Source organism: Sciurus carolinensis, chromosome 14 (genome assembly GCF_902686445.1).
Source record: "Sciurus carolinensis chromosome 14, mSciCar1.2, whole genome shotgun sequence".
Lineage (NCBI taxonomy): Eukaryota > Metazoa > Chordata > Mammalia > Rodentia > Sciuridae > Sciurus > Sciurus carolinensis.
This window is the reverse complement of record NC_062226.1, coordinates 21,570,310-21,714,488: the sequence shown is the minus strand read 5'-3', so window position 1 is coordinate 21,714,488 and position 144,179 is coordinate 21,570,310. Positions and strand designations below refer to the sequence as shown.

The following is a 144,179-nucleotide window of genomic DNA, read 5'->3' as shown; positions in this document are numbered from 1 at the left end:
TGAATTCCTTTATGTCAGCTTCCACTATAAAATAATGCCTTTTAGTGTCCTTTGTTTCTTCATTAATAAATCTGTGATAGAGATTTCTGGTCACAGAATTCATAGATGTTTTTGGTTGACGTACAATCTTGTATTTACTAACTACTGCTTTGTTGATTTCTTTAATAACATCATTGATTTGACAATAGGTCAAGTGGGATTTCATATACGCAGGAATACCATTGAACTCATCAACAGCATTTCTCTAACACTTTGTTCTTTGGGGGGCTTCTTTGTGGGTACAGATTCCTCAAGCTTGACTGGTTCTTCAGGATCAAGATCTGACTTTTAACCAAGTTCTTGGGTACGGTTACTTGAGGCAAATGGGAAGAAATATTTTCTTTTTTTTTTTTTGGGGGGGGGGGGCGGGGGGGAAGGAATATTTTCTTTGAAATGTAAGACATCTTTATGATCTTCAACAGACTCATAGAGTTCCTTGAGTGAAGTGTTGATTTGCTCCTGATACTGAATTTCCAATTCAAATTTATTTAGATGTTCATTTACTACAATGATCTCATCTCCTATTTTATTTAATATTGACTTCAAGATAGGTTCCTGGCCAAGGTTTCTTAATGACAGAGTTTTTTTTTTTTTTTTTAATACTGCCAATCTTTACATTGACATGAGAGCATAACTTCCAGCTCTGATAAAGCCATCCTCTAAGACTATTTCTTAGAGCCAGTCTTCTGCAGTCAACGAATTCCAAAGCAGGGTTGAGGGAATAACCTGGGTCATTTCCTTAAGAATTCAGTAAGACGGGAGCCGGGCAAAGTGGCGCATGCCTGTAATCCTAGTGGCTCGGTAAGCTGGGGCAGGATTGTGAGTTCAAAGCCAGCTTCAGCAGCTTAGCGAGGCCCTAAGCAACTCAACAAGACCCAGTCTCTCGCGGTTAGTGGAGCAAAGAGCCCACTGGCCATCGCGAAGTGAGCTGTAGATACTCCAGTCTGGGTGGGAAACCCAGGTTCGCTGGAATCAGCTCCAGGAAGGAAATTCAAATGACCCACTGGGGCCAGCGCGGCGCAGGCGCACCTGGTCTTGAACTTGAGATCTTCCTCCAAGTGACTCCCAGGGGATTATAGGCATGTGCCGCCACCACCCCTTACATACATCCTTCTGATAGTAAAAACTTTGGTCATTCATATGATTTCTACAGTTCTACAGGCCTTCTACTCCAGTGTTCTCATGTTTTTCATTTGTTGCTTCACTTTTGCAGGTGGAAAAAATATTAAATCACAGCTAGGATGCCAAAAGCACAGGGAACAAAAGCAAAATAACAAATGGGATTGCATAGAACTAAAAAGTTCCACATAGCACACAATGAAATGAAAAGGCAACCTATGGAATGGAAGAAAAGATAGGCAAACCAGATATCCCATTGGGTTAATATCCAAAATATTATATATAAGGAACTCAGAATTCAATAGGAAAGAGTGAGAGTCTTTCTGATCAGAACCAGCTCCAAGTCCCGGAGCCAGCGCAGAGCGCTCCGGCCCACAAGCGGCTTCAGGGACCAGGACAGGCAGCCAGGGACTTTCCCAAGCAGCCCGGCCCTCTGCGGCGGGAGGCGCCTTTCAAGGCTAGCTTCTCAGAGCAGACCGCCCAGTGAGAGCCTTTCTACACAGAGCCAGCCACAAGTCCCCGAGCCAACGAAGAGCTTCGACCCGCAAGCAGCCTCTGGGATCAGGGCAGGGCAGCCAGAGATTTCTCCAGGCAGCCCTGCCCGCTCCGGCTATAGGCACTTTCCACGGGGCGATCCAAGATGGCGGCCTAGAGGGTGACTGCATCTCCTGTCACTCCAGAACCCAGGATTCAAGAAGGGGAGGCATTGAGAGACAACGGATAGGGGCGGCTTATAAGAGCAGGGCAGGGCAGCTAGAGTCTTCCCCAGGTAGCCTTGCACACTCCAGAGGGGGGTTCCTCCCACATGGCCAGCTGCGCAGTGCAGGCCCCTCAGTGAGAGCCTTTCTGCACAGAGTCAGCTCCAAGCCCTGGAACCAGTAGGGGGCTAAGGGCAGCTTTCTTCGGAAGTACTGCATTATCAAGTTCCTCCAAGACTTCAGGCTACTGAAGGCTGGGAGGTGTTACACTGGAAATCAACAGGGACACTATAAGCCAATAGAGGAAATCTGCAATATCTCAGGGTCCCACTGACATCTGACCAATATGAGAAAACAAGGGAAGAAAATGTCCCAAACAAACCTAGATACTATATCAATAAAACCCAATGACAGCACAGCAGAAGAAATGTCAGAAAGGGAGTTCAGAATGTACATAATTAAAACAATCAGAGAAGCAAATGAGGAGATGAAAGAGCAAATGCAGGCATTGAAGGAGGAGATGAAAGAGCAAATGCAGGCATTAAATGATCGACCAATCAACAGTTAAAAGAGCAAATACAGGAAGCAAAAGATCATTTCAATAAAGAGTTAGAGATACTGAAAAAAAAAACAGAAATCCTTAAAATGAAGGAAACAATAAACCATGTTAAAAACTCCATAGAAAGCATAACCAATAGGATAGAACACCTGGAAGACAGAACCTCAGACATTGAAGACAAATTATTTAATCTTGAAAACAAAGTTGGCCAAACAGAGAAGATGGTAAGAAATCATGAATAGAATCTACAAGAATTATGGGATATCATGAAAAGGCCAAATTTTAAGAATTATTGGGATTGAGGAAGGCTTAGAGAAACAAACCAAAGGAATGAACAATCTATTCAATGAAATAATATCAGAAAATTTCCCAAATCTGAAGAATGAAATGGAAAACCAAGACAAGAGGCTTATAGGACTCCAAATATACAAAATTACAACAGGCCCACACCAAGACACATTATTATGAAAATACCTAACATACAAAATAAAGACAGAATTTTAAAGGCTGCGAGAGAAAAGAATCAAATTACATTCAGGGGGAAACCAATATGGATATCAGCAGCTTTTTCAATCCAGACCCTAAAAGCTAGAAGGGCCTGGAACAACATTTACCAAGCCCTGAAAGAAAATGGATGCCAACCAACAATCTTATACCCAGCAAAACTTACTTTCAGATTTGACGATGAAATAAGCTCCTTCCATGACAAACAAAAGCTAAAGGAATTTACAAAAAGAAAGCCGGCATTACAGAACATTCTCAGCAAAATATTCCATGAGGAAGAGATGAAAAACAATGATGCAAATCAGCAACGGGAGGAACTACCCTAAAGGAATAGCCAAATAAAGGAGAAACCAAATCATGTCAAAAAACAAAAATGAGTCAAATGACTGGGAATACAAATCATATCACAATAATAACCCTGAATGTGAATGGCCTGAACTCATCAATCAAAAGACATAGACTGGCAGATTAGATTAAAAAGAAAAATCCAACAATATGCTGCCTGCAAGAGACTCATCTCATAGAAAGAGATACCCATAGACAAAAGGTGAAAGGATGGGAAAAAACATACCATGCACACGGACACAACAAAAAAGCTGGAGTATCCATCCTCATTTCCAATAATGTGGACTTCAAGCCAAAACTAGTCAGAAGGGATAAAGAAGGACATTACATGCTGCTTAAGGGAAGCATAAATCAGCAAGACATAACAATCATAAATATCTATGCCCCGAACATTGGCTCATCCACATACGTCAAACAAATCCTTCTCAATTCCAGAAATCAAATAGACCACAACACAATAATACTAGGCGATTTTAACACACCTCTCTCACCACTGGATAGATCTTCCAAACAAATATTGAATAAAGAAACCATAGATCTCAATAACACAATCAACAATTTAGACTTAACTGACATATATAGAATATACCATCCAACAAAGAACGAATACACTTTCTTCTCAGCAGCACATGGATCCTTCTCTAAAATAGACCATATTTTATGTCACAAAGCTACTGTTAGCAAATACAAGAAGATAGAGATACTACCTTGTACTCTATCAGATCATAATGAATTGAAGTTAGAAATAAATGAAAAAACAAAAAAAAGAAACTTCTTCAATACCTGGAGATTAAATAATACACTATTATATGATGAATGGATAACAGAAGACATCAGGAGGGAAATAAAAAAATTCTTAGAAGTAAACGAGAACAAAGACACATCATATCAAAATCTCTGGGACACTATGAAAGCAGTACTTAGAGGAAGATTTATTTCATGGGGCGCATTCAACAAAAGAAGTAGAAATCAACAAATAAACAACTTAACACTACAGCTCAAAACCCTAGAAAAAGAAGAGCAGACCAACACCAAAAGTAGTAGAAGACAGGAAATAGTTAAAATCAGAGCCGAAATCAACGAAATTGAAACAAAAGAAACAATCGGAAAAATTAACAAAATAAATAGTTGGTTCTTTGAAAAATAAACAAAATTGATAAACCCTTAGCCACACTAACAAAGAGAAAGAGGGAGAAAACTCAAATTACTAAAATTCGGAATGAACAAGGAAATAACACAACAGACACGAGTGAAATACAAAACATAATGAGAAGCTATTTTGAAAATCTATACTCCAACAAAACAGAAAACCTCGAAGACATCAACAAGTTTCTAGAGACATATGAATTACCTAAACTGAATGAGGAGGATATACACAACTTAAATAAATCAATTTCAAGCAATGAAATAGAAGAGGTCATCAAAAGCCTACCAACAAAGAATATTCCAGGACCAGATGGGTTCTCGGCCGAGTTCTACAAAATCTTTAAAGAGCTCATTCCAATACTCCTCAAAGTATTCCATGAAATAGAAGAAGAGGGAACCCTCCCAAACTCATTCTATGAAGCCAATATTACCCTGATACCTAAACTAGACAGAGACACATTGAGGAAAGAAATTTTCAGACCAATACCCTTAATGAACATTGACGCAAAAATTCTCAACAAAATTTTAGCAAATCACATACAAAAATATATTAAAAAGATAGTGCACCATGATCAAGTGGGTTTCATCCCAGGGATGCAAGGTTGGTTCAATATCCGGAAATCAATGTCATTCACCATATCAACAGACTTAAAGTTAAGAATCACATGATTATTTCAATAGATGCAGAAAAAGCATTCGATAAAATTCAGCATCCCTTCATGCTCAAAACACTAGAAAAAATTGGGGTAGTGGGAACATTCTTCAACATTATAAAGGCCATATACGCTAAGCCCATGGCTAATATCATTCTAAATGGTGAAAAACTGAAAGCATTCCCCCTAAAAACTGGAACAAGGCAGGAATGCCCTCTTTCACCACTTCTATTCAACATCATCCTTGAGACTCTAGCCAGAGCAATTAGACAAACCAAAGAAATTAAAGGAATACGAATTGGAAAAGAAGAACTCAAACTATCCCTGTTCGCTGGTGACATGATTATATATTTAGAGGATCCTGGAAATTCCACCAGAAAACTTTTAGAACTCATAAGTGAATTCAGTAAAGTAGCAGGTTACAAGATCAATGCTCATAAATCCAATGCATTTTTATACATAATTGATGAATCTTCAGAAAGAGAAATTAGGAAAACTACCCCATTCACAATAGCCTCAAAAAAAATAAAATACTTGGGAATCAACCTCACAAAAGAGGTGAAAGACCTCTACAATGAGAACTACAGAACACTAAAGAAAGAAATTCAAGAAAACCTTAGAAGATGGAAAGATCTCCCATGTTCTTGGATAGGCAGAATTAATATGTCAAAATGGTCATACTACCTAAAGTGCTATACAGATTCAATGCAATTCCAATTAAAATCCCAATGATGTACCTTACAGAAATAGAGCAAGCAATTATGAAATTCATCTGGAAGAATAAAAAACCCAGAATAGCTAAAGCAATCCTCAGTAGAAAGAGCGAAGCAGGGGGTATCGCAATACCAGATCTTCAACTCTATTACAAAGCAATAGTAACAAAAACAGCATGGTACTGGTACCAAAATAGACAGGTAGATCAATGGTACAGAATAGAGGACACGGACACAAACCCAAATAAATACAATTTTCTCATACTAGACAAAGGGGCCAAAAATATGCAATGGAGAAAAGATAGCCTCTTCAACAAATGGTGCTGGGAGAATTGGAAATCCATATGCAACAGAATGAAACTAAACTCATATCTCTCACCATGCACGAAACTTAACTCAAAATGGATTAAGGACCTCGGAATCAGACCAGAGACCCCGCATCTTATAGAAGAAAAAGTAGGTCCAGAGCTTCAACATGTCGGCTTAGGACCAGACTTCCTCAACAGGAGTCCCATAGCACAAGAAATAAAAGCAAGAATCAATAAGTGGGATAGATTCAAACTAAAAAACTTTCTCTCAGCCAAGGAAACTATCAGCAATGTGAAGAAAGAGCCTACAGAGTGGGAGAAAATCTTTGCCAATCATACTTCAGATAGAGCACTAATCTCCAGAATCTATAAAGAACTCAAAAAACTCTACACCAAGAATGCAAATAATCCAATCGACAAATGGGCTAAGGAAGTGAATAGACACTTCACAGAAGATCTACAAGCAATCAACAAACATATGGAAAAATGTTCAACATCTCTAGTAATAAGAGAAATGCAAATCAAAACCACCCTAAGATTCCATCTCCCCCAATTAGAATGGCGATTATCAAGAATACAAGCAACAACAGGTGTTGGCAAGGATGTGGGGAGAAAGGTACACTCATACATTGCTGGTGGGGCTGCAAATTAGTGCAGCCACTCTGGAAAGCAGCGTGGAGACTCCTTAGAAAACTTGGAATGGAACCACTATTTGACCCAACTATCCCACTCCTTGGCCTATACCCAAAAGACTTAAATCAGCATACTACAGAGATTCAGCCACATCAATGTTAATTGCTGCTCAATTCACCATAGCCAGATTGTGGAACCAACCTAGATGCCCTTCAGTGGATGAATAGATAAAGAAACTGTGGCATATATATATATACACAATGGAATATTACTCTGCCATGAAGAATGATAAAATTATGGCATTTGCAGGCAAATGGATGAAATTGGAGAATATCATGCTAAGTGAGATAAGCCAATCTCAAAAAACTAAAGGACGAATGATCTCGCTGATAAGCCAATGAGGACATATAATGGGGGGGTGGGAGGGGTTAGTGTTAGGGTTAGAGTTAGAGTTAGGGAGGGGGGCAAGAATGGAGGAAGGAAGGACTGTATAGAGGGAAAAGAGGGGTGGGAGGGGTGGGGGGGAAGGGAAAAAATAACAGAATGAATCAAACAACATTACCCTATGTAAATTTATGATTACACAAATGGTATGCCTTTACGCCATGTACAAACAGAGAAACAACATGTATCCCATTTGTATACAATGTTAAAAAAAAAAAAGAATTCAATAGGAAAAACCCTGAAATTTTTTAAATGGGGAAAAGATCTGAATAGACTTTTTTTTCCATTAAAGACATACAAATGACCAATTGGTAAATGAAATAGTCTTTGACATCACTGATCATCAGGAAAATGCAGATCAGAATCACAATGAGATGTTCCCTCACACCTGTCAGGATGGTTATTATCAAAAACCCAAAAAAAATAAGCATTGGCAAAGATTAACATTAGCAGAGAAAAGAGAAGCCTTTCTCATTGTTGGTGAGAATGCAAATTCAGTGAGTTCATTATGGAAAACAGTGTGGAAGTTCCTTAAAAAATTAAAAATAGAACTAGAATATAATCCAGCAGTCCTACTTCTGGGTATATGTTCAAAGGAAAGGAAATCAGTATGTCAAAGAGACCTCTGCTCTCCATGTTACGGCAGCATTATTCATAACAGGCAAGATATGAAAACCACCCTAGTGGCCATTAAGAGACAAATGGAAAATGTAAGATACACACACAGGTTCACGTGCATCCACATATTAAAATATTAAAGCCTTTAAAAAGAAGAAAGAAGTCCTGCCATCCAACACAGATTAACCTGGAGGACATTACGCTAAGTAAAATAAGCCAGACAGAGTGAGATGTACTGCATTACCTCACTTGTAAAAAGAAATGAACTCACAGAAACAGTGGAAAGGTGGTTGCCAGGGGGTCAGGGAGTGAGAGAAATAGGAAGATGTTGGTCAAAGTGCACAAACTTCCAGTTAAAAGATGAATACATTCTAGAGGTCTATGTACCACATGGTGGTTACAGATGGTAATAATATATTGTATACTTGAAGTTTGCTATGAGAATAGATCTTAAAGATTCTCAACACATATAAAAAAAGACGTAACTATGTGAGGTGTTGCATATGTTAATTAACTGGATTTAGTAATCATTTATCATGAATACATGCCTTGAATCATTGAATACATACATACAAGTTTTATATGTCAATCATATCTCAATAAAAGTAGCAAAATTACAACTTCCAAGGAAAATATCAGTAGATTGCTATGAATTATATGATCACTTGTTCTCCAGCAGGAAGATAGTACAGTTTTTCTTAGTGATGTGTAAGAACTTTAGGTAGCCTGCTCACTATTCATCCATCATATTTATTGCAAACATGTTTTTCCAAAATGGTTAGACATTTATTTTCACACTACCCTAATAACCCATTTTCTCCATGAATTTGAAGTTGCCACCAAGGTTTTACACTTGGCAGGATAAGGCTGGAGCTGTAGATCAGTGGTAGAGCCCTTGCCTAGCATGCATGTGCCCCTGGGTTTCATCTACAGCATTGCAAGAATAAGAAATAATTAATTTAAAAAATAAAACATACATGGCAGTATAAAGGAGGACTGCCAATAATGTTCTTTCCAAGTGATAGGTGGGCTCTACTAGCAAGCTGGGGTGTGGGCTCAGAGCGACTGCACATTCAGGACAAGCACATTCAGGAACGTAGCAGTTAGACACATAATTCTTCTCTGGATAAGCTTTCAATTTAGTTTGCTTCCAATGATTAAATTTAAGTCATTTGGAAAAAAAAAAAAAAAGAAGAAAAACCTGTGATTATTCAATAAGGTTATTCCTGGGAATAATTATTAAAAATAATAATCTACACATTTTGGCTCCAAGTACATGGCATAAATATTGAGCATTACCAAAATATAATATAATTCAAAATAAGTTATGATTTCTTTTACTGTGCATCAAATCCCCTCCTTTGTGTTCTGGATGATTAAAAAGCAAATTTCCTGGGGCTGGGGAGATAGCTCAGTCGGTAGAGTGCTTGCCTTGCGAGCCCAAGGCCCTGGGTTCAATCCCTAGCACTGTGAAAAAAAAAAAAAAAAAAAAAAGAGCAAATTTCCTTTCACTATGTAAGTATTCAGTAAGCATCTTATAAAAACATTTGTAAATAACTCTAGTGACCTTTTGCCACCTCATAATGGGGTTCCTGAGGAATATCCTCTGGTCTAGATTGGGAATTCACTGAAATCAGAGAATTTTAGCTTTTCAACTGGAAAACACTTAAAAGTTTAGTATAGCTAAGTATCATCTCCTTTAGCCTCAGTCTCAGGTTCTCATTTCACTTGGAAAGTACCTGTTCAAAATAAGTTCTCTTTCTTATCGCTCAGTTCAAAGTATTTTTGTTGCATTTTACCAGAAAGCAGCATGGTGGCTGACCAAGAAAGCAATCATGCAAAGCAAATGTCTTTGTAGTAAATGTGGTAAAACTCTATGAAAATTTTTATCAGAGTTTCCCAAAATTCAGACTAACAAGCAGCAGCAGATTAGAGGGAGCACCAACCATACCTTTTTGAAAAACTGGGGATAACCTGCCTCAGGATTGAGGACAATGACCTGAGTAAGTTAACCGAGGTAGGTGGGCAATAAAAGGCTAGTTGGCAACCCACTTACAGACAGGAGCTGAGGACCACGACCTGACTGGTCAGCCTTAGAAAGCTAAGTAAGCAATGTGATCAGTGCAGACTGTAGTCACAAGCCAAGTGTAGAATAAACACGGCTAGCCCTCCAAGGCAAACAGTCAGCCCTCCAACACACATCAGCAGCCCTCCAAAGCACATAATCAACTGCCCAAGGCTGTTCTGCAGTATGTCTCTCTCCCACAAAAGGCAGACTGCTTCTTTCCCTCCCCATGAAGATTTATGTGTCTTTTATCTAACCCACTGACAAGCCTTGGTCTCATTCATAGTCACATGCTCTCCCAGTCAGATCTCCAGCATGGGGTCCACCTTTGCATTTAGCTCCCACCCTGAGTGGCATCTCTATAGAAGCCTTTAGGGGTCTGACATAGGGCAGAAGCAACCTGTGCACTGAAGGAAAGGAAACCAGAGGACTGGCTGCAGAGATGCGGGAAAGTGAAGGAATGTGAGATGTATTACAGAAAGACCCAGTAAGATGGGGTTTCCGGAGGTCAGGATGGGATCTGCTCCTTCCGTGGTTTTGAGGTTCCGCCAGTCTCTATTTAATCCAGGGAACTTTTTTTTTTTTCCAGGGAATTATTTCAGATACACCAAACTCAGACTGACATTCAGGTCAAATAACTGTGAGTTAATTTTCCACAAGAAATCCAGTAAGAATGTTTCTGAGTGTAGATTGTAGGAAGCCAAGTTAGACTCAGAAAGCTGCTTGGTGTCCTTGGAAGCAAGTAGGAGGGACTTAGATTGGAACCTTTGAAGCTGACACCTTATATATCCTCTCCTTTTTAAAGCTACATGCCTTGTGACATTTATATTCTCTAGTCAGGACCTGGGCACCATCTTCCTTGTCAAATGCAGGAATAGCACTGGGACACTGTTCTCTGACTTCTCCTTCCTAGGTTCCCTAATGACAATTCCTTTGTGGGCACTGCCATTCTTTTAGGTAGAAAGCAGCATGGTAGAGAGGCTCATGCAAACCACCAGGGCACCGGAGCTCATCTGTGGCTCACCGATTTTTCCCTGTGACATTTCAAGTCAAGTGATCATCCCAAGATAACTCAGGTTCCCTCTGGTCCTTGGAACGGAGCCCCCTTTCAATTCTTTAGGCCTGTTCTTCAATTGAAGGCACTGGAAGGTGCCCTTGGACAGATGGAGTCACAGATCATAGCCAAAAACTATCAGGGCTTCCCCTTGGCCCCCAGTCCCAGGCTATCTTCCCTGTACACAGCTACTGTGGAGACCTTGGCTAGGAAGGGCGCTGGGAGCTAAGGAGGGCCTTTGTGCTCTCCAGCACTGGTCCCTGGGTCCTCACTAGCCTCTGAAAGCTTGGAATCTGATGAATGTTCCTTTCCTGCCAAGTCCACCAACTCTCCAGATGGCCACTCCCAACGACAATGGCAGAGATAACTCTTCAGGTCTACATGCTAAGCTCTCCTCAGTTCAGCAGAGACAGGCAGGCCAAACTCAAAGATCCTGAATCCTGCTAATTAAAGGGTAGAGGATAGGACACGTGACCATGGACCCAAAGAAGTGGTGTCCTTCCCTTTCCCTGAATCATTGCAACATTCACATGAATATATCTGGTCAAAGATGAGAGTCACTTCACAGACCCAGTATATAATGGCCATTGGCCATTCCCTCCTGTCAGCTTTGGCCTTCTCCCCGCCCGCCCCAAAAAAAAAAACACTCAGAATTATGTCCCAGACTTTTGCTATAAAGTCAAGTGACTCTGCCCAAAGTGCCCAGGAAATATCATAGAATTTAAAGTTTATATGATTAATTTTCTCTCTAGCAACTTGTAGGCAGAATTCTAAGATGATCTTCATAATTCCTATCCCCTGGTGTCCACAGCATGTACATAATCACTTTCCCTTGAATGTGATTTGCTCCTAATCTATAGAACATGACAAAGATGAAGGGCTTGTGCAAATGTGAATAAGGTGCTAAATTAACTGATCTTTAGTTAGATCAAAGGGAAATTATCCTGGATCCAGTTGGGCCTGATTTACTCAGACACAATCTTTTAGAAGGGGACCAGGCGCTCCCTACTGTCAGAGATTCTCCTTGCTTACTTGATGAGTAAAGCAGTGATCTTAAGGAAGCCCACCCGACAAACAGCTGCAGATGGTTTCTGGGAACTACGATGGCACCTAGGGCCTGAGGACAGCCTCCAGTTCACAGCCAGCAAAATGTTGGGGGCCCCATTTATACAAACACGAGAAAAAGAATTCTGCCAACAACCTTGTGTTAGCTTTTCATCACTGTAACTAAAATACAACTTAGAGGGCTGGGGTTGGGGCTCAGTAGTAGAATGCTACCCTAGCATGTGTGAGGCACTGAGTTCAATTCTCAGCATCACATATAAATAAAATAAAGGTCCATCAACAACTAAAAAATATTTTTAAAAAGCTTAGAGCAGGAAAGACTTGTTTAGGCTCACAGTTTCAGAGATTCAGTCCATCGTTGACTTGATTCAAGGCAGAAACATTATGGCAGAAGGGCGTAGTGGAGGAAAGCTAACCAGTTCGAGGCAGCCAGGTATAGGGGAAGGGAGCTGAAAAGAAACCCTTCAAGGGTGTGCCCCCAGTGACCTACTTCCTCCATCTATGCCCCACCTGCCCACAATTACCACCCAGTAGTTCACTCAAATTATTAGTCCATCCAATGGATCAATCCACTGACTAGGGGAACCCTTACAGTTCCATTTTTACACCTCTGAACATGGTAACATATCCTCACACATGAGTTTCTAGGGATCATTCCAGATTCAAACCATAACAAACCTGAATAAGCATGGAACAGAAGTCTTCCTTAATTAACCATCCAAATGAAGATGCAGTTCAGTCACCATCTTGATTGCAAATTGTGATCCCATGAGCGGAGCCACAACCTAACCATGACTGAATTCCTCACTCACAAAACTAGGAGATAATTAACATGTCATCTTAAGTCACTCATTGTAGTAATTTATTACACAGCAACAGAAATCTAACACATGATTATAATAAGCAAAAGTTCTTTTAATTTTCTTACAAATTCTTCACCTTCTACTTTCTAATTGTCCCCTAAAATCGCATTACCAAAGATGCATAAAAGTATTTTTTAAGAAATCTGAATCTCACTATGCATCAAGAAAGGATGCACTCAATAAACAGAAACTGGGCTGGGGAGATAGCTCAGCTGGTAGAGTGCTTACCTCGCAAGCATAAGGCCCTGAGTTCGATCCCCAGTACCGCCAAAAAAAAAAAAAAAAAAAACAAACTTTGGAGAATTCCTAGAAGTTCAAGAAGGTTTAAATTAAAAGCCAGAAACCAAATTCTTCTTGAGGAGGAAACAATTTTTGTTGAAAAAAATAGTTTGATAAACTACTTGGAAAAAGGTAGATGCTTAGGATTTATAGCTAAATCTTTCTGCATTTCAGGAATTTAGAGGTATAATAGAGAAGAATAAAGATGGAAGGCAGAAATAAGGTTGTTTGAGTCAGCTTTTTTGCTGCTGTGACCAAAAGACTGACAAGAATAGTTCTAAAGGAGGAAAAGTTTATTTAGGGGCTCACCGTTTACAAGGTCTCAGTCCACCAGCGCCATTCCTCGGGAAACAAGGTGAGGCTGAACATCATGGTGGAAGAATGTGGTGCAGGAAACCAGCTCAAGACACCACACAGGGAAGCCGAGAGGACTCCACCGCCCCCTCCCCCCGCCCAGATACAAAATATATACCCCAGAGTCAGGTGCCAGTGACCTACCTCCTTCAGCCACACCCTACCCGCCTCCAGTTATCGCTCAGGTAATCCCTATCAGGGGATTAATTAACTGATTAGGCGAAGGCTCTCATAACCCAATCGCTTCACCTCTAAACACACTTGCATTATCTCACACATGAGCTTTTAGGGGACACCTCACATCTAAACCATAACAGAAGAGAAAGAAAACTTTGAGGAATAAGGACAATGAACATTCACTTTAAAATTGTTTTTATACTTGAAATATAATACTCTCTCTAGTAAGCAGAATAAAGGTCCCCCAAAATGTCCACATTCTAATCCTTGGGAGTCCGTGATTATTTTACCTTCCTTGGCGAAAGGAACTTGGTACACGTGAGTGAATCACAGATCCTGAGACAGGGAGATCATCCTGGGTTTTCCAGGATGCTTACAAGTGAAAGAGGGGTAGGAGTGTCAGAGTCAGAGGTGCGAAAATGCCAGGCCATAGGCTTTGAAGACGGAGGGAAGGCCAGGAGCCGAGGAAGGGCCTCAGCCTCTAGAAGCTGGAAAAGGCAAAGAAATGCATCCACCCAGAGCCTCCAGAAGGAGCAGAGTCCTGCCAGCTCCTTCACGTTAGCCCAGTGAAACTTTCCTCTTCCAGAACCATAAGATAATAAATGTGTGTGACTCTATGCCACTAAGTCTACAGCGATGTGCTACAGTATCCGTTGGAAATAGATAGGCTTCCCATTCACGTAATTTAAATGCAGAATCCTTAGCGAGATTTTGAGAAGAAATAAGAAAAGGAGCTTCATTCTACAGGGAAGTCTCCTCGTCTGGGAACCACACCAGGAGAGCTGATCCATCAGCTGACCTGACTCCAAGGAAGCAGAAACTAGTCCCTGAAGTCGATCATGAGAATGCAAAACCCCCATCTCTGTCTCCTCGCAAGGTTTCCAGAAATCCTAAAGGTCAGCCCTGACCATTCCACTGATTCTGGAATGAAGCATTGAATTAATCTTATCCAAATCTTGTGCCATGGGTTTAGACTAAGAAGGAATCAAACAGTGCCCATCAAATTTTGATTCGTCACATGTACTACAGAATATTAAAGACAATACTTTTTTCCCTAATGAAATTGTTTTTGAATAGTAACATACTTACATGTTTAAATAAAGAAAAGATAGACCCTGAAGAGCCTTACTCTCACCCTGTCTACCTCTATTCTATTTTCCCTTATCCCACTAAGAGCCATTTTCATTATTATTCTAGTTTTTATGTAAAATGGTAGAGGCAAATATTTATTCAATTTTTGAATATTTTTGAATAAATATTTATGTAAAATTGAATAAATATTTCTATTCATCCTCTTTCTTAGCATATCATATACACTGTTGTGCATCTTGATTTTCTTGTTAAAACAATGTATCTTAAAGATCCTCTCTGTATCAATCCATAGTTCTTCCTCATTCCTTAAAAAAAAAAAAAAAAAAAAAAAAAAAAAAAAAACTGCTTAGTATTCTGCTATGTATTTCCTCCTGAGAGCATTTTGGGTGTTTCCAAGTTGTTATAAACTATGCCATAGTGGAAAACCTTGTACAGATGTCATTTCGAACATATAAAGGGGAGTCCAAAGGATAGATTTCAGAAGTGAGACTTCTGGGGTAAAGGACAAATGCTTCTGGAATTATGTAAATATTCCCATTCACAGAACTTTACCATTCTGTGCTTCCACCAGTAACAACATTTGAGTACCTGTTTCCCCACTGTCTCAAAAAGGAGTGTGCTATCAAACCTAGCTTTTTCCAAATTTGATAACTGAGAAGATATCAATTTGCATCTTTTTTTCTTTTTTTAAATTTGTTCTAATTTGTTATACATGACAGTAGAATGCATTTTGACACATTGTATAATTTGTGTTTTTCTTTAAAGTAAAGCTGAGCATCTTTTTTAAGGATTAAGAATCAGGTATATTTCTTATTCTCTGAAGTGTATTTTCATATCCTTTGACCTCCAATTGGACTTTTTTTTTTTTTTTTTTTTTTTTTTTGGAAATGGAATGGATTACAGAAGCCCTTCCCACTTAGTGTCCTGGTTACTTCTCAGTGGCTCCTGAGTTACCATGAGGAGGCTTGGGGGATGCAGGGGGGTTTCTGTGGATCTCAATTTAAAAGCTGTTGCTGAGCATTCCTGACAACTTCTCTTCAGGTCTACACACATTTGTTCTGACAGTATGGCCTAAGAAAGTAAGAATGGCTGAAGAGGGACAGATCCAATAGACATCTAGGCACCTTGGGTGCCTAAAGTAACGTGATATGGTGGATTATTTGAGAGAGGGGGAAGGATTTGGCTAAGGCATATGCTTTCTTTTTTTTTAATGTATTTTTATTGTAAACAAATGGGATACATGTTGTTTCTGTTTGGACATGGAGTAACAGCATACCATTTGCATATTCATACATTTACATAGAGTAATGATGTTTGATTCATTCCGTTATTTTATTCCTTCCCCCTCAGCCCTCCCACCTCTCTTTCCCCTCTATACAGTCCCTCCTTCCTCCATTCTTGCCCCCCTCCCACCCCCCATTACGTGTCATCATCCGCTTATCAGTGAGATCATTCGCCTTTGGGATTTTTGAGATGGGCTTATCTCACTTAACATGATATTCTCCAATTTCATCCATTTGCCTGCAAATGCCATAATTTTATTATTCTTTATAGCTGAGTAATATTCCATTGTGTATATATATATATATCCCACAGTTTCTTTATCCATTCATCAATTGAAGGGCATCTAGGTTGGTTCCATAGTCTGGCTATTGTGAATTGAGCAGTTATGAACATTGATGTGACTGTATCTCTGTAGGATGCTGATTTTAAGCCCTTTGGGTATAGGCCGAGGATTGGGATAGCTGGGTCAAATGGTGGTTCCATTCCAAGTTTTCTAAGGAATCTCCACACTGCTTTCCAGAGTGGCTGCACTAATTTGCAGCCCCACCAGCAATGTATGAGTGTACCTTTCTCCCCGCATCCTCGCCAACACCTGTTGTTGCTTGTATTCTTGATAATCACCATTCTAATTGGGGTGAGATGGAATCTTAGTGTAGTTTTGATTTGCATTTCTCTTATTACTAAAGATGGTGAACATTTTTTCATATGCTTGTTGACTGCTTATAGATCTTCTTCTGTGAAGTATCTGTTCATATCCTTAGCCCATTTGTTGATTGGGTTATTTGTATTCTTGGTGTAGAGTTTTTTGAGTTCTTTATAGATTCTGGAGATTAGTGCTCTATCTGAAGTATGAGTGGCAAAGATATTCTCCCACTCTGTAAGCTCTCTCTTCACATTGCTGATAGTTTCCTTTGCTGAGAGAAAGCTATTTAGTTTGGATCTATCCCAGTTATTGATTCTTGCTTTTATTTCTTGTGCTATGGGAGTCCTATTAAGGAAGTCTGATCCTAAGCCAACAAGGTAAAGATTTGGACCTACTTTTTCTTCTATAAGATGCAGGGTCTCTGGTCTGATTTTGAGGTCCTTGATCCATTGTGAGTTGAGTTTTGTGCAGGGTGAGAGATAGGGGTTTAGTTTCATTCTGTTGTATATGGATTTCCAATTCTCCCAGCACCATTTGTTGAAGAGGCTATCTTTTCTCCATTGCATATTTTTGGCACCTTTGTCTAGTATGAGAAAATTGTATCTATTTGGGTTTGTGTCCGTGTCCTCTATTCTGTACCATTGATCTACCTGTCTGTTTTGGTGCCAATACTATGCTGTTTTTGTTACTATCGCTTTGTAATAGAGTTGAAGTTCTGATATTGCAATACCCCCTGTTTCATTCTTCCTACTAAGGATTACTTTAGCTATTCTGGGTTTCTTATTCTTCCAGATGAATTTCATGATTGCTTGCTCTATTTCTGTAAGGTACATCTTTGGGATTTTAATTGGAATTGCATTGAATCTGTATAGCACTTTTGGTAGTATGGCCATTTTGACAATATTAATTCTGCCTATCCAAGAACATGGGAGATCTTTCCATCTTCTAAGGTCTTCCTCAACTTCTTTCTTCAATGTTTTGTACTTTTCATTGTAGAGATCTTTTACCTCTTTGCTTAGATTGATGCCCAAGTATTTTATTTTTTTTGAGGCTATTGCAAATGGAATTGTTTTCCTCATTTCCCTGTCAGCTGTTTCGTCACTTCTGTATAAAAATGCTTTAGATTTATGCGTGTTGATTTTATAGCCTGCTTATTTTGCTGAATTCATTGATGAGGTCTAGAAGTTTTCTGGAGGAGGTTTTTGGATCCTCTAAATATAGAATCATGTCATCAGCAAATAGTGACAGCTTAAGTTCCTCTTTTCCTATTCGTATCCCTTTAATTTCTTTAGTCTGCCTAATTGCTCTGGCTAGAGTTTCGAGGACAATGTTGAATAGAAGTGGTGAAAGAGGACATCCCTGTCTTGTTCCCGTTTTTAAAGGGAATGGTTTCAGTTTTTCTCCATTAAGAATGATGCTGGCCATGGGCTTAGCATAAATAGCCTTTACAATGTTCAGGTATGTTCCTACTATCCCTATTTTTTTCTAGTGTTTTGAGCATGAAGAGGTGTTGTATTTTGTCAAACGCTTTTTCTGCATCAATTGAAATAACCATATGATTCTTATCCTTAAGTCTATTGACATGATGGATTACTTTTATTGATTTATGAATGTTGAACCATCCTTGCATTCCAGGAATGAACCCCACTTGATCATGGTGCACAATTTTCTTAATATGTTTTTGGATACAGTTTGCCAATATTTTGTTAAGGATCTTTGCATCTATATTCATCAAGGATATTGGTCTAAAATTTTCTTTCCTTGATGTGTCTTTTCCTGGTTTGGGTATGAGGGTGATATTAGCTTCATAGAATGAGTTCAGTAGGGTACCCTCTTTTTCTATTTCCTGGAATACTTTGAGAAGTATTGGAATGAGTTCTTCTTTGAAGGTCTTGTAGAACTCAGCTGAGAATCCATCTGGTCCTGGGCTTTTCTTGGATGGTAGGTTTTTAATGGCTTCTTCTATTTCATTGCTTGATATTGATCTGTTTAAATCGTGTATGTCCTCCTGGTTCAGTTTGGGAGGAGCATATGTCTCTAGAAATTTGTCAATGTCTTTGGTAGTTTCTATTTTGTTGGAATACAGATTTTCAAAGTAGCTTCTCATTATGTTCTGTATCTCAGTGGTGTCTGTCGTGATATTTCCTTTTGCATCATGTATTTTAGTAATTTGAGTCTTCTCTCTCCTTCTCTTTGTTAGCATGGCTAAGGGTTTGTCTATTTTGTTGACTTTCTCAAAGAACCAACTTTTAGTTTTGTCAATTTTTTGAATAGTTTCTTTTGTTTCAATTTCATTGATTTCAGCTCTGATTTTAATTATTTCCTGTCTTCTACTACTTTTGCTGTTATTCTGTTCTTCTTTTTCTAGGGCTTTGAGCTGTAATGTTAGGTCATTTAGTTGTTGACTTTTCATTCTTTTCTGGAATGCACTCCATGAAATGAATTTTCCTCTTAGTACCGCTTTCATAGTGTCCCAGAGATTTTGATATGTTTTATCATCATTCTCATTGACCTCTAAGAATTTTTTAATCTCCTCCCTGATGTTTTTTGTTATCCATGTTTCATTCAATAGCATATTATTTAGTCTCCAAGTGTTGGAGTAATTTCCCTTTTTTATTTTGTCATTGATTTCTACTCTCAGTCCATTATGATCTGATAGAACACAAGGGAATATCTCTATTTTTTTGCATTTCCTAAGGGCTGCTTTGTGGCATAACACATGGTCTATTTTCGAGAAGATTCCATGTGCTGCTGAGAAGAAAGTGTACCTGCCCGTTGATGGATGGAATATTCTATATATGTCTATTAAGTCTATGTTATTGATTGTGTTATTGAGTTCTATAGTTTCTTTGTTCAATTTTTGTTTGGAAGATCTATCTAGTGGTGACAGTGGTGCATTGAAGTCACCCAGAATTATTGTGTTGTGGTCTATGTGATTCTTGAAATTGAGAAGAATTTGTTTGATGTACAGGGATGCACCATTGTTTGGGGCATAAATATTTACTATCATTATGTCTTCCTGATTTATGGTTCCCTTAAGCAGTATGAAATGTCCTTCTTTATCCCTTCTGACTAACTTTGGCTTGAAGTCCACTTTATCTGATATAAGGATGGAAACCCCTGCTTTTTTACTGAGTCCATGTGCGTGGTAGGTTTTTTTCCCATCCTTTCACCTTTAGTCTGGGGATGTCTTTTTTCAAGCTCTGAAAGAACATGGTTGCCAACCAAGAATCCCATACCCAGCAAAACTAACCTTCAGATTTGAAGATGAAATAAAATCCTTCCACGATAAACAAAAGTTAAAAGAATTTACAAATAGCCTGCACTACAGAATGCTCTCAACAAAATATTCCATGAGGAGGAAATGAAAAACAACAATGTAGGTCAGTAAAGGGAGGAACTACCTTAGAGAAAAACCACTCAAAGGAGAAACCAAGCCAACTTAAAAACCAAAAATAAGCCAAATGACTGGGAATACAAATCATTTCTCAATAATAACCCTGAACGTTAATGGCCTAACTCATCAATCAAAAGACATAGACTGGCAGAATGGATTAAAAAGAAAGACCCAACAATATGCTGCCTGCAAGAGACTCATCTCATAGAAAAAGACATCCAATTGGACTCTTTTGCTTTGGTTTAACCGAAAAAAAAAAAAAAAAAAAGAAAAACAGAAAAGAATCAGTTGCAACAACTATTATATTTGAATATGAGGATTTTCAGGTTGTCTTGTGACCCTCAGCATAACATCTCCTCAGGCATATAAAGTGGTTTAAATGGAAAAGGGAAAAAGAAGGTCTTTGGAGAAGATTGTTGGTGTGCTGAGCATTTGCATCTCATGTCACAATGGTAGAGGTAAGAGGGTCTTCCTCAGCACACACCCAGAAAGGGAAGCATCAGGATATCCCCTCAGAGAGTTCAGCTTGTGAGCACAGGTGGCCTGGTACCTGGGTCTAAGAATAAGAAACCTAAGGGTCAAGAGGCTGAGGCTGTCGTCCCAGTGGCGTGGCCAAACAAGAAGAAGCATGCAACCTGCCCACACACTGGAAGACAACAGGTCCAATGGATGGGGACACTACAGTCTGCAGCTAGAGCTACCCATGATGGCCAGGCAATCCTCCACTTGGATGGAGGAGTAATCTTGATGTGACTTTTCCAAAGAAAGCACACTGCCAGAACAGAAGACTTCACTCATACCAGCAGGAAGAGGCTGTGGCACACACTCTCAGGAGCAGGGGCTGAGGGAGGCACTGGAGTTCAGGAAGACAAAATGCAAACTACCTAGACATACCCAACAAAACACACGCATGAATTACTTTGTGCATCCAAAACTGGAATATCTTAGGCAGGAACACAAAAGAAAATTATACAGAGAGATACAAATCATGTTCTGGGTATTTGACACATCCTTCCCCAAAAACAAGATTTGGGAAGGAACTTGACTAAAAAATTCTTTAGCTTATATACAATAAATATGCATGAATAAATATGCAATAAATGCTGAAAACACTTATAGTTATTAGAAAAATAGTAACTTACATTTACTTGATACAAAAAAATCTATTTTGAAGTTATAACAATATTGGCACAGAACTAGATCAGTAAAACAAGGAAGTTCAAAAGTAAACATTCATATATGATTTCAAGTCACTGGGGAGAAACAGTCAATGACTATTAAAAGGATAGCTGGCTAAACCATTTAGCAACAATAAAAAAAGACACCCCAGCCCCAACCCCAGCAACTTCATACCTATACTAAAATAAATTTCAGATAGACTTCAGATTTGTGTTTAAAAAATGCTGGATTATATTTGTTACTTTGAAATTGGAAGGTCTTTGTAACCATGGTACCAAAAGCAAAATACATAAGGGAAAAGACTGATAAATTTGACTACACAAATTTAAAAAGTTTTGTGTGGCAACTCATAACATATAAGATTATTATTTTAAAAAAATGTTATCCTCTCCAGAAATAAAACTAGAATAAGCCAGGTGTGGTGGCACACACCTGTAATCCCGGTGACTTGGGAGGCTGAGACAGGAGGATCTCGAGTTCAAAGCCACCTCAGCAACTTAGCAAGGCTCTAAGCAACTCTAGTAAAGTATAAAATGGCTGGGGATGTGGCTTAGTGGCTAAGCACCCCTGGGTTCAATCCCCGCTACCAAAAATGAAAGAGGAAGGAAGGAAGGAAGGGAGGAAGGGAGGAAGGGCAGAAGGGAGGAAGGGAGGAAGGGAGGAAACTAGAATAATTATATGACAGATAAGAATTAAAATTACAATGATATAGAATTTTTTTCAAATCAATGAAAGGTAACCAGGTCAAATACAGTACTGAGAAAGAAGACATTTTCACAAACACAGAATTACAAATGGCAAATCAATAAGCAAATTTTTCGGAAAAATGCAAAAACAAATCGAAACATCGTTTTTACCTAACAAATTAATCAAGATGAACAATGGGCTTTCTGCTCCTGAGAGTATAAATGGGCATAAACTTCTCCAGCAATGTGCAACGTAATATAAAATATACAAAATTTCCATTCCGACAATTTCACCTCATAGAATTTTGCCTAAGTGATAATCACACACATGTAAATGGACTTGTATAAGGACAGTAAACATCTGGAAACACTAAATGTACAATACAGTGCTATTAAATAAATCATGGTACCAATTTGTAATGCAGTCAGGTTGGACATGAACAATGTATCAGGATAGCAAATGGAGAAGGTTGACTAGCAAAGGGAGAATGTTAGAAAACCACAAATCCTTTGACTACATTCTGGTAACACTGAGTTGTGCCCAAAGGTACAAAAAAGAGACACACACCCCCCACCAAAATGATTCATCAATTACAACAAGAACACACACTGCTTTGGTCTTCAAGTTGCTTCACGGTAGCATCAGCCCATGCACTTGATCACCAAAAGGCCACACCCTCCCCTCCAGAAGCAGGCCTCGGCTTTAATGGAGGAGCGTGATAAACGATAAACTAAACGAGCAAAAAAATAAACAATTAGTAAATGTACATAGGAAAAAAAAAAAGAAAGAAAGACAGGTCCTGATTTGACCAGGGGTTTACTCTTAGAATAAGACAGAAAAACATTTTTTTTTTTAAGAAAAATCAGAAAGTAAGATTAGTAATAATAAGGGAACACTGAGAATTTCTTTTTACTTCCTTTCAAATCAATTTAAATATTAACTTTAGAGCTGGATTCAGTGGTGCATGCCTCTAACCCCAGCTACTCTGGAAGCTGAGGCAGGAGGACAGCCTGAGCTCACAAGTTCAAGACCAGCCTGGACAGCGTAGCTAGACCCTGTCTCAAAAATAAATAAATAAATAACTTTATTCCACGTGAATGTGGAATTTTGGGATAATTACTGCTGCTCTGGTCTCAAGTCCTCAGCTGCAATTCCAGGTATTGGGTCACAGAACTCACTGTTACCTCTTTTCCCTAATCAACCTCCACCCATCTGCTTAGTTGTGTGTTGCTCTTTCTAGAAGCAATGAGTGAAGGTACCTTACAGAGAAAAGATAGTAATAAAAGACACACATTCTATATAATAAAGCTAATCGTTTAAAACATATATAATATTGTTTGGAAATTTCAAAGCCTGACAATCCCAGAACCAAAAAGTCTGTACAAATATTAGCTCAGTAGCTAACTCCAGAGTCAGGACTTGCCAAGAAAGGAAACTAGACCTGGCCTACAACTCAAGTCACGGATCCTTCTCAACCCATTTTTCCATTCTTCAGTGGGGACCAGTAACCCCAGATCTTTCTACCACACAACCATTGTGAAGATGGGATGAAAGCACATGAGGAGATGCTTTCTGCACTGTTGATAGAAACAGAAACTATGAGCACAAAAGAAATCAGCCCAGGCACGTCCCATGCCTGGCAATCCTTCGGTTTTGAATCCTGACCCAGAAGGGAGTTCATGATCAGACCTGCGCTCACCATTCCACCACCCCCATACAGTGGTGGGCACCGCAGGCTCCAGCTCTACTCAGTGGGACTCCCACGCCAGTTCAACACCTCAGTCCATGGGTGCTACCTGCTCGAAGGACCCTGCATTCTCCCCCTTTAGGAATCCATGTAGAAAAAAACAACAAAAGTTTTATCATGATGCAACCAGGCAAGTTTAGAGAGCTTAAAGCTGTCTTTGTGTTTACAAAAAGAGGGAAAAAACTGCAAATTAATTATCCTTTTTGCAAGTGCTCAGCACCTGCTTCTGTTATGTATTAATATTGAACAATTCTGCATTATAATTTGGGAGAGATAGAGGACATGACACACTCCATGTTTCTGCTCTTTTAGGAATCAAACATGGACTGTTTTTACATTTCTACACTATACCCACAAGTTGATATTTTACTTAATAGTCAATTTTTTTAACCAGAAACTTCTAATATTAAGCAAGTGGGATTTCTTCCTTTCTGTGACAATTATGCTAACAGCCCATGTGGACAGCTGTATCTTTGGCAGTTAATTCTAGAGTGAGAAATTAGGGGGCATGTGGTGTTTTTAGACCTGGTAAGAAACAAAGCCAGGGAGAGAGCAAGAGCTCAGATTCTCTCTGGTGACAGAGATGGACTTTGAGGAAAATCCTTTCTCATCGAGGCCCTGCCTTACACTAACCACAATAACTTGTAATGATTACAAATTGAGCTCAGAAGCTGTGAAAATAGTGCAAGTTTGAATTGTTGCACTAAAAATGAAAAGTAGAAAGCTATTTGGGAGTTCCACTCTATAATTCTACGATGAGGGGCAAAGGGTTTTAAACACTGATCTTAAGTAGGAGTCTGGGGCAGCACCTCACAGAACAGAGGACAATTATTCCTAATACTGCCTAATACCAACAGAGGCCAGGGGCTAGCAGCTGGCATTGAATATTCAAGAGTCAGGATATTATCTCCACCTCTCTGACTTCCCAATTGAGTGGAACACTTTTCCAACTTCCCCCATCGTATGGAGCAGCTTCATGGACAGTTTCTGCCTCTTCCTACTGTCCCCACATCTGCTCACAAGGCCAGGTGTCTTAGTCTGTTTTCGGTTGCTATAACTGAATACCTGAGACTGGGTGATTTACAAAGAATAAAAAAGGTTTATGTTGGATCATGGTTCTGGAGAACGGGAAATCCAAGAGCATGGTACTGGCATCTGTGTGGCTTCGGGTGAGGCCCTTCTGCTGCATTAAAGCATGGTAGTACCTATGGAAGGGTGAGTGGTTGTATGTGGGAAGAGACAAAATACAAGGTGTGGTCTTGCTTTATAAGAACCTATTCTCACAGTAACTAATCCAGTCCCACAAAAGTAAAAACTCAATCCTGAAAGCAAGTCATTAATCCCTCTTAACAACCTAATCGGTCCTTAAAATATCCCACTCAACATCACCACAAATGGCAACCACATTTCAACATGAATTTTGGTGGGGACCAGCCATACCCAAACCATAACACCAAGTCACTCAGATCCACCCACCAACATCCAGCAACCCTGTGGAGGACACCCAGTCTCCACATTGGAAATATGTCCCTTTTCCTCAGGACCAAAATGGTGCATGATTTCAGAGCCACAATTCTGTTTGTTCCTGAGGTTGTGCGATGCAATTGTTACCCATGCTTTTCATTCTCCAGGACAAGCCAGGGAGGGAGAAGATGGGAGAGGTCACAAGCCTCTCTTTCTTCTCCACTCATTTCTTATTGAGCCTTGGAGTTATCAGGGAAGAAAGCTAAAGGATATCGATGCAAACTTTAAAAATTGAATCCACTATGCTCCATCTGTAAATTCAGCATCCTGTCAGGAGGTCTAGGACTGCTCATCTGTCATGTTTCCTGGTCCATGACACATTAACAGTCACAGTTACTGAGGCTGTAGATGAGGCACGTTACCTGTTGTTACCCCCACACATGGACTCTGCTGGCCAAGGGCTTGATACCACGTCAACCTGTTCTTACTACACTAACACCGAATTCAGACGCTAAAGGGAGGCATTCTTATGAAATGCTCTGTAATAAAAAAAAGTTAACCAGGGGAAAATAATCGAAATTACAGGATATTTTCAATGGAATGCAGATATTACTTTTGAACACACAGAAGACAACTGGAATTGTATTAAAGAAATGCTGACTGTCAAAGATTGCAGGGAACTTCCTGGAGGGGCGAGGTTAGTATATTTTGTATTTAGTATATAAATTAATTTTTGGAAAAGGCTGATCTTAAAGGCTTGAAACATTTGCCCATGTCAATATTCTCCACCTTCTCAATGACCTTCTTCATGAAGTCAAACTCTAGTCCAGACTTAAGCCTGTCTCATTGCATATTGTAAAAAAATAAAAATAAAAAAAAAGTTCTGAATGAATTGAAGAGATGCTGTAAAGGAGGGTACAGAGACTCTCTTGCATCCAATGTCTAGAGGAGCTGACTCTCAGGCATCACTCAGACCAGACTCTTGTGATCTGTAGACTATGATCCATATGACATTGGACATCAGGGGTCTCAAGTTCACAGACACAGGACTGGTCCTGAAGCAGGAGAGACGTCAACAGTTTCAAGTTTTCTCCTTTTAAGGGATTCCACAGAGATAGCCACAGTATTGAATCCAGGAATGAAACCCAGCTGGGAATGGAGAAAGTTGCAGGTCCACACACCCCTCTGGGTGGAAGCCACACAGGGCCTTCATGCAGACACCTGAGAAGCTGTCGGAACATCTGCCCTGGCAGCAGGGCATCCTTCCCATGGAGCACCCGTCTGCAATCTAGACATGGAGGAAGAAAAGAGAAGAGGCAAATAATGAACACCCTTTGGTTTTCACACTGTGCATCTCTGCATGCACCTCACACTCGCGGTCTGGAGGTGGGGAGAAGCAGCAGCAAGGGAGGTCAGCCACCCCACTCTGAGGTACAGGGTAGGTCGTGCCTTCACCCGTCAACTGTGCTCTGCTGAGCCCGGGACAACCTGCACCACATGCCCTCTGCCCCTCCTCATCCCCAGCTGCTCTGCAAGACTCCCACCTCACCCTCCCCTCATTCCACTCATTTCTTAAAAATGACCATCCCACATACCACACTGCTGAGAAGGAGAGGAATGCAAGAAGGACCACAAAAGCAACGGAGCCCAGGCCAGCACCCACCATCTGCCACAGTGTGAGTGACGAACCTGTGGGACGAAACCACACACTGAGGCCTCAGCGCAGCACACCACAGCCTCCCGGGAGGGGCACACGACCCAGAGCTGGGCCCCACTTAACACAGAATCCCAAGAATGCCCCACAGTGCCTTTGTGGCCCCTGAAATTGTCCTGCAGATGTGAGGCTTTGGGAAACCACAATTTCCGGGCATTTCTAAAAATAGTATAAAATCAGACCATACTAAAGTTTACAAAGGAGAAAAAGGCTGATCTAGTGAGTATATAAATACTATACTTCCTATCAGACCTCTCAGGTGAGTTACACTTGATAAATTTTTATGGGCAGTTGTCCTTTGCATGGAGAAAGAATTCATTCTGAAATCATCTGAATTTTTGGACCAAAAATGTTAGCTCCAGTGGTCAAAGATAGCAGACAAATATTTCTATTAAATACAAAGATATTCAACATTCATTTTTCCTTATACCTCAACAAGGAGAGTACCACTCTGCTCAATAAGTTGCTATGGGGATAAAATAAGAAAAATAGGCATAAAAGCATTTTAAAAGACATACATTCTATTTGGGGAGCATTACATGCCAACTCCAGGGAGAACCCAAGTTACAAACTGAAAAACACCCACATTTGAACAGCATATTTGGGCCAAAGTGACTAAATCAGAACTTCATGTCCAGACCATAGCAAAAACTGTCTGAATTTTCAAACACTTACTTAGCACTTACTATGTGCCAGACACTGTTCTAAGCATCTCACAAATGTTAACTCATTTAGGGAGCCTCCTAACTGAGTTTTACACTGGGTACTATTATTACTCCCTTCTTACAGAAAAGGTATGGAGTGGTTAAATACAGTTCTTATCTTTACAACTGGGTTAAGGGCAGTTTAATTCTACTGGAAACTCTATGAGGCACCTTGCACCAGCAAAAGCAACCATGGAACTCACCTCTTGTTAAAGAGTCCAGCAAAACCTACTGTCTCAAAAAGTGCTATCAGGGACTTTCTAGAAAGACATGGATTACATTGTTTGGTTGCTTTTAGTATTCAGAAGAAAAAGACCTTGCCATTTTAAGAAGCTAGAATGTAAAAAGGAAGGAAGAACAGTGGTTCAGCCTTAAAGAAGAATGAAATTATGGCATTTGACAGTAAATGGATGAAACTGGAAAATATCATGCTAAGCAAAATAAGCCAATCCCAAAAAACCAAAAGCCAAATGTTTTCTCTGATATGAGGATGCTAACTCACAATAAAGGGGCAGGGGGCTAGGGAAGAATAGAGTTACTTTATATTAGGTAGAGGGGAGTGCAGGGAGGGGAGGGGTATAGGGGTAGGAAGGATAGTAGAGTGAAACAGACATTATTACCTTATGCACATATATGACTGCATGACTAATGTGATTCTACAACATATACAATCAGAAAAATGAGAAATCATACTCCATTTATGTATACCAAAGTGCATAAATGTATTCTACTGTCATGGAAAACTAATCAAAACAAATTAATTTTTTTAAAAAAATTTTAAAAGGTAGAAATAAACCAAAAAAAAAGGAGAATGACTGGAATTGCCAGATATGAAGGCACTACAGCCAGGCACTATGGTCCACGCCCATAATCCCAGCAATTAAGGAGGATTTCAAGTTTGAGGCCAGCCTTAGCAACTTAGTGAGGCCACAAGCAACATAGCAAGAGCCTGTCTCAAAATAAAAAGAATTGAGGATGTAGTTCAGTGATACAGCATCCCTGGGTTCAATCCTTAGTACGAAAAAAAAAAAAAAGTGCAATATTGGTGTTAGAGTGGGGCATACCAGCACATTCCTATAATCCCAGCAGTTCGGGAGGCTGAGGCAGGAGGATGGAGAGTTCAAAGTTCACCTCAGCAACTTAGCAGGGCTCTAAGCAACTCAGCAAGACCCTGTCTCTTAAAAAAAAAAAAAAAAAAAAAAGAGGCTGGTGATGTGGCTCAGTGGGTAAGCACCACTGGGTTTAATCCCAGTACAAAACAAATATTGGTGTTAGGGTTTAGATCCAGAATGTGCCCTGAAGATTCATTTTTTAAGGGTTGGTCCCCAGAGTAGCAATGTTCACAGGTGGGACTTTTAGAAAGTGACTGGATCATGAGGGTGCTGACCTCATTAATAAATTAAGCCACCTATTAGTTCATAACTGAAGGGGTTATTAGGAGGTGGGTCCCAGCTAGAAGAAGTAGGGTACTGGGGATTCTCTCTCTCTCTCTCTCTCTCTCTCTCTCTCTCTCCTCTCTCTCTCTCTCTCTCTCTCTCCTCCCCTCTCTCTCTCTCTCCCTCTCTCTCATCTCCTTCCTGGCCACCATGAGGTGCACAGCTGTACTCCACCACATTCTCCCCACCATGATGTTCTGCCTCACCACAGACCCAGAAACAGTGGAGCCACTTAGCCATGGACTGAAACCACTGAAATTGAGAGCCAAAATGTCTTTGCTACTCTAAGTTGATGTTCTCTAGTATTTTGTCATAGCAACAGAAAACTGACTAATACAACCAGCATATAAATGAATACACTGGAACAAAATAGAAAGCTTAGAAACAAAATCAACTATATCGTATCATTGCAAAGATGGAATACTGCAGTCAGGATGTCCAAATTTTTCTGAACATCATACCTCACTAACAGTGCGACTTTGAGCAAGTTATTCAGCCATTCTGTGCCTCAGTTTCCATACTGAGGGATGATATAATGACAGAAATAACAACAAAATATCCACATTATAAAGTTATTGTTAGAACAGTTACAACAGTACCTGGCACAGAGAAAGCAAAAAGCAAATGTTAGTTATTATTAATTATTATTGTAACTATTGTTTTGTTACCATTGCAAATCACTGAGGAAATAATAAACTATTCATAATTGGCATGAAGGAAGTTCATTAACCATTTAGAATAAAGAAATTTTGATGACTAGAACTTATACCTTATACCAAAATAAAATCCAAAAGGATTAAAGACTTGAATTGAAACCTGAAAGATTTAGAAAATGTTGGTGAATATTTATATAATATTAAAGTATGTATGAATTTTCAAAGTATATCTATAAATGCATGAGACTTAAAGAGAAAGAGAGACTTAACCACATTAAAAATCATATGCTTCATTTACCAAAACTTACCATAAGCAAAATTAAAAGGCAAATGGCAAACTGGACAAAATATTTGGGATAATAGGCAAGAGGTTAATACATAAAGAGTATTACAAACTAACAAGGAAAACACAAATATTCCAATAGTAAAATAAACAAATTATATGAAAAGGTAAATCATACATAAAACATGATCGCAACACCAATAAACCTTTGGTTAAATGCTCTCATGCAAGTAATTAAAATGTAAATTTAAAAACTGAGATGCCACTTTTGGATGCTAAATTTGCTAGGCTTTTGTTTTTGTTTTTATTCTTGAGGACTGAACCCACAGTGCTCAGCCAATGAACTATGTCCCTCGTCCTTTTTATTTTTTGAAATGGCATCTCACAAAGTTGCTCAGGCTGGCCACAAATTTGTGATTCTCCTGCCTCAGTCTCCCAGATCACTGGCATTACAGGCATGCATCACTGTGCTGAGTTTCTTTTTGTTTTTTAAGAGAACACACAGCACTAGATATGGGAGGTGAGAAAAAGGGAGAGCTGGTACTTTCCCGATCTACATGTTTCATTCAATCTATCCAATCTTTGTCATCACTTTTATACATTTTTCATTTTTTATTTTTTGTGGTGCTGGGGATGGAACCCAGGGCATCATGCATGCTAGGCAAGCGCTCCCATTGAAACACATCCCCAACCTCCTATTGGGGATAGGATATATACTTGAAATATATGTATATGTATAATATATGTATATATATATATATGTGTGTGTGTGTGTGTGTGTGTATATATATATTTCTAATCTTTGATTAATGAAAATATTAACTGAAGATGACTTGGAGATCCAGGTCATGCATATTCCTGGATTTGATGACTATGAAATGTTAATGAATTGATACCAACTTCACAGTCATTCGGCTTGTTTCTATGCCTATATATGACCCCCGTGTCCCTGCACTATCCACAAAGGGGTTATGAAGTGTTTGCTGAAGTCAAAATACATATGCCTGCCATATTTCCCTGACCAATGAGGAACTCCATGCAAGAAGGAGAAGGACCCAGCCTGATCTCTCAGAGTTCCTTGCTGTCTTGTGGAGACTGCTGTTGCTTCTCCCAGACACACAGCTCTCCCTTGAAGATCTGGCCCAGCCTTGACCTCGAGTTATCATCATCTATATTTTTGGTGACTCCCTTTGTACAGAGTTTCTTATTCTTTGCTTATCTCTAGTCTTGTTACATCTCTCCTTTTCTTCCAGATTTCTCCAAGATCACTTGCAATGGTTTATTCATCCCATTTGTTGCATGAACCTGCTAGAATGAGCTTCATCTACGTCAGGAGACTTTAAACTACGTACAGCAGTTAGCTCTGCCCATGCTTTCAAATATCCTCCCACAAGCCAACAGGATGAAAGTCAGGTTCCTTGTGACCATCCATCGGCAGGATTTATCCTGAGCAATGGAAGCAACTATTCCTTACTCTAGATATAAGTATAGAAAAAATGACCTTTATGTATTTTCCATAGCATGATTTAGATTTTGGCTCCATGTATGATTTTTGCTGGTGGAACAGTTCTTGGTTGTATGTCTTTTTGTCTCCGTTGCTTAGTACTCTAAAAATCTGCAAGAAGACTCATTTTTGTAGTTACACGGGCTTCTTTAGGTACTTCCTCTATGAATTCCTTACTAAGAAAATTTGTGACTGGCCAATTTGAATTGTTTTCCATAGCCTTATCATCCTCTGGTGACCCTCCTTTCCACGGTCTCATGCCATGGAATCAGGATCATCTTTCTTCTGAATCACCTATAGAATATTTTTTAGAAACTCAAGTGACTCATGCAATATGTCCCAGATTGATTACTCATTCTTGGAGAAAGCAAATCCATTAGAACTATACTTTTTAAAGTTTTTTTTTTTTTAATACAGTCATAGATGAACAGCACTGCCTTTGTTTTATTTGTTTATTTTTATGCAGTGCTAAGGATCAAACCAGTGCCTCACACATGCTAGGTAAGTGCTCTGCCACTGGGCTACAGCCCCAGCCCCTAGAACTATACCATTGTCTATGGTGGCTCCCTCGAGAAGAGTAGGGCCCAGGCAGAGTGATGGGGTCTCCGCTGGACTTATCCTTAGCTCCTCCTCTAGTGGAAACATCACAGGTACTAAAGAGTAAGTTAGAGGGGCTGGGGAGATAGCTCAGTTGCTAGAGTGCTTGCCTTGTAAGCACAAGGCCCTGGGTTCGATCCCCAGCACCCAAAAAAAAAAAAAAAAAAAAAGGAGTAAGTTAGAAAGGACTTAATCCTACTCTCAGAATTTGTGACAGCTTGAAGACTTCTTATGGGTGTGGACATTTCTTTTTTTCCACAAATTTACACAGGCCTGGGCTGGGGATATAGCTCAGTTGGGAAACTTTTTTTTTTTTTTTTTTCCCAGTGCTGGGGATCGAACCCAGGGCCTTTTGCTTGCAAAGCAAGCACTCTGCCAACTGAGCTATCTATCCAGCCACTACAGTTCAGTTGGTAGAGTGCTTGCCTCACAAGCATAAAGCCCTGGGTTCAATCCCCATCACCGCAAAAAAAAAAAAAAAAAAAAAAAAAAAAAAATTACACAGGCCTGGTCATTTCTCAAAAGCAACAATTTTGTTGACCAAATAGTACCAATAGTTAGCAACATGACATACATAGTGTGTTCAATTTTTCTCTGTTATTTTAGGGTCTTCTCACTTCAAATTCCTGCAGAGCAGGAGATAGTAAAAGAGGTCAAAGTAGAAAACCAATTTAGACATAAATGAGTAATGTTTGATAAATCAGCAATACTGTTGTATTCATTTTTAATTGCACCTTAAATTACCAGACATTTAGGTAGCTCTCGCTCATTTATTAGCTCACAATCCTGTGATCTGAACGTTCAGGCACACTGTAACTCCTTCTCTGTTCAGAGGTGGGAGGGACTTTTAGAAGGCTGAAATTAAGGTATCAGGGGGCTGCATTCCCTTCTGGAAGCTCTGGGGAAGTAACAGCTTCCAAACTCATTCAGGACACCAGCTAAATTCGATTCCTTGTCATTGTAGGACTAAGGTCCCCAGTGTCTCACTGGTTGTCAGCTGGGGCGGCGGCCGGGGGGCAGCCACACTCAGCTCCGACAGGCCACGTGGCCCTCTCAGCTTCAAGATAGCAGGGGAATGTCCCTGGGTCAAATTCATCTGAGTCTATGAATCCCCAACTTCCCCTGTCTCTGACCTCTAGACTCAGATTTTAAAGGTTCATGTGATTAGGTCAGCCCCATTGGGATAATCTCCCTACTGGGGACTTTAATTACATCTTCAAAATACCTCATCAGCAATATATAGAACGGTCTACATGAATAACTGAGAGAAGGTGGGTATACAGCAGGGTCCAGGAATTTTAGGGGGTTACCTTAAAATTCTGCCTGCCACAACCGTGAATGCTTTAAATTATTTGTGTGTGTGTGTGTGTGTGTATGTGTGTGTGTGTGTGTGTGTCTGCATAAACAGTATATACAATTGTCCCTCAGTGTCTGCAGGGGATGGTTCCAAGACCCCTTGAGGATACCAATATCCACAGATACTCAAGTCCCTTGTATTAAATGGTGCAGTAATTGCATAAAATCTATGTACATCCTCCTGTATACTTTAAACCATCTCTAGATTATTTACAATACCTAAATGTAAATGCTGTGCCAATCATTCTTATAATGTTTTGTTTATAGACAATAATGACAAGGGAAAAAGTCTACACGTGTTCAGTTACAGATGTAATTTTGTTCCCCAAATATTTTTTTATCTGCAGTGGTTTGAATCCATGATGTAGAACCTGCATATACGGTGAGCCAACTATATATATGTACACATATACTCTAAGTTTATATCTTGATGCACATTTTTTCTGGCTTGTTTAATAAGTATTACACTTACTATGCTTCACTTCCCATAAATCCACAGGATCCGTAACCACTGGCTAATTCAGTACATTCTGACTGAGCACAAAACGTGTGTCACACTGTCCCAGCTCTTCAAAGGCTCTCCCTGAAGGGTTTGAACTTAACAAGAAGAGCTCACCAGTTGCTCTAAAGTATACCAGAATGGCTAAAGAGGAGAGAGAGAGATCTTATCCTGATGAGGAAACTTAAAAAGTTTCAGGGAGGAGATGGCATTTGGTTTTAACTTTGAAGAGCAGTGGGATTGTAATAAACAGTAACAGACAGGTTATAGGGCAATCCAGGTGGAAGTAATTAAGGCATCGTACAAGGAAAGACATGAAGGAGAGAACACTTGGGCCATACCCAGAGAACAGGTGGCAGGTCAGTCTGGATGAGAGAAGCAATTAGAGGAAATGCTGATATCAGACTGAGAGGTCTTAGAAGCCAGGCTAAAAATTAATATAGGGCCAGAGAATAAGTATCAGAGGAAATAATAAAATTAGTGCTGCTGTTTAGAAATATGAGTCAGGCGGTGACATGCATGCTGGAGTGAAGAGGGAAATTCTGAAATCTCATGATGGAAGACTCACAAGGAGGCTTTACCAGCCATCTACAGGATGAAGGCTTGGGCTGCGCATGAAGGCTGTGCATGCAGCATGTGGACCGAGAGAACAAGGAGCGGTCACTAGTGACTCAGAGGCTTCATGCCTGTGATGAAGAATGCTCCCTGTTTACACCTTATTATTATCTGCATGACTCAAGAAACCATAGACTCATGGTGCTTTGTGGCTGGAAGGGATTTCAAGGGCCCAGACAGAGGTGACTGAGGACTAGCCAAGTTATATATCATTTCAAAGACCCTGGGCTGATTAGTAGCTTGACTCAAGCAAGGAAGCCCAGGTCTCTGCATTTGCTATCGGATGAACTACTCCCTGGTACTCATCTCAAAGTTCTGTTAGTGGCAATATGCAAAAGGTAAATCGTATAATCTGTCACTGGGCAAAAGGCCAGAATGGGACTGAGGGTTAGCACAAGTGAATTGGAACAATTTTCGGCACTAATTTGGATCCCATTTCTCCCCAACCTTTCTGAAATGACAGTCTCCAAAATTTTTTGAAAAACACTTCCCAGGGAACAGTACACACACATGTACATTTTAAACATAGATAAATACATACTAGAATTGCCTTTAGAAGTTCAACAGAACAGTGGGTTTTCTCTTGCCTTCTAGAGCTTTCCAGTGGTTTGAATTCAAAGGATCAAATTCTTTTTCCAATATTAGTTCTTAAGTTGAGGAGAAAAGGGCATTGCCAAAAGCCACTTGAATATTCTCACAGCAAGATCCCTCCTATTAGCTAACCCACGGCAGCGCTCTGGTTATTTCTTCTACCCGATTTGAATGTTTTCCAATCATATCAAACAGTTGCTGAGTGGACTCTGGAAGCTCTCGTTTCTGTATCTGGAAGCTTGCACAACTTAATTCTTCTCTACAAGCACGCCTTTTCCTTCTGGGAATTCTAGACCTATCGCTAGAATTTCAGGGAGTGAACTGACAGCAATTTTTTCAAATGTTGGAAGGTGTGATTGCTTCCTGTGCCCTGTGTTTAACGGCTTCAGGAAAGGGAGCTTGGCCCATGTCCACACAAACAGAAAAAACACTCATCTTTGTAAAGTGCCCCATGCTGTCCAGCAGCCAGCAATCCAAGATGGCTGAAGGGTAATTCACCTTGCCCAGCTGATGAGCCAACTCCTTCACTCTTATTGACGTAGGTTTGAGTAGAGTGTTTTTGTTGTTGTTGTTGTTGTTGTTTAAATGGGAAATAAGATTGGAGGTGGGGGAAGCAGACCAATGGAGGAAGCCTAATTCCCTGGGCCCCTCCTAAATACTTTCTGAAAAGTACACTCGACCTACAGGATAACAGACAGCACTGAAAAGTGCCACCCATTCGAATCCTCCTGAAAGCAAAAGGTTTATGCTGCTCTGAGGCAGGGGACAGGACACAAAGAGGTTAAACTGATACTGTGAGCTGAGGGTAGAATTCTTTAGCCTGTTGCAAGGACTCATAAACCACGAGGAAAAGGTCCAGATTCCAAGGTCATAAACTTGACATGATTTCTGGTATTAACTACAAACTAATGGAATTCCTGGGAATCAAATCCACTGGCCGTTTGCCTGGTGGTTTTAAAGCAATGTACTGCCTGGGAAGTCCCAAGCCTGGCAAACAGGAACCCGCAATTGCTCAGTCCCTGAGGAAATCTGATTCCCCTCCCCCATAACTCTGCCAATGGAAGAAGAAAGCTGAGTTATACAGCACCCAGCCTGGCAGAGTACAGCAGAGACCCTTCCCACTGCATCCCTTAGGAAAGTTCTGGAGAAAATGAACAAGGGGCGCTCTCCCATCAGGCAGACCCTGAGGCAGCCAAACTGACCAAGTGTCCCACCCTGCCACCTCAGCAGGAGATGCCTCCTTTACCTGTTCAACAGGAGTGGCCACTGTGATGGCCCCCAACCACTACATATTACTTTATATTTTCCTCCTTGCTAACTGAGAGTATGTATTGTGGTTATCCCTATCATGTTAGATACTGCTACTTGAGAATGGTTAGACTTTCCATTTAATCACAGATGGTTAAATGGATCGTGAGAAGCACATCTGGATCTGATCAAAAAGAACATATCATCCCCAAGATTCCTGGTCTTGGAGCTGAATACATAACCAGCCTTTCAATTGTATTCCCCTAGGGTTCCACTTTTTATGGTAGGTGGGATAGTTTCATTCTGTGAAGAGAGGACATTTTTCTTAATATTACGAAGATGCATGACATAATGACGGAGATACATCATGAGAAATGCATCACCTGGCAACACCACTGCTGTACACACATCCTAGAGTACACTTGCACAGACTAAGATGGCTTGCTATCTCGGGTGGTAAAAGCTTATGGGATCACTGTTGTGTATGTGGTCCTTTTTGACCAAAATATCTTTATGTGGTGTGTGACTGTAAATGCATATGTGCACAAGCTACCCAAACGGTAGTAGTTAAGAAACTGCTGTAGCTATTGTTTTGGCCTGAAGCATGTTTTTCCTGTGCCCCTTTTCTAGATGGGAATTTCATTCCCCTTTTGGTACAACCAAAGCAGAGCTACTGATCACATTGCTCGGCCCTCAAGAAGCCACAGGAGTAAAAGCAAAACACAAGAAAAGCCAATTATAACTCCCTACCTCCTATCAACAGTGACTTATCCAATGGATAGTCACTTAACCTAGGAGGAGAGACTCCTTCCTTGAATTAAAAAGCTTTTCATTCTCACTGAAGTTATTCAGCTGGGCAGCAGGGACACACCTCTCCTACAGTAGGAAAAACTAAAACCACCTCACAGGAGAGCAGAGACAAGAGGCAGATAGAAAGGAGGAGCCCATTCACAGTGTCCCTGGAGGCCTGGGTTACAGCTCTTTGTATAACTCTATAAACAATCCCCCACACATCCTTTTTACTTGTGGGTTTTTGCTTAAGATAGTAGGAGCTGGGTTTCTGTCATCTGTAACAGTTTAAAAAGAGATCTCAACATAAACTTGATGCTGCAAATTGAACAGGGAAAAAATAAGGACAGCATTCATAGGCAGAAAATGGTTTTACCTTTCACCTGAGCCCAAACTGCACAGGAGTATCTTCTCACCTGTAAGCAAAAAAGAAAGCAGCACGTTTAACTAGGTGGCACATAGTGTTAGTTTAAACAACAGAGCTGAGAGGCTGAAACCTTTGGTGCCTCAGCTTTTTTACATCTTACTTTGAACTGGAAGAACTTTAAAAGTCCCATCTGGCTCTTCTATCTTATGATTCAGCCATATATCACCAGTGTTCAAGGGACTGGCCTGGGTAGCAGGCACAGAAGTGACCCAAGAGATCACTTCTACAGGTTTCCAAAAGAAAGAACACGCTACAGTAAACACGAGAATGGCAAGAGCTTCATTTCCCTATCAGCTCCAAGCACCTGGCTTTGACTGCCTTGGAGAAGGATTCTAAGGTCACATCCAAGTTCAGCAGAGCTAGTGATGCATGTTATAGGCAAGGTTATGACCTGATACATGCTAATTCCTCAGCTGTCTGAATGACACCTGGCAACATCAGTTATTCAAAATGTATTCAAGAACAAAGAAGAAAGGCACAAGAGCTTGCATAGAAACTCATCCATGGTAGAAGAAACCTACAAACCCATTGGAATGAAATGTCTTCCCTTCTGTGCATCGTTATTAATGTATATTTGTCAATCAGGACTACTGGGATTATCGCGTATGATAAAACTTAACATAACAGTCCCCAGAGGAAGCTGAACAGTAGGGGTTAGAGAAGGAGTCCCCCAACCTCCTTAGGAGATTCAAGTGACAAGAGTTGGCATTCTTGTTTTTGTTTCATTAAATTTTTTTAAAAATATATTTAAACCGAAAATTTTCTTGGAAAAGCTAAAAACAGTCATAAGGTTTTGAATGTGATTAAATTTTGCCTTGAGACTGAGTACGGGGTTAGGAAGGAAGGAAAATGCGAAATAAGCAGAGAAGGAGGTATTTTGAGACCCTGGAGAAGCAAAGGAACTGCAAATAGCAAGGTGGTAACTAGGGAAGTGAAGGTGTTAAAGCAAAGAAATTGGTGGAAGAGGAGAGCGCTTCACACTTGGGCCTTGACCAGGTGTGCATCTTCTAGCACTCGTCCTGAGACAAGTGGGCAAGGAGATGAACAGAAATAAGAGGCAGGAAAGTGAGCTAGAGAATCACGCTTCCTAATTTCAAAATGTACTATAAGCCACAGTAATCAAAACAGTGTGATATTGCCAGGCATGGTGGCTCATGTGTAATCCCAGGGGCTTGGAGGGTGAGGCAGGAGGATCACAAGTTCAAAGACAGCTTCAGCAACTTAGCGAGGCCCTCAGCAACTTAGCAAGATCCAGTCTCTCAAAATAAAAAACAAAAAGGGCTGGGGATGTGGTTCAGTGGTGAAATGCCTTTGGGTTAAATCTCCAGTACCAACAAAACAAACAAACAAAAACAGTGTGATATTAGCATAAAGACAGATGTGTGGGTCAATGAAACAGAATACAGAGTTCAGAAATGAATCCTTGCATATATGTCAAATGATTTTTGATAAGAGTGCCAAGAACATCCACTGGCAAAAAGACAGCCTTTTCAATAAGTGATGTGGGAAAACTGGATATCCACAAGCAAAATAATAACAATAATTGTAGTAATAATAGTGATAATAATAAGTTGGAGCCTTACCTAATATCATATTCAAAAAGTAGCTCAAATGGATCAAAATACTATTGGACTTCTTTGCTATTTGGACATAGTCTTAAAAGTAACCATTGGTTTAATATCAAGCATGTCCACTTCGTATTAGACTTGTATTCTATACAGAATTTAATAGAGTATCTGTTTTAAATATGTATTGATTGAACCTTACAATTGAGATGGTAACATTCTTTGGTCTCAAATTTATCAGTCAAGAGATGTTTTATTAGTATTAAAGTAACTTTGTTTAGTTTCTACTACCAACCCATATGCATTTACGTCATGCTTAGCTTCTCCTAGGTTCTTCCAGATCCTCTGCCCCTGACTGACACAGTTCTTGCTATTCTGTTTGTCCAGCTTGTTACACTTACTAATGATCTAATGAATATTTACTTCTCTGTCTCAAGACAGAATCACTGCTGGAAGAGCACAGCCTTCCTGAGGACAGGGGAGGAGAGAATGGAACCCACGCTATAGCCAAGGAAGCAAATGTAAGGATGAAATGGGGCAGGGCTGTGTTTATCTGTCCCTCTCTCCTGCTTTCCAGGATGAGTAGAGGCAGCAACTTAGGAGGGGTATGGGGAAGATGACAGATTGCTCTAGAGGGTCCTTTCCAACTCAGACATCAGCAGTGCAACAGAATGCAGGTATTCATGAAGCTTAAGAAGAACCAAAGGCAGATCAGACCAAATGCAGATCCATCAAGGTCTCAAAATAATACTCGTAGCGCATTCCATGGTCATTGCATGCAGTGTCTGTCTTAAATACTGGGAAGACACGTGTTCAACCATGCAAACTTCATGTGAAGAAGGACATATAGAGTTCACAAGATATTTTTAAAAACTATACCTTATTCCATTCACTTGTGATTCGTACTATAATGCAGTAATCATTCCCTATTTTCAAGGGCGCATTATAATATTTGCCATAGTATAGCCTGTCTCCAATAGATATATCCACGGTATCATCTGCAACATCTCTGGCCAGCAGTTCTGCAGCCACATATCCATCAGCATCAGAGGCGTTGCTAAAGAACAAGGCAGCCCCTTCGGAATCACAAGAAAATGTGCTTTGGAGAGCCAGGGGAAGCACCACCACCTGATACGTACTGGAAGGAAAAAGAAAGCAGAGAAATTGGCAGAGACTCAGTACACTGGAGTGCCTTGATCAGATGTGCGTTTTATAAAACTCACCTATCAGACCCTTACTTGGAGGATTCATGCATTCATTTATTCAAATTCATTGAAATTTTACTATGAAATAAGTACTTTTCAAGGCACTGGGGTCACAAGACTGGAAAAGAAAAAGTTCTGGCCCACAGGGGATTTACTGTCTGACAGCTCTAACTGTCGTGGAGGGCCAAATTGACCTAGAGTGCTAATGCCAAATGACACTGGCTGTGACCTCTCCAAGCTCCAGCTGCAGAGGGACGCCAAAGACATCCTCTTTAGCTGGGGGAAGTCTGTGGCATGTATAGCTGCCCTGTGTGTCTGCCATAAGGTTGATCTAATCAATGATTTTTCACGTGGGCAAGTAAAGAGTGGCGGTGGAAAGGGTTTAGCAATCACATGAAGGCCAACTGCCTAGAACAGTTAATGTCCCAAGTGGAAACAAAGGCTCCAGACAATCATGTGGCAACTTAGAACTCATGTGATTTACATTCCCTACAGTTCACAGCCTGATACCAAAGTTCATGTGAAATAAATGAGAAGCCAGTAGTGCAAAGTCACCATGAGTTAATCCAGGTTCACAAGGTTTTGAAACAGGAAGAAAGATAAAATGACATGTACTTTCTGAAACTGTTCTCTTAATGTGCACAAAAGAGACGCACTAACAGTCAGGGATCATTTTGTCATGTATTTTGTTATTATTTATCCCAACACACAGAAAACCTGCCAGGAAGGCAACAGAGCAAAAAAAATGCACCATGGATGAGTCACACCGTCCTTTCTATTCCCATCTACTCAGTGTTCTCTCCCGCCTCTGGTATAGTCGATGTTTGAACATCTGCTACCTTGATCAGACACAAGAGCAGGGATTTGAACGACTTACTCTCGTATCCTTGCAAATCCTTTCACATTTCTTTGGCTATGATCAGCCGCCATTAATGTTTCATGAGTTGAACTTTCAGTAAAAAGCAAGAGACTGTATCATCACCAAATGCAATTAGGGTAATTTCCAAAACTCATTAGAGCCACATAATTCTATTTTGCCACCAAATCTGCATTTCCTGCTCCACATTCCTAGTGACGCATCTCCTGCTTCCTAAAAGTTCATGGATCACTAGGTTAAGAAGAGGGAGCCCTCCCCCATGGCAGGTGTGGTATTTGGAAAGTATCCAGCCACCTATCAGGTTCCCAAATATTTCAGGTATTCTCGGGGCCCTGATTTCCACAAAGTCTGGGCTCACTTTTAGCAAAAGGCTTTCTACAAAAGAAGCAAAGTAAAACCTGCAGGGCAGGAAGTGGTCATCACCACCACCAGTAAACATTTGCTGAGCATTCACTCCCACAGGCAATGCCTTTCACAACAAATTTCCTGGAGACTTGAAGTCATCCTGATGAACTGTGGCTGCAGGTGAGAAAGTAAACCAGGCAGCTACATGCTGTTCATGAGCATCTTCACATCCCTCGCATCTTTCCATGCAGGTGGTGATGGCCATATTCAGGACTCTACCTGCACCCACTTGGTTTTGTGCATTGCCCACTGAGGGCATCATTCACAGGGCATGAAGCAGCTCCCCACTTAGCTTGAGGATTATACAAATACCCAGACTCCATCCCAGACCTATTGAATCAAAATCTCCAGAACAGCTGGGAATTTGTATTGCTGATAAAGCAACCCACTCAGGTCATTCCTTTAACCTGGCAAAGGTGGAAGATACTAGCAACAGGACGAATCCTTGGCCTAAGATCAGCAAATTCAAGAAGGGGGACTTGGCGCCAGGGTCCTGGCTCCACTGCTCCCAAACAATGCACTGAGCAGACTCAGGCCTGGCAACTGCTAGCCCCAGCTCAAAGCAGACACCAGCCCAGGTCAGGGAAATCTGACCCCTGGTCTGATAGTAATGAGCCGTGATGACATCAGGGAAGTAGTTGTGGTGGCCTGGAACCCGACCCTTCTGGAAGGACTTTTCCCCTCTGTCTCACCACCACCCTCCCTAGTATGACTCACAGACCTCCACTTCCTGTTTTGGAGGCCCTGCCTGACACAGAGCCACAAGGGTAAATGGTCACTTGGCTTTTCTTTGGCCTTACGTAATTATTTGGCTTAAGTATCACATTAACTCTTGCAAATTCTCTCAGCCAGTGATGTCATAACTTCTGACCTCCTTACAGCAACAGAATTACAATGCCTTCCAGTAATTTGTCAGGAACCAAGACATTTGCAACATTTATGCAATGTCCATCCCTGGAAAGACCCTGAACTTCAACTAATATAGAAGCAGGGAAGTCCTAAGTTTCATTATAAATGGACACACAGAAAATACCTCCAGACTTTCACTTTCATGAATTTATAGTATCTCAATATTTATTTTTAACTCGCTGGCACTGAGGGGTCATTAGACAAAAGGGTCAAGAGAGACACGAAGTTACATGGGTCAGACATACACATTGTCATCTCGACCTGATACTGTGGGCAAGTTGCTCTTCTCTCCAGGCCAACCTTAATCTTCATCTCTATCCTACCTTGACCTTTGCAAATACAAGGCAAAATTGAACACAAAGAGAGAGGTAAATTAATGCCGTCCTAATTACATCTGGAATCTTAGCAGAAGTCATTAACTACACAGTATTTGCCCAAAACTCAATACAAGAATAGATAAAAAGAATTACCCAAATAACTTTTTCACTATACACAACCCAAGATCAGCCTTACGTAAGGACAAACATATTCTGTTTCTGACAAATGAAAGGATGCTCCTGACCCCCTGTCACTAAAGGATGCACTACAGGATGTGAGTGCAAGGGGCAGTACCTGATGTGGTCAGTCAGTGTTTAATATCTTAAGCTAAGCTGCCCAAGTGTTTGTCCCTGGTCACTTAAAAGTCTCTCTCTTGCTGGGTGTAGTACCACACACCTGTAATCCCAGTGACTTGGGAGGCTGAGGCAGGAAAGTCATGAGTTCAAGGGTCAGCCTAAAGGTTTCTCCCTTCATCTGGAGGGCTGCTGTTAGGGTTAAAGGCCAGTGTGTGCCCAGGAAGCAACACATTGCATGGCCCCAATGACTCCAGTCTACTGATAGTCTTCTCACCCAAACCAAGGCTTCCAAAACACTCCTTGGGGGTCACTGGATAACCCCAAGGAGAAAAGACAACGACCGACCTGATAGGTCCATTTTTATCTTTGACTCTTCTCAGTCTGAGGCGTGGCAGAGGCCCTCCATGCACCACGATAAATTCTACTTCTGGAAGTGGAGGCTCTGAAAGTGTTGAAAGAAGAAAAGAGACATGATCAGAACAAGTAAACAGCACACACAAAGTGGTCCTCATGGAGGCTGTTAGAGTTTTAATTTAAAAAGCAACTGGCTTATTCTGATGCATCCTACAACTTAGATAAAGCTTGAAAACATCATGCTAAGAGAAATAACCAGATGCAGAAGGACAAATAGTGTATGTCTCCACTTTAATGAAATATCTAAAATAGGCAAATTCATAAGGACATTAGTAGATGAGAGGTTGCCAGGGACTGAGGGATGGCTGGTGAGTAGGAACTTATTGCTCAATAACCAGAGGTTCTGTCTAGGGTGATGAAAATTTTTGGAAAGAGTGGTGATGGTTGCACAACCTTGTGGATGTACTTAGTGCTAGTGAACTGTATACTTAAAAAGGGTTTAAAACGCACATTTTGTGATATGTATATATATATATATATATATATATATATACATACACACATATATAACTACTAGTACTCTAATTTTTTTAAAGGTGATGAGCATGCCCCAGCACTGACTGGACACTGTGGGCATTACCGTTTGCTTAGTGAGTAGACTTGTTTAGTGAGTGCTATGGTTTGGATATGGTTTCAGTGGGTCCCCAAAAGTTCATGTGCTGAAAGCCTGGTCCCAGTGTGCTGATGTGAGACATGGTGGAACCTCTAAGAGGTGGGGACTAGTGGAAGGTAATTAGGTCACTGGGGAAAGGGATTCATGCTGACCTCAAGGAGTCCATTCCCAAGAGAGTAGGTTATCCTAAGAAGATTGGACCCATCCCATCTCTGCTTCCTGTCTCACCATGTGGCCTCTTCCACAAGCACCATATTATGGATGCCATCTGCCATGGGGACCTCACCACAGAACAAATTGATGAGGCAGTTTCACCCTCCAGGAGTGTGAGCTGAATAAACCTTTTTTTTAAATACAAAGTACCCAGTCCTGGGTATTTTGTTATAACAATGGAAAATACAATGGGGAAGACAATTATATCAGGCTTCTGTAGCCTTTTAAAATCACTGAGCCATCTGTTCTTATTTTGTCCTTCCCCTCAACCAGATTTCCCAAGTAGGTTTTTCACTGGGAGGGAAGGAATATTATGGCTGGCTGATACCAATGTTCCAACATCTCGCCAGGAGTTACATTCAGAGCACCAGGGCATCAGCTGTCAATCTGCCTGTGCATGACATGGTGAAGAGGGACTAGGCATCAACTATACACACTAGATGTGTCCTGTACATGCCTCACCTCATTTAGTCTCTCCAGGGCTACCAAGTGGATGATACTCTTGGAAGCAGTCATTTTCTCCCTCTCTTGGTATTCCTACCTTTGCCCACGTACTAGAAACGTCTTTCCTCTCAAGTATTAGGAAAAGAGTTCCCACCTGCCCTTCTCTCTGTATGATTTGTGGGAGAGCTAGAGTTTGGCTATTGTTATCATGTATCCCACATTTTGTCTCCTTCTCCCCCTCTCCCTCCCCTGTTCCTCCTTTCCCCCCTCCCCCTCTCCCCTCCCCTCCCCCTCTTTTGGTTTCAGCAGCAACGAAAGTGATAACTAGATCCTTATCTTACTCTTGTATATATTTTTTAATTTTCCTTAACTTGCAGGTGGAAAAAGTATGATCATTATTTTCAAAAATCTCATCTTATAGTTAAGGATACAGACTCACAGAGAGGCTAAGCTTCTTACCCGAGAGCACACACAGTGTAGCAGAGCCAGGCCTTAAACCCATTCTCTACACCTTTCTCATTCACCTTGGGGGTCTCTTGAATGTTTGGTTCCACCAAATTGATCCAGCAAGTTTTCCTCACCTTTGAGTGAACTAATAGAAGCCACTAATTCACTTTCAATACACTGAATCTGCAAAGACTCTAGAAACATGTTGACTACAGGGAAAGAATCCATTTGCTACAATCAGCATGGAGTGAGAGGTCTGTCCAGTGTGGCTCACATCAGAGGGGCTAGACTCCAGATAAAATGCAGAAATAAACACTGTGGTGGAGTGAGTAGGACCAAGGGCTCTGGGTTAGTATGCTGGTTCCACCACTATGCCTCCAACTGCCTCCACCATGAAATGGGAAGTAGAAATAACCCCCACCTCATAGGCGTGTTGGAGAAACTCATGAGTCTATTAATAATAATTAACAACTACAGTTCATGAGTCAACACACACAGAGAACAGAACAGAGCCCAGAATGTGGCAAAATTCACTGAAGCTACAGCTACTGGGTGCTGATACTATGCTAGGAATTCTGCCCCTGCTGTTTCAGGTCCTCACAAGCCACCCTGGGTGGCAATCATCTTTATTTGATCAATGAGAAAAATCAAAGCTCAGGCAGGTTGAATCACAGCACTGAACACAGCTACATGGGACCCAGGTCAATTTGACTCCAAAGCCAATTTTGTCACATTGCCATGTTAGGACAATTCTTTTGCTCACTTTGCCTGAGATTCGATAATGGCCCAGGAGTAGAAACCTACAACCACAAATTCCTGACAAATAAGGAACCACTGTGCCTTCTTCCAGCCTGAGATCATAGAAACAGAAGTTGAGAGGCCTAGGGATAGGAAACCCCAAGGATCTCTTAATTAGCACATGTTCAAAAGGAAGGAATGAATGGAAAAAATAACGTGGGAATAACCCCAGAAAGAGAGTTCAGCTCCTTCCCAGCTCTGGCACTTAGGAAACGCCATTCGAACCACTATGAATAGGGACTTTAACATAGTAAGGGGGACCCCCAGTGGAAACAGAAGCCAGAAGGAGAGGCAGTGTCCCTAAATCAGGGCTGGAGAGGGTTCTGCAGAATGAAGAGGGGCTGAAAGAAAGCAGGCCTGGAAGAGACCACAGAAAGCTATCAACCTGCAATTGCGAAACTCCCAGAAGATGGGACACTTATGCCTGAGATTCCCCAAGTCTGTATATGTCATCTTTTCAAATCTAATAGTTGATTTGTTGACTGTGCGCTCAGCATCTCCTCTTCTGTGGAGAACAGCCCATCTCCCTCCCCGTGGTTCTTACAGGGCTGCCACTCACAGTGCTCTAAACCCCCCTGGTCTAGGCTCTGGTGACCACGGAGGGCCATGCCCCGATCACAGGGCTGCAATCCATTTAACTTCAGGAGATTAGAGGGTCTTATTTTTCCTCTTGAATTATGGCTATAAGCCTGAAATATGATGCCTATGCCAAAAGGGACTCAGCAGACAGAGGGCAGCTGGCTGACAGAGCAACAGAGCTCTGGAGGACCATTTGTGGCTGGATCTTGCTGTGCTCTAAGCAAGATCCATTTGTGTTCTTCCTAGTTTTGATTCAACAAATTCCACAAACTCAAGCTGGTTTGAGTTGGATTTCCGTCACTTGCAACCCCCAAAGCCCTGACTAATTATAGAATGCATCCAGCATCCTGAGACTCTGCTGAAGGGCAGATGGCACAGCTGTGTGCATGAGGGGACGCTGGCACTGGGCCAGATGGGAGCGATTCTTATGCATCTGTGTGAGAAGAATGCTGTGAATCCCAGGAACATCCCCTAACCCTCCAATGGCAGACACAGTGAGGACAACAGGAAGAACAGCCTTAATTAGATGCTATGCTAAGCCATCTCTTCTTCATGGTCTATCACTGCATCAACTCAGTAGGAGAAGGGAGAAAAGGGGACATGGTGGGAAAGAGAAAAAGAAAAATACACACATGAATGTCTCCCTGCTGCTGCCCTCTCCCAGACCCCAAACCCTGCTACAGTGAAATTAAGGACTAGGAAGCCAAAATAGACACTCAAGACTCTATTTATTGGATTAGAAAATAGTTTGGAGGTAGAAACCATCAGATCCCAAATTATAATAAATTAAAACTTAGACCTACCTATTACAGTTTTTGAAGCCCTACGATGTGTTATTCTTGCATCAACGACACTGTTTAGCCACCCTAGGCACCAGGCTCCACACTAGACTAGGGGAGACAGCCAGGGAAGACAGCTTCTCCTTTCTAGGAGTTCGGAGTCTAATAGTGGAGGCAGTTTTGCAAGTAAGTAGCACTCAGAGCTATGACAAAGTTAGATGTAGGGTGCTCTGCGGGGCGGAGGAACACCTGATCAAGGGCAGGAAGATGAGCCCATCAAATGCAGAAGACACACGCACAGAGGCATGGGGGAAGGGTGGGCAGCGATGGAAGTATGTGGAGCTCACGACTGAAAGGTTGAGTCCTGACAGCAAAGAGGCAGATGACAGGTCAGAAAGGCTAGGTGCAGGGCTGGGGAGATAGCTCAGTCGGTAGAGTGCTTGCCTTGCAAGCACAAGGCCCTGGGTTCGATCCCTAGCACCGCAAAAAAAAAAAAAAAAAAAGAAAGGCTAGGTGCAGGTCAGGTCTGAGGACCTGGAAATAACAAGAAGTCACTTAAAGACTTCTGACAGATTCAGAAATATGATTTAAAGAGCTGTTTGGAGGATGACTAGAGACAGGGCAGAAGCATGGGTCATCCCCTAATCCAGGTAAGGAGCACGTGAGGTCTAAGGACAGCAATGGTGCCGAGACTGGAGACAGGACAGACAGAGGGCTCCTTGGGGAGAGGTGGAGCAGAATGTGCCAGGGGAGGAGCAAGGGGAGGAATCTGGATTTGGGTTTAGTCACGGAGCAGGTGACGACGCCCCTCGCCAGGTCCAGAGGGAAGATGGGAGCAGCTCACTGGTGGACCTGCCAGGGTGGAGCACAGGGAACCGTCCAGCAGAGACTAGAAACCCAGTTCCAGGCCTTGAATCAAACTCTGGGGGAGATTTGGAGTTAGCTCTTAAGTAGGAATGGGCATGGCTGCCAGGGGGGCTGGGTAAAAGGAAAGGGCTGGGGGTGGCCAGGAGAGAGTATAAGTGAGAGAATCCCATAGCTTCTATGAAACAGTGTTAAATCTGGAACTTCTTCCAAAGTCACCCAGATATGGTGACACAGATCATGTTTTTCATAAACCTGTGGGACTGCCGGGGACCCTGGAGCATCACCTGGAACAGCCCTGTTTATGAACAAGGCCTCACATAACACCCGTGTTGATCTGTTATTCTGAAGACGTGCCCATGACACACCTGAGGACCACCTGGCAAGGTTCCTGCAGCAGAGCAGGAAGAAGGAACCCCACCAGGGGAAGGCGCCCCTTGCAATGAGAGAATTACCACCCTCGTGCCTTTATGCCATCGTTTCATTCTTGATGCTTCATTGAAACAGTAAAGTAACTGCTTTTACCTCACAGGTCCTGTTCTCAGCCCAGAGGGAGATTAACCGTCACTCTTCTGTGTGAGAACCCTCCTCAGGCTCCTTTAAATTATTCCTAATCTTCTCCAAGATAAATATGTCTAGTTCCTCTAATCTTTTGACCAACCTCTTAAACCCACCCAGTCTTTGCTATCCTCAGTAACAGAACAAAATGTCCACTCAGCAGGGAGAAGGCAGGTCCAACGGCCCAGGCCATTCCCTGCTTGCTCTAAGCCAGGCTGCCCTTTTCCAGTCTAAAGGTGCCACTGTCACCTGTTTTCTGCCCTGCTTGCCGAAGGCCTTGCCCACTCTGTGTTGTCAACAGTCTACATTTCCTCTTGAATGTAGAAGCTCAAACCCCAGTAGACTGGTTCTCAGTCACAACCTGAAGTGAAATGACCTTGAGTTCTTATTCTACTTCCCAAGGTACTGTTCCTTGTCTGCCAAGTTGCTGTCCCTTGTCTCCCAAGCTGCTATCCCAGGCAAATCTGCACTCCTTTCCCCGAGCCTCATTATACACTCAAACTACATCAGACTCAAAGCAAGAAATGGGTCCTGACTGGGCTAGAAAATGGAGCTCTTTTACCCTGGGCATGTGAGAAGGAAGGGAACAGACGGCAGATTTTTATTACCATTCCTGAGTGTCAACAATTTCAATTCTCTTTGGCAGCAAATGACAAAATAAAATCCAGGGTTACCACATAAGAAAAGTTTGAAGAGTACGGAGAAAATATTAAATATGTTATAAAATTACAATAATTGAAATAGTAGGGTACACACACAGGACAAGCAAAGCAATGGGAGACAGCAGGCAGCCCAGAAAGAGACCCAAAGAAATGGAGAATATACTGTGTGACGTGGAAATACTGTAAAAGGTGACAGGGAACTTATCAGCTAGGGGGAAAAAATGCACGGATAAGTTTGGGCTCATGTCACACATCCAAATTCCAAATGGGCCCACATGTTAAATGCAAAACTATTAAGAAGCATAAGAAAATATTGAAGAATAAGAATTGATCTGATTTCAGGGTGGGGAAGGCTTCTCTTGTCATGATGAGAGACAAAAACTTTAAAGGTTTCAATAAAAGTGATAACATGAAAATTTAAATAAAATGTCTAAATGTCAAAAGAAAACTGAAAAGAAATTAAAGAATAAAGAACCTTGAGGCAGAAACTTATAATATGTATAACAAAAGATTAATTTTGTTAATATAGGCAAACTATTAAAAATGATCCCAAAAAAGAAGAAAATTAAGGAGTAAATAAACCTAAACAAAAGATTAATATTATTAATATAGGCAAATTATTAAAAATGAACAAAAACGAAGAAAATTTTATCTGTACCAAAACTAAGCAAAGATCCCAAGTTTATACCATCCATTTCATGTAAGCACGGGACTTGAATTAAAACACAACTGTGCTGCCTGAGAAGCTGCTATAATCTACTTTTCTGAATTTTCTATAATAAAAAGTAGGAATAAAAATGAAGACAACACGATAGAGTTTTTCCCTAAACCTCAAGCACCTCTCCAAATACATCATACAACCCAAAGCAGGAAAAATTGAAACTGATGCAACAAAAGAAAGGGGAGCTTCCACCATGAGTCATCGGCTATGTCAAGGTCAGACAGGTCTTCCCTGTCAATGAAGTTACGAGACTTGACCTCAAGGTCATCAATAAATATCCACTGAGTTAGGCTGACGAGTCTCAGCATGGCCCTCTCTTGCTCCCACCATACACACAAACTCTGGTTTTCAGGTTTCTTATCTAAGGAAGCTTTTTATACCCATTTTATAAAAGTTAATGGAAGAAAATGACCCAGCCAGTCCACTTCCCTTCATGGTAGATCATCAGTCCCAATGACTGACTGGGATTCAGACGGTAATAGTGACAGGAGTAGAGAAATGCCATCCCCACACAGTCATTTACCTGGGGACTTGGAACTAGAAAGTAGCTGGGGGATTTCTGGAAATGGGAGAAATGGATGGACCGTAGGAGTATGGCGGGTGATCTGTGCCACTCCTGGTCTGACCCAGTGTTAGGTCTCCAGATACCAAAGAGCCTTTAACCACAAAAGGCTTTGAAAGGAAACAACTGGGGTGAAGGTCGACCTCTATGGTCCTCTGATGCAGCTTCAGCCCACCCCCTGGGAGCCAGAGGACTCCCAGGGATACCTGGAATACCTATAACCAGCCACAGGGAACGGGGTTCCTGTGGAGGACACAAGGGTGCAAGGTCTTTAGATGACTTGTGGGTAGCCAACCATGGAAGGAAAACCTACAGCAGAAGAAATCAAAAGAACCAGTCCTGCGTAGTCCTTCCCAAAAGCACCCAGTGGAAAGAGAGAAGGCAGGGAGAAGCAAGGCAGCCCTGGCTGACAAAGCGACAGTCTGATCATGCTTGAGACACGCCTGTGTTTTCCTAACCATCTGAAAAGCGCCTTCTCTTTCTCTTGTTATGAATGCAATTAGAGATGAGAAATTCCCCATGTAAGCTGCCAGTCCTGGTACTGAGACAGTCCCTTCTGTCTCTTCTTCCCTTTTCACCTCCAGCATTCTCAAGCAACCATCACGCTGTGGTCTGGTTTGTCTACACATTCACACACACGTCGCCTTGCTTCGCTTTTCTTCCTCCCAATCCATGCATGTCCCAACACCACTCTCACTTTTTCCTCTCTGGTTTCCTTTTTCTCCCTATGAAGAGAAAATGTTGCCTACAAGCCTTTAGACTATGCAAGAAAATAGTATAACCAATTTGTGAGAGCTCCTCATACTCTTTGGGGTTTATATCAAGCATGAAAGTTTATACGCTAGCCTGTCCCAAGGGGGGCATAAATGGTGGGAATACTCTGAAGAACTCAGTTCAATGGCCACCCGAGGCAGCACATTAGCAACCAGCCAGGAACCTGGACAGAACCTCCACCCCCATCTCCTCTCCAGCACCCTCTTCCCAGCTCACTCGAACACTTGCCTCTGTCCCTCAACATTCCTAGAACTTTCACTCTCCTCTGAGGTCAGCAGTGTATTTAAAGCATTTGCTTTCATCCTGTTCCCATCAGTAAGACTGAGTTCAATGGAAGATACGCAGAAGGGAAATTCCACTCGCTTTTCTTCTGGGAAATCAGCCGATGCATTTTCCAAAACCAAATCCTTAACTAACATTTCTTGTAAAATTCAAAAGTTCATGATCTTACTGAAATAAAGTCACACGCATCTTAGGTGAGAAGCTGGAGTGTCTCTTCACATCAACACATGAGGATCTTTGTTGCCCCTTTTATAAAATGAAAGAGGGTGCTTTTAAAAATCTCTAATAAAGCCTTAACACCATGAATTTTCATGCTTTCTTAAAAACTGCAAATTCTTTAAGGTAGGAAATACAGAAAAACCGCAGTCACAGTTTCAAAAACCTTGAGCAGCCTTCTGGTCTCAGTGAACTTGAGCAGCTCAACAGCGTCCCCTGGTGGCCTTGAATGCAGACGTGGGGCGCTTGAGGGACTAGAACTGTTTAGCCTACAAAACAAGGTAGAAATGTGTCTAATCAAGAGGAAACCCCTATCCCTTACTCAAAAAGTATGGAATATTAATTCGAATCAGAAATACAGTCCACCCAAATATGACAAGGACCAAAGAGACTAAATTGTGATCCATTTTAATAAGTTACTTTGGGAAGGAATGGCCAGATTGAATACTACTTGTCTCTCCAGCCCAAACCAAGATGAATTCTTTTTTTGGTGTAAAATCTTTATTGACTGACCAGGAAACCCCAACACCAGTACCACCCACCCACAAAATTATGAGGCCATTGTTCAGAAAAGTACATGTTGTGCCGTATCAGTACCATCCTTAAAAGCTGTGCATTCAATAAAGAAACACAGGCAAAACTTTTGCCTTTGACGAGCTCTATTTTAGTAGAAGAGAGAGAAAATAAACAAACCAAAAATTTTTCAGAAAACAAGTTCTATGAAAAAAATGCAAGCAGGATAAGTGAGTAATCGAGTAGAGAATGAGGAGGATACTTTTGAAAGGATGGTCAGCGGGAGCCTCTCCATGGATTCCATGGTTTGACTGTGTCCCTCAAATTTCATGTGTTGGACACTTAATCCCAAAGTCATGTTTTAATGGTATTTGAGAGGTAGGACCTTTGAGGTGAGTGGGTCAAGAGGGCTCTGTTCTGATGAATGGATTAATCCATTCATGGACTGATGGGTTCTGGAGAAGTGGCTTCAAATAATAGTAAGTTCTCACAGGGTCACTTTGCTCTGTCTTGCACTCTTTCCTGTCAGGACCCAGCAGAAAGGCCCTCACCAGATCTGAGCAGATGCTGGTCCATGCTCTTGGACTTCCAGCACCAACCCATGAGCTAATTAGTGCTCTATTCTTTACAAATTATTCAGTCTGTGGTGTCCAGTCTCAGCAACACAAAGTGAACAAAGACCAGAGCGATGGTATTTGACTAAGCTACCTGAATGATCATGTCCCAGGAAGCGCTAACAGCAAATGGAAACGTTTAGCAGCCTGGATGCTGAAATAAGTGTGACCATCAGGAAGGCCAAGGACAGAGTTGGTGCTTGATGAGAGAGGAGGAGAGCAGGGAGAGGGGTTCAGTGAGGTAGGCAGGGGCCAGTTCACACGTTCCGGGCTAAGGAACTTGGCTTCTAGTCGACCTTAATGAAACTCACTGGAGGGTTTCGAGCTGGCACTAACATGGTCTAGTACTTATTTTTAAAAGCACTCTGGCTGCTGAGCAATCTTTTTAAAGTTAGGGTGAAGATTAAGACTGAGTCTGAAGTGGAGTGTAAGAGGCAAGAGCGAAAGCAGGAAAACAGAAAACAACTCCAAGTGGTTGTTGCTGGATCAGACGACAGCGGCAAAGGCAGAGATGGGGATAAATGGCTGAATGCAGAATATATTTTGAACAGCAAATCAATAGGGCTTTTCAGTGGATTAGAAATTTGGGAGTGGAATACAATCAATTAGTTCTCTCTTTTTTTGGTCTAAGAAGTTAATTGGGTGAATTCCAGGTACAGAAACCTAGATGGAAAATAGATTTAGGGGTAAAGGAAGAGGCAAGAAATCAAAAACTTGTTTGATGTACCTGTTAGGTGTTCGATAGGGTATCTGTAGAAGAGAGGTGGATATGTAAGTCTGGGGCCCAGAGGAGAGAGGGGGACTAGAAATACGTATTTGGAAACCATCAGCATAGAGGTAATCATCACAGCCCTAAGATTGGTGGTGATCACCTAGGAAGAAAGGGTAGATAATGAAGAAAAGGGAAGAGAAGGAAGCCAAAGAGGGATCCAGGAAAGCGGATGAGCCTATCAAAGAGACTGGGAAGGTGTAGCCAATAAGGTAGAAGGACCCAAAACCACGGGGAAAGATGTTTTGAGAAGGACATCAAATGCTGTAGAGAAAAACAGATGAGAACAAAAATTGCCCACTGGATCTGGCAAGACAGGGGCCGAACGGAGACACTTTCTGTAAAGTATTAGGCAGAAGCCTCCCGAGTGGAGTGAGTGAAAGGAGAACAGGAGGTAAGGACACCGAGCCCGTAGACCAGATATTCCTTCAAAGAGTTTAATATGAAGAGAGGCCAAGAGAGAGCAAAGCAGCCGGAGGGGCACATGGGCTCCAAGGAAGTGTGCTGCCTCGTTCCATTCTTCTCTTTCATAAAGGAGATGATGCAACATGGTTGACAGTGCTGGGAATAATTGCATGCTGGAGGAAGGGACAACTAGGCAAGAAGGATAGAATCCAATGCTAGCGAGGGGATGGCAGCTTTAGATCAGAGCAGGGATAGGAAGGAAGGCAAAGTATATGGCTGCAGGTGGGAATGGGAGATTTGAACTGGAAAGTCCTCACCCAATTACTTCTAATTACTCAGTGAGACAAGAAGCAGAGAGCCGATACTCAGCCTGGCATACCTGTGATCCCAGGTACTCAGGAGGCTGAGGCAAGAAGATCCCAAGTTCAAGGCCAGATAGGTAACTTAGTGAGACCCTGCCTCAAAAAAGATTTTTAAAGGTCTGGGGACACAGCTCAGTGATAGAGCACTTGTCAGGCATGTGTGAGACCCTGTGTTCAATCCCCAGTTCTAGAAAGAAGAAAGGAAGGAAGGAAGGAAGGAAGGAAGGGAGGGAGGGAGGAAGGGGCTAATACTCTTAGTAATAGCTTTGGCAGCAGGGAAGCAGGATTCACAGATTTTAATTAAAGAGAAAGGAGAAAATGAGTGGAAAGTGAATTTACCAGGGGTCTATGATGAGACTGCTGATCACTTTCCCCTGAAAGTAACCTACTCTGAAGTTACTTGCACCAGAATGCCAATTAAATGTTACTAATTAACATTTACTAATTAAATGTTAATTAAATGTTTCTTACTAAGAAATAGTAAGAAGAAATCTATAGTATGACATATTTTCACTATTTCTCATATCCAGAAAGAATTTAACCAATACTCATGAATACACTACCTGGATTTAAATAACACTAACATTTTGTTTGAGATAACTTTTTTAAAAATATATATTTTTTAATTGTAGATGGACATAACTTTATTTCTTAATTTTTATGTGGTGCTGAGGATGGGACCCAGTGCCTCACACATGCTAGCAAGCGCTCTACTGCTAAGCCACAACCCCAGCCCCCAGACAGCTTTCTAAGAAATAGAACATTATGATCACAGTTGCAAGTCACTTAGCATCATTTTCCAAGTTCCTGTCCTTCTTCCTCTCTCTCCCAAAGCTCACTGTATGATAGAAAGCAACAGTGTTCCTCTTTATCTAGACCTACTGACAGCTCTGTGGTGGCCTGGTTAATACAAATGCTACTACTCAAGATTTACCTGCTATTTGGGTTGTCAGGGAGATGAACACAGGAAGTTCTGAAGACAAAGCCCAGAGGCTGACATTGTAGTCGGTACCCGGATACAGGTCCAGGCACATCTCGGGAGCTTGGCTGCTGGTAGTGGTGTTAAAGATCACTTCCTGGGAAAATTCCTCCTGATACCATCTCTGGCCCCAAATGTGAAACTAAAACATAAAAAAGTTCATGGGGTGAAATGCTGGTTTGAAAGGCTCTGAATGCCTGAGACCTTCCCATCTGACATGAGTTTCCTTCCTCTCTCTCTCTCCCAACTATAGCTTCTTTAAAAAGTAAAACATAATAGTAAGCAAACAGAAAAGCTGTGCTACTGTATATATTATAATTACAATATGAGGATTGTAAATCCATTTTTAAATAAAAATGCACAAAAAACTGAAGGCTCAGTGCTGGCAACTTGCTATTTCTTGTCCTCACACATCTAGTGGGTCTGCCCAACATGGAAGCCTGTTGGTAAAACAAGAGCAAGGCCAAAAACATTTTCCTAGAAAGAAAACTAGGGATCTGAACTAAGCAGGACCTGTCTCAAGATACACCCAGCAGGTCTGGCAAAACTCGGGGGATTTTTCTCCTCTGCCTTCCCCTTTTGGGTGACTCTATGCTTTCCAATGATATCCAAGAGACCCTTTTCATCCTAATTTCTTCTAGTAGCAGCTCATTCCATGGTTTCTCCCTTTCTTATGCACATCCATGTTAGCTGCAAAGGTTCCCCCTGGCTCTCCAGGCAACACAGCTAAACCCTGCTCAGACACACTGGTGGGAATAGACACAACTGGAAGCTTTTCAAGGACAAGGACAGACCATGCCTGACCATTGACTCTACACCAGGATATGTGGACAGAGAAAATTGCATGGCTTTCTCCCTCCCCCAGGCAAGGGTTTCTGCCTTTAAATATGCAGGAGAAGTGCCACTTTCTTGCTTTTTGGTACAACTGCCATGATCGATCTTCCATTGATAATGGAAGCTATAGAAGTAGTTTTTAGGTTTGCAGATTTCTTTAAACCTCCCACACAAGACAAACATCTATAAACAAAGTAACATTCAGTAACTTACTAAATACATCTCTTCTGTATCAGCTGTCTTCATACTTCTCCATCTCAGACAAGTTTCATTAAATACTGAAATATTACTGATGGTCTGTTTTTCTGCAGGTGGAAAGGTGAGAAATCAATTTACACCCTGTACAAAAAAATACTAACTTTTTAATTGAACCATTTTCCAAGAGTAAGCATTTGCATAGGATGAATTCAACAGTATTTTAATTTAGAAATTAGTGGTAGCAGTATCCACTTTTATATTACTTTTATATTTAGGTAAATCAGTCCTGATAAAAGAGTTAAGATCTGAAGATAACCAATCAGAGGAAAGAGCTCTATTCACTGCAAATGCCCTCGGTTTACTAAGTTTAAATTACAACTTGTGTCCTGGTTTTGGTCATACTTGTCTATATGAAAAGGCATCAGTTTGAAATCCTGAGATGAGAGGAACATCTCAGAAGAGAACTGCTCCTTGAGGAACTGAAAACACCATATCTCAGGCAGTTGGACTTTCTACCATGAAAGGGGCAGTTCTCCTGGTCTGGGTTTCCACCTCTCCTAGGATCAAAGAAGGACTTCCTGGCCTCTGCTCAGCTGCATGGTGACCAATCTACAGGTTAGTCCAGATCTGGCACAGTTTTTTGTAGAGGCACACCCTTTGAGTTGTTTTAAACAAAGACTACTTATTCCAAAATGATCAGAGGTTACTTCCGTTAACAATGACCCTTGACTCTAAACAAGAAATAATATAGCAGATCTGCTAGGAAGTTTCATAGGTACCCTGAGATGATTAATGATTAATAGAGACAACACCCAAACCACCTCAAAATAAGTCCCATGGGAGGCAAGGCTGCACTGTATAACTCTCTGACCTGACAGATTTCTAGTAATGAAGCCAAGTTGGTAGATGTGACCCCCATCTGTGGATTGAGCAGATCCACACAGAGTGAACCTGTTGCACAGGTCACAGCGCTATTTCAAGTGTCCCAGGGCAGAGCAAGTGAAGAAGTACAGATGATCCAGGGCAATGAAACCCACCGCTGGGTATAAAAGATGGATGTAAAGATGAGTGGAGGTCCACAGGACCCCATGTTTTGGAAACATTCACACACATAATATTTAATATTATTAACACTACTGTTATCAATACTGTTTAAACAGTTTCAGATTATACAAGAGGTGGAAAGTTTCCCAATTCACTCAGTATGACTAGATTATCCACAACACCCAAGAGGTACAGGATAGCACAACCAATCACTGAACTCACTATGCCAGACTCATTGTCAATATAGATACGAAAATCCAAAACAAAATATTAGCAAAGGGAAGTCAGCAGTCCATTCAAAGAACAATGTTCCATGACCAAGGAAGACAGTTTCAGAATACAAAGAAGAACATTAGTGGAAAAGCTATTAATAGGCTAAAAAAAATACTGTATGGTTACTTTTATAATCATAATGGTTAATACACTTGATATACATTTCTGATTTAAAATCATAATTAACTCAGACTTGATTTGATAGAAACTCCTTAGTTTAACGTTTATTAGAAATCACGATACTCAGTGGCAAAATAATGAAGTCATTTCTTATACAATTAAGAATAATGCAAGTTGGAATATGTGATGAAGAAATCGTCACTAGTATGCACATTTGATATAAGGTTTAATTACCAAATAATAAACCTGGGCCTTAAAGGATTTTTTAACATAGGGTGGGACCTTCTCTTATTTAGCCTTATTCCATTAAAAAAAGAAAAAGAACAAGAACAAGGTGAGGATGCCTGGTCTCAGCTGTTACCTAGCATTAGTCAGGAGACTCCAGACAAGGTCAAAAAAGCAGCAAGAAAACCGAGCCACAAATGCCAAAAAGAAAGGGACAAACGATGTCACTGCCAGTAAGTCTAAGAGAATCAACTGGAAACCCAATATGGAATTGTTTGAAAACAAATACAAAATAATAGGAGTTTGGCAAAGTACACCCAACTCGAAGAACATACAGAAACGAATCATTTTCTATAGAGCTACAAAAACCAGTATGGAAGTCTGAATAATGCATCCCCAGTCCCTGGAACCTATAAATTTGTTACCTTACGTGGCAGAAGGATTGGTCGAGACAATTAAGGTAAGAAGTTTACCTGGCTTAGCCAGATGGGCTCAAGGTAATTACAAGGATCCTTACAGGAAGGTTAGGGTTAAAGAAAGACAATATAAGGACAGAGAGGAGGTTCACCCGATGAGCTTTCAAGATGGAAGGCACTGTGCTGGCAATATAGCCCATCACGTAGAGTGCCTGCCTAGCATGCTCGAGACCCGGGTTCGAGTCCCCAGCACTGTTAGATTGCGAAAATAACAAACAAACAAACGAGACCAATTCGGAGGCTCCCAATCTTCAAGATGGAAGGCAGGGCTGCAAGTCAAGGAATGTAGGCAAGCTCTGGAAAAGGCTTCTCCCCTGGAGCCCTAGAAGGCACAGAGGCCCACGGACACCATTATGGTAGCCAGTGAAACTCACTTCAGACATATGACCTCCAAAACTATAAGACAGTCAATCAGTGTTGTTTTAATCCACTAAATTTGCAGTACTTTGTCAAAACCGACAACAGGAAAACTAATATAAGTAACAAAAGACAACAGAAAATTAAAATTGAAAGATCAAGAGAGAAGACACCATAAACTTCAAATAGCTAGAAATAAATCTAACTAGAAATGTCAAAAACAAACATGAAATTTCTTTTTTTAACGTTTCTAAAGGACATAAAAGGAAATAATACAGAGAGAAATGTCACATCCTTGAATGGAAAGACTCAAAAGTGAAAAAATACCAATTCTCTACCAATTCATCAAATGTAAAGTATTTCCACTGGCAATGACAGTGGACCTTTTTGGAATTCATTCATTCAATGAATATTTTAAAAGTACTTAATGTGTGCCAGACATGCGCTAGGGGCTCAATATCTAAGTGATGAGAAAAGAAAGTCCCTATCTTGTCGGGATTCGTTCTAGAGAAGGAGGCAAAAAAATAAGTCAAATATTTTATAGATGCATCAATATTATAATATTGAATATTATGCACACACATATACATATGTGGGATTTTGCGCACTGGTAAAGGCTGTGAAGAAATGCACGGTGCAGGCGACACAGGATGGCTGGGGAGGCCCTCTGTGGAGGTGAAGCGTCAGCAGAGGCTGATAGGACTGAGTGAGTCACCGAGGCCTGGAGGAAGGACGGTCAGGGAGACTGAGCCATGGAGCAAAGTCCCTAAAGCAGAAACCAGTGTGACACATTCAATAAACAGAAAAACCTTACTGCTAAGTTTCTTTGAGAAGATAAATGAAAAAATCAGGAGGGAAAACTCAGAAAGAAAACAATTGAAAGGGGAGGTAACCAGACACCCGTACCTGCTATTAAACTAGAGCAGTATTGCTCAACTCTTTTGTTTTGGCCCCTGAAAGGGACCTTTTGAGACTGTTTTTTGTTTTGTTTTGTTTTCCTAATTGCTCTTCTCATCCCCTATAAAATTGTAATACCACAGATATGCTGCATGCCTGGTGTGTACTCCACATTGACCTAGGCTTCACACACGAAAAGAATTTTCTTTACCCCTCAAGAAACAATTTCTGCCTCTTTGTGAGTGATTCTGCCCCCCCCCCAGGAGTGATACCACCCCATATGTGGAAGGCTGGAGTGATTAAACACTGTGTTACTAGCAAAGGAACAAATGGATCAATGGAGTAGAATCCAGAAATAGATCTCTCTCTTTGTGGGAATGTATAAGGTAAGAATGGCAGTTCAACTCAGCAGAAATAAATTGGAAAATAGCTAAAATGATTCCAGCTGGATTAAACTTTTAAGTTTAAACATATACTATCAAAGAGCATGAAGAATAGTTCCATAATCTTGGAAAAAAAAAAAAAATAAGAAAAAAAACCTATTTTTTAAAAATTTTCACTAGTCTTAAATTTTCTCTAGAGCAAAATATATATGTGTGTGTGTGTGTGTATGTGCATGTGTATATGTGTGTGTGTGTGTGTATATATATATGTGTGTATATATATATATATATATATATATATATATATATATATAATAACCAATTTTGAAAGACAAATCACAAACCATGGGGTAGGAGTCCTAACATAAGGAAAAAGTCAATTGTCCTGATAGATAAAGAGTATTTACAATGAAGAAAAAATACCAGTAACATTATACAAAAAGTGGGGTGGGCATTAAGTAGAATAAGTGATTCACAGGAGAACCATAACACACAGCCCTTTAAAAAATAGTCAAAGCGTTACAAATTAAAATGAAATGTGTTTTTCTCTTAGTAGACTCTCAAACACTAAAAATGATCATATCCAGTGTTAGTGAAGACTGGTGAAGGAAACTGACCCTCGTACACCACTGGGCTGTGTGTAAACTGATATATCTTTGCAGAGAGGAATTTATGAGAATCCTTATCTTGGCAGTTCCACTCCTAAGACTTAATTTTAGAGATATACACCCCCAAGGATGCAAAGACACAGCATATTTCATTGAATCTTATAAGATAACACCAATATCTTATGAATTATTAAGAAAGAAAAAATTCTGCCAAAGAGACTATGTCACAATTACTTTTTATCTCATAGGATTATTTTATATTGGTTGAAAGAGCTTTTTATAGACCCATGTGGACACTAAATTTTTATCATGTATCCTAAAACAAAAATGTAATAAAAGTTGATTGAGACATTCCAAAAATGTCTTCATATTCTGTATCTAACACTTCTTGATCACTTTTTTTTTTTGGGGGGGGGGGTATCAGGAATTGAACCCAGGGGTGCTGAACCACTGAGCCACATCCCCAGTTTTTTTTATATTTTATTTAAAGACAGGGTCTCACTGAGTTTCTCAGAGCCTCGCTAAGTTGCTGAGGCTGGCTTTGAACTCACAATCCTCCTGCCTCAGTCTCCCAAGCCGCTGGGATTACAGGCGTGCGCCACCACACCCGGCTCAATCACTTTTTAATTGAGAGTTACCAGTGTAGGTATTTTTCCACACAGCATCCTGTGTGCCCTCCCGAGTCCTGATGAGGCTCTGAGTGTTTCTTTAAAAGGCACCCAACTGGGCTCGGGAAGTAGCTCAGCGGTAGAGCATCTGCCTAGCAAGCAAGAGGCCCTGGGTTCAACTTCCCGGATTTTCTTCCAAAGGCTACGGTAACTTATTCTGATGCTGACACTTGAGCTTAGACCTTGCTATTATTTGCACAGCTTTCTACATACGTGGTAACTTTTTGTCTCAATGTCAAATCATAGTATAATCTTTTCTGAAAAAAAGTTGTGCCAGGCGCACACCTGTGATCCCAGCAGCTTGGAACACTGAGGCAGGAGGATTACGAGTTCAAAGCCAGCCTCAGAAACTTAACGAGAACCTGTCTCTAAATGAATATTTAAAAGGCTGGGGATGTGGCTAAATAGTTAAGTGCCCCTGGGTTCAATCCCTGGTACAAAACAAAGAAACAAGTTGTAATGGGCAATTTAACCCAAGTCATAAACAGTACCACAGAACTCTGTAACTAAGTAGATATGATGACTCTATAGGTAGCTATGACCACTTTGGTGCATATGTGGGCAAGGACAATTCTATTCATGAAAGACATCTGACTCAAGAACAATTATAAGATTTCCTATGAAAATGTGAAAAAATGAGCATCTGAGAATCAATGAAACATAATGTATTCATGAATATTAACAGCATCATTGTCTGTAATAATGAAAACTTTAAGGAGGGAAAAAAAACAAATATCCTTCCACAGTGAAGAAGTTAATAAATTAGTGTATCTTCATACAATGGAATACTATGCTTCCCTCAAAAAGAACGACATAACATTACATGGATTGGTATGAAAGTATGTTCTTAGAATATTGTGAAGCCAAAAATTAAGAAATAAAAAAGCAATATGAATAATGTATAATGACTCCATTTAACAACATGTAACATGAGAGTAGTGGTGGGTCTGTGGTTCTTCCTCATAGATGTCTTGCTGTGTCTTGGTCAGGGAATGACATTATCAATGAAGGTCACCTTCCTCCATTCAAGGGGTTTTATGGCTTGAACCACAGACAGTGTGGACCCAGGATGAGTTCATTAGGGAGGAGAGGATCCTGCTAGAGCTCATTCTGAGTCTCTTCCTACTGTTTTCAGATCCTTTGCTATAAAAATCCTTTACGTGCCCTTGTCTCTCATCCTTCACTGGTTCATATTTAGGGGCCACTCTTCCTCTCTGCCCCACTCACTAGGCTAATCTAATCTAGAATCCTAAAGCTGAAAAAAACCAAACCTGCAAGAAAGTCTCAGAGAAGAGAAAATTTGGCTCTTAGTTAATCAAATTATTTGGAACTTTGTTTCTGCTTCATTATGTGGGAGAGTAACTCTGAATAAAATCAGTCATTACTTCCTCTCTACTCCCAAAGTGCCCCGCAAATACCACTTGCTGCACTGTATGATTGTTGTTATCCTTATTATTTTAGCACAGGACTGAACCCAGGGGTGCTTTACAAAACACTGAGCTACATCCCTAGTCTTTTTAATTTATTTTTTTTTTAATTTTGAGGCAGGGTCTCCCTAAGTTGCTCAGGGCCTTACTAATTTGCTGAGGCGATCCTCCTGCCTCAGCCTCCCAAGTCACTTAGGACGACAGGTGTGTCCTGGCCTGTGCATTGTATTACTGACTCTCACCTGTCGTCCCCATTGCACTAATCTTTGTGTCCCAAGTGTCTAGGACAGTGGCAGTTCCAGCAGTCCCGACTGTTTAAATGAAAACAAAGAGCAGTAAGAGGAAACTAAGCAACTGATATCGTATTGACCCAATGAAATAAAGGTACTTGAATAAGACGATTTCAGCTCTTAAAATGCATTTAATCTAGAAAAGGCATCCTACCCTCTACTCTGACTACAGAGAAAGGATGAAAAGACGACGGTCGTCAGGAAGCATTTTGAGAAAGTCATTGCTTCTGGAGAAAAAAGGGCTAAGAAGGAGGGAGTATGTGGCCCTGGAGACTCAGTGGGGATGGGGAAGGGAAGCAAAGGTCAATGCAAGGCCCTAGGAAGTGAAAAGAGAACCCAAAGCTGGGGGCAGGCACGATCCATCATTCCCAACCTCGCCCAAAGCAAAAGAGACCTTTCCAAGGAGCTGCTCCTCACTTGAGGACAGAAGAGGGCACTCTTAACCTAGAAATCCTGTTGGCCAGCCTAAACCACCAGCTCTGTCCACAGAGGTAACAGACAAAAGCAGTCTCCACTTACAAACAAATCATACTCCAGACCTTCCAGCTTGTGAAAAATTCAACATTTTTTAAGACCCACAAACTAGGGGAGAAACCTCTAACAAAATCAACCTAAATAAACATCTTCAAATAAGTATTTGAAGGTAGAAAGGAAACACCTGGAGTCAGAAAATTTAAAACTAAGAATAGAAATGGACATAAAGCAGGAGGAAATGAAACAGAAATGACCGAATTCAGGAAAGAAATGAAAGGAACAAACAAACCCAGGTCAGAAATAAAAACTAAATTTCTTGATGCCTTAAATAAAAAGAGAGAGAGAATTAAACTGAATTTTAAAAATACAGAAAAAAAAAAAAAGAATTAAAAGAAGTAAAAAGAATAAAAAATGAAGTGGTTGAAATGAAATACACACAGAGATCCAACATATGTATAATTAAAGTCTCTGAAGAAGAAAAATGAAACATTGAAACAGAATTAATATTTAAAATATAATTTAAGATAACTTCACAAAAATAAGAACGCCCAAAAGTGAATTATGAAAGGGTACACAGGGTACTTAAAAAAGCAGATCCAGAATCACTGTCCCCAAAACTTTTCTAAGTAAAACTACTAAACTTTAGGGGAAAAGGTTAAAAATCCTCAGGAGCTCTGCTCAAAGAAATAAACAAAACAACAAATCCAAAGGCCCAAAAATAAGTAAATAAATAAAAATCAGCCTATATCTGATTTCTCAAAAGTTACATAAAAAGCAAAGAAGGAAAATCTGAACATTTTAAAGAAACTCAAACCAAGTAAATGGGAACTCAGATATTTACATCCAGTCAAGCTGTCTTCCAAGTCTCAAGGCAACAGAGAACTATTCTAAATGTGAGAGAACTCAGGCAATATCATAGTCTTGAGAAATTCCTAGATGATCTTCATTCAAGACATAACTGAGGAATTTCAGTAAAAGAAATGATGATGAACACTGGATACGTTGAACTATAACTCTTAGACTAAAACGAAGATGGGCAAGGTGGAGACAGACAGGGCATGTAGGATAGGTAAATGGCATACTTTCTGATAACAGAAAACTGAGAGAAGGGACAGAGGAAAATGAAAATAGAATAACTAACTGAATGTCATAAATGCAACAAATGAGAGTTAAATATGCCATTAAAACTGGCAAATCATCTGGGTGGCACACGCCTACATTCCCAGCAACTTGAGGAGGCTGAGACAAGAGGATCACAAATTTGAGGCCAGCCTGGACAACTCAGTGAGACCTTATCTAAAAAAAAAAAAAAAAAAAAATTTAAGGAGCTGAGGGTGTGGCTCAGTGATACAGCACCCCCCTCACCTGCCCCTGGCTCTTTCCCTAGTACACCACCACCACCGCCAACTCCACCACACACACACAAAACTAGCAAACCAGAGGTTTAAAAAGTTAAATAACAAGAGATAGAGTTGTTGCTTTTTTTGTTTTTTGGGGGTTTTTTTGTTGTTGTTGTTTGTTTGTTTTCATTTTTGTAGCTGGGAGGTAAATTAACAGTATAACACTTTTTATCCAATAATCTCTCCTGGCCTATTTCAGTGTCCCGAAGTTTATTTGAAAGAACAGACAGGGCATTGTAAAATGGCACAAAGACAAACAACAAAAAAAACATGCCACACAGAAAAAGAAATACAAAAACTATAACATAATACACACAGTACTTATAATATAAGGTAAAAGAACAAGTTGAGTCCAAACATATCATTCCATCAGTAATTATAAACAGACTTAACTTACTTATTAAAAGTTTTAAAAGATGTTCAATTTGTCTTCCAATGGAAGATCCAACATTGTGCTGCAGATAAGAGGGATGCCTAGAATGAAGTGATTCAGAAAGGCTAAGGATGCAAGCAATGGCAACAGCTTATCAGACAAATGGAAACCTTAAGAAGGTTGCAATCCTGCAACTGAGTTGCAATCCTGATAGAAGACAAAGCACAATTTAAGTTGAAAGCATTAAATAAGACAAAGGACCCGTTTTAATGCTAAAAGCCACAATTCACAATGAAGATATACAGCAACCACCTTTATAAAGCAAACGAAACAAAAGTTTAAGAAAGAATATAATAATTATAGCCAGGTGAGGTGGCACACACCTGTCATCCCAGCAGTTTGGGAGGCTGTGGCAGGAGAATGGCAAGTTCAAAGTCAGTCTCAGCAACTTAGCAAGGCCCTAAGTAATTGCGAGTGACCCTGTCTCTATATAAAATATAAAAGGGGGGGATGTGACTCAGTGGTTAAGACGCCCTGGGTTCAATCCCTGGAAACAAAAAATCTATATCTATATCTATATCTATATCTATATATAATAATAATTATGAAAGCAGAAATTAATGATGTGAAACAAGAATCAATATTTTTTTTCTATAGTGAACCAGATGATTAAATATATTTGGCTTTCCAGGCCAGACTATTCTATCACATCTACTCAACTGTGCCTTTGTCCCAATAAACCTGCCTTTATGAAAACAGGCAAAAGACCATGTTTAGCCTGCAGGCCACAGACTGTTAATTCCTAACGTTGAAAGAGTAGAGAGAAAAAAGAGGAGATCCAATTAGCTAACCAAACTCTTGGAAATTCAGTCCACTCTTTGTATCCATGGGTTCCACATCCATGGATTCAACCAACCCGGATCAAAACTATTTGGGGGAAAAAAATAGGTCAGTACTGAACAGATTCACTTTTTTCTTGTCTTTATTCCCTAAATAATACAGTATAAAACTATTTTCACAGAACTTGCATTGTGTTAGGTGTTATACGTAATCTAGAGATGACTTAAAATATACAGGAGGATGAAATCCCCTATGGATACTGAGGGACAAATGTACTAATAAAATAGACAAACTACTAGCTAATTTAATCCAGAAAAAAAAGAAAGAAAATAAAAATACAGGGAAAGATAATCATTGAGAAAGAAGAAAATCCAAACAGTTAAGAAAAACTTTGTAGGCCACACTCCAAATAAGTTTTAAAATTTAGATGAAATAGGTAATTCTTAGGAAAATTAAATTTACCAAAAATGGACCCCATTCAAAAAGCTTAAACAGACCAGTTTCCATAGGAAAAAAAACTGAGAAAGTTATCAAAGAACAACAGTGCAAAAGTGCCCCATGCCCAGATTATTGCACAAAATTTGATGAACTCTACCAAACCATTCATTTGGATAGCCAAAGGCAACATGAATTGTCCCAGGGCCATAAACAATAAAGAAAATCTTTCAAATTATTTTTAAAAAGCAAGGAAAATACTGATAGTTAAATCTGATAAAGGCAGTACCAAAAAATAAAAGAGAAAATTATAGACCAACATTGTTTATGGATAATGGGGCAAAAATACTAAAAAAAAAGATTACTGAAGAGAATTTTCAACACTGCACAAGAAAATAATGCACCATGACCAAATAAGATATATTTCAGGGAGAGAGAAAAAGAGCAAGAGTGATAGAGAATTCAAGTAAAAAAAAAAAGAGAGAAAGAAATTTTTTGAAATGACAATAATATTTAAAAGTTACAAGTGAAAATTTTAAAAGAGTATCATATAATTAGGGTTCCCCTGCATTGTATTAATGGATATTGAATTTGTCCATTTTCTGTTGCTATAACTAATACCATAAGCTGGGTAATTCATAAGGAAAAGAGGGCTTACTCAGCTCAGGGTTCAGAAGCCTGACCTTGCATCTGCTGAGCCTCTGGTAAGGGCCTTCCTACTGGTCATGGTATACAAAACAATGGCATCACAAGGTGAGACAGAGCAAGCTTGCTAATTGGGGTCACTAGTCCTCCACTTATAAAGCCACTAACCCAATCATGGGGCCCCCACCCTTTTGATCCCTTATAATCCAAATTATTCCCAAAAGCCCCACCACCAAACACCATTAACACAGGACTTTGGGGATTAAGTTTCAGCAGAGTCTGTGCGGGAACAAACACTGAGAAGCATGTTTGGTCTTGGAGCCTCGTGTCTGTGCAGATGATTAGAATATGGAGATCCTAAGAAGAATGAGATGAACTTGTTGCTTTGGAGCAATCAGGACCATGTAGTGGAGGGCTCCAATTCTAAATGACTTACTCATCTTTATGAGTAAAGATGATGTGAAAAACATGCCAATTTCTGTCTTGACAATTGCAGGCATGATTTTCTCAAGCTAATAGGTCAGAAGAGAAACAAGTAGACTGCGGATAGAACTCTTCCATCACAGAATACTGTTACAGCATCTTTCATTTTGTGGGAAGATATCAAAAACAATGTCAAATTATTGATGGCCTTCATTATCTCTTGTTTGGGCCTGAATAATGAGCACAGAAATCAGTCACAGGGAAAGATTTTTAAGGTGAACATAGATCTTAAATCGTATATTTGTTAGAAAACCTGCCTTATAAAGCTACCTTAAGAGTTATAGTTGGGGGGCTAGGGACGTGGCTCAGTGGTAAAAGGTTTGCCTAGTATACACGAGGCCCTGGGTTCAAACTCCAGCACTGCAAAAAAAAAGAGTTACGGGTATGCCAGGAGTAGTGGCAGACACCAGTAATCCCAGCAACTTAAGACACTGAAGCAGGAGGATAGCAAGTTCAAGGACAGCCTCCACAACTTAGCAAGACCCTATGGACTTGGTGAGACCTGTCTCAAAATAAAAATAAAAAAAGGCTGGGTATGTAGATCATGGAAAAACACTCCTGGATAAATCCCTGGTACTCCCCCCTCAAAAAACAAAAGTCATGGTTGTGCTCACTTTGGCAGCACATGTGCCACTACTGGAATAAGAGAGAATATTAGCACAGTCGCTGTATAAGAATGACATGCAAATTCATAAAACAGTCCATATTTTTTTACAGTTAGAAGAAATAAGTTCTGGTGTTCTATAGCACAGCAGGGTGACTATAATTAAAATGTATTAAATACCTTAAAATAGCTAGAAAAGAGAATTCTAAATGTACTCACCCTAAAGAAATAAAAAAATCTTAAGATGATAAATATGCTAATTACCCCAGGTGGATCAATCATTACTCAATATATACTTGAATCAAAACATTACATTGTAGTTCATAAATCTGTACAAATATGTGTCCACAAAAAAAAAAAAAAAGAGTGTGGAATTTCTAGGGCTTTATTCCCTTGGAAGAATATTCTGTTCTCTCTTTTAATTTTTTTAAATTTATGAACATTATTTTAGAACTATCTAAATGCACGCAAACCTTTGCTAAAATTAAGAGCTGAAAAACAAACATGCTTTTATATATAAATGATAAGGTTCTGAAATCCCTAATTAGAAATAGTCTAAATAGAGAGTTGGCTTTGTAATCTAAACATTATCAGAAAGAATGGTTATGAACCCACTATTCTGAAAGCAAAGTTACTATTTTTATTTCTGATCCATAAATAGCATAAATCATTTTAGTCATCCTTGATGCACATTTTGGGAGCAGTTTATCTTAGAAAGAACAAGAAGATATAACATTGTCAGAGACTGGAAGTTCTTTTTTTTTTTTTTTTTTAACTCTTCTTTCGACAAATTGGGTATCTGGTCAGAACCGCTATGAAATTTTTCAGACTGAAAGTATGTGATTACTTTATACAGAGATGAATTTGGGGGGTTCAGCCATCCATTCACTGGCAGAACAGAGTCAGATAATGTGCTGGACTCAACCTTCCAACAGAGGATACCTTCTACTCAGGCTCAGGTTCTTGCTTTTCCTGGCAACACAGAATAATGCTCCCTGGGGACTCGTGAGAGGGAACAGACTCAAGCTTAATGACATCCCACATTCATCAAATCTCAGTTGAGAGAAGCAATATTTAGGAAACACTGCTTGAGAGAAATGGCCTCCAGTCATACCCTCTAGGAGTCTAAAAGCCCTGGACCTGGTCCTGGATCAAGTCAGATCTGCAGAGGAAAAGTATTTCCAATGCATCTTTCCTTGAACACCCCATGCTGAACTGTGCTTTTCTATAATATAATGAGCCGTATGGACAGGAACATAAAGATCAGCCTTATAACTCCTCATAAAATGCTGTTCATATATTGTCCTATTGATGAGACTCCCTGAAATCAGAAATGCCTATCTTATCTTCATGTTAGGAAAAATATATATACTAGTGAGAAACATTATGGACAAGGTAGCAGCTCCCTTTCTGACCAGACTGGTAGAAAACTTATGTCCAAATATGTGAAACACCAATGAACAAGCAAATAGGTTATAAGGATATGAATTATTCTTAACCTTATTCTTGCTTTTTTTAGGTCCCTGCCTTTTTTTCCCCTTTCTTCTTTAGTTTAGACTTATAACCTATTATCTTCATGTTATATACTCACACAAGTCACTTAAAGTTTTTCTTATAATTAGATGGGACCTAATTAATCTTTTATTTTCAAAAAGTATTTAATTAATGTAATAAATCACAAAGGAAAAGATCAAATTTGATTCCATAGAAGTCTAAAAGCTTTATATCAAAAACATTGTAAACAAAATTAAAAGAAACTATAAAACAGGAGAGCAGTGTGGAGATTCCTTAGAAAACTTGGAATGGACCCACCATTTGACCCAGCTATCCCACTCTTTGGCCTATACCCAAAGGACTTAAAATCAGCATACTACAGAGATACAGCCACATCAATGTTCATAACTGCTCAATTCACAATAGCCAGATTGTGGAACCAACCTAGATGTCCTTCAATTGATGAATGGATAAAGAAACTGTGCTATATATATACAATGGAATATTACTCAGCTATAAAGAATAATAAAATTATGGCATTTGCAGGCAAATGGATGAAATTGGAGAATATCATGCTAAGTGAGATAAGCCAATCTCAAAAAACCAAAGGACAAATGATCTCGCTGATAAGTGGATGATGACACATAAAGGGGGGTTGGAGGGGGGCAAGAATGGAGGAAGGAGGGACTGTATGGAGGGAAAAGAGGGGTGGGAGGGGCGGGGGGGAGGAAAAAATAACAGAATGAATCAACATCATTACCCTATGTAATTGTATGACTATGCAAATGTTATGCTGTTACTCCATGTACAAACAGAAACAACATGTATCCCATTTGTTTACATAAAAATAAATTTAAAAAAAAAACAGGAGAAATGTTTGACATAAATAATAAAGGATTGATGCTTTAGTACATGAATAAATAGTATGGAACAATAAGAATACAACATTTGATAGATAAATGAAATAAATATGGTAAACAGATCAATCAAGACATTTGGATGTTAAAAGAAATGAATTGAAGAAACCTAAAAATAATTTGAATTGCTTTCCTAACATGGACTCCTGGGACTATAAGGAATCCTTCCTGTTCAACCCCACATCACAGAGGTCAATCACCTTGCACCAGTGTGTTCAAGGTCACTACTTCCCTGTATTCTCATTTCCATAAAAGAAAGGAAAATTCCTTATCATTAATTCTCAAGGAAGGAACAGTAAATATGTAATCTGACTGATAGGCGGTTATTCCTCGGGTCACATTTCCTAGTGGGTAGAGTCCATATATCACAAATCACTGCCCAAACAAGATGCAGACTCTTGCTCTCTGGAACCTGCCTGTGCCCAGGTACAAAGGGTACTGCAGGTATCTCCAGTCTCCAAGAAGTAACAGGTGTCTGCCCACCGTCTCTTCCTCTGTTGTTCAGTCTAAGGCTGGGCGGGAAACCCAGGCAAGGTTCCCTTGCAGATCCAATTGCCCACGTATTTAAACCTCTTCCTCCAATATAGCTTTCACCTGAAATCTGTGTTGGGATAGTTCCTGGGAACTCGCCCAGATCAATAAAGTGGATGCTTTATTTCTCAACTGTCTGTCTGTTTATCCTGTGTAATCTCAGGTGAAAAGGAGGATTAAGACTCAGTTTCTCCATGTAAAAATGTGGACTGGGATGTGGAATACAAAGACAAGAGATGTCACACGAGAGTGGAACACCATGGGAAGAAATGGGGATTCTTGGTTTCTACAGCTGGAATGCAGGAACTGATGAGGTACATGTCTGATTGTCAGGAAAACATCACCCATCAGGCAACAAAGTTGTAACATGCAGGAGATAGAATTCTTATACATCAGGAGATAGAATTATTTTAACCACCACTGTTTCCCCTGACTTTCTTTTTTATCATGTTCCTGCCCATGAAGGCCTTTAAATTGCGCAGAAGTAGCTAAGATCTATGTGGTTACATCAATGTTGCTCAAAATGTGGACTGGTAGCCTCAGCAAGGTCTGGAAGTATGCTGGAAACGAAAATTTTGGGGGTGCCTACCCCATATCTGCTGAATCAGAACCTCTGGGATGGAGCCCCGGAACCTGTATAAGTTAGTGCTTACTAAAGTGTGAGACCAACGTTGAGAACATTACTGCCTCATCCTTTTCAGAGTCTTCTGAATGCAAAGGCCAAACTGCCCAACCCTGATCCATCCAGAGCTGTGGTGAATATAGGAAAAGGCCTTAGGGGTTCGAGCTGGACCTAAACTATTCTGCTGTTTTCCTTCAAAGGGACAGTCTCTTGTCTTGGCTGCCTGGAAATTTGTCTGTTATACCCAAGGACAGGAGAACAGGCTGGAGTTGTGGCTCAGTGGTAGAGCACTTGTCTGGCATGTGTGAGGTCCTGGGTTTGATGCTCAGCACCACGTATAAATAAAAAAATTAAAAAAAAAAAAAAAAAAAAAAAAAAGAGCAGAGAAATGATAGATTCTTTGTCCCTTCCCACTAGGGGGAGCTGTGCAGTTAACACAGCTGGCCTCCACGTGGCTCTCTCAAAGTCCACAAAGGAAGTTTCCAAGGTGCCTTTCACTAGACCACTGCTGTTATGTTGGGTAAATGTGCTCACTTATGGTCCAACCATGAAGCCTCTTGGTTCTGCTAGTGCCCCGCACAGTGAGCTCACATTTTGGCCTCTTGGAGGTTGGTTCTAGTTATCCATCCCTGAGGTTGGAATCATCTTAAAGCTGCGGTAAGGCATAAAAGGTTTTACAGAATTCTCAATCTAGGACTACCAGGGATCCCTGAACAAAGAGGTCTGTTCTCTCTATGAGTCAGAACCCTGTAGGGAAGGGGCTAAGTATAAGGTTCAGGCATACTGAACCCCAGCCATAGCTGGTAGTTTGTTAGAACTAGAACACAAGTCTCCTGACCCCAAGCCCCCATGCTCCCCAACACAGTGCAGTCCAATTTACATATTTACCTTGTCCTGAGGTGCAAAACAGGAAGTCACCTACACCTACCTGTTGGTGCGGTTGTTATCATTATCTGTACTGAGTGCTGCTCAGGAGAGCCCAGGAGGGTGACATTCACTGTATATTCGGTTGCTGGGTACAAATCCAAACACGCTTCCAGAGCTCGTTCTTTCGTCGTGAGATTAAATGATGTTGCATGATAAAAGCTATCCAGATACCATTTTTGACCCAGAACTTTAAACTGCCATAAAATTAAAAGAAAGTATTGCATTAAATTTTCTGTTGGCTTGCAGATGTCTAAACTATAAGCAAAATGGAGAGAAATCAAGAAAGTTCTATTTACCTTCACCCACTTAGAATTATTTTTAATACAACAGTAAGCTACACTGGGAATGGACTTCATAGAGTTATCTTACCTCACCCATTGGATTTCCCTCTCAACCAGGTATAAGACTACAACTAAATTGCATATGACAGACAAATCTTGCATGAATAAATATGTTGCAGATTAATAAAATGTTGGGTTATTCTAAAGTGATCCCTTGATGCTCACTCAAGTGGAAAGGATTGCACTGGAGCTACTGGGCAAAGTCTTTCCATTTCTTTTCACTGTAAGGAATTCACAGACAAGCTTCACAGTACAGAATACTTAAACTCTTTAGGACTACCCCAGATTTTATAGTAACTGTGCAATGAGATTCAGTTACTCCCTCCCATTAGAGCTCTGGTGAAAAGCTTTTCATTCACGGAGTTACCACACATACTGCTAACCAAACACTCGGCCCACTTCCACTAGGGCAGCAGACACAGAGTTACAGGGGAAGATCTGTTGTGATGATCCCAGAAGCCATAAGATCAGCCCTGGATTAATCAGTGCACTTTATCTGGTGGAGACCATGGTGTTTAGTGTTTGTATTGATGCCGGTGTTCATGGCTATCCTACCCTCCACCTCTCCCCATCCCTATCAATCACTCACTCTTACCCATCAGTCTTCCAGGTCATCTAAGACCTGGAATCATAAGGATTCCTTTCTCCCCCAACTCCTTGAATTCTCCTGAATAACTTAAGTGTCCTTCTTTATAAGTCATCAAAATGTGGCCTCACAGTTCCCTGAACTTGATGCTATGAACTTCCTCCACTCCACTTCAGTCGCCCATGTCCATGGCCATGCCCTAGACTGGGTGGTCCTCAGAGCTGCACCCCCAAGATCTCACAAAACCCTCCTGGACCATGGTCAGTGAGGTATAACATGTGTTCATGTGTGTTTGGATCATTAGTATATTCTCTTGTGCAAACTGCTTTTGAATGTTCATTTTTTTCCAATGGACTTATGTTTTCATATGTTACATAAATTAATCTTTGTCTGACACATTAAAACCAACAATTTTGTAAAAATTTTACTCTTTAGTCACTTTGTTAAAAGTCATTTATTTTCTTAACCAAGAAGTTAGCCAACTGTCCATTTATTGAATAAACTTTGCTTTCTCTACTGATTTTTTTAAAAAATCACTTTTATCATATATTAAGTTATTTAGGTGCTTGAATGTGTTTCTAGTTCCAGGGTTCTTTCTAATATGGAAATTTGAATACTTCACTTGTCAGTTTAAAATTATTTGCATAGACATCAAAATAAAATCCAAATACAGAAGCGTAGCATGCAGGGCTTCTCACAATGAGGCTGCTGCTTAGACTTCTACCTCATTTCTTTTCACTTCCCTTTGTTTTCTCTATTACCCAATATGCTCTTCAACTCAACCACAGTATCCTCTTCACCCTTACCCCAGCTCTTGTAGCTGGTTAGTTCCTGTTCCTATTTTATGATTCAGCACAGTCTTTGCTTCTAGCTAAAAAACTGTTCCTAGAGACACACGTGTGTGCATGCACACACATACACACACACATACACACACATATACACACACAAGAGATCTCTCCCATTTCATTCTTTATTTTTTATCAAAGCCCCCATTATACCACATTGTATTTGCCTGTTTATTTATATATTTGTTTGACTGGAACCACCAGGTCCTAATAGATGATATTCTTGGGGTAAATGGTTATAGAATAAGTAATTAACTAACAATACTTACTACTCTTTGCCAAATGATTTGCTAGTTGCTAAAAACAATATAAAAGTAAAGTTTCTGACCGGGGGCATCCTGTTTTCACATTTTAAATGTAAACCTTTTATTGTTAAAAAAAAAAAAGTAAAGCTTAGTTCCTGCCTGAATCAACTTATGATTTGACCTGTGGTGTTAAAAACAAAATCAAGTTAAATGATGTCCAATAATCATGCAATGAGTTTCTTAAAAATCACTGCCAAATATGAATTTGATAGTGAAATAAACTGTAATTGTTAGATGCAATAAAATTTCTTTCAATTCAGTCCCTTACTTACATCCATCTCACATCCATTTCTAGAAACAAAAATCACAAACTATCTAGAAGATCATTCCAATAGTAATTTTTTTATTTTTTAATTTTTATTTTTTGGGTGCTGGGGATCGAACCCAGGGCCTTATGCATGCAAGGCAAGCACTCTACCGACTGAGCTATCTCCCCAGCCCCCAATAGTAATTTTTAAGCAGAAGGGATCATCACTTGGAGATCACCCAGATTTTTAAGTGACCAATTCTTTGACAGATAGCATAAGAGATCTTCTTACTTGGTACATTCCTTCTGATCCAACTTTCCTAGCGTGCCTGTTCAATTTCAAACAAGTTTCATTAAATACTGAAATATTGAAAATTCCATCATCTTCTAAGAGATCACCTTCTAAAAGACAAGAAAGAACACAGGGAAAGGTTGCATCATTTTAGCAAAACATATCATGGCTAAGTACAAGTGAGACCCCGACACCTTCAGAGAGCTGGCAGGATGTCTACAAGGAAGGTCATTGAATCTAGCATGAGCAGAGTTAGCTTCAAGTCCTGGCTCTACAACTTCCTAGTTGTATGACTTTAGCCAAGTCCCTGAACCCTTCTGAACCTGTTTTCTCACTGGTGAAATCCAAAAATCCAGCTTCCTTTTTATATCATAGGCTGTTGAGAGAATCAAATGAAATATTTAAATATTGTTGTAAATTAATAAAGCTGTGCCCTTTTTTAGAAAGTTAATCCTATCACTTGGATAGTCCAGAGTAAAATGTCATGAAGATAAGCAGACCAGTAGCCAGAAAGTCTGAGAATGAGGAATGGTGAATTAACACCAAAGACCATGGATTCAAAGTCTCGGGGCAGGTGCTTTCCAACCCAAGAAATGACCAGAGAGTAGATAACCTGGCAGGGAGGTACTTGCTCTCACAGAAGTCAGTATTTTAAGAGCTACTCAGCTGTATTCAGCAAAGGCCACAAAATAATCAGAAGACAGACGTGTTTCCACCCCTGCATAGAAAAAGTCTTTCATTCCTCTTGCGGTTGAATTCATTCCTGCAATGTTTTATTTTATTAATGTAGTCAAAAAATAGAGGTTTCTTATAACAAACTGAAGAACTCACAGAGAGTCCAGGAGGAACATGATGATTTTTCAGGAAAAGCAAATTTCCTAGTACACAAATCTCTTTATGTTCTGTCAATGAGGAAAAAAATTGTTTTGTTTTGTTTTTTAATTTTTGTTTTGTGGTGCTGGGAATCAAACCCAGGGTCTAATACATACTCACACCAGAGCTGCACCTCCAGCCCCCAAGAAAAAGTTGAAATGTCTGTCAAACATAAACTATTTTATAGCTACCTTTAAAATGTATTTTTCACATGGGAGTCTCTGCCACCTAAGAGGTATCAATGGTAACAGTAAGTTTTCGTAGTCAAAAGAAGGACTATCCACAGCATTTTGAATATTGCTAACATACAGAGCAAAAGGCAATCAATCAGCTGAGAGAAAATATTCCTGACTGTGACTAGAAAATGTAAAAATCCAGGTATGAGAAAGAATTTGAAGACCTATCATATGTGCTCTCCTTTATCTTCACAACTTTTATTTTAAAGATTTCATAAGGATATCAGAGAAAAAATAGCCACATGTATGCAAATGATTTCCAAGAATGACAGATGTATATGTGAAAGAAATATATGTATGTATGTATGTAAAAAATGCCACATAAAGTCTGTGTATAAACAGTACGTAAGCAGTTCTGTCTGCACAGCTCCTGCTCAGGATGATGCTCACACGGTACAGCCGTTAGTCTGAATTCAGGGGAAGATGGCAGCATGAACAAAGGCATCTGGCTTCCACTTCCCACACCCACTCCCGACAGAAGGAACTGAGAATAAGTGAAAATGGGTCAAAATTTGCATTCAAGTTGGGAAGAAAGGCCAGTCACCATATGTAAGGGTAATAAGTGGACAACCATATCTTTTTTTAAGTTTACTAGACAATTCAGATGGGCAGCCAGGGCAAAAAAGCATATATGCTACTATTATTCTTGCTAGTAATAATAATAATAATAATAATAATCTCCTTAGCACTCTGGAGATCAGTAACAAGGAAGGACTTCTAAGCAGAGCCCTCAGGACCTGGAGGTTCCACTGACAGAGAGGCTGGGTTGACAGAAGAGACTTGCCTTTTTCCTGCCTCAGTGGTTATAGCACCATAATGAAGCCAGATATTGCCGAGCTGGCCCAAGGCCAAGAGCTTACCAATCAAGATGGCATGGTGCTCAGAATAAAGATCAAGCTGTGGCTTCCATTCTGCTGCTTCTCAAAGGAGGCTGGCTCACCCAACCAACAGTGAATTCCTCAGGAAGAGATCCAAGATAAGCACACTAATATTATCCAGGAAAAAGTGAGATCAAAAGGAATGCCATCCATCTTATTATGAGGGAAATATCAGACCTAGACAGAACTTTCATCTTCCCCAGACAAGTAATCTAGAAGCTGCGCCTTCTGCAAAAGAAAAAAAAAAAAGAGGCGGGGGAGTGCTATGAAATGATTCTACCAAGGACAGGGAAGGAGGGAAAATCATGCTTAGGAGATAAAGAATGAACATACCTGTGGGGAAAAGAAATTAAGGAAAATGATGATAAAATTAGGCAGCAACCATTTTGTACTTTCAATAAAAACATTTAAAAGTGGATTCCAATGAAAAAGGATAAGATAGAAAGAGAATGTGACAGCAAAGGAAAAACTGGTTGAGAGAGGCAGAAATAAAAGGGGAACTAGACAAGACAAAAAAAAAAAAAAAAAAAGAGGAAATGAAAGAGCAAGAACAGACTTCAAAGTGCATTAGAAATGGCCATGATGGGAAATGCCAATGCATAAATGCTCTGAGTATATAAATGTATACAGAAAACAAGCTTATGCATATTCCTGGGAGGCAGAGGGGAAACCACAGACATTCAAATGGAGAAAAATGGGAAACCAATTTGGACAAACAGAAATTCCACATAGAGTTACTGAAAGAGCCAAAAACAAGACTTCAAGAACAATCATCAGAAATTTAAGGAAAGAAAATGTTCCTAATGTGTGGATAGACCAAATGATAGATTTAAAAAAAAAAAAAAAAAATCTTACAGAGTAGTAGGAAAACTCAGTAAAAAACATAACAGTTATGCCCCGCAACAGAGTAACGTTTCATGAGGAAAGAGTTTTCTGTCTCTTCACTACTGAATTCCCAGTGCCTACAAAGATGTCAGACACACAATAGGTAGTCCATAAACATTCACCAGGTGCATGAATAAACAATCAATGTCTTCAATTTTACTGCTCATTTACTGCTAATTATGATAGCCAAGTTGAAAATCAGATTGCTTATATAGGATTTTCTAAAAAAGAGGGACCGGTGGTGTAGCTCAGTGGTAGAGCACATACTTAGCATGTACAAGGCCCTGGGCTTCATCCTTGGGGGAGCGATGGCGGGGTGGGTGGGGTGTCACACCTTCCAGTTCCTTTTTCAAAGCTTTAAATTCGCAAAGCTAATGTGAACTGCTTTCAGAATTCTGACAATAAAAGTTTAAGTCTGGAGAATTTTCTCTTCAATCAATCCTATTCACATGCAAAAGCCACACAAAAAAAAATTCCCAGATAATCATGGGCTCTGAAAGTATCCCATTTCCTCAGTGAAGAAAAGTTAAAAATCATCATCCAGATAGGTAGGTAAAAACAGGGGGAAAATAGAGAAAGTGGCATTAAAAGACTGGCAGTAAGCACTGAACTATTAAAACACATACCTAAGGTTAGATAACTGCTATAAATATTGCTACAAGTCAATATTTACAATATACACTAAGAGGTTGAAAATAAAATGCCATAATAGATCAAAAATATTAATAACAAAAGGGAGAGGGGAAGAAATAAAAGCAAACAGAGAGGCTGACTTCCCTGTCTCCTTCAGGGAGAAGTTAATATTATTTTTGGTCTTAATATGAGTAATCAGACATATGCACCCAATTAGGAATTTCTCAAAAGTGTGGTCAACTGTAAAACAGAAACAAAATCTGTACAGAAGAAAAGAAAATCAGGTCACGAGTAACCAAATAATGCAAATTTGTTAACTGAGGGACTCAAAAACAAAAGCTTTTCTGGAAAGGTTCCCAGAATGTGCAGACTCCTAGAGTTCACCTATATCAATGTGATCCATGAGCTATTTGCTACTAGTGAAATAATCTGTAACTAAGGTATGTCACAAACATAAATATCATAACATCAATACGTGTGAAACAAATCGATTAGAATCTCTACCAGATATTGAGAAAAATGGCAGAGTAAGAAAAAAAAACAAAAACGGAAGTCCAGAATAACCTTATTAATAAAGTTGACTTAAAACTAGATCTTACTCCATTCTCCAAACCCTCTATCAGCCAGCACCTACTGAAATGACAAAACTTGGCAAACAGTAAGGCCCAAGAAAATGTCAATTAATCCCCCAAAACATACCAAAATGTAATAAAACTAGAAATTAACAATGAAGTATAAAAATTTAAAAGGGAAAAAACTACCACTTGTATGACATAATTATAATTAATTCTTCAATCAAAGGGGAAAAATCAAGATAGCAATTATATAATGCTTTGAAAGCAAGGGTAAAGAGAATATATATTAACATGCTCATAAATAACTCTACAACCCAAAGGAAAATCAGAATAACAATTATATCAAAGCTTTGAAAATAAGGATAAGCAGAATATGAATCAATGCCTAAGGGATTCTGAGGAAGCTCAAATCCAAAAGGAAGAAAGAAACATTAAGGACTTTTATCATCAAACGGGAAAAAATGGGATAAATTGAATTATGTATTCAACTCAAGAATCTAGAAATAGAACAATATAATCAACTTAGGGAAGCATGGAGATGGAAGCAATAAAGGTAGAGAAATTAATGAGTTTGAAAAGGAAAAGACAATTGAAAAACACAAGAGTTCATTCTTCAGGAAAAGAAAACTGTAACAAAACAGACAACCCAAGCAAATCAACTTTTAAAGAGAGAGAAAAAATTACAAATCAGTGTTATAGAAACTATAGCCCCAAGGGAGTTGTAAACAAATAAGACATTGTGCCAATATATTTAAAAATCTCCACCAAATGGACCTTTTTTTTGGGGGGGGCGGGTACTGCAGGTACCCAGGGACGCTTAATCACTGAGTCACATCCCCAGCCCTTTTTACATTTTCGTTTTGAGACAGGGGCTCACTAAATTGCTTAGGGCCTCACTAAGGTGCTAAGACTGACTTTGAACTTAGATCCTTCTGCCTCAGCTTCCCGAGCCGCTGGGATTACAAGCATGCATCACCAAGCCCAGCCCAAATAGACATTTTGAAAGAAAATAAAAATAATGCAAATGGACTCAAGAAAATCTAGGAAATATACACTGACCAAAAACCTTAGGGAAAAACTGACAAAGCTGTCAAAGAAACATCTTAAAGGGGTAAAACTTTTATGATCTTATGAGCAAATGTTTCCAACTTTAATGGAAGGGAATAATTCCAAAGTGATATAAACGTTTTCATATGGAAACCTTCCATGAAATCAAACAATGGAATGTGCAGAATTGAATGGCAGAGAATGACAAATTTATGCAACAGACATAAATAGGGAAAGATGGGAAATGATGAATGAAGATAGAAATGTACCTTGCTCCCAGCTAGGATGCCCCAGTATAAATGCTAATTCTCACTAGACAAACTTACACATTTAATCTAATTCTATTTAAAATTTCAAACAAAGGAAAACAGTCCAAAGATATTAACTAACTCAGCTATAATCATGCTTGCTCTTCACCTGTGGCAGAGTTAAGGTGCAAAATCAGGTCTGTCTGACTCCAAAAACCAGCGAAAGTCACTTGAAGTAATCAGATATTAGTAAACACAGCAGACTGAACAGCCAACAGTCATTCTGACTCACAGTGACGAGTAAGTCCTGTGATGATCTTTTAAAGATATATCCCTGTAAATCCACAGCAGTTCATTAATTTTGTAGTTTCTCTAGGTACATATTAATTTTTTAAAAAATTGTCAATGGACTATTTATTATTTTTTATTCACAAGTGGTGCTGAGAATCAAACCCAGTGCCTCACACATGCTAGGCAAGTGCTACCACTGAGTTGTAACCCCAGCCCCTACATATTCATTTTATGATATCTTTCCTATATAGTATTTACTTAAAAAGAAATTATTTTATTTTATTTCTCTATAGATACAGAGAGGCCTAGTTTGTGTGATTTCATAGTTGGTTTTATGTTATTTAGGTTGTCAGTCTTTTTATGTCACCTCCCAGTACCTAGTAATATCTGAGGGGTGAAGTAGATTTTCTTAAGTGGGACATCAAAACAACTAGTTAACTCCCCCAAAATAATAAATGATACCAATGGTTTCTCAAAGTATATGTATAAACTGTCTTATTATTAAATATTCTTATTTTTAAAAAACTTACTGTCATGGTCACAATGCTGTTTTAAAAAAAAATCCAAGTGACATTATGTGCAATGAAGTCGATTCTCACTGCTGAAAGCTCTCTCGGGTCTACTCTCTGCCACCCACATTGACATCTTATGGCTGCCTCCACCTTTCAACTCTGTGGAAACTGAAGAAGAATCTTCCTACTAGACCTGCTATGGTTCTGACTCCTGAAGTAACTACACACACGCACGCACACACACATAACTCTCCTGCCCAGTACATGCTAAAACACATTCCTGCATCCTACACTTAGCATTTTCTAGAGGAAATGAGACTTCGCCTCCACCTACCAGCTGTCTGGAAATCAAGGATGGCAGGCACAGAGCGCCTGGGAGGGGCGGTGGAAATGCTCACGGTGTAGTTGGTGCCTTGGTACAGGTCAAGGCACATTTCTGGGGTCCTGCTATCAGTAGTCAAGTTGACCATCTCCTCATGAACTGATCCCACAGGGTGTAGCCGTTGCCCTTTTATGTGTATCTTCAAGAGAGAGGAAAAGACAAGAGACCCCACTATGACACCAGTTGGATCCACTAAGACTACCATCCTCCTACCATCACCTTACACGGCCCTGCTCAAGCAAGGAGGGTAAATGATCAAACTCTGCCACTGGGTATCTGATAATGAAGTCTGATCAGTTCAGTAATCAATAAGCCCTAAGAAGCAACATAAATAAGTAATCTGTCTCGGGAGTGCTATGCTGCCTGCAAGTGATCATCGGAGGCAGTCACAACCCAAGGCACTGGCTGCATTCTGTCACCAGCTCGGTGGATGCTTCCAGGTTTGCTCTTGGGAGAAAATGCAAGTGCTTGGAAACAGCAATAATGATGATGCCAAATAAAAAGGAGCCCCCAAGTTTACGTCCTATTGAATGACAAACAGATGAAACCCAAAGTATAAAATAACAAAACAACTGAGATACCTTAAAGATTCCAATCACCTTTTTCACCTTTTAAAAATGGCAGTGGGATTGGAGAGCAATTCGACTGAGAAGCTCTTCCGGCACCAAGTCCTTCTGAGTCATATTTCCCTGGGTTACTGATCCTGCCCTAGCAGGAAAATGATATTTGACTTACCACATACTCGATCTTGGAGTTTATTCCTCCTGAGCTCGTTTGCCACCTCACACAAGTGTTATTAAACACTGACACTTCGTTAATCTCTATGGGCATTTCTAGAATAGAAAAAGAGTCAACTCAAAAAACACATCCACAGACTTCAGAAAATTCCTAGTGGTGATTAGTTTATCTGTCCAGCGGGTATCTCTGCCCATCACCATTCAAGCTCTGACTCTGATCCTGTGTCAGCGATCTAAGCTGCCCCAGGCCAGTCACCCAACTTCTCTTCACCAGGAATGAGCCTGGTCCAGGAGAAGATTCCTGCTTCAGGATGAGGGAGAGTTCCAACCTGTGATTAGCCCCATGGGCCACTGGATGCCACTGGCGATCCACTCAGGTGGGATGGAACAAGGCCCAGAGCTGTCCTGAATGGAATCTCCCCTACAAATGCACAAGTCAGATCTGCTTCCACTTCCTCATCCCAACTGAGTGGTGGAACCCTTGACAAGAGGGCAGTGACTATCGGAGGTGATAGTCATCACTGATCCTCAGGAGCAGCTTGGGGTGAACTAAATAAATTCTCCACAAGGTCCCAGTTACTCCTGGGACTCCTTTAACTGGAGTCATGTAACCCTGGTCTATTAAGAAGCTATGACTTCTTTGGGTTCTGCTTCTTTTAAGTACTCCAAATATATTTCATCTAGCAGATCTGGTAATGTGGGAAAACATATTGGGACTTTGGTTCTCTGCAGTAACAGTTTCCAATGGACCAGGTCAAACAACCACCTAGGAAGTAGTTCAGATAGGGGTCAAGGGACAACCAAATTTTCATTTCTTTAAAATCAAAGTTCCTGAAGATAAGTAAAACCATCACTATTTTACATGATGTCATCTTATACAGAGAGAACCCTGAAGATTTGACGGTCCTTAGGCAGTACCATAAGGCAGCCTTACATCGGCTCTGCTTCTTTCCTTCTACTCCTCTTGGTCTACACTCCTGGTCCCTGGGGCTGTCCTTCTAATTACATAATAAATATCAGCCTGCTGTCTCTCTCTTTGTTTCTGAAAAGCTAAGGCAAGATTCCAACCATGAAGAGTGAGAAAGGTGATTCATTTCAAAAAATTACCCCTCCACTCAGCCCTTTTTCCTTCATTCTAGTATATTTCTTCTCAGTCTCCAAGTGGCAAAGAAAGCCTGAACCTCAGGCGTGCATAGGGTCAGTTCATTTTTCCCTTACTCAGAACCAGTGCCAAGTGTGGACTGCCCTAGTCTAGTGATCTCTCTGCTCATTGAAGATTTTATATCACTACTAAATAATCCCATTACAGCACTACCTGGATCTATGTTCCACCTTACCTGTTCTTAGGTAAGTGAGAATAAATGGAGTCTGAGAGAAGATAACAGGCAAACTCCCACAGAGATAGCAAAGGATCAACTGTGGTTGTTAGAGTTTGGATCTGGTATGTCTCCTGAAGGCTCATGTGTTAAAGGCTTAGTCCCCAGCTGGTGGCACTATTGGGAGGTGGTGGAAACTTTACAACATGGGGCCTAGTTAGAGGAAGCAGGTCACGGGATGTGGCGCTGAAGAATTTATTTTGTCCCCAGACCCTTCCTTTCTCCACCCACTCCACCCTCTCTTTATCCCCCTCCCCCTCTCTCCCCTCCCACTTCCTGGCCACCATGAGATGAGTAGCTTCACTTCACCATGCCCTTCTGCCATGATATACTGCCTCACCACAGGCACCCCAAAACAGCAAAATCACATGATCATAGACTGAAACCTCTAAAACTGTGAGCCTTAATAAAACTTTGAGTTGATTTTTCTCAGGTATTTTGTCACAGTGACAGAAAGTTGACTAACAGCTATGTAAAGAATTCCTGGGTCCCTACATCAGTGTTTCTCCCCAGAACACAGATTATTTGAAATCAAAGAAGTATTCCAGTTATGAAGATGGGTAATTAAGAAATAGGACGACCTTATCAGTTCATCTCATTGGGTAACATAAAGATGATGTTCACACCAGTCTTTAATCAGCCTAAACAAGCCCCAAATGTTACAGGCTCCCTCCTCTCTGCTGCCCTTCAAAGCCTCAGAGCCCTGAACTTTTATCTTTGCTCACTCAAAACCCTCCGATGCTAATCACCACCTGATCAAGAAGGAAAAGGAAGTATCTCACCACTCAGCTTCTGAGTTGCCAGTAAAGCAAATTTCCTCCTTACTCTGGGTCCCTCAGTCACCCACGCAGAGATAAGGAAGGGGTTTCCTTCCTTGTCCTTCCTTTTTGCTCATTCATCATGACAACTGCAGACAACATCTCAAGGACACCATCTGCCTCCACCTATGCCACGCTCTGCACAGATAGGACCCAGATCTGATCATAGAGATGTCAGATGCTTCATCCTAAGGAGAAGTTTAATAAAATTTGGTGAATTTTTCTCTTCAGGCATTTACAAATCTGTTGGAAACACTTCTTTCAAACATGTCAGATACTAAACCTCTACATTAATGCTGCCCTTTTAAAAAAGAACACCTGAGGAGATATACCCTTTTCCCAGTAAAACATTTCTGGAAGTCTCCTTTGGAACTATCTCCAGGGCTCTTCCATTCACTATTCACCACTAATGATATGGCCACCAAACGCACTGGATCCGACCATGCCAACCTCTGGACTGTGACAATGATCTAAACGCCAGCCCTTCCCTTGAGGATCACAGTGCCTAATGGAGGAAGAAAACAGATGCAGGTAAACTGCAACTCAGAAGTATTACAAAGCTACATACAAGTATCACAGGTGTAGAGACAAAGGACATCAACTCTCACTGGAGGACCCGGGAGAGCCAGCTTCCTCAAGCTCATGACCCTAATGGATAAATAGTTAAAGGGTGGTGGGGCTGGGGTTGTGGCTCAGTATGTGTGAGGCACTGGGTTTGATTCTCAGCACCATGTATAAATAAAAAAAAAATTTAAAAATGTCCATCAACAACTAAAGCTGGGAAGGTAGCTCAGTTGGTAGAGTGCTTGCCTTGCAAGCACAAGGCCCTGGGTTCGAACCTCAGCACCCAAAAAAAAAAAGGGGGGGCGCTGGGGAGATAGCTCAGCTGGTAGAGTGCTTGCCTCTACACAAGGCCCTGAGTTCGATCCCCAGTACCGCAAAAAAAAAAAAAAAAAGTTAAGGAGAGGGGAAAACACACAGGCAAACAGAATAGCAAGTCTGAAGCCTGGGACAGCAAAAGGGAGTGGCATATTCAGAGTGAGAAAGGAATGTCACATGACTGAGGAGGAGGACCACACTGGGAAGACACTGCTTGCCGTGTTAAATGCAGACTCACGTCTCTGAGCAGTACAGTGCTAAAAGCAGGGGAATGACAGGAACATGTGTTTCTTAGATCACTCGAGGGCATTTTGAAGGAAGCTCTAGAGCACAGAACTGGAGGTCACAAGGAAAGAATATAATACTATTTACTCAGTGATTATGATACGTCACAGATAGCTCTTGATAGACTTGATCTCACGTCCCCAGCAGTCATGAGAAGCAATAGGAAAAACAAGAGCAGAGAAATATATCATTACTATGAACCAGATACTGTGCAGAGTACTTCAACTTTCAAAATAACCCCATGAGCTAGATATTGTTGTGCCATTTTATAGGACTGAGGTTTAGAGATGTTAAGTGACCTACCAAAGGTCATAAAGCTAGGAAGCCGTAGAGTCAGGATTCTTAATGAGATGTCTTGGCTGTCAGACACCACAGCCAAGAGCCGTGGCATTGAAGCTGCTCGGCCAAGAGGTTAAGAGATGGAATTAGGGCACTTATTACAAAACAAGAAGCAATTCTGAAGGAGAATCAATAGGAGGTGAGAAAGAAGGCACAGCCAGGAGGCGAGGCGGACTGCCAGCCTTGAGCTGGAGCGTCTGAATGAGCCTCCTTTTACTGCTCTCCTAACGTAAGAGGGAGTAGACTGGGCCTGTGAGAAAGAGAGGAAGGAACTGTGTCGGGAATGTGCTAAACCTGAGGCAGCTGTGACTGTCCAGGCTTGAGAGTCCTGGGTGTGCAGGTGGGACATCCAGGTGGTCCAGAGAGGACAGTGGGAAACACCAAGACCCAAGGGAGCCAGGGGAGAAAGGGGAGAGGAATGGGACTGTCTAAGCAAAAGCAGGTCCGGGAAGTGGAAGAGAGTGAGGGATGAAGAGCATCTCTCCCTTGAGGCTATCTCCATCCTACCCCCACAACCTCCTCATTCCAACCCAGAAGGGCCTGGGGCAGGTTGAAACAGTCCTGGGGCAAGCTCTACCTCTCTCTTTCCCTATGGCTTTGTCCCCTGATGGAGTGCCCACAGTGTCATGTCCAGATCTGAGGTTTGACCTTGGGTAGAGGCAGGCAGAATAGGCCTTTGGCCTATCCAGCTAAAAGACACTCAGGTCTTGATGACTTAAAAAAAAGGCTCTTCCAGCCAACAATGGAACCCTCATTGAATTGGGGGGAACAAAGCCTCAATGGGTGAACAAGTATGTACTTTGGCTTTTCTTTACTCTGACTGTGTTGGGGGCGGGTGTATATGTAAACACACAATGTACCTCCGTGAAGTAAGTATTCTGGCATTCTGTTAGAGTCTAGTAGTGCTCTGTGCATGGTACTTCACACATTTGTAACTAAATAATGATGTAATTCGTTTTTTAACGTCTACTGCTTCTGGGTGAGACTTTATGATGACAAGACCATGCTTACCTCTCCATCCCCAGACCCTAGCACCTGCCTTAGACATAGACAATCAAAAAATATATGCTTCTTGTTGGCTGAATGGAGAGATGACTGGGTGGGCAGAGAGTCAACAATGCTAAATGTTCTAGAAAGGTTAAGAGGAATGAGGACTAAAACTAGAACATGAATTTGGCAGTGAGGTGGTCATTAGGGACCTCAGAAAGAGAAGTAGGTTTCTTGGATGCCTTGTGTCCCTTCAGCTGAGGAGAGGACAGGAGGGCACTAAGAGGTGGGCATCTACCACTCTTTCAGAAGTCCCACTGGCCAATCAGGGATTCCATTTTATATCCTTTTTCTTTACTTTTAGAAACAGTAAAAGGTCATTCAGAATTCATGTGACTCAAACAGATGGCCAAGCTCAATGTCATCTCTAGTTGAAACAATACCTGATTATAAAAGTAATATGATGATCATCTAATATGACTCATAGACCAAAGGCCATCCCCTCACCGGGAATCCAAAACCAATGCATTTTGATAATGGCAAAAACACTGAAATCAGGGTACAATTTTCCAAGGTGACTACTTTGAATAAATGCATGTTTGGCTATACATGTCTTAATGTTTCTTTTCTCTTCTTTGAGTCTTCATTTAAAGTTAGATATAAAAGGTAGATATAGCATGGTTTAGAGTAGGGCTTTCCAGAAATGCATTACACACACTCTAGAATGATTTTTGGAGGCACAAGAATAAATTTTTATATGTTCAGTATGTATTGTTTTTCATGCATACTGGAAAAAATACACCTAGTTCATCAAACACTTGATATCATAAACCCACAAAGTGTCCTTTATCTATAAATGTAAGTCTAAAATATAAGTTGTTTTGCTGGGTGTGATGATTGTATGACTGCAGTCCCAGCTACTGGGGAGGAACCACTATCCAATTGAGCTCAAGACCAGTCTGGGCAACACAGCCAGACACCATCTAAAAAAAAAAAAAATACATATACATATTTGAAAGTTGTTTTAACAAACCTATCAAGTAAATGATACTCTTGCTATAGAAAACATGATCAGGGTGGTATGAAAATAATTCAGGCTTGGGAGACCCTCACATAGGAGGGAGAGAGAGTGGGCTTTCAGGCTTTATAGACCTGAGTTCAAATCCTACCTCTACCATTTGCTAGTTATTGAATGACCCTGTGAAAATGCCTGACCTTTATGAGTCTCAGATTACTCATCTGTGAAATGAAATGAATATTGTTCAGAGTTTGTCTGCGGATGAAACAAAATCAAGCATTAAGGCCCCTAGGAGAGCCCCAGGCGTGTAAGCTGGTGCTCAGTCAACAATGGCAATCATGTTTGATGGTCCAAACACGATTCACATATTCAGACACAATCAATCATGTGGCCACTTACATAAATGTGCCCATTTATTCCAGCTGACCCTTCTTTTCCATCTGAAATGTTTGAAGCTGCAAGTGAGTGCTCAGTGGGCTAGAGAGGAGGGTCAACAACTAAACAGAAGGAACAGAGGCCAATGAGGGCCTGGCAGCTTGGCAGCAGTGCCCAGAGCAGGGTAGGGGGCACAGAAAGGATCCTAGCAGATGAACAGTCTGTGTTCCAATAGAGACTTTACCCTCTTGAGAGATGGAGTGAGTAGCATCAAACTTATAATTATTAACTCAGACTCTAAACAAAAAAACCAAATGACCTGTGCAGAATGGAAGCCAGGGACAGCCTTATCAAGAATGAATCAGCCTCTTTGATCCCGAGGTAAACCGACTCACCAACATCAAGCTGGGGTTTTTCCAGACACTAAAGCGGTTGCCTAATTCCCAGCTGTCTGGAATTTCCAGTCCAAACTGGTCGAGAAGAAAGTCCCACCACCTCGTTAGAGTTCACACTCCATTAAAAACACATGACGGATCCGTGTGGCTAATCCAAAGGAACAGGGGCTCCAAAAATCTTTTTAAGGTGATTAAAAACAATCCGTATGAAGTAAAGATAAATGATTCCACTCAGTTTGGAACTAAACATTCAGTTATAGGAGGGAGAGAGACAAAGATGGGAGTAGGAAGCCAAAGTGAACACTGAGGAAGATAAATACAAAATACACAGAGGGAGGCGGGATGGGCGGGAAGCGGGGTAAAGACATGGGTGAAAGACAGGGGAAAGAAGGGAGAGAGGCAGCCAGGCAAGAGCGATGGTAATCAGCATCTTGCTACATTTCTAGAAGCCTCTCCTATCTCCCCACCGAGAGATCATCTGCACTGCACCATGAATTAATCAGCATGTAAATCGTCCCCTTTATCTGTGGAAATTGAATTTAGCTGCCAATCCAGACTGAGGGCACAGAGGCCTCCTCACAGGAAGATCCCAGCTCGCAGGGAGGAGGCCGTTCTTCCCTTAGATCAGAGCTTGCACAGGCCCACGGAAACAGCTACAGCTGGAGCCACAGGCTTTGTGCAAGGTGGCAGGCTGAGGATGGTAATTATAATTAGCAGTTACATAACATGTTTGTTCTTCAAAGTGCTCTACAAGGATGAGCTAATTAATAGCTTACTATGCCCCATGCAGATCCACTGTTTTTTCATGTAGTGACTCATCCTTGGGCCTCACTGAATTCTGAATGGTGGAGGCAGAGAAGCTTGGGCGATGAAGCAGATGGCTGATGGTCCAAAAGCTATACCCAGCTCTCTTACCCAGTGATTCCACGAGAAGCTCTGTGTCGGGAATGCTGCCAGGAGGCAGCAGCCTGTTTCCTCCAAATAATGCTCAGAGGTGCTGCTAGAGATCCAGCGACAGGTTGGAGTGACCATCAGTCTAGCCCAGCATCAGTTCTTCTCAATTTTCTCAAAGAGTAAGATGGAGACCCTGGAATCCTTGATGTTGGTTTCAGGTTTGCCCTGGCTTCTCTGGTGAGTCAATGAGACCTGTCTCAAAGGCTGAACTCCGTCTCAGGATTCTCATCCTTTTTGTTTCTAAGATTTCAGTGTCTGGCCTACATCCTTTTGCACTGATGATGGAGATGACTGAACGCAGAAACTGCAGGGCACACACAGGGCCCAAGAAGCAAAGCTGCATTTCCCAGCTATTCCAAGGATGCTCTACCCAAGGACTCCAGAGGTCCGTGAATGCCTAGAGTTTCTTTGCAAAAGATTACATGTGCATGTATATATGCATTTTTGCAGGAATAGAAAGGTCTGTTTCCCCTATTGCCCTGTAAATTCCAAGAGGGTAGTGCCTCATAAAGGACCACATACATAATGCATACTAAAGATGTCTACTGAGTGAATGGATGGATTTCATCAAATTCCAATCCCCCAAATTATGAACCATCACTCCATGGACAAATAATCACCAGAAGTCTACAAGTTTTACTTGCTCTGGCTAGACTTTCCTGTGGAAGTTTTTGGCAAGACCCAAGACTTTCTACCACAATTCTGCTGCCAATCAATCCAGAGACCCAAACCAAAGCCACCTTGAGATTTCACTCCTTAGAGACCTGTGTTCAGAACCAAGCAAGTTGCAATGCAGAAATATATTCCAAGAGTCACTGAAGACTATGTGACCACTTTCTGTCACACTCCCTGACCAACCGTCACAAATGGTAAGAATCACTACCTCTTCCCACTTTGTCTCTTGGAGGCGGAGGAATAAAATGAAAAATGTAGAAGTGCACACTTCTGATTCATGAGATCTTCCCACGAAGCTCGTAATTCAGAGAGAAGACTGGCTTGTGCATGGTGCTTTAAACTTTTCAAAATGCCACCCCACAGATTATCTCATCAGATTCCCTCTCAGCACTCTTTGAACAAGGAAAGGCGCACTTTATGTCCTCCCTTTTCTAGATGAGGAAACTGAGACTCATAATGCCTTTCCTAGTGACACACAGCTAATACATGGCACTGCTAGAATGTGAAGTGAAATCTCAAAACTCCTTTTTGCCAGTAATTCCACTTCCAGGTATGTATCCAAACTAACTAAAAGCAGGATCTAAAAGATATATTTGTACACCCATGGTCATAGCATCATTGTTCACAATAGCCAAAAAGTGGAAGCAACCCAGGGTCCATTGACAGATGAACAGATAAATAAAATGTAGCATGTACATATATACAATGGAATATTATTCTGCCTTATAAAGGAAAAAAATTCTAGCATATGACTGCAACATGGATGTACCTTGAAAATATCATGTTAAGTGAAATAAGCCAGTCTCAAAAAGGAATGCTATATGATTCCTAAACGCCATATGAGATACCCGAAGTAATCAAACTCATAAGAGACAGACAGTGGAATGGCAGGGTGCCAAGGACTTTAGGGAGAGGGAATGGGGGACTATTGTTTAAGAGCATAAAGTTTCATTTCTAAATGATAAAAAAGTACTGGCAATTGGTGTTCAATAATGTGAATATACATAACACTACTGAATACTGAATTACACACTTAAATATAGTTAAGATAGTAAATTTTGTGTTTTACCACAATTAATAAAAGAAAAAAAAACTTAAACCTGTTTCACATCATGTCACCTTTTCTCCAAAAAGCTGCCATGCCAACATTTGCTGTTAGGAATATGTCCCTCTGAGAAAATGGTTCACGGTGTAAAATTTCTTAGCCAACTAAGCCAAGGAAACAGGAATCACAGTGATTTAAAGTGTTTCAAAAGATGGATGCATACAATTCTATCCAATTTATCTTCCCAATCCTCCTTCTAAATCTTCAGGATTTAGCTGACAAATCTAAAGCCAAGTGGCCACCCAGGTGAACGGCGGAGCCAGGCACAGCACAGAGTGAGGCTAAAATCAGGCAGTTTTACACGCCCTGGTTCCACTGGCTGTTCTGTTCCCAGGTAACAGGTGTCCAGCAGAATGGAATCTGTACCTGTGCATTTGACAGTGCTTCCTCTCCAGGTGCCTTTCGACGTGCAAACAGAAGTGATCTTTCCTCCGGGGCTCTCAAAGCCCTCGCGACAGACATAGTGAGCCACGCCACCCAGGCTGGACCTGCGATTCTCCACCAAGATGGCATTGTGCACTTCAGGAGGGCTTCCACAGTCGATCTCTGCAACGGGAAGCAAGACATCACCAGTGATGAGCCCCAACTTCTAATCCCACAATCAACCTTTTAGAAACAAACATTTAACAATGACAGAGGTCACACCCCTTGGAAAAGAGAAAATCCAAACTTTATGAAATAATCCAAATGTAGGTTTATAAAATCAGATTGTCAAGAAGTACAGAAAATAGGTACACCTGAATGTTATGAAATTTCCAAAACATGCACACATAGAGAATAGTCAAATTATGAGATTATTTACTTATAAAGAATTCCTCAGTCTATGAAATAATACATCTCAGGGTTCTTTAAATATTAAATCATCTAGAACCTTTTACTATGTATCTTCAGATCATTAACTCCTAGAGTAGATGATAATGCAATGGTAGCAACGCTTGCCAACTGAATATTAAATGAAATCTGTAAAAAAATCTCTGGACTTTTTAAAGCAAAGTAATGGAGAAAGCATTTATCTTCTAGACATTCAATTCATATGAACCTGTCAGAGAAAAAAATTAGTAACAAAGAGGGAGATAAACCTAGAATTATAAAATTGATATGAAATTTCTTCTCTACAACTCTGTCTACTAACAGTCAAGGGACTATTAACAGAGATCTGAAGAAGAAAGACTATGACATTACCATGTTAGACCCAACCAAACTATACTTCACACAAGAGCACAATAAAATCATTATCTGACATTTTAGAATTTTTAAAAACCCAAATGTGTGTCATTCTTTCAAAAAATGTCAAAAATAACTCCGGTCCAGTTGGGCGTGGTGGCACACGCCTGTAATCCCAGTGGCCAGGGAGGCCAAGGCAGGAGGATCAAAAATTCGAAGTCAGCTCAGCAAATTAATGAGATCCTAAGCAACTTAGCCAGACCCTGTCTCTAAACAAAATATAAACTAGGATTGGGGATGTGATTCAGTGGTTAAGCATCCCTGGGTTCAATTCAGTACCAAAACAAAAAACAAAAAACAAAAAAACCCTCCAATCTAACCAGAAAATGAATCAGAAAAATATCCTAAGAAAGGGGAGAGGGCATCCAGGTCTTAGGAAAAATACTACTGAACTATGAAATCAGCAAGTTGTACAAATAAGTTTTCGGAACCATTTAAACTGGAATTAGAGAGCTTGATATAAATATTAGTAAAGGATTTTAGAACTAAAGACTGAACAATGTAAAAAATAACGACTTGGAAACAAAATTCCAAATTATTTCAATACAACCTGAGCAGTGAGATGTAGGGAAGAAGTAAAGCATGCTAATTTTCTCATGTTGTGCAATCATGGGGAGCTCATGGATACAATGCTACTCAAGAAAGAACTAAATAAACAAATTTTTTAAATTAAAAAAAAATAAAGAATGACAGATTTAAAAAGGCAGTCCTGATTCCAAATGTAACCAATAGTCCCAGTTATGCCTGAAAACAGAAGGGGAAAAAACTTCTGGCATTCATTCTGATTTTTTGTTTTCTCCTCAATTTACAGAAAGCCAAGAAAAGTAAGCACTCCTGACATCCAGGCTTTTAAAACAGAAACATTCCAAATAGAGTGATAGAATATGTTCCCACCTCTCCATCAACCATGCTTGACCTTAGAAACAGGTGGCTTCTCTGAAACCTAGATTCAGAATTAGAGATTTCAATGGAATTGCTCTTCTCTATCTTATTATGGATGCTTGCTCGGCCTGTTCCAGGACCTCAGAGCTATTTCCCAGATCAGGGCCTCATCTGTTGTCACCACAGTTATCAAAAAAACCCTTTAATACAACAGACCAATCCACCTGACCAGTCTTTCGGCTGAGATTAAAAGAAAAGGAGGTTCGTTTCTGGTCAAGACAGAATGAAGTCATGAGCAGTTATGGGACCAGAATGAGGCCGTCATTTCATGAACCTCCAACTCTGTCTGCCTCTCACGTCCTGCGTTTGCTTGCAGGGCTTTGTTCTCTTTTCTTACTTATTTATCAGACACAAGACCCCCCGCCGTCTTCATGTTTGCCCAGCATCAAACCTTTGTACATGTTTACTAGCCCAAAACATTCCAAGGCATGAGTATATTGGTGTGTACATAAGCAACCAACCAAGAAGGAGGTTAATGTTCTGTGAGACTGCCCAGTCATTGCTGACATCCAAAACATCCTCAAGTTTAAGCCAGGGTTCAGTTACTGCAGGAAGCAGAGTGGACATCGGTGAAGAACACCCACGTTTATGTAGGTATGTATACCTTGAGGCTGGAATCCTAAAGAGCTCAGTGGAGAGGCTGGGGAGGTATCCCAGCAACAGGTAGTTGCATTAGGGAAGACCTATAGATTTTAAAAGAACAAGAGTATGATAGCCAACTAGGCTGGCTTCCATCTTGGACATGTTCAAAAGTAATGGAAGGTACGATGACTTTAGTTGCAACTGCAAGAATTTTTTTATGTAATAGCAAAAATATTTTTCTTTTAAAAAATCACCAGATTAGTAAGAAGTCATTGACTTCCTCTCTAGGAACTAAGGTTGAGAAGTTAAAGTAGATGGGCCAGTGGAGCCCTGAACATGTGACTCTGAATTCCCATCACAGAATTAGTCAGGTTGGCCAGTCCCATAGCCAGAGATGTTGAGAGAGAATTCTAACACACAGTTCTAAACAGCAGCTGTGCATCTGAAACTCCTAGGGAACTTAGGAAAAGTACTGGAGTTGATGTTCTACCCTGCCCCTACTCAAAACACTTCCGATTCAGTAGAACTGAGTTAAAGTCTTGGCATTCACATTTCTACAAACCTCCAATCTGAATTAAATACTGGTATGAATGACTACCAATCATCATTACATGCATTCCAATAGAACTCCAAGTAAAAATCATTAGGAAGGGCTGTTTCCCCTTCACTTTTACAGGTGAAGACAGCTCAAATGGTCAAATAACACCCAAAGTCACAAAGGCGGTTATAGATGCCCAAGAATCAAGGAATCAAGGGCTGCTCCCTCTCTGAATCCTACTGTATCTGCCCTCCCACCTCAGCTCACTTCCCTCCACCTGGGTTCATACTCCTCCTGCACACCTGACAAAACCCTTTTCATTGCCTAATATGCTCCATGACTCAGAGAGTCATGACTTATAGTCCTCTGACCTTTTGTGGTCCATGCTAATTTGCTCACTTATTCAGGTATTTATTGAGAACCTAGTACATGCTAGTCACTACCACAGTGAACAAAATGGACAAAATCACTGCCCTAATGGAACTTAGGGAAGAGTCAATAGACGTAAAAGTAGATTAACAAGACAATTTCAGATTGTGGTAAAAGTTATGTAGGAAGATAAAGTAAGAGGGTGGGAAAGACTTTTCAAATTGAATGGTTAGGAACGCTTTGATCTCTCTGAAGAGGTAGCATCTGAGTTAGGACCTGAAGGACGAGAATAATCCAGCCACGTTTAGGACCAGAGAACATTTTAATCCAATGACATATCCAATGCAAAGGCCCTGAGAGAAAAGGAGAGACAGAGACAGAGACAGTTCTTGGTGTATCCCAAAAAGGACAAAGTGACTGAAGCATAATGAGAAAGAGGAGCAAGAGATGAAGGTAGAGAGAAAAGCTGGGCCAAACAGCCCTGTCAGTTTTGGGGAAAAGCCTGAATCTTATTTTAAAAGCAACTGAATACTCTAGGAGAGCTTTGAGCAAAGGAATGAGATAATCCAACTTAGGTTCTAAAAGAACACTTGGACTAGTAGGTAGAGAATGTATGGGGAAAGAACAGGAGTGAAAGGAGAGAGATGCTGGGATGTAGCTCAGTGGTAGAGTACTTTCCAGACATGGGTTCAATCTCTGGTAGTGAAGAAAAAATAAGAAGAGAGAGAAAGAGATCAGTCAGGGTCCATAACAGCAGTGGAACAGAGATGATGATGTCCACACAGACTTCCAAGACGGTGATGTAAATGGAAAGAAAAGGATAGATTTGAGATGTATTCCAGAAACAGAACAGGTGGACTGGATGTGAAGGTAAGACAGGGGTGGAATGAAGAATAAGTATGATCTATGTTGGGGAGTGACATTGGCCAAATTACACTCTTAGATTGTATGTATGTATAAATATGCAACAATAAATCCCATCACTACATACAATTATAATGTACCAACAAAAAATGTGGAAAAAAATAATAAGTATTAGCTGGGCACGATGGTGCACACTCAGGAGGCTGAGGCAGGAGGATCACGAGTTCGAAGTCAGCCTCATCAAAAGAAAGGCACTAAGCAACTCAGTGAGACCCTGTCTCTAAATAAAATATGAAATAGGACTGGGGATGTGGCTCAGTGGTCAAGTGCCCCTGAGTTCAATCCCTAGTACCAAAAAAAAAAAAAAAAAAAAGTATTATCTATACTTGAAGATACAATGAGTAAATAGTATTATCTTTGTTTATACAAATATTATCTATGCTCTTCATTTGGCCTTGGGGATTTAGTGTTTTATGAATATATGTCTTCCCAAATATATGGACAATTCCCAAACACAGAAACTTCGCTTATAATTCTCATACCCCACAATGCCTACTTGAAGTCATGTTTTACATAGTAAAACACACAGTTGTTTGTTGATAGCTTGCTATTACTTTATCATTATTCAAGTTGCAATAAGAACTACTTTGATATAACAGCCCCTGAGGAAAGGAAACAGATATCACTAAATTACAAGTATAAATAACAAGACAGACAGGACTTCTGTGTTTCTTATCCAGCAGAGGTAACTCACACCTACCAACACCAAGTAGCTGAGAAAGAACCCCATAAAAACTAGCATCAGCCTTGCACCAGGGAATTCTAGGAAACTTGCTCAAGCCTCAATGAGTTTAAAAACAATAGCACTTACTGAAATCCTATTACACGCAAAGAAGCCTGCTAGAGATATACTATCTTGTTTATTTCCCAGAGAAAATATGGGAAATAACTTTTTTCCCTCTCAAGTAGTTTACAGATATGAATACAGAGGCCCTAAAGAGCTTATGACACATTCAAAAGTCAGGCTACTAGTAAAATACAGAGTCAATATTCAAACCATGGTTTGTGGGAGCCCGACATTCAGGTCCATTCAGTCTGGGCAGCCTCACAATGAAGGGGTCGGCTCTGAGCCCCAAGTAGGGCTGACCTTCAGGTTAGTTAACACCTATAGAGCAAAGGGAGCAGGATGGAACATTCAAACCAGTCCAGAGGGTTCTATGACAACCCCCCCTACCCAATCTTGTCTGAGAACTTTCCCAGAGCTGCTGGAAATTAGACTCCCCCTATAGATGCATGACCCCATCAAATCTTCCTGGTACTGAGATTTAAAACCGTGATATGAGGGTCTGACCTGGAACATGGCCCTATCACAGACATTCTGACTATGCTTAAGAGAGATGGAAGCCACTACCACTTCTACACAGACCAACTGGAAAGTAGGTATTTCCAACAGAGGCCACAGTAGATAATAAAAAATATAATTCTACATGAAACTTCCCCATATTATAAGGAAATAAAATAATAAATAAAACAGTTTATACGCAAGGGAAAGAAAAAATAAGCAGCACAAATTTGCATGTCATATGCATAGGGGTGTTCATTAAAGCTACATGTTTCTCTGGCTAATTATATTATTAAGTAACAGCGTTTGAATCTGCATCAGGAATACAGTCAACTAATTATGAGCATGGCTGGGAATTCTTCCTTACCATTATCTGCATTACCTTCCTTCCCACTATCTGCAATTTTATTCCAAGAATCAACTTCAAAATAGGTCTCCCTGGGAGGAAAATGTGTTGTCCAAGTTTCAAGGGTCAAATTTATAATATCATGTTTATCTCATATCTTGAAGGTAAAAAGTATATCCACTCTGCTAGCTTTAATATTCTACCCAAGAAAATATTCCAGAAGGAACTCTGTTAGATGATAGGTTTAGGTAATTTATGGCATCTAATCAACAACTGATTGTGTCACAAATGTCATCTACACTGGCTGCTGTTTATCATGAACATCAGCACAATAACATCGACTGATGACAGAAATAACACAGTAATAGGAGGTTTCATCTAAGACTGTTTAGAGATCAATAAATAACAAGCTAAAAAAGAAAACTGACCAGTAATGTCTATAAATTGTGGCAGACATTTGGCCAGCTGCCAGGAGAATGAGTAATAGAGCTATTCCACTTATTGATATCGATCCTCCCCCAAATCTTCTCAGAAAAATGAAAAAGCACAAGATGTGAAGTTCTTTAGAAAAGCAGAAACAAGTGTGAAAAGGACAAAATCACATGAAGGTCAAGTTTTCATCTTTACCCAACAGGAGGAATAAGTGTCTATCATGCTTTAGAATCGAATCAAAAGTGCATGTCTCATCAGGAAACCAGTGGAATGTGGCAGTGGTAAGGGGCCGAGTGGTCTCAGCAGGTCACCACCAGAATCAACACTGCGCTCGGGTTCCAACTCAGGTAATTCAACACCACACCTGTACTTTCCTCATGGGTTCATTTGTGCCTCTCTCCCATATTATTAAAGTGCCCCCTGCAGCCATGTAAGTGACAGAGATTATGAACATCCACCTTGTGATGTTCGCATGTAGGATGACTGGCAGACTCTGATAAGCAAGGGCGGAATGTGTTCTCTTGTATGTGGAAGCTAGAGCAAAATAAGGGAAAGAACAGGGTGGGGTTGGATATCATAAATGGGAAGATCAGTGGAGTGGAAGAAGATGGAGAGGGAGGGAGGAGGAATAGGAAAGGGGAGGAAATATGAAAATATGGAATGAATTTAACAAAATCACGTTCTATGCATATATAAATATACACCAGGGAATTTCACCTTTAGTGTATGTAGAAAGTACCAATCAAAACAAAGTAAGCAAACAAGTGAAAGAAAGATCAGTAGAATAGAGGACAGAAAATAGGGGAGGGAAAGGTGGGGGGACAGGGATTGAAATCAAATTCCAGGCATGCATGATTGGGCAGAGGGGAGTGAAGAGAGGGGAGGGGTGTGAGTGTGGGAAGGATAGTAGAATGAATCCGACATTATGAACCTATGTGCACTATGACTACACAACTGGCGTATTTCCACACAATGTACAACCAAAGAATGAGAAGTTATACTCCATTCATATATGATGTATCAAAATACATTCTACTGTCATGTATAACTAACCAGAACAAATTTTAAAAATAAGAGTAAGGATAGCATCAAAAAAATTCCTCAAATGAAACTCTTTAAATTTCTATTTTCAGTATTAACAGAAAGCCTTTTAGGAATAATTCTAAACAAAAGAATAATATCTTTGCTGATGAAAAAAAAAAAAAAAAAAGCCCATCCAAACCATGTAAAAGTTTGTTCTTCTAACTAAATGGAAAGAAAAAAAACATTCCGTGTGGCTGGTTGAGAAGACTTGAGTAAAATGATTTTCCTTCCACTCAAATTAAATCTATACATTTCAAGACAATTCCATTTAAAATCCCCATGGAGGTTTAAAAAAAAAAAAAAAAAGAATGGGACAGGGTAATTATTTTGATTTGTTCTATGCACTGTTACAACAAAGGCAGAACTATTTAAATGTATATTGGAAGGGAAGGAGAAAATGCTACATAGTTACTAAAAAGAATGAAGCAGAACTATAAATATTGACACCGAAGCCTGCAAGATCTATCAGCAAGTGAAAAAAAGCAAAGTGGGATGTAGAGAACATATACTACGCTATAATCTGGGTCAAGAAGGAAGAAATGCATTCATATGTACTATATTAATCAGTTTCCTGTTATTGTAACAAAATATCTGAGGCTGATATGTTATAAAGAAAAGAGGTTTATTTGGCTCATACTTCGGGAGGCTACAGGGCATGACACCAGCACCAGCATCTGCTCTGCTCTGGTGAAAGCCATGGTGAATGACATCACAATGGCAGTCATTTGTGTAAGAGGGAGAGGTCACATCACAGGTCAGGAAGCCAGGAGAGAGGGGTGGGGCCAGGTTTGCTCTTTTTATAAAAACCCTTGTCCAAACTAATTCAGAGTCCCATGAGAACTACCTCAATGCCATCTGAGGGCAGAGCCCCCTATGACCTCCCACTAGGACCCACCTCTTGTTGTTGTTAAAAAAAAAAAAAAAAAGAACCCAACTAACTACTATGTATAATTATAATGCAATAATTAAAAAAAGAACTGGGCTGAAAACTGTAAACTATGACAAAGTGTCATCTATCTTATAGCACATTTTGAATTTGACTACATATAATTAGACCCTTATTCCAAGGTAATTGGGGACTAAATTTGTATATATCATGTACAAATACATATGTATATTTAAATTTATATATATCATACACAAATACATATATATATATATATATAAAAATCAATGTTAGAGGTTGGAATGTAAGTTCTCAATATGTGGTAAGTTGAATTTTGCAACCATCAAAGGAAAAGGGGTTACAGCAGGCTATGAAGCTCAGTGTCTATAGCAGTTTATTAGCTGCTCTAAACTAAAGAGCTCATTAGGACCAAAAAGTCCACTTGCACTCAAGGCCATAGAAGGACAAAAAATTATTTTTGATGCATTTTATAAACCAAAATCTTCCATGAGTTTTATCTTTGACTAACAATGCATTTTCTTCAAATCAGATTCATAGAGAGAGCTCATTTGGAGGAAAATTTTCCATTTCACACCACAACCCTGTCAATAAATAATGTCTGTGAGGAAACAGCTAGAACCCAAACACTTCAGAAACTGCAGAGGAGGTGAGAGGGTGGGTAAAATCAAGCGCCTGAGGAAGGGCGAGGGGTTATCAGCGCGGTTCCTGCAAGAATCTTCCATCTGTAGAGGTGATCACAGCTTCTGAGCTTTGAGCTACATATGAATGTTTCTCTTTTTCAAACAATAACATTGGAACCACTCATTTTAATGTTCTAGTTGTACATGGAATATCTGAACTTAAATACATAAGGTACAGTAGCAGTTGAAGGATTTTAGACCTTCCCACTTTATGACAGGAACTTTCAAACAGATCTTAAATTTCTATTAAAAACATACCTGCCACTCCCTCTTGTTTATCATAGCAACACTGATCCAGCAGCTACTCTGCCTTGGGCCCAGTGCCCAGGGCTTCATATTTATTCCCTCATTAAAGCTTCATATGAACCAAGGGATGAAACACATTTTATACCTTCCAGAAGGAAACGAGTTGAGAGAGTTTTAGAGGCAGTTACACAACTTAGCAAGTCGCTCAGCCAAAACTCACACAGGGTTTTCTGACTCTAAAGCTCATGTTTTCCCATTCTGGCAGTCTTACAACCAACGTCCTCAGTCACTGTGCACAACCAAGCAAATCTAAACACCTACAAACACAGAGACACATTTTGATGACATCTACTCAGCAAAAGGGTAACCCAAGAGATTTGTTGCATGCCGCGAGGAAGTCAGTACAGTTTCGTAAACTCCATTATGAATAAGTCGACACAGTTTTTAAAATGGTTTTAAAAGCGAGTCAATATAGTTTACTAAAATATTTTATAAGATCCGTATATAATGAGGTACCAGAAGACGTAATTTCAAATGAACAAAACCTCCCATCGCCTGGAACAAAAGCGCTAAACAAAAGTGCTGCCACTCCATCCTCTGTCACCCACGGTGGACGTTGTGAGTCAACCATGCCATTCTTCTATGCTAAGGTCAGATGTGGTCTCAGGATTCTTCCCACAGCCAGGAGCAGGAGCACACACCTCTAGTCCCAGCCTCGAGGGAGGCTGAAGCAGGAAGATCATCTGAGCCCAGGAGTTTGAGGGCAGTCTGGGAGACACAGAGTGTTCCCATCTCAAAAAAAAAAAGAAAGAAAGAAAGGAAAGAAAGGAAGAAAGGAAGAAGAAAGGAAGGAAGGAAGGAAGGAAGGAAGGAAGGAAGGAAGGAAGGGAGGGAGGGAGGGAGGGAGGGAGGGGGGGGGAGGGAGGGAGGAGGGAGGAATGGAAGAAAGAAAGAATCCTTTCTACATAAGTTCTAAAACTTCAGCAGCAATGAAACTTACCTGCCCCCTTCCCCGCTTTACCTGAATGCATTTTTCCAATTTGTATGCAAACTGTTTCAAGCCCATCTGAACTTTGTAAAGATGAGACCTGGTTCAACTAAGAAAATCTAGGAAGATCAAGAGTTGATTGAGTACCATCAACCCCCTCAGGGTGGTCTGAGAGTGTGCCGCCCAGAAAGGAACCTTCGTCCCAGATCTCTCCTAGGGCGCTCCAGCGCCTTCCTCCTGGTCTCCCACCTCCAGGGTTTACTGACTGCTTTTACACCGAAATTGCACATGGGAAAAGTGCTTTGGGTTCTCATCTTGGTACACAGCTAGTGGCCTAAGATAAACTCCTCTGTGAAACAGGAAATAAATCCAATCTATTAACCTCATTCATCTTCAGGTACTGGCCCCCTCTACAGAACCTGAGGCCTCTACAGAAGCCCTGAGGCCTCTCTCTCCTCCTGCTTGATCAAAGCAGAGATGTAATGCCAAGTGAGAAGCAAGCATGAAGGTCCAGAAGCCAAAAGAAGACTCAGAATCAGGAAAGGACATGAGGGAAAAAGAAAACAGGAGGCCAGGGTCTCCACAAGACCTGACCAACCCCACAATGCCTGCCGGGGTTCGTGCCACCTTTTGAGGGGGTCCAGGGCTCCACAGGTCTCAGGTTCACCAGACACTGGGTCAGGTGCTGGAGAGACCCTGCGGAAGAAGGGTCTCTGATTTACAGAGCCCCAGATTTACACCCCAGCAGGGGAGACTGACAAGAGCTACAAGAATCATAAATAACATAGGTACACATTGGTATGAAGACAGAACAATGTCAGAGGTGACATTCAAGCTGAAACTTGAAAGATGAGATGGTGCTAGCTTATGGAAAAACCAGCAAGGTTCCATTAACTGAGAAATGAATAAACAAAATGTGTATATAGAGACAATGGAATATGTTCAGGTTTTAAGAGACAAAGTTCTGATGCTCACTGCAACATGGCTGAACCTTGGAAACGTTATGCTAAATGAAAGAAGACATTAAAAGGCGACTACTGTACCACACGTAAGAGGTTCCTAGAATAGGCAGATTCTTAGAGACAGAAAACAGAAGCCAGGTTACAAGGGGCTGCAGGGAGTATGGAATGGAGAGCTATTACTGTTTAGGGTTCAGGGTTTCTTTTTGTTTTTCAAAAATACATTTGTTTGTTTGTTCGTTTTTATGTGGTGCTGAGGATCGAATCCTATATCTCACATGTGCTAGGCAAGCACTCTACCACTGAGTCACAACCTCCACTCCTGGGTTCAGGGTTTCTGTTTGGGATGATAGAGTTCTGGAGATGGATGGTGTCTGTGAATGTACTTAATGCCACTGAGTTGTGCACTTATAAGCGTTGAAGTGACAAGTTTCATTAGTATATATACATAAATATCACATATATCATATATATCACAATTTGAAAAAAATTTTAAAGCAGGGAGAAGAGTATTTCAATTTGCGAGACAAGCATGTGCAAAGGCCCTGAAGTTGATAAGTTTGACATGTTGGCTGGGGGAGAATAACAGGGGATTTAACCTTAGAGAAGCCAAAGGGCCAAACCCTTCTTGGCTTACAAGGCCTTGTTTAGGAGCTCAGACTTTGCTCTTAATACATGGCCATGTCAGTGCTTCAGTGAGACATTCATTCTTGCTGCTATGTGAGGAGCAAGCTGGAGAGTTGCAAGCATAGAAATGAATTGTTTTTTTTGTTGTTGTTGTTTTTTTTTGAGACAGGGCCTTGCTAAGTTGCCTAGGCTGGCCTTGAAACTGCCATCCTCCTGCCTCAGTCTCCAGAGTTGCTGGGCTTACAGATGCACACCACCATGCCCTGTTGTAAATGGATTCTTAAAGGGATTGTTCATATCAGACACACGGAGGGTGAGAATTCCCAGCCAAAAGGACAGTCAGGCACCATAAGGGAAGGGAGCGTATGTGAAGACAGATGCTCCCAGAACCCTACGGCTGGCTCACCAACACCATAACAGGTCTTCACTGAACCTTCTATATATGGGCAAACTCCCCTGTGCTCAACGGGAAGGGCCCACACACCTCTTCCATGAAACTGCCCACTTCCCCATCCAACCTCTCCTGATCGTTCAGGAATCTTCCCACAGAATACCAGGATCTCAACCACCTGACAGATAATAGTATACTGTCTTTGTCCCCTCCCAGACTCTAGACTTCCTTTTCTTTCTTTTTTTCTTTAATGTTTTTATCAGTACATTATAGTTACACACAATAGTAGAGTTCATTTGGACATAATCATACAGACATAGAATATAATTTGCTCCATTTCAGCCCCCAGCGTTTCCTCTTGCCTCCCCCTCTCCCCTCCTCCTTCCCCCTTCTCGACCGGTCTTCCTTCTATTTTTCTGTTCTTTTTGTTTAGTTTTTGGTTTTTGTGGTGCTGGGGACTGAACCCAGGGCCTTGTGTATGGGAGGCAAGCACTCCACCAACTGAGCTACAGCCCCAGTCCTTATCTGGTGCTTTGTAGACACACATAAAAGTGATATTCCCTGTGGAATATTCACATATGCACGCAGCTTAATTTGGTCAATATCATCTCGCAGTTCCTCCCTTTTCCTTTCCCGCCTCCCTCCCCCTCGGTTCCCTTCCTCTACTCCACTGACCTCCCTTCTCTTTTCATGGGATCTGCACCCCCTCCTGCCCCATTTTTTCCCCTTATTTTGCTCTAGCTTCTGCATACGAGAGGAAACATTCGACCCTTGACTTTCTGACAGATTCTAGACTTTCTTAGTCCCAGATTCTACCATATATAGCATTAGACCTGAACTCTAGATTTCCTGTTGGTGATAATGTTAAGGGACAGACAGATCAGGATGGTGGGAACACAAGGCTAAGAGAATAATTCTATCAAATGGGCCCACTGTGCTGACGCCCACGAGCTTTCTTTCCCAAGAAGCAGTTTCCCTGCAGCCCTGCCCGGCCTAAGTGGACAGGATGTCACATTCCTCCACAAACTATTCCTTTCTGTAGGAGAAATGCAGGTCCAAACTACTGTTGATAAGAGGAACCCAAAATACCCTGAAGGGGGAGACTTGCAACCAGATCCTAAAACTCTGGGAGATAAGGATAGTTCCTCCTAACCATAAAATCTGTAAGAATGTCTGGTTAAGAATCCTATTAGAACCAGTCAGCATGGGACAAGGTGACCTAGAGTTGTCATGGTAGTAGGAACCTGAAAGTCTACCTACCGTCACCCTGTGGTCAGTCACAAGTCAAGAGGCGGACCTGGGCAGGATTCTCTGGAAACTTCTCTGAGATCCCCAATAAAACCGGAGTGCAGGAGAGGCATATTGTGCCTCTCCTCTCTGAGAGGACCCACTCTCTCCTTTAAGAGTGTACATTTTCTCTTTCCTATCCCTTCAATAAACTCACTCCTGTTATTCTGAGCGCCAGGTCTGAACTCTTTCTGACTTGATCACAAAATCACAGAGGGGGTCTTCACGCTGCCTTGGTTTCTCAGAAGGCCCCAGCTCTGTAACAACAACAGTTAAAGTGATAACCTCCCCTTGCTCCTGGCTTGGTTGAAATTCAAAACTATTAAGTTCTTTAAAATGCATATTTTCTGAAAATTGAAAAAATAATAACAATAGGAAACTAGGAAATCCAAGTTAGAAATTCTACTTTTTCCAGAGAATTAATGGAAATGTCTGACTGGCATTTCAATACATTTCTACCCAAATAGGAAGTGGGGCCCCCGTGGGGCCCTGGAAGCTTCCGAGCCTCTCTTCCAGCTGCATCTCTGAGGCCTGGTAGGATGGGGGCCCTGTGTTGCAGGCACCCCTGCCAAGGCAGCAGATCCTTCAGGGACACAGTGACCTGGAGAAGGTCAACACGATGGTCCACCAACTGCACCTCTCTGATGAGGAAGTCCGACATCAGACACAGAAGCTGTGGTCCGCGTCACAGCTGTCCATTTCACAAGCCTGCTGCTATTCAGCAGCAACCGCATTCACAGTTTGTGAGTGTGTTTTGTGAAATTCCCAATTCCTGCGGCTTCATAACACTGAGCTATAAATACAGTGTCAACTGGCACATGGCCCAGATTCTGGAGCCCCAAAGAAGGCTGAAGCGTAAATTAGAAGGGGTGTGTCTGCTCCCAGAGGAGCAGACAAGGCAGGGAGAAGCCCAGGCCATGTGGTGACGGGGGAGGAAGAGGAAGGTGCCAGCATGCAAGGGAACAGGTATTAGAGGAGGAAAACAGAAGCAAGGTTTTTAAAGATCCATTCCTAGGGGAAAGTAGCACGCACTCTCTAAATAACTCTGCATTCTCAGCCAGATGACTACTAATTTTCCAAGTAATAAATTATTTTACATGAAGTTCCCTATATAAATTCTTGGAGGGTGCTTTGATGTGCATTATGGTACATTTTATTTATTTTTAATCAACACATATAATATATACATATTTATGAGGTACAGTGTGATAAATTTCATCCTGTATATAATGTGTAACGTCCAAATCACAGGAACCAGCATTTCCACTTCCTCAAGCATTTATTCCCTCTTTATGTTGGAAACCTTCAAATTCTTCTTTTCTAGTTCATTATAAAATACACAAACAATTGTCGTCAACTATAGTCAACCTCTTGTGCTGTAGAGAACTTATTTCTTCTACCTAACTATACTTCAGTACCTGCTATCTTACCTCACTCTATTTTTTCTCCCTCCTACCTTTCCTAGGCTCTAGTGACCACTATTTTAATTTCTAGTCCTATGACATTAACTTTTTTAGATTCCACATACAGGAGAGATCAGGCAGTATTTGTCTTTCCGTGTCTGGTTTATTTGACTCAATACGTCTTCCAGTTGGTTCCATGTTACTACAAATGACAGGATTTCGTTCTTTTTCATCACAGAATAACACTCCATTATGCATATATATTCCATTTTCTTTATCAACTCATCTGTCGATGGACACCTGGATTGATTCCATATCTTGGCTATTGTAGATGGTGCTTCAATAAACAAGTATGCAGGTATCTCTTCTGTAAGCTGACCTCATTTCCTTTGGATATATTCCTACTAGTGGGATAACTAGATCATATGATAGTTCCATTTTTAGTTTCTAAGGAACATTCTTACTGTTTTTCATAATGGCTACACTAATTTACAGTCCCATCAAGAGTTCCCCATCTTCCTCAGACTCACTCAAATTTTTTGGTTTTCCTTTGTTTTTGTCTTTCTGATAATATCCTATATAAAAAGTAAATAAATAAAATTGTCTTAAAGTAGTAATTTTATATTGCATTCAAGATGATATAAGTTCTGCATTTTATAATTGTATTAGTGAATGAACAAAATAAATTGGTAAACATAAGAGATGACGGACAGATGGTAGATGGGTAGTAGGTAGATTTATTGAGCATTCTGTGGTCTGAATACTTGGATATCCTTAAAATTCATGTGCGAAACCCCATAGTAAGAGGTGGGGTCTTTAGGATAAGGTTAGGTCAGGGGTCCTCCCAGGAATGGTGTTAGTACCCATGTAAAAGAGCCTCAAGGGAGTCCCCATCTCCTTCTGCCGTGTGAGGATGCACAGAAGGCACCATTAGGGAAAAACGGGCTCTCAGCAGACAAAATCTGATAGCCCTTGACTTCGGACTTCCCAGCCTCCAGGATTGTGAAAAATAAATTTCTGTGGTTTAAATTTTTTTAAAAAATGAGATATCAGTGTGGTTTTGATTCGTACTTCTCTGATAATTAGTGATGTTAAGCATTATTTCATATACTTAATGGCTGTCTGTATATCTTCCTTTGAGAAAGGTCTATTCCGATCATTTGCCCATTTTTTATCCAATTTTTTCTGTTTTTTAGCTCCTTGTATATTCTAAATATTAATCCCTCGTCTGATGAAGAGTTTGAAAATACTTTTTCCCATTCTGTAGATCATATCTTCACCCTGTTCACTGTCTCCTTTGTTGTTATGGCACACTTTAATCTAAGGCCTTCATTTGAACTGATTCATCGAAAGTTCTTAAAATTAAAATGTACCTTTAAAATTCCAGAACCTTGAAGATGATCATTAACTAACAGAATATGCTGAAGAACCTGAATAGCAACTCAGAATATCAAAAGGACTAACTTAGCCATGCACATCACTATTTCTTAGCTGTGCAGTAAATTCAGTGAAAATTGCTTCTTTCTTTTCTCCAAAATGGAAGCAGTTTTATTACTTTGTCTAGTTTGTAAAAAAAATTCCTTCAATACAGAAATTATATAAAATTTAAAAATCATCAAGGATCTCCAGTGAAAATATCACCACTACCAATTTGATGAATAGTTTTCTAAACTTCTTTCTAAGCATATCCGTACATAGGAACTTTTTCAAAATTAAAATCATGTTATTAATAGAGTGTCACTCAAACTATTAATAGTTGCGTGTCAATAATCTTTTCTTTTCTTTTTTTTTTTTTTTTTTTTTTTTGGTTGCTGTGGATCGAACCCAGGGCCTTGTGCTTGCAAGGCAAGCACTCTACCAACTGAGCTATCTCCCCAGCCCCTAATCTTTTCTAATATAACTTTTATTGGCTATATTCCATTTTATGGATATACTATAATTTATTTAACCAATCTCCTATTAATAGTCATTTGGGATTATTTCCAATATTTTACTACTATAAATAGTTACAAACAAATACAACTACAGAATATTAGAACTATAAGTGCTCTGCACTTCTCTCTACAAATAAATCTGAAAATCTGGAGGAAATAGATGATTTCCTATGTAAATTACCAACAATGATCCCAAAAGGAATAAGAAAATTCAACATACCAGGAAGTATAAGAAGTGTGGGGTGGGAGTTGTTTTGTTGGTTGGTTAGTTGGTTGGTACCAGGGATTGAACCCAGGGGCCCTTAAACACTAAGCTACATCCTCAGCCCTTTATTTTTATTTTGAGACAGGGTCTTGATAAGTTGCTTAGGGCCTCCCAAGTTGCTGAGGCTGGCTTTGAAATTGTGATCCTCCTGACTCAGCCTCCTGAGCCACCATGATTACCGTTGTGCACCACCACACCTGATCAAGTATAGAAAGTTTTAAAACTACTCCAAGAGCTACCTCTCCTGAAGTGGCACACTCAGATCACTTTCCAGTTGAAACTCCCCAAATCGTTAAAAATTCCATTTATAGTGTTCCAGAGAACAGAGAAAGAAAGAGTTTCAAGTTCTTTTTTTTTTTTTTTTTTTTAATTCTGAATGACACTGATACCAAATACAACAAAAATGGCACAGGAAAAGAAAACAGACCAATCTCCCCTGTGAATATGAATGGAAGAATCTACATAAGATTTATCAAATAAAATCCAGTTTAAAGGAATAAGGTATCCAAGGCCTAGAATAATTTATCCTAGCAATCAGTACTAATCCTTACCAGGAAACTGAATACTGTAACCCACCATATTACTGTTTAATAGGAGAAAATATGTATATAATCACCTTCGGGCATGCCTAAAAGACATGTGATAAAAGTGACTTATTTTTTAAAAAATATTTTTTTTAGTTGTCAATGGATCTTTATTTTATTTATTTATTTGAGGTGCTGAGGATAGAACCCAGAGCCTCACACATGCTAGGCAAGCACTATACCACTGAGCCACAACCCCAGCCCAAAGTAACTCATTTCTAATTTAAAAAAACAAAAAACAAAACAAAACAAAAAACTCCTAGTATAATGGGAATGAATGAAAGTTTCCTCGAGATTATACACAGTCCCAAACTACTAAAATAGTAGTCGCTGATGACAGAAAGCAAAAGCAAAACATCAACAACGAAGCCACCAACCTAAAAACAGGAACAGTATAACAGAGTGATTGAATCTGTGATACAAGGATCTCTGGGTTGAGACAAGTTATTTGGCCTCTCCATTTCATTACTCCTTTGGAGAGTATTTTTCTCCTCTGTAAAATGTGATACAAGTATCTTCTCACAGGGACACCGTAAGGATTAAGCAAGCTGAAAACAGTAACGGGCTCACGGTTCTACTACTAAGATACAACATCAAAAAGCCAAGATTGAAAACAAATGGTGAAATGTCCAACCATTTCCATGGAAGTCAGGAACAAGAACAGAACCAAGTCAACACTACTATTTAAGTTTTTGATCTGAAAACATTGCCAAGTGACCTGCCAAGAGAAAAACATAACTTTGACAAATACAGAAAGCTGAAAGATGGAATTATCATCTGCACTTGACAAGACACTCTTCCTTAAAGTACCAAGAGAACCAACTGAAAACTTACTAGTAACAAACGGGGATTTACTGGACTTATTTAACAGTTACTAACCCAAAGTAGAATTGAGGGAGAAATACAAAACAATCTCGAGATGGTATAACTGGAAACCTGGACCTTTGGAAAACTCACCTTGGCAATTCAGCTTTGGGGACTCCCACGTGCCCAGGGCTGTGCAGCTGGAAACTGTGTGTTCTGGGACACTGAAAAATCCTTCTTTGCAACCATAATGGACCTGGTTGCCCAGCTTAGAGGTGTAATTTCCTATGATGTAGCCATTTGGGACATCAGGAGGGGCGCCACAGTCTATTTCTGAAAACAAATTCATTACTATATAAATACAAATTTTCAAAATTCACAATCTCTCTCCACCTTTACCCCATTCCTCACACACATACCCCAATCCCTATTTTAGGTACACTGGTTCATTTCCACATAACTTTCCCCCCCTCCCTCTCTCTCTCTCTCTCTCTCTCTCTCTCTCTCTCTCTCTCTTCTTTAGGTACCGGGAATTGAACCCAGGGACCCTTAACCACTGAGCCACATCCCCAGTCATTTTTATTTTTATTTTCAGATAAGTTGCTTAGGTCCTCATTAAGTTGCCAAGGCTAGCTTTGAACTCGCAATCTTCCTGCCTCAGCCTCCTGAATTGCTGGGATCAGAGGCCTACACCCCTGTGCTCAGTTTTTGCATTTTGAGTTCTGGACATACTTCTAGTGATTATCTTTATTCAATCTTCTGAACTTCCATAGGTAATAGCATCTACATCAGCACAAAGATGAAATAATGGAGAGATCAACCCTCATTTACTTATACTAACTTAAAAAACACCTAGTCCAATGAAGTAAAAACTGAATTGCAAAATACCTTAAGATATATGTACCTTTATAATTTTCAACATCACTTTTGAGATGCTGGATCTTTACCAGATTGGCTAGACTTACTCTCTACCATCATAATTGATGTCAAAATATCTATTAACTATTAAAACACCTCATTTGCTAGTTTTAACTTTTTTTAACACGGCCCGTTCTATCCTGATTAGATCACTATTTGCTTTACTTCATAGGCTGCACAAAAGTGCAAAGGAACAGATCATCTCCACCAACATCCCCAATGCAGACCTAGGAACATCAGTGTGTCCGAGTCACACCACAGATCTCCCTGCACTCCTGAAAAGTATTTATTGAGTACTTCCCATGTTTTCAAGTACTCAATAAATACTCGTCAGGGTGGCAGACACCCACCTGTGCATGCAGTGGCATCTCTGGCCGGGTGGAAAGGCTCAGGCCCATTCTCTGGTAAGTATCCATCCATACAGTAGCATCTGAAGCTCCCTTGAGTGTTGACACACCGTCCTCCATGCCGGCACAGGCCGGAAACGTCACACTCATCAATGTCTTGAAACCCACCCCAAATACAGAAAAAAGAAAAACAGAAAGAAAAAAAAAAAAAATGGGACATTGTGACAGCTGTTTTCTCACATTCTCCATCTACCCTTAAGAGGGGACATTTGTTTGCAATTGTATCACGCATTTTCTGTTACTCCTTAAGGGTTTTTCTCACCTGTTCTTCACACAATAAGGCACTGAAAACATGGGAAGTACTCAATAAATACTTATCAGTGTGCTCTGGAAATTAACAAAAACCACAACTATCCCCAGTTCCCAATAAAAAGAACGCATTCAATTACTATAAATAAAGATGGTCCCGATCTCACACTAAAATATCTAAAGTGGAGCTCCAAACCTAAACAATCTGCACAAGAGGGGAAAATGCTGAGGGGAACTGACACACAGCTTCCCAGCTCCTGAGCACAGGATGGTGTGGCAGGTAGAAGCGGGTAATTAAGAAGTGACTCGCTAATTTTCTCAAGAGTAGAGGGCTTAAAATAAGCTTCAGGAAGAACCAGACAGTCCCCTTGGAGACTTAATTTGAATGAAGATTGCTGCTACGGACTGGATGTGAGGTGTCCCCCAAAAGCTCACGTTAGACAATGCCAGAAGGTTCAGAGAAGAAATGATTGGGTTATGAAAGCCTTAACCCAATCAGTGAATCAATCACCTGATGGGATTAACTGAGTGGTAACTGAGGGCAGGTAGGGTGTGGCTGGAGGAGGTGGGCATTGGGGCGTTGCTTCGGGGTATATATTTGTATCTGGAGAATGGAGTCTCTCTCTGCTTCCTGATCATCAGGCGAGCTCACTCCCTCTGCCACACTCTTCCACTGTGATGTTCAGACTCACCTGGAGCCCCAAGGAATGGAGACAGACTTCTATGAACTGAAACCTCTAAAACTGTGTGAGCCTCCAAATAAACATTTCCTCCACTAAAATTGTTTTTGTCGGGACTTTCAGTCACAGCAGTGGAAAAGCTAACTAAAACAACTGCCAAAGACAGTAGATCCAGTAAACGCTGTACAGCATTTCAGAGGCTGGGGGAGAAGCCTCTGTGAAGCAAGAGGGTTTTTACCCCGGAACTGGCTTAAACACTTGAAGAATTCCACTGGGTGTGGTAGTGCATGCCTGTAACCCCAGCAACTGTGGAAGCTGAGGCAGGAGGATTGCAAGTTTGAGACAGCCTCAGCAACTTAGTGAGAACCTGTCTCAAAATATAATAATAATAATAATAATAATAATAATAATAATAGACTGAGGATGTATCTCAGTGGTAAGGTGCCCCTGGGTTTAATCCCTAGTACCAAAAAAAGAAAGAAAGAAAGAAAGAGAGAGAGAGAGAGAGAGAGAGAAACTTGAATTCCATCAGAACCACATTCATCAATTTCACTTGGGGGAAAAACAAAAATTCCCTGACTGAAATGACATTCTTCCTAGGACATCTACAAGAACCACAAGGCTGGGCAGTGGGCAGTGGACAGGGAGCACCATGAGTGAAGAAAGTCTGGTTGCTCCCATACTCTGGGATTTCAAAGACCTGTAACTTCAGAAGGACTGATAGAAAGTAGCCAATATTCTATTTTGCCAGGCAAGATCTTTATTTCATCCCCACAAAAACTACAAACACCATAATTTCATAAAGAAAGGACAGGTTAGCACCCAAAAGAGAGAAGAAAACCATTTCAGAATCCTTATACATTTATTAAATATATTCTTCTAAAAATTCACTGCAGTTTCCCTCTCTTTGGTCCTGGTCCCATGCCCACCTCGTCAGTCACACTGATGCCTGGGAGCCAGTCATTCATTCAGTTGCTGAAGAAGCTCACACAAGCTATCAATTCTGATGACCCTATCTATACCTTTACTGCAGCAAACTTTGGGGAAATCCTGTGGAATACGGTCTCTAAAGACAACTGCCAACAACTCCTCCCCTTACATACTCTTTCTCAAGAGAAGAATTTGATTAAATTTCTAACCAAAAATAAAAACTGGTGGAATCAGTTCCCCTGCCTCTTAGGTTGGTCTTGAGACTTGCTTTGGTCAACACAACAGAACAGAAGTGACAGTAGACCTATTGAGACCTGTTGGACCCAGCTTATAAGGAGCGTGGCAGCTTCCTCTTTCCTTCTCTTGGAATTTGGTGGCCATGCCGTAAGAAGTCCAAGCTATTGTGCTTGGGAGAAAAGTCACTCAAACGGGCCCTAAAAATGAGATATCATATGAAGTTAGAGACAGGGTGGAAAGAACTGAAGGAAGTTTAGTCAAGTGAAATGCTGACTAAACAATTGCCAAAGACGGCAGATACTGGTAAACGCTGTATAGCATTTCAGAGACTGGGGGAGAAACCTCTGTGAAGTAAGCAGGGTTTTAACCCCAGAACTGGCTTAAACACTTGAAGAATTCCACTGGATGTGGTAGTGCATGCCTGTAACCCCAGCAATATGTCTAAGCATGGAGGCTCTAGACATATGGGAGAGGCCTGCTATTACCTGCAGCTCAGCCCAGCCACAGGCTAAATGTACCCACACAGGTGAGCCAGTCCACAGCAGGTGAAGCAGAATCACCCAGCCAACTCTGCAATTCTGAGAAATCATAATTTTTTGGTTTTAAGTCACTACATTTGAGGGAGATCCCAGGTGGGGATAGGCTATGCAGCAATAGATAACCAAGAACCCTTGACCCATGAAGAGTCAGCAAGGTCCAAATAAGTGAGATTAAGAAACAAATGCATCAACTTAAAAGAGGGACTTCTATGAAGACAATTAAACTTAAAAACTAAACAAAATATGAATACTGAAAAACTCAATGAATAACATGAATAATAAAAACTCATGGAGGCATTGAATATAGGTTACTCATTGATGAAAAAAAAAAAAAAACTTGCAAATCCCAACTTGAGGAATTCTCCAAAAATACATAGAAAAAGATTTTGTGAGACAGAAATAACAAAACAAAAGCAAAATGTCATGGAGACAGATCTAAAATATTCAATGTCCACTTAAGAGGAATTATTGAAGAGAAGGGAGTGAATACACAAGAACTAATCTCAAAGGGGAAAAACAAAACAACAAAACAAAAAACTTCAGCTTATGCTTCAAAATCCAAATAGAGGAATGAGACAGACATCCTTACCCTATGTACATGTATGATTACACAAATGGTATGAATCCACATGGTGCACAACCAGAGAAACAAAAAGATGTTCCCCATTTGAGTATAATAAATCAAAATGCAGTCTGTAAAAATTAAAAAATAATTTAAAAAAATACATACAAATAGACTTTTAAGGTAACAGCCATGCCATTCTCCTGAAGATAACACAGAGCACTGGTCAAAAAATAAAGTTTGAACTTGGCCACCAGAGCTGTGGAAGAAGGCTTATACACCTTCTCCTGCTGCCTCCTCTGGGGGCTCTCGCCCCTACCTCCGGGATCAGGGTTCCTTGGAACCACCCCTGATTTTTCCATGCACCAAGTGCAGGACTGCTACCCCACTCTTTTCCCTACCACCAGGTAGAAAAGACAGAGGTATGGCAGCCAGGGAAGGGAGTCTTCAAGAGAAATATATGAACCACTTCCGCACCTCACTCTAACACGAAAGCCACATACTGCCTGATCCAATTCATAAGAAGTCTCCAGAACAGGTGAATCTACAGAAAGGTGAAGTTGTGGTTGTGTAGGTGAGCAGGAGATGGGATCAGAGAGACGAAGGGTATGGGGTTTTTTTGGGGCAGACAAAAATCTAAATTAGGTGGTGATGTTTATAGAATTCTGTGAACACACAAATTCAAATTCTGTGAATACCACTGCATTGTACATTTTAAATGGATATGTTTTAGGACATGTAAATTATATCTCAATGAAGCTATTATTAAAAAAAAGGAGGGGGCTGTGGTGTAGCTCAGTGGTAGAGCACTTGCCTGGCATGTGTGAGGCCCCAGGTACAATCCCCATCACCACAGAAATAAATAAAAACTGAAATACAAAAATTAAAGACATTCTGAATCCCACAGAATAAGAGAAAAATAAACCTTCTGAGAAAAAGGAACGGTAACCTATGAAGAAGAGACCCAGTCTGACCTAGGATTTCTTGTCTGAAACACTAAATGCTACACGGCGGTGGAGTAGTATTTATAGTTCTAAGGAAAGGCGAATGAAACATCATGCTCTATTTAAGAAAAGAAATGACATTTTAGAACATGAATGATCTTGAGAATTATATCACTGACATTTCTTTTCTGAAAATAATTTTGAGAAAATACTCCAGCCAGTGAAGCATCAGAATAAATAAGGTCAAGAAAGGGGAGGGGCTGCTTAGAGATGCAGGATCACGAAAAAGCTGAACATTTCCTTCAGTTCTGTCCATGTTCATCATTTGTTTAGGAAAACCTATTTTGTAGATGGTTTGAAGATAAGACCGAGTCCTTAAACCCATGGAGTCTTGGAAAAGAACCCTGTGTACATAGTTCACTATTCTCAAGAGGGACTTGCAAAGGAACCTGGAAAAATTGATATCCTGGGGCTTGAGCAAATAACAGAAGGCAAGAGTCAAGGTGTGGGAGACGTCAACCTGCAGGGGGCGCTTAGGCATTTCCTGCTCACTCCAGAGAGGACCAATGGTGTCTTGGTCTGGACCTCTGGTGCTTTGGGGGACAGAATTTTGCTTAACCTCCTTTGATGGAGAAACTTTGGCCTCTCTCTCCTTCCTAGGAGCTGGAGTAACAGTAGGGCCCTGAGGTCTAAACCAGAGTCAGCAAGACTCTAGGGAGGTAGTCACAGAGCCACACAATTCTGGACAGGAGAGAGCAACACCCTCCGGGGAATGTACTTGTCCTTGGATTTATATTTCCTTGCTTCCTCCTTTTTTCAGAGTAGTAAAACACAACTCTTTAAGAATAAAATCCAAAAACCCAGGTGCAGCAGTGTACTCCTGTAGACGTAGAGAGTTGGGAGGCTGAGTCGGGAGGTGGAGGCAGGAAGATCTCAACGCCAGGCTCAACAATTAAGCGAGGCCCTAAGCAATGTAGTGAGATCCTGCCTCAACAAATGAAAGGGGCTGGGGATATGGCTCAGTGGCAAAGCAACTTCTAATTCAACTTCTAGTACCAAGAAAAGAAGAGGAGGAAGATGGGGGAGGGGGAGGAGAAGAAGAGGAAGAGGAAGAAGATGGGGGAGAAGAAGAAGACCATCCAGCTAAAACAAAGAAGTGGGATTTAAGCAAGGAAGTTCCATTTGGAGAAATCACTGGGAGAAACCTCAGGACAGCTCCCAGCTAACTAGGCAATTTCCCAAGGACAGCAGAGCAAGCAGAATCTTGGCGGGCCCACACATCACATCCGTCTGCTCCAGAACCCACAACAGCAGGAGCTGAGAAGCTTGAGGCATTGGCTGACGTGGAGAACAGGCTCCTGCCCTGGAATCTCTAGCCTCATCCCTGCAGGGTAGGATTTATGTCTAGGAATGACCTCACCACAGGCAGACCTACAGGATCCAGGCTTTGGGCGGGAGGTTCTAGGAAATGATGAATGGCAAAGCAGAAGCTTCCTGGGTTCTTCTCCTGCCTTTATCCCCCTTTCTCAGCCAGGGCCTAGTGCTGCTATCTTTCGCCAACAGCCACAGCAGCAGGTCCTAATGCTGCAAGAGATGAACTTAAGAAAAAGAGGGTTGCTGCCACCGTCATGTTGAGATGCATCCTCAGGATCTGGAGAATCCAACGGCACAGAGAAGCTGGTTTGCAGTTTTCAGGTTTTGCTGTAGCCTTGCCTCCCAGGAGTCCTGTTGGTAGGGAGACGACAGCCACAGGCCTCACCTCTACATCAGTCTCACCCCTGCCACATTGCCCTCACCCAGAAATTGCCACAGAGCTTCGTCCCCCGGGCTGTGCCTTGTGGCAAAGTGTCCATGAGTCCCAGGAGGTATTCAGTTCTGGGGCCAGAACATCTGCCAGTTCTTCAGAACTGGCTGGAATTGTCCCCGACGAGAACCCCTGCCACTCATGCCTCATCTATTTTTGGTGGCATCCCAGGAGGCCAACCCCACAACCAGCTCTTAAGTTTGACTGTAACTCTATGAATCACAACAAACATCTGGATACAGGATTCCTCGGAATCTGGGAACCAAGCAAACACTGGATAATGGCTGATACCCCACATTTGCTGAGCTCGGCCCCAGCTGAAGTCCACTTATGTTTCCCTGGCAAATATGATTTTGAAAGAAACTCAGTACCAACAAGAAAAGTCACCCATCAGTTTTTACAAAGGCCTAATCAGAGGCCTCAACTGGAAAGGCCATGGGAACGACCACCAATGGAGGCGGGGGTTTCATTTGAGATGATGGAAGCATTCTAGAATGAACTAGTAGTGACAGTCGCGTAACTCTGTGAATATACTCACAACCACTGAATTATACACCTCAAAAGGGTGAATTTTTTGGGATGTGAATTATATTCCAATTTTTTTAAAGGGGAAGATCACTAAATAATTGCAAAAAGTAGAATACACAGCAGCAGAGCCTGGTCAGGATTCATTCCAGGCAGATTAGTTCTTTTTGGCTGACACCTATTGGACCTTTGCAAAAAATATTTTCTTCTTCCCCCTCCCCTCTTTCCTTCTCACTCCCCTTCCCCAAATCTTCTTCCCCTTCCTCTTCTTCCTCTTTCTTCTTCCTAACTTTCAAAAGTTGAATGCATCCCTTGGAAGTATACTAATAAATATAGTTATCAAAGGTTTTCCTGGCAAACTCCCGTAGCCTTGAAAACACAATTCGAGGTGTCACGTCCTCCAGAACATTCCCCTTCCTCGTTGCCAAGGTAAGTGTCCCCCTGAATTCCCGTCATCACCTCTGCTTTCCTGTGACTAACACCTGTGATGGTGAAATTTGCTGTCTGCCTGTCACCTCTCGCTGGCCTAGCCCAGTCAGGGAAGGAGGACATGAGAAATATGTGATGAATGAACTGAACCCTAGATCATCATCTTACACCGTTTTCTTTAATCACTATCTTTCCTCTGTTAACATACCTACTTTAATCTGTCAACACTGGACTTCGGCAACCACGTAGGTAGTAATTTGCTATCTGAAACCAACAGGATATTATAATAAGTTTTCTCAGACAGAATGCACTCATTCATGCCAATAATAAATCAACCATATCCTTTGAGGGATTTCACCTTGGTGCAGGTCAAGAGGCAGAAAGAAGCAGAGCATCAGAAGCTACAGTTCCTGGCAGGAGGAAAATAAAGCATGCCCTCTCCCCTCTTCTTTTCCCTGAAAACCTTGAAGTAACTCAAAGCTTTCAAGTAGTCAGGAAATCTACGCAAACCATCTCAGGACCAGGAGGACTTTTCTGCCTCTCCTTTTTAAGACCATTCAACAATTTTCTTAGGAAGTCAAAGAGCCAGAGGACAAAAGGAAAAGACCCTAGGAAGCAGGCCTTGAACAGACACACAATTCCCTGGTGTCTTGATTTTGGACATCCCAGTCTCCAGAACCATGAAAAAAGTGGACTCATGTGGCAAGAAACTGGAAGAATCCCGCCCAGACCTGTAAGAGCCGTGTGACAAGAGGTTGGCAGTCCCTGAGCAATGCGTCCCCCTCAGGGGGCATGTTCACGGAGGGTCAGGTTGGAGCAGCTTCAAGTGGACACTGGGACAAGTGAAAAATCAAGATGTCCTCTGCACCAGCTGTGTTCCCTGTCACTTCCTCATCCCTGAATGACGGTAATATTCTTCCTTCACAGTTTATTCGTCAGCAAGTGAAAAATACATACCACATACAAAATAAAAAGACAACAAAACCATGAAAATAATTAATACTATTCAATTACAATGCAAACTTATTTCTCAGTGTTTCCTTATTTAATATCTACCTCCCCTCATCAACAAAATGTTCCTGGACTTAGGATCTGTGTCTTTCTGGTGTTTTACTGTATCCCAGGACCAGGTACAAATATTTCATTAATGAATTGTAAGGTAGGTGGATTTTTGCTTGTTTTTTTAAAAAAAAATCTTAAAAGAAAGTTAAAGAGTCATATTATTGTAACATGTTATAAGTAGAGCTCAGTTAATAGAAGAGTCACTGAAATTTTTGGAGTTTTTTCCATCTTTACATTTGACCAACAAATGCCTATAAAATTGACCAACAAAGCTATTGTGATCCCAAAAGTATTCTCTCAGCTTCTTCCTATGGCAGGTCCACCCACTTCACAGGGACAATGTTCTGACACCCTGAATGCTAACAATACGGTCCACCCCCAGGTCCTCAGTGGGTGGTACGCTCAGAGCTGGTGAGAGCCAGAGCCACCCAGAGGACACCCCGTCTGCAGTTATAAGAATTCGCAGCTGGCACACCATCTCCAGAGAGTCCTTCCTCAGGGTTCATGATAAAAGTGTTCCAACACACAGAACCAGAAAAATAATATTACAATCAACTCCCACAGACCATCCATCGCCATCAAAAATTCAAGAGTTTTTCAGATTTTGCAAGTTAAAAAGTATCTTACAGATATCATAACACTAGGACACTTCATAATAACATCTCTGGACACTTCAGCATGCATCTCCCAAAATAAGAATAGTATTATCCTATATACCATCACACCATGAACTCATCTCACAAAATTAACATCGATTCCCTAATAATAACTAACACTTCGTCCATACCCAAATTTCCTCCATAGTTATTCTTTTTTTGGGGGGGAGGGTAAAAAAAATTAAAAAGACAACAAACTGAACTCAGGCACTTGATCACTGTTTTTTTTTTTTTGGGGGGGGGGGTTCACTGAGCCATATTCCCAGCCTGATTTTGTATTTTATTTAGAGACAGGGTCTCACTGAGTTGCTTAGTGCCTCGCTTTTACTGAGGCTGGCTTTGAACTTGCAACCCTCCTGCCTCAGCCTCCCGAGTTTCGGGATTACAGGCATGTACCCCGTTGCCCAGCTCTCCTCCATAGTTATTCTTAAAGGACAGTCACTCCCTTAGGTCACACTTTGTCTGGGACATTCCTCAGCCCCTCCACAGCCCAGATGCTGTTCTGCCACCACCAGGTGGCCAACAGCGCAGTCCCTCAAGTACCTGTGCAGAAGGTGCCATCATTGGGAATGAATGTCTTCTTGTTGTTTGTGGCTCGATAGCCTTCCAGACAAATGCAGTAGAAGCCTCCCAGGGTGTTGTGGCAAGATGTGTGGTCCCCACAGACCACCGTGGCTCCAAACTGGCACTCATTTTTATCTGTTGATACAGGGAAACAACGCACACAAAGGCTGCCGTCTGCCCTGTGTTCAATAGCCCAGACTGACTCTCTACAGACCCCGGGATCGCTGTGTGGCAACAACAGCCCACTGATCTAGTCCCCCACCTCGTTTCCTTTCACCATGCTTCCCAGACTAGAGGACCAGGGACTCTCTTGTTATGCAACACGTGTATCCAAAACCACAAGAGAAACCCCACATCCCAACTGGGAGTTCATCTTACTAGAAGATTGGGAGAAGGAAATTCTTTTTTAACTTTTTTTGCACTTAATAAAATTAAGGGCTGGAAATATAGCAAGGGGTACTGCACGTGCTTAGCATGCACACAGCCCTGGGTTCAAGTCTCAGCATGATAACAACAATATTATCATTGTTAGTGTTGTTATGTCAACAACCTGGGGACACTAACCCAGCAGCATCCCTTTTTTTCAGCTCAGCCATTCTCTTGGTTTTTCATGAAAATCACAGGGAGAAAAATATTATATTCAAGGATTAAACTGGAAATTTTCAAACTTCTGAGCTGCCAGGAAACACAATGGCACATCAGCACTGAAAGCTCATTCCAGAACAGGGCTGAGACTGTGGCAGGAACAGCTAATGCTAACAGTGACCATGAGTGACGTCAGTGAGGACAAGGTGGAGTGTGGATGCCGTGAGGCCACGGAAGCCTGCCCCGTGAGTTTTTCATTAAACAATTTAAAATTGAAAGAATAAAATGAAAGTAAATCTCCATCCTACCTCTGACCACTAGTGCAGGGGTCAGCAAGCTTTCTCGCAATCTCTATTACAGCTACTCACCCATGCTTGTAGAGCTCCAAAGCAGATATAAAAAATAGATAAGTTAATAAGCAATGCTGTCTTCCAATAAAATTCCATTTACAAAAACAAGTGGCAGGTCGGATGTGGCTCACGGGCCATAGTTTGCCAACTCTGCTCCAGCTTCCATCTTCAAAGCGAACTCCTGGAACCAATTTCTTGGGCTTCCTTTTAGAGTTGTTCTGTCCAGCTAGGTTTTCACTTGTTTGTTTTTGGGAGGGGGGACTCATCAACTTTGAACTAGTAGTGTGACTTACTTGTTATTTAATGTTTGATTTCACTATGGGTTCCCTTGAATCTGTTTAATAATCTCTCACCATTTGCACTCAATTCCCGCTAACTCAAAGCGATCTGGATTCTTTCACTCTGCTTATGTTACCATTTTAAAAGTTAATTAAATAAGGAACACAATTCATAAGTAAAACTGGTTGTGGTAAAACTAGAGATGCTCGGCCCAAGGGTCAGAAAGGTACACAGTGCTTTCAGATGCAAGTTCAGCTGTGCATAAAACAGGGGATTCCTGTCCTGTGTCGCTGGTTCTGAACACTGGGTTGGTAAAGGATTCCAGAATTCTGAAGCCCCTTGGCTTAATACCATGGCGTAGTGACTTTGACACATGTATAACCTCACCTGTACCTGCTGACCAAGCACTGTGATATACAGTGTCCAGTGTTGGGGAACAGGTGCCACCTACATTAATGAAGACCCTCCTCTCATTAAGAGAAGCATCTATTGTTTAAAAGTAAATGGACAGCAAGAGTGCAGCCAGCATCCTCGAGAGGAGGACTTCATCTGGAGAAGGGGCAGGAAAGCTCACCCAGGTTCCTCAACTCCCACTACGTTTGCATGTCTCGCTAGCAAGGGGTCTCAGGGGTGGAGGAGGTGAGTAGGAGAAATTCCCTCAGGAGCCCCAGACTGCCACACTTTGCATGGGTAGAACCCTAAAAAGCAAGGGTCAAAGAAGATGCAACTCCAGAGTGTGGATGGACAATGATGGGTGACTGCATGCTCCTTTCAGCCTTCCCAGGAGCTGAGACCAGCAACACAGCATCACACCCAGATTTTGAAGTGTGACTTTTTGAATGTAGGACTGATTATTATTTTTCTTTAAGAAGTAAAAAAAAAAAAAAAAAAAAAAAAAAAACATACACACACACAAAGATATCACAAGGCTAAACACACTGTCTATTCACAACTGTAAGGTAAAACTATCAGTATTTTTACTGCATGTGACAAGGTTGCTGGGAGGAAACTGGGCAATTATTGTCACCTTTACTATTAAAATACTGTTGTGAAACTCTCTCTGAATTGAACTTAAATCTGGATATCGTCCATCTGTCATAGTATGGTTAGCCATGAGGCAAAAAATAATCTCAGATGCTTCCAACCTAAAGGTCTTCATATTCAACTCATCCAAGTCCCCAAAGGATCACAACTACAAAAATTTCAGAGGATGGATTCTGGTAGACATAAGACCAAAACTAAGTTAACTATTTTGCTAATTAACCAAAAAGTTTAATAGTAATTTCCTATTACTATGGTTTGTTCTCCCCCATGATATTAATATAAATATTTATATTTTTTAAAAAACAGAAATTTAGAAATGCAATATTCACTTGAGTTGCTAAAGTAACTCAAAACTTAAAACAGATTTCAAATTTGTGTTAGGTCAGAGAGTTTCCAGAGTCAAGTTCGATGACCTCTCTCAGAAGGGATACTTCCTTGGAAACACTAGGAAAAGGAGAGATCCAAACACCAACACAAAGCTCTAATACAATAGATAAAACTTCACATAATTAAAACATGTGAACTAAACACCCCCTGCCCCCACAAGGACGTCAACTTTTTTTTTTTTTTTTTTTTTTTTTTTGCAGCATTGGGGATTGAACCCAGGGCCTCATGCTTACAAGGGAAGCATGCTTACAAGGCAAGCATGCTATCAACCGAGCTATATCCCCAGCCCAAAGATACCAACTCTTTTACACTAGAGAATCCTGTTTCTTGATTCAACGTTTGAATCTAACCCACCACTCAGAACTTACCAACACAGGTGGTCAAACCATTGCCCAGAAAACCATAGTTACAGACACAGATCTTCTTTCCTTCTCTTTGCTGGCAAGTAGCATGTTCGTGGCAAGTGGCACAGACATCAAAACCTAAACCATAAATTGTATAATTTTTAAAAAGGAAAGCTCAAGGTGAGATACATTTAGTTAACGCACATTTATGAAACAGAACCAATTTTGTCTCTCTCTTTTTTTTTTTTTTTTTTTTTTGGTACTGGGGATTGAACATAGGAGCTTTACTATTGAGCTACATTCCCAGTCCTTTATGGGTTGTTTGTTTGTTTGTTCGTTTGTTTGTTTTGAGACAGGGTCTCAATAAGTTGCTTAGGATCTCCCTAAATTGCTTAGGTTGGCCTCGAACCCGCAATCTTCCTGCCTCAGTCTCCTAAGTCACTGGGAATACAGACACTGGCAAGAACCAAGATTTGAATTCCAAAATAAACAGGACAGATCTAATCTCATCTTTAAAGCCCTCCCATGGCGACTCATCACCCACAGAATACAGGGCAAATCCCTCCATGTGTCAGTCAACACTCTCATTCATCTAACTCCTGACAGATTCCTCCTGCCTCATGGTCCACAAATCCCAAACATGTGGCACCCTCTGGCAGAAGAGGCCAGTCTTTCCTAACAGACCATCTACTGTTCAGTTTCCACCCCACAATCCTGATGCTCCTTCTCCCAGAATGCCTACCTCCCTCTCTACCTGGCTGGCACCTACTCCTGTTTTGAGAGCCAGCCTAAGGATCTCATCCCTCCATTCTTAAGAAAAAGGGAAAGTCTTATCCTCTGAGCTACCCCAACAACTGCACATTCCCATATCAGTCAAGTTACTTTCTTGCCATGTCTGACCAGTTTGGTTTCATATGAACCACTCAAAGGCAGCAATTCTGACCTTTGCCCAGACCTTATTAAGGCTACAGCATAGATACTCACTGTATTTTTATTGACTGGCTGGCTAAAAGGATCTGAAATCCAACTTGCTACAACTCAAAAAGTAGATAGAGGGGAGAAGACCACAGTTGCCTGTTACTCTATCCATTTTCCTTCTAGGGGGAAAAAAAAAAGGAATGTTTAAGATGTCAGGGAGATAACAGCCATTTCCCCACAGGATAACCATACCCTAGTGACTTAGAAAAACAGCAGAAATGTTAGAAGCTAAAACTCTTAAAACATCCAAATTTACCAGATGCTGATATATGGCCCAAGATCAAACAAGAATTCCAACCTGAGGGCATGTGGGATACTGTTTCATGCTCAGGGTCTCTGTAACTTCAGAAGTGGCCCAGTTAAAGGAAGATTCTAACTGGAATTTTATCTTAGTCTTGGCCCCATTACTAACCAGGCAATAGAGCCCAGCCCTCAGGCTGATCTAGGCGCAAAACCAACCACACTAGGAGATTCCTAAATATTCTGCTTCCTGTTTTTGTTTTTGCTCCTTTTTTTTTTAAATGAAGGATAACATAAAAATGAAATTAATTAATCATTACTAATACCAAATTAACCATGGACTATTTACAAAATCTATTCTGAGACCATTCCTACAAATTTCCAAAAAGGTAAAAAATATAAAGGCTATATTATCTGACCACCATGGAATAGTAAATAATAAAGCTACAAAACATAAGTCCAGTATCCTCAAAAGAAAACTACTCAAAAACTATAGAACATTCTCTCGAATCATTTTTGGGATAAAGTATCAAAAATGAAATGTTTAATAACTTGCTATAAAATGCACTCCAGAAAATTTTAGTTTGGTATATTTTTATACTTAAAAGGAAGGGGGGAACCCTTGACACATTTCTGATGACATGAAAAGAAAAAAAAAAGTCACAGACACTATCAATTTATAATCACATGATACAACCAAAATTTTGGAAAGACTTTTTAAGCAATGAATCCTGGGTGCTATGGTTTGGATACAGTCTGAGTTCATCCTCCAGGGGATCATATGTTGGAAGCCTGGTCCCCAGTGTGGCAATGTGAGAGGCCATGGAACCTCTAACAGGTGGGGCAGAGTGGGAAATAATTCAGTCATTTGGAACATCACCCTCCAAAGGGATTAATTAGTTCTCATGATACCCCATTTACTTCCCACAAGAGAAGGGTGTTAAAAAAGAGCAAAACTCCACCCTCTGGTTTCCTGTCTTGCCACGTGCTCTTTCCCTCAGGTAGCGCTCACGCCAAGATCCAGCTACCATCAGTCCCTCCCTGGAGGAAAACTGAGGGAGCCACCCAATCTTAGCCTTCTGGCCTCTAAAACTGTAGACATAATAAACCTTCTTCCTTCTTTTCTACTTTTTTTTTTCTTTTTTTCTCTCCTTCTTTCTTTCTCTTTTTAACTAAGTATCTTGCTTCAGGTATTTCATAATAGCAACTGAAACAGACTAATATATGGGTCAAGTCAAAATCTACAGTTGTGCTCAACCATACAATAATGAACATTCTCCCCAGTTTAATTTGCAGATAGAACACGATCCTATTAACAACCTCAGATCTGGGCATGGAGTTTCAGTTTGGGATGATGAAAAAGTTCTAGAGATGGATGGTGGGGATAGCTGCAAGACAAAGTGAATGTACTCAATGCCACTTGGTGGTACACTCTGAAATGGTAAAACGGTAAAATTGTATGCCTGTTTTACCACAACGATAAGAAGTTAAAGAAAATTACATTCTAAAATAAATTCATTGGTATATAATACATATATAAGAAAAGGGACCCAGGCTTAAGTGTGTACATAGTTCAATGAATTTTGACAATGTATACAACCATGAAACAGTTGCCTCAATCAAGATATGTGAACACACAATTTTGTTTATCCATTCAACTGTGCAGAATGAAGCTCAATAAAGGTTTGTTCCCCACAGCAGCAAAAAGGACAACTGAAGGCTTCTCAGATCACCTGCAGAAGAGAAAGTGGTGGGTGGGGGCGGGCAGAGGTGAAGCTTATTATCCAGCAAGGGGGACCCTTGTTTGCAAGGTCTTGTGGATCGATCCTCTGAATTCTAGTGATTTGAGGGACCAAATGGTCTCCTGAAGAAAGAAACTTTCTACTGAATAAAGAGACAGGGAACACAACCCCTATTCACAGACAGACCGTGGGGACTTCTTCTGACCACACATCAGAGTTCCTTGTTCAACACCTTTAGCTCAGTTAAGAATCATCCAGAGATAAGAGTAACCAACTCATCCCGTTTTTAATACTATAGTCCTCTTTCCTGGGAACCTCTTATCTGGGTGCAAACCAAGACAGTCGGTCACTGTACTAAGACAGCTGGTTAAAACGGAATTCACAGAGACTCTGATTTGGTGGGTGTAGGTGAGGTCTGAGAATATGCATTTCTAAGAAGCTCCCAGGTGGGCCACACCATGAGTAGCACTGTAAGTCTAGCTCCACCTCAAAGACTTAAGCCAGAATTCTGCAAGGGTGGGGGGAGGTCATACTGAGAGAAGTCTTCCACCAGTCTAGATGGGCACATGGCACAGCTATGGGAACAACAAGACAGGGAGAACAAGCCAAGGGAAGGGAATTCTCCAGGACAACAGAAAGGGCACCAGGCCTCTGCTGGGGCCTGCAGGAGAGTTATGTCAGGGATAACTCTGCATCACGTTGAAGATGACTTTAGCTGAGTGTGGTGGTTGATGCCTGTGATCCCAGCTATTGGGAGGTTGAGGCAGGATGATCACAAGTTCAAGGCCAGCCTGGGCAACTTAGCAAGACCCTATCTCAAAATAAAATAGAAAGGACTGGCGGGGGGTGTAGTTCAGTGGTAGAGCGCTTACCTAGCATGTGTAAAACCCTAGGTTCAATCCCCAGTACTACAAAAAGAAAAAAAAGATGACTAGCTCTATCATCAGCAGGCTTAGTACCTGAGAGCAGAGAGGTGGCCACCACGTAAGGATGCAGGGGTCCCCAGGGACACCCAGAATTACCGGCAAAGAAACAGGAAACTAAGAGATTCCAAAATCTTAAAGGAAGAAAAGTCCCATAGTTACAGAAACTAACTCCTCTAGACCTGCCACCCCTGGCTCTCCACTCTGCAGTGACCAAGCTAGTCAAGCCAATTCACAGCTGAGTTGGTGGGTGTAGGATGACAGGATGAGACAGGTTTGGAGGTCTCAACCGAGACTAGAATTGTCTCTTGGTTATTGCTCCCTGGTTATGTGACCCTCCAGTTTTAATCCATCCAAAGGAAATGGTGTTGTCAAGATTAAATGAGAAACAGAAATGCTGAAAAAACTCTAAAGCACTATGCAAATTACATGAATCATTACGTCTATTTCCATAGACTCTTATTATTGCTAGAAACAGTCACAAAAGATGCAGGGCTTGGTATGTGGCACAGTGGCTAGGAGAATGGGAGCTATCATTCTGCCACTTACTGGATGTGTAATCCTGACAGTCTCTGTGCCTCAGTCTCCTGTAAGCCTGTGAAATGCAAAGAATATCAAACCTACTTCATGCAGTTTCTGTGAGAATTAAAGAGTAAATGAGTGAATACATGCAAAACAATTAGAATATGATACGCAATGTTACACCACCACTCAACAACTCCACAACTCTGTTAGTGAAGGTATTAACTCCCTTGTTAGCTAGTCAACTCCCAATTATGCTAATGGGAACACAATGGATACTCTTGATGCAGAAATCCAATGCAATATCTTTGTACGAACAAATGCCTACCTAGGACAAATGCTTACCTATTCATGTGTATTCATTACAGGAACCATAATGTTCTAATTTACACAATCACTCCCTGCCTTCCCCACAGCCTCCCAGCCCTCTGGGTAATACCTGGCACAGAAGTTAAAAGTTCAGCTTTGTCACCCTCTCAGCCTGCTCACCTGTCCCTTCTCTGCAGAGCAACCAAGAAAACCTGTAACTTGGGTCAGGCTGGGGCTGCCATCTCCCTCTTTGCCTCAATACATGAGCAAGTATTTAAATGTACTTCTGAGATATCAGCTGATGGATTGTAACAGTAAGATGAAGAGATGTTGCTCACAGTCATAGGAGGAAGGAAGGGCGTCTAAAAGCACGACGGGAGTGCCCGAGCTTCAACCTGTCCTCACCTAACCGCCAGTCATTCACAAGGAGGCCAAACCAACCTACTGAGCAACCTGCCCAAGATTCTGCCCCCCAAATTTGTGGGCGCCTGTAGGAACATCAAATAACCTGAGAGGAAAGTCAACGGGGCCCAAAACACTAGGAGAAAAGTCATTCCCAACTCATCCGTGACGCTGTATAACACTGCACTGCTCTTAATAGACTGCCCAAATTCCAGAGATGGAAGGAACTGGAGAAACTGACATTCTCGCCTCTCCAACATCCTAGACAGGAAAAAAAGAAAGAAAGAAAAGAAACAGAAACAAAAACTGTAGCCTCTGCTTTAAACACTCCCCTCCCAAGAGGGAGAGCAGCGTTACTCCCTCAGGCAATGTGGTCCCAGCAGCCCAATTCAACCATCGTGGCTTCCCACCCGACCAGGCCCAGGATTGACACCACACAGCCAGAACCCTTAACCTTTCCTGCTGTACAGTGGTTTTCAGGACCCACAGCTTCCTTTTGCCATCTTCCCTTCGCTTTCTAGTGTGACTAGGATCAACCAGCAGTGGGCCCCACACCTGTACTCCAGACCAGAAATCTGCACCCCAAGTGCCCCCATCTCAGGCTGAGTCTTAAGTTCACAGCCATTCATGTCAGGCCCCACCCCAGGTTCGTGTGCTGCCTCACTCCTGATGTGCTCAGGCCAGCTGTGCGCTTTTTTAAACAATTATTATTTTGGAGGCTGGGGGTTATTGGGGATTGAACTCAGGGCACTCAACCACTGAGCCACATCCCCAGCCCTATTTTGTATTTATTTAGAGACAGGGTCTCACTGAGTTGCTTAGCACCTCACTTTTGCTGAGGTTGGCTTTGAACTCGTGGTCCTCCTGCCTCAACCACCCCAGCCTCTGGGATTACAGGCATGTGCCACCGCACCCAGCTTAATTATGTTATTTATTTATTTTTATGTGTGCTAAGGCTCGAACCCAGGACCTCACACGTGCTAGGCAAGCGCTCCGCCAATGAACTACATCCCCAGCCCTGTGCACTTAAAAAAAAAAAGAAAAATCCCTGGTACTCAATTCCTTTCCCCTTTGCAGGGCTGAGGCCAACAGACAATGGGCTACCTTGAGCTTCAGACCCCAGAAGCTCAGTTTTAGATTTGACAAAGATGAGGATGTGCCCAGGGCCAGGTCCCTGGAGGTAGAAGACAGGCCACAGCTTCATCAATTTAAATCTTGCTCCCTTACTTAAAGCAACATCGAGTCACTCCAAAACTATTTGCTCTCTCCATTTCTTCTTTTTTCCCCTCATCTCCACTCTAAGGAGTAAATATGCTGCTGTAACTCATGGAGAAGGAAAGAAGACCAAGCTTGTGAAAGCACAATTAGTACAGACAGGGGGCACCCTAGACTGTGAGGACAACTTCCCTGACCCGGCCCACCTTTGCTCCCCAATGCTTCTCATGGCCTCTGCCTGGCCTCTCTCTGGCCTTCCCCAACCCCAGCCAGACCTGACCCAACAAGTCCCACAGCCACTCCCAGACTCAGAGCAATGCCAGAGAAAGGTTAAGAAACAGGACTGACTGGTTTCACCCCTCCTCACCCATTCCTAACCTCTGGATTCCTCTGGGGCCTGGAACCCCACCCACCTACCAACACCCTACTGCTTTCCCAATAATGCTTCTTGAAATTTCCTCATGCCCTAGCACCATCCCCAAGACATCTTCCGTACCAAGTGAATGTAATTCAGCTCATGTGACCAGTGAGGAACTGAACAGACAAACGGACCATAGCCAACATACATAAAAATAGAACTTGGGCCCACCATGGCAGCCATCCATCCAGGAACTCAAACCACCATCTCTGTTGCAATTGCCCCAAATAGACTTATCCAATAATGGCCATAAACTTTGCCCCCATTTCCAACTGAGGAACGACCAGAGAAAACCAAAAGCCCCCCTCACAGTCACACAGGCTCTCTGTTGCTAGGAAGCAGCCTCTAGCTGCCCCAGGCTGGACACACCAGCTGCCTTCCCTCAAGTCTCTTAAACTCTCCCACCCCCTTGCCTGCTTTGGAGACTCTGCCAAACACAAGTGCCGTGGCTGACTCCTGTCCACAGCAAGCTCTGATTCGACAGCCTTTGCAGAAGAGGCTTCCTTTGCATGAGAATGAGAACTCCTTTGGGTGGTCTTTATTTCCAGTCACACTCCCAGTTCAAGCCACAGGGCTCCCAAGGCGTGGCCAGGGACCTCTGGTGCTGCAGAGAGAAGTGTGTAGCTCCAGTGGGCCTCCCGGAAGCAAGACGACCGGGCTAGTTTTGAAACATGAACAGCTCTGAGGAGATGGCTGTGGCAGAAGGAAACAGCAGTTCTCCATTCTCCTTCTCCTTCCTTTGCCTTCCAGAGAGAAACCTCTCCTGTTTAGAGCCCAGCTTTACTTGGTCTCCATTAAAACCTCATTGATTTCTGCATTTTCAACTTTTCTCCCTCTCCACTGAATAATTCCTCTCAGTCTAAAAATGTACTTCAGTCGGCTTTACTCCACCCAAAAATCTTGCCCTGACCTGGCCAGCCAACCAAATGGTGCCCTCCTCTTCCTTCTGACTTCTTTGAAGAGTGCCCTGTAGCCAGAGTCTCTGCCCTCTGCATCTGGTTCTCACCCCCACTGCTCTGCTAGCTCTGGGTCACTGCTGGCCAGGGTCCCAAATCCAAAGCCTCCTCCTCAGCCTGCAGCTCCTGGCTTCCCCTGCTCTGGCCTCCTCTACACCATGTGACCCCTCCCTCCCTGTCTACCTCCGACCTACCTTGGCTGCTGCTCCTTCTCCTCCACTCCATCTACCATCTAAACTTGGTCTTCTTAATCTGGTCAACCTCAAGGTTTCAAAAGACCTTCAAGCCTGTGCCACTTGCACATAACTATTCAGACTCCCTGTTGATTTCATCTGCCCAAAAGCCATAATAGCACCCCAAATTGAGGAGCTTCAAAACAATCATCTTAATTCCCATTCTTTTCTCTCCTTCCACAGAACCATCTATCCAAGTCTCCCAGTCCCAAAACCTTAGTGTCCTCTTTCCTCTTCTGTGCCCTTGCACCTCATATCCATTGTGAACCCCTTCCTTCCAGAACACTCCCACCTTCTCACCCACGCCCAGCCCTCTTTTCCTGCTGCCATTACTATGGATTCCATCCTCAGAACTGCCAGGCCAGAAACCCTAACAACTGCCTCAGTGGGCTCCAAGCCTCCAGGCTTTCTCCCCCACATAGTCCACTATATGGAAACCAGTCATACGTAAGACCAGGTTCTCCAAGGCTGGAAGGGAAAGGAAGATAGCTGCATAAGGACAGGAGGCTCCATCAGGCAGCCCTGCTTCCCATTTCCCCAAGTTCACCCCACAGCCTTTACGAAGTTGCCGATGAACTGGGGTGTCTATGGGGGGAGAGCACATGCCTAGCATGCCCTTGTTTCAATCCCCAGCACCACATACATAAGAAGGTAGAGATGACCTTGGGTAGCTACCGGCTGTCTCCAGTCATCTTAGCCTAGCAATTCAGCAGGGCATTGGACAGTTTCCTAGGCTGGAGACTTCACAGGAAGATCCTGGAATAAGCTCCCAGACTCTTCAAGTTTTCATGTGCCCTGTGGGAGACCAAGTCGGGAAAGGGAGGAAGAAAGAGAACCAGAGCATCCGGTATTACCAAAAGTCACTCCAGAAAGTTAAGCCATCAAGAGCGACACCCACCAGGGAAGGCAAAAGTCCCAAAGAGAACTCAGGGGACAGAAGACTGAGCCACAAACTCCTCACATGGAAATTCCCTTCATTTCAGGTTCAGTGTTGGTGTTACTAAGGAAACGGGGCAGGGCGGGGTGGGGGTGGGGGGTCTTTATACACACTTTTCATATCACTTCCTGTTCAAAAACCTACAATGACCTCCAATGGCTTCCCACTACCCGGAACAGCTGAGTCCAGATGCAGTGGCCTGCCAATCGCGGTACTTGGTCTTCTGGTGAGATCCAGGCTGCGTTTCCACTCCTATTCCCATCCATCTCCTACAGACCAAGAAACGACAGGCCCCATCCTGTGTGGCCCCCGTGGGTGCTTCCTCCCGTTGTCCCTTATCGGGAACTCGTTTGCGGAGAGCTGTTTGCGCTCCCTGCCAAGAGCTGGGATGCCTTTTCCTCCTTTTCCAAAACCCAATATTACCAATCCTTGATGGCCCAGCTCATGGGGCGTTCGTGATGTCCCCGCCCCCGACCCCCAGCTAGACTTGATTGTCCCTGTCCTTGGAGCGCCCACGCCTCCTCAGAGCACTTGCGTCATTCTGCCTTCTATCACAGTCATGCTGGTGAATGTCACCTCCCCTACTTGTCTGAATCCTCTCTGGTACAGTAACAACCACCACGCTCGCTCGGTGTTGCGTTCTGCGGAGGAGGAGAAACAACACCTACTACTCCAATTGCCTAGAACTGGATCTTTGGCTTGTCTGCCTCCTCCAGATTACGAGCTCGGAGGCGACCAGACCTGCACACTAGGCACGGGGAAGTATTCAAGGGCCGTCTAGTCAGGAATGAATGAACTCTTCCTGCAACTTCCTTTACGCTTTCCTCACCATATATATTTAGCATCCAATTCTTCAATGAGGTGAAAAACTTAAGGAGTAGAAAGTATAGTGCTTGGGGTCAAGAATTAGTTGTGCAAAAGCCACCGCAGAGCCGGAAGCCTGACCGTGCAGCGGAACTCCTCCCAGGCCCTCCTACTCCGGGTGCGGCTCCTGCGGGGTAGCGCTCCCGCCCAGCCCCCACCTTGCCACACGCCCCGGGGCAGCGACCGGTTCCCCAGGGCGCGGGTCAGGCGTCCCCGCGGCCTGGGGCTCGGGTGGGGAGCCCCTCCTGTTTCTTCTATCTGCGCCTTCGTAAAGCCAAAACGCCGGAGCAAGTCGCACCTGCGCTCCACGCCCCGACTGCGCGTCGGCCAGCCCAGGGGCGGGGAAGCGTTCGGACGCGAGCGCCTCCTCAAGGGTCCAACGGGGGCCTCACGGGGCCCCTGCGTCGCGCGCGTCCCCGCCCACACTCACCCTGGGCGCTTGGCGCTCCGGTAGTGCCGCGGGCCATGCAGAGCAGCAGCAGGAGCCGCAGCAGGCGGCGAGGCGGGCGACCTGAGCCCCAGGGCCCCCGGCCCATGCCGCCGCGTCCCTCCCGGCGCGCCCGCGACTCCCCCTGCGGCACTGGAGGCGCCGAGATAAGGCGGCGGGCGCCGCGGGGAGGGGGCCGGCCCAGTGGCTTCCGGCGCCGCGCGGGGAAGCGGAGGGCGCCGCGGGGTCCCCAGGAGGCCGCCTGGGAGCCCGGAGGACGTTGGCTGCACGGTCGCCGGCGCTTTCCGTCGTGCACCTGCTGAGCGCCGGGGGCACGAGGCAGGGTCCCGCCCTCTGGCCTTTACTTTCGGAAAGGGGGACAGACATTCCAAGGGGAGTCCCGGAGCGTGCTAGGGAGGAGGCGTCCGCGGTGCCTGCGTGCCGGGGACGCGGGGAGGCGCCCCCCTGGGAGGCCACAGAAGAGGGCGCAGGGCACAGGGAAGGAGCCCTTCGGGACGCGAGAGGGCGGGAAGTCGCGAGCCCAGGCCACACCGAGCTAGAGACGGGACCAGGTGACGGGGCAGAGAGAGCCCAACTGTGACAGCCAGACGGCTGGCGGGAGTTCCCGCGGCCGAGGACACCCAGCTTGGGGCGTCAGGGAGGAAGGAAGGAAGCCGCCTGGATGAGGGACGTGAGCGAGGACGCTGAGCCACGAGAAAGGCGGGTGCGAAGGGACCGGGACGAGAGCGTATTCTAGAAATGTGGTCGTGGTGCCGGGTGTGGTGGCGCACGCCTGTAATCCCAGCGACTCCGGAGGCCGAGGCAGGAGGATCGCAGGTTCAAAGCCAGCCTTAGCAACTTAGTGAGACCCTGCCTCAAAAACATTAAGGGCTGGGAATGTGGTTCAGTGGTTAAGCGCCTCTGGGAAGAAATGGGGGATGGGGGACCTCCTTAGGGTGGTGACCTGATGTTTGGAGAGAGACATTAAACTGCAGAAGTAAATAAATCCTCATAAGCGAGGTGGAGGAGGGTGCTGAGAAGCTGTAACAGGGAGACACTTATCTGGGAAGGCTCTCTGTGTCTGCTTTGTGGGATGGGGAGGGGTGCACGGCGGTCTGGGCCCCAGCTGCTGCTGGAATCCAGGCAGTGCAAGAAAAGCTGTGGTAAAAGGGAAAGAGAGAAAAAAGAAGAAGACAGTGCCTTGGAGTTCGGCATTGGCAAGGGAGTGAAGAGTAGAAAATGAGACATGTTCACGGCGGAGTCCACTGGATTTTATGACTAATAGGTTGTCGGGAAAAGAGAAAGAAAGAAAAATTACAGATGTCCTTTAGCTTTATGGTCTGGACAACTGGGGTGGAGTGTGGTGGACAGTGGTGGAAGACGCTGAGATAAACATCCAAAAGGGGATGCAGCTGGGGTAGAGCAGGCTGCAGTGCGAAGGAAGATCCAGTGTGAAGGCTTTGAACTTGTGACGCCTGTGGGGCCATCCAAGTGCCAGAGCACCCACTACTGCACCCCATAGCCCCACTTGCTTTCTCTACCATGAGCTTGCCTTAAATCTTAACCACAGAGAACACAACCATATAAGGGCTGAACTTGTGCAGCCTTAAAAATAAATTGTTAAAAATAAACGACTAGACTCTTTTGTAGCAGGCTTTCTTGCAAATTATTTTTGTTCAACGAAGATAGGGACCTGCTTTGGAAAGTAGTAGATGGGCAGTTTGGGTTTTGCAATTATTTAGATTAATTTTTTGCTAAGCTTAGCTCTCTATGAACTTGGAAATTTAGAAATTGTTGCAACAAATATGCCATTCATTTGAGACATTTCTTGACCAACCTATACCTCCATCCCCACGGTACCTACCCCTCGGCACAATAAATTCAAATATTTATGTATGCATATATACATTTTAAAGTACTTTTTAGTTGTAGATGGACACAATATCTTTATTTATTCACTTTTATGTGATGCTGAGGATCAAACCCAGTGTCTCACACGTGCTACCACTAAGTGACTCTACCACTAAGCTACAAACCCAGACCCTACATTTGTTAAAATTGGTGATGTCAGGAAAAATTGTCCAAACTTGTGAATGGACGAGAGAAATTTCTGGGTATCCTTTCAGTGGGGCATTGTGTTGGGTGCTGTCTAGTAGACATTCAGAGATGCTCCTACCTTTATGAGCTTGCTACTTACTGATTAGGCTGTTTCTGCTCTGTAAGGGTAGAAGTTAACTTGTAGAAAACTGATGACAATACCAAAAGTTCTCATCTATAACAATGAAGATGAATGTTTTCCAGAAGAAATGTAAGTGCCTCCTGCCTTTGTCTTACATAGCAGCTGGTTAACCAGTTTGAAATCTATCAGCAAATCCATTTCATCATTCTTGACTTCAGATTTTCCTTTGAACTTTAAGATCTTACTAGTTCTTCTTTGAAGTCAATATCTTACTGAGTTCCTCATTAATTAATTAGTTGAACAGAATCTCAGGTTTTAATTTTATATTTGCATGAGTTATGTTTTTAATTTTTTAAATTTTACTTTAACACAAAACATTCCATAGTGTACATTAGATTGAGTTATTTTATGGACTTTCTTTGCTTTCAAACATTTTTGTGTTAAAAAAGTATCATTGGGCCCTTCTTTCTTTCTTTCTTTCTTTTTTGAAATTTTTGTTACTGGGGATTGAACCCAAGGGCACTTTACCCCTGCCATTGGGTTCCACTTACCCAATGGTAAATTCATTGAATCACATGAAAGATTGATCTCCTTATCAGTATTTCTCAAAAACATTAAAACAATATTGATGGGCTGGGGATATAGCTCAGTTGGTAGAGTCCTCGCCTCACATGCACAAGGCCCTGGGTTCAATCCCCAGCACCACCAAAAAAAAAAAAAAAGCAATATTGAACAAGTATAAATTTGGAGCCATGAGATTATTGCTGAGAAAATGTTTGGCTTAAAAAAATGTTCTCCTTTTGAGAGAGAGTGGTTAGTACACCAACATCTTTTAAAAGAAGATAAGTAGTAAGTTCTTTCCTCCACAACATCTGGATTTTAATGCATCATCAAAGAATTTTGACTTGGTTTCAAGAAGGCATCTTCAGTCCCGAAAGTTCTTTCTCCTTCCTTCCCTGATCCTGGTGAAATGGCCAAAGATACACTGTGGTACATTCAGTACTTGTTTGTTCCAGGTTCCTGTCACAGAACTCCTGAGACCTTGGGCGTTTCCTTAGTATAGGACTATCTTCTGTTATTCATAATGGTCCCCTTTTATAACACCTGAATTTATGAAACAGTTGGGGACTCCCATGAAAAATAGGACCCCTTAAGTTTAAGGGAGTAAAATCTCTCCTGGAGGTGTGGGGAACGGTGAGACAGCCAGGCTAGTTCTTCATCTATGGAAATTAGGAGTCACACAGTGGACCAGTTTTCAAACTGTGGAATTAAGATAACGCAGGTGGAGAAGTCAGCTCAGCCTTCTGAAAGATGTGGTCAGAAGAAATGCCAAGAAGCTAGAATCAGACAAGACAAGGTCACTGAAATCAAAGCCACTGAGACAGGAAAAGCATTCGCCCTGTTCTGAAAATAATATTAGGAACTCTTCCGAATGATAAAGAGCAAATTCCAAATGATGAGGGGCAGAAATGTGTAGAGTAGTCACTGAAGCAACCTCTGGTTACCTCCACCTTAATAACATGGTATAAAACAACCCTAGTGGTTCAGAGGCTGAGGCAGGAGGATGGCAAATTCAAGGCCAGTCTCAGCAACATAAGCAACTTAGTGAGACCCTGTCTCGAAATATAAAATAAAAAGGGTTGGGGTTGTGGCTCAGTGGTTAAGTACCCCTGGGTTCAATCCTCAGTTAAAAAACAAAAACTTAGACTGGAGACTTAGACTGGTAATGAGATATACATTTGTGAATGTGATGATGAGAAAGAGCACAGGCACGGCTAAACCCTACCTCTACCCATGTGACATCAAGGAACTAGTTCCCTGCCTACACCATAGATGCTGCAAAAGCTATGCGCCTGTGTCCTTTGCTCCAGGCAGCCTGGGATTTCTGTCCCCCACATGTTGCCTCCGTTATGCTCAAGTATTATAAGAAATAGCCTCACCTGAGCACGGTGGTGCATACCTGTAATCCCAGCAGCTCAGGAGGCTGAGGCAGGAGGCTTGTGAGTTCAAAGCCAGCCTCAGCAGTCTAGCAAAGCCCTCAGCAACTCAGTAAGACCCTGCCTCAATATTAAAAAAATAAATAAAAAGGTCTGGGGATATGGCTCAGTAGTTAAGCATCCTGGGAAAGAAGGAAGGAAAGAGAGAAGGATGGAAGGAAGGAGGGAGGGAGGAGGAAAGAGGGAAGGAAGGAAGGAAGGAAGAGAACAGTCTTATTCTTCTGATGGACAGTGTAAGAACCCATTGAGTAGGTGACAAAATGACTTATTTGGGGCCTCTAGAAAGCTCAAAGATGGGCCTTATCACCAGAAAGACCAAGTGATTAAAGGATTGGAATGTTAATGATTGGAATGTTCAGCCCTCCCCACCAAATGTCCGGAATGAGGGGCCAAAGATTAAACTCCATAAAACTTTTTTTTTTCCTGGATCTGGGGATTGAACCCAGGGGTACTTTGCCACTGAGCTACACTCTCAGCCCTTTTTATTTTTTTTTTTTATTTTGAGACAGGATCTCACCAAGTTGCCCAAACTGGCCTAAAATTTGCAATCCTCTTGACTCAGGCTCCCAAGTCCCTAGGATTACAGGAGGGTGACACTGTGCCTAGTTCCAAGCTCCACAAAAATTCTTGAACAAAGATATTTGGTAGGCTGGGTGTGGTGGTACATGCCTATAATCCCAGCATCTTGGGAGGCTGAGTCAGGAAGAATACAAGATCAAAGCCAGCCTCAGCGATTTAGCAAGACCCCACCTTAAAATTAAAAAAAAAAATTAAAAGGGCTGGGGATGTGGCTCAGGGGTTAAGCATCCCTGGTTTCAATCCCTGGTACCAAAAAAAAAAAAAAAAAGTGAAAGAAAAAAAATATTTAGTAAATGTAAGGGGAAATAGTTAAACTAGTGGAGGTACTGGAGTGTGGTCTGCCCAGAGAGGACACGGAAGCTCTGCTTCCCTGCTGCCCTACCATACCTTGCCCTGTGCGTCTCTTCATGTGACAGTCATCTGTAGTCTTCGTAATATCTTCTATAACAAACGCAAGTGTTTTCTGTGTTTATTATAAAAGACAGAAACCATCCTACCTAGCAAATTGTTCACCCCCTTATGGGAACATGGACAGCCCCATTTGTAGTTGTCAGAAGTACAGGTCACAGCCTGGGACTTGAAATTGTCATCTGGAGTAGGGGACAGGCTGGTGGGCAGTCTGTCTCCAGGAGTTCGTGTCACAATTGAATTCAATTACAGGACACCCAACTGCGGTCTGCTGGAGAATTACGTGGTACTGTTAAGTCTAACTAGGTTTGGGTTTTAGAAGCCTCTGAACCAGCTAGTCTGTGTGCCATACTGCAGGCTAATTTAGCATGTAAACAAACTGAGAACCTCGCTGAGGAATTTGCCTTTGTGACACATAGCTCACTCACAGCTGAGTGTCAGTCGATTGCAGGTGGCCAACTGCTCAAGCCACGCTCTCGCGTAGGGCAACCCCCAACCTGGAACCCGTCCAGCTGTCTCTACCTCACTTCTGTTTTTTGTACCGCACTTCCCTCTTCCTTCCTATAAATGTTACCCAGTCCCTGGCAGCCCTGGAGCTCTGAACCTCTTCTGGTTCAGAGGGCTGCCCAATTCTCGGTTCTTTGCTCAATTAAGCTTCATTTGTCTAAAATTCTTCTTTTTAATAGTATGTGGAGGAAAACTTGTATTCATCTGGTCACGGAAGTATTCTGTGTTGAGTGTGAGGAAATAAAGTTTTGTTTTACTTTCAGATACACACACACACACACACACAAATTAAGTATGCAACAGTGCTTTTAAGCAGGAAACAAGCCATTGATGAACCAGAAATCTTTGAAGAATACATTGAATTAGCTTTGCCTCATGTCCTTTTATTTTTGGGGGCGGGGGTGGGTACAGGAATTGAACTCAGGGGCACTCAACCACTGAGCCACATCCCCAGCCCTATTTTGTATTTTATTTAGAGACAGGGTCTTACTGAGTTTTTTAGCACCTTGCTTTTGCTGAAGCTGGCTTTGAACTCACAATCCTCCTGTCTCAGCTTCCCAAGACACTGGGATTACAGGCTGCTGGGATGCCTCATGTCCTTCACAAAAATAATCCATGATGGGGGATTTAGGGTTTAAAAATAGTGTAACTTAAAATATATACATATATGCACATTTCCATTTATTATTTGTATATATTACTGTAATGTACATATTGTATGTATATAATGTAATGTATATATTTTACTATAATATTTAACTTGGGGGGGTATCAGGGGTTGAACTCAGTGGTTCCTAACCACTGAGTCATATCCCCAGTTCTTTTTCATTTTTAATTTTGAGACAGGGTCTTCCTAAGTTGCTTAGGTTCTCGCTAAATTGCTGAGACTGGCTTTGAACTTGCAATCGATCCTTCTGCCTCAGCCTCCCCAACTGCTGGGATTATAGGTATGTACCACCATGCCTGGCTTAAATTTTAATTCAGAAGCACCATGTAAGAATTGTTGAAGGAAATGCAAAGTACTCTTTTTACTAATCCAAACATTTTATTTTGCTCCTGTCTACATATTGTTCATTAAAATCAGCTCTTTTTTTAGCCACACAAATATCAGTTCCCTGGTCTCACAAGAAAAACTATTCATTTTCACATCATTAAAAAAATCATTTTTGCCAAGTGTGGTGGCTCATGCCTGTAATCGCAGTGACGTGGGAGGCTGAGTCAAGAGGATCACAAGTTCAAGGCCTCAGCAACTTAGGACCTAAGCAACTTAGTGAGACCTGGTCTCAAAATTTAAAAAAAAAATTTTAAAGGGTTGGGGATGTGGCTCAGTGGTTAAGTGCCCCTGGGTTCAATCCCCAGTACCAAAAAAATCATTTTCAATTTCATTTTTTAAAAAGTTTTCTTATACTAATTTACTCATCAGACAATCTTCATATGGTTAGATAAAATACTTAAATCCTACCTAAAATATTAAAATTACTGAATATGTGAAGTGATCTTAAAGATCTAGAGCAGGTATGTGCAGTCAAGAGTATCTCCCCAAGAGACTCCTTCCAGAACAAATTATTCTTCTACTCCTGGAGGCCCAGGAAGGATGTTTCTAATAGTTGTAGAATTGTCAGTGTGTTTCAGACTCTGTCCTCAAAGGCTCAGAAATATTGAAGGTTAGTTTAATACATCTTGCTGCACCATGAAAACATTTTTTCACAACAAAGATACTGGCACATCTGTATTCATAACAGTTATCCACAATAGCCAAAAGATAGACGCAAACCTAGGTCCATTGATAGAAGAACAGATAAGCAAATGTGGTTTATATCTACAATTTAATACTATTCAGTCTTAGAAGGAAAGGAAATTCTGACACATGCTATGAAATGGAGGTGTCCCAAAGATATTATGCTAAAGTAAAGAGTGCAATCACAACAGGCCGATACTAGCCAGGTGCCGAGGCACAAGCCTATGATCCCAGCAACTTGGGAGGCTGAGGTAGGAGTGTCGAGAGTTCAAAGCCAGCCTCAGCAACAGTAAGGCACTTAGCAACTTGGTAAGATCCTGTCTCTAAATAAAACACAAAATAGGGCTGGGGATGTGGTCAGTGGTCAAGTGCCCCTGAGTTCAATCCCTGGTACCCCCCACTACCAAAAAAAGGGCAATACTGTATGATTCTAAGAACAGGAGATATTTAGAGTAGTGAAATTCATAAACACAGAAAGCAGAATGCCGGTTGCCAGGAGTCGGGGGCAGAAGAGGAATTTTCCTCTAATGGGTGTAGAGTCTTAGTTCTGCAAGATGAAAAATATTCTGTTGGAAGGTTGGTAGTGATGGTCACACTACTATGTGAATGTACCTAATATGGAGCTTTACATTTAAAAATGGTTTAAATGGTTTTTTAAAAGTAACAAAAAAACTACATACTCATTTTTATTTTCATTTGATCAGCAGGCACTAATATGTAGATCCAAATCAATTCTGGATCCTGACAAATCAATATGGAATCAGATTCACAAGAAAGTTTCCTTGGAAGCTCCACCCCCCAATTCCTAAGATACAGTGGGTGGGATTCCAGAAGAACGCTGAGGAGGCTGTGGGAGCCAGCAGCGTGGGAAGGAGACGGCAGGCAAGTAGAAGAACTTCATTCTGAACACTGGTCCGCTCTCTCCATATCTTTCCCCCAGGCTGCCTTCACAGTGTCTGCATCCAACATAAAATGTGGGGTTTTCCTGGTGGGTTCCAATCTGGGGCTGAGGTCAGGAGAAGAGGGTAGGAAGTCTGTGGACCCAATACCCTGGGTCCCTTCTGGGTCCATTGCTTTGCTACCAGTCCTGAGCAGAAATGATGCCCTGCTTTTCCAGAGACTGGTTTGAGAAGGTGTTCAACCCCAGGGCTGCAAAGGCCCCCGCATACTGTTTTCTGATCCCAGTGAGAGAACTGGAGGACTCAACGGAGAGGGGTGGACATTTTATTACTCATGCGCTTCTCAGCTTTTTGGCAGGCCAGGACACAAGGGAGGGATGCACCACATCGACAAGCAGGGGGAACATAGAGGGAAAGTGTGTGCCCACTGCACAGAGGATATCTCCAGTGTTTATGAGTACATTCTTTTACTTTCAACCAAGGTCACGCTGCTTTGATCCTCGCCTACAGATGGGAGACGAGGGAAGTGGCTAGTTTCCCCTTGTTATCACGTTCTTTAGAGTCCCTCTTATCTCACCACCTGGAACAACAAGCTTTCCTAGGCACTGGCTAGTGTTCACCCCAAAAGCAGGCCACTGGCAGCCTTGTAAATTATGCATAGTTTATACATGGATGTTTCGGGAATGGTGAGACTCTCTCTCTACAATGAGTTTGAAGTACTCTGATGCTCCACTCATTGCTTGAAGTTTGTACTAACAGGAATGGTTTACACATTTGAAGCTTTGGAATTATATTGGCTAAAACCTTGTGTTTTTGAAACATGAAAGAGATCTTCCTCTGTAACAGCCCACCCCACCCCAAAGACATCTATCCCCAGCTGACAATCTGAGAACGCATGAAGTTCACCTTGAAAGAAGAAACATCACCCCTCCCAGAACAAAGTCGTCCCAGCAAGCAGGTTTGTAAAGGTTGACAACAGGGACCTGTCCCCTTGGAGAAATACCCCTGCTGCCATCTCTAGGTAATAAAGGTAGGCTTCTCATTCCTGGAAACTCA

General features: G+C 41.4%; 1 protein-coding gene, 2 non-coding genes and 1 pseudogene across 3 annotated transcripts; 1 reads left to right on the top strand and 3 right to left on the bottom strand.

Moving 5' to 3' along the window:
- LOC124964055 (spindle and kinetochore-associated protein 1-like) overlaps positions 1-956 on the bottom strand; it is a 1,066-nt pseudogene extending 110 nt beyond the window's left edge.
- A 25,321-nt stretch (positions 957-26,277) lies between these two features.
- Susd1 (sushi domain containing 1) lies at positions 26,278-135,099 on the bottom strand. Its single transcript, XM_047525848.1, has 17 exons — positions 134,820-135,099; positions 124,675-124,788; positions 121,641-121,796; positions 112,424-112,576; positions 111,309-111,488; positions 92,725-92,904; positions 83,151-83,248; positions 82,368-82,554; positions 75,856-75,965; positions 73,238-73,430; positions 56,739-56,830; positions 55,647-55,833; positions 43,469-43,565; positions 39,993-40,251; positions 37,498-37,537; positions 26,725-26,818; positions 26,278-26,417 (listed from the first exon to the last, which is right to left on the bottom strand). Coding segments are annotated over exons 1-17 (2,247 nt in total). The 5' UTR covers positions 134,926-135,099; the 3' UTR covers positions 26,278-26,416.
- Positions 65,496-65,630, bottom strand: LOC124965053 (small nucleolar RNA SNORA36 family). Its single transcript, XR_007105066.1, has one exon. It is a non-coding gene; the product is annotated as a small nucleolar RNA SNORA36 family (small nucleolar RNA).
- On the top strand, positions 68,748-68,852 carry LOC124965101 (U6 spliceosomal RNA). The gene has a single exon (XR_007105105.1). It is a non-coding gene; the product is annotated as a U6 spliceosomal RNA (small nuclear RNA).
- Positions 135,100-144,179: the final 9,080 nt, after the last annotated feature.

Bases quoted from the DNA above. Each gene is read 5' to 3' on its own strand.
- Susd1 (XM_047525848.1), bottom strand. From the start codon at position 134,925: ATGGGCCGGGGGCCCTGGGGCTCAGGTCGCCCGCCTCGCCGCCTGCTG. The intron at 112,577-121,640 runs GTACTTGAGGGA...GTGGGTTTCAAG, and splicing joins TGATGGCACCTTCTGCACAG to ACATTGATGAGTGTGACGTT. The intron at 75,966-82,367 runs GTAGGTGGAGGC...CTTGTCTTTTAG, and splicing joins CCTTGATTTCCAGACAGCTG to AAGGTGATCTCTTAGAAGAT.